Raw genomic sequence first — 142,703 nt, forward strand, 5'->3', positions numbered from 1 at the left:
CGCCCAGCTGATTTTTTGTGTTTTTAGTAGAGATGGGGTTTCACTATGTTGACCAGGATGGTCTCGATCTCTTGACCTCGTGATCCACCCGCCTCGGCCTCCCAAAGTGCTGGGATTACAGGCTTGAGCCACCGCGCCCGGCCAATTTCTTCTTCTTATTATTATTATTTTTATTTTTTTGACATGGAATTTCCCTCTTGTTGCCCAGGCTGGAGTGCAATGGCATGACCTCAGCTCACTGCAACCTCCACCTCCTGGATTCAAGTGATTCTCCTGCCTCAGCCTTCCAAGTAGCTGGGATTACAGGCACCCAGGCACCCATCACAATGCTTGGCTAATTTTTTTATTTTTATTTTTTTATTTTTTTGAGACGGAGTTTCGCTCTTGTTACCCAGGCTGGAGTGCAATGGCGCGATCTCGGCTCACCGCAACCTCCACCTCCTGGGTTCAGGCAATTCTCCTGCCTCAGCCTCCTGAGTAGCTGGGATTACAGGCACGTGCCACCATGCCCAGCTAATTTTTTGTATTTTTAGTAGAGACGGGGTTTCACCATGTTGACCAGGATGGTCTCGATCTCTCGACCTCGTGATCTACCCGCCTCGGCCTCCCAAAGTGCTGGGATTACAAGCTTGAGCCACCGCGCTTGGCGCTTGGCTAATTTTTGTATTTTTTTTTTTAGTAGAGACAGGGTTTCACCCTGTTGCCTAGGCTGGTCTCGAACTTCTGACCTTAGGTGATCCGCCTGCCTCAGCCTTTCAAAGAGCTAGGATTACAGGCGTGAGCCACTGTGCCTGGCCAGGTATGCCTTTTTACAGTGGGCACGTATCCATTAGAAGTCATACTAGAGTATGAATATTGGCTTTATTCAAAATCGATAAAATATCCAAATGCCCAACAATAAAATGAATATATAAATGAAGGAGCCAGGCACACTGTCTCATGCCTGTAATCCCAGCACTTTGGGAGGCCAAGGCTGGCAGATCACCTGAGGTCAGAAGTTCAAGACCAGACTGACCGACGTGGAGAAACCCTCTCTACTGCAAATACAAAATTAGCTGGGCATGGTGGCGCATGCCTGTAATCCCAGCTACTTGGGAGGCTGAGGCAGAATTGCTTGAACCCGAGAGACAGAGGTTGTGGTGGGCTGAGATCTCGCCATTGCACTCCAGCCTGGATAACAAAAGCAAAACTCCATCTCAAATAAAATAAAATAAAATAATTAAGGAATATTCACATAATGTAACATTATAATATATAACAACGAGAAACAAATACAAATCCACTCATCAACGTTGATGAATCTCATACTATTGAGCAAAAGAAGCTAGACCCTAAAAAATATGTTGTATAACGTACAGACATTAAGTTCAAAAGCAGGTGAAACTAATCCATAGTGTTAAATGTCAGCATGCTTATCTTTGGGGAGAGATGGGAAGAGGCATGAGGGAAACTCCCAGGTACAGGTAAAGCTCTGTCCTTTCTCTGGGTGCTACTTACATGTATGTGTTGAGCTGATGAAAAGTCATTAAGCTGTACCTGTGATTCATGCACTTTTCTTTGTGTATCTCAGCCTGAACTAAAAAGTTTAAGAAAAACAAATACTTTCTGTTTGTTTGAGACCGAGTCTCACTCTGTCCCCAGGCTGGAGTGCAGTGGTGCAGTCTTGGCTTACTGTAACCTCTGCCTCCCGGGTTCATGCAGTTCTCTTGCCTCAGCTACCCGAATAGCTGGGATTACAGGCACCCGCCACCACACCTGGCTAATTTTTGTATTTTTAGTAGAGATGAGATTTCACCATGTTGCCAGGCTGGTCACAAACTCCTGACCTCAAGTGATCTGCTTGCCTTGTCCTCCCAAAGTGCTGGGATTATAGGCTGGAGCCACCACGCCCAGCCAAAAACAAATACTTTTTTTAAAAAGAAAGTTTAAAACAACAACAAAAACAAAACAAAACAAACAAACAGGTATAAACCTGAAAAACCTCCCAATTAACAAAGCTGGAAAAATTTAAGCAACAAAATAATGTAGTATTGGAATGTAGCCAATATAAGATAAACATCCATGAATCCATACTGATATAAATATATTATTGAGTAGACAGCTAACTGAGGGAGAAGAGGCAAATTTCCCTTGGGGAAGATAATTTATGTGCATACTCCCCACTGCAGGAGGTAGAGCTTAAATGCCTCCCCTTCCCACCTTGAGTGTGGGTTGCGTTTATTGACTTGGTTACAAAGTAGAGTGGAAGAGTAGAAGTAATTGCACAGTGGAGAAAACTGGCAAGCACTACCTCAGAGAGGTAATTGAGGTTAACATGATCGGTGACATCATTTTGACAGCATGTACCCTTGATTCTATGTGATGAGAATAGCCGGTCACCTGTGGTCTTCCTTCTAAACACCCAAAACCCCAATCTAACCATGAGAAAAACAATGGGCAAACCCAAATGGAGGCACATTTCACCAAATATCTGAGGAGTAACTCTTCAAAACTGTCAAGGTCGGCCGGGCGCGGTGGCTCAAGCCTGTAATCCCAGCACTTTGGGAGGCCGAGGCGGGTGGATCACGAGGTCGAGAGATCGAGACCATCCTGGTCAACATGGTGAAACCCCGTCTCTACCAAAAATACAAAAAAATTAGCTGGGCATGGTGGCGCCTGCCTGTAATCCCAGCTACTCAGGAGGCTGAGGCAGGAGAATTGCCTGAACCCAGGAGACGGAGGTTGCGGTGAGCCGAGATCGCGCCATTGCACTCCAGCCTGGGTAACAAGAGCGAAACTCCGTCTCAAAAAAAGAAAAAAAAAAAAACAACAACTGTCAAGGTCATCAAAAACAAGGAGAATCTGAGAAACTGTCACAGCCAAAAACAGCCTAAGAAGATATCATGAATAAATGTAATGTGGTGTCCTGGACAGGATCCTGGAACAAAACCCAAAACCAAAAGGACATTGAAAGAAAACTGGTAAATCTGAAGAAAATGTGTAGTTTAGTTAGTAACAATGCACCAGTCAAACTGGTTTCTTAGGTGTGATTAATAATGTGCCATAGTAAAATAATTTGAGATGTTCACAATCGGAGAAACCAGGTGAGGGGACAGGAACTCTAGGCGTCATCTTTGCAACTTTTCTGCACAATTAAAACTATTCTAAAATAGAAAGCGTTTCTTTTTCTTTTTTTCTTTTTGTTTTTTTTTTTTTTTTTTGAGACGGATTTTCGCTCTTGTTACCCAGGCTGGAGTGCAATGGCGCGATCTCGGCTCACCGCAACCTCCGCCTCCTGGGTTCAGGCAATTCTCCTGCCTCAGCCTCCTGAGTAGCTGGGATTACAGGCACACGCCACCATGCCCAGCTGATTTTTTGTATTTTTAGTAGAGACGGGGTTTCACCATGTCGACCAGGATGGTCTCGAACTCTCGACCTCGTGATCCACCCGCCTCGGCCTCCCAAAGTGCTGGGATTATAGGCTTGAGCCACTGCGCCCGGCAAGCGTTTCTTTTTAAACGGGGATCCTCAACAGCGCCTCTCTCACGGGGTGGTTGTGAGAAATCAATGAGATAGCACAGGTCAGGTGCCAGGCTCAACGCTTAGACATAAATGTCAGATGTGGTTATTGCAATCTTATGTAAAATTGAGGGACAAAAGTTCTGACACTTCGATGTTTTAATCACAATAAGCAAAAGACAGAGGCACGTAGGTCCCACCGCGTCGCGTCCACCGTGCGAACATCTAGAGGTTCCAGGCAGAGCACGTCCGGCTAGGGGCGGGGCGCGGAGGGGACGTCGGCGTGGGGCGGGGCCAGCAGCAGTTCCCACGCCGGCGCTGCAGGCGCGGCGGGCCACCGCCCCCGGAAGTAGTGGGTACTGGGACGCCGTGGGGCGGAAGCTGTGTATGGCGGGAGGCTGTGGCGCTGCCCGGGCGGGGACGCTGTTGCTGTTGCTAGACGACGCGAACTAGCTCTCGTCACTTCCTCAGCCCGCCGTCTGCCCACTCCCCAAGCCGGAACCCCGGGGCCCGGAGCCAGGGTAGGCACAGAGTTGTCCTCCGACGTCCAGGGCAGCTGCCAGCCCGGCGGCGGGAGTCAGGGCCACGCCACCTGCAGGGAAGAACCCGAGCCGAAGCGGGAAGATGGCTGCAGACAAGCCTGCAGGTAGGGCGCCAGCACCCCGAACGACTAGACGGCGGAACCTGCGGGGCCGGGCAGACCCTGCTCTGAGAGGCGGCGGGGCCCCGGGTGGGGACTCCAGGGCGACTTGAATTTGGGCGTGGATTTCTTTACCCCATCCTCTATCTTGGCTGTCGCTAACGTGAGTCTTTGGGCCCCGGGTTCAATAGTTGTTTTACTCAAGTGCAGCATGAAGTCGCTACTGGCCGCCTTTGCCGTGCTCTCCAGAATAACTCTGGCCCAAAAAGCTTAAATGTATTTTGCCGCTTCGCAGACTTTTCGACTTCTTCGTGGGAAAAAACAGACAAGAGAAAGTCACGCTGGAGCACACATCTGCCTATAATATCGCGTGGCTCACTCTGGGATTAACCTGGGCTGTTTTGGCCACATGTGGCTTCCTCTGGTCATTGACTCCTGTGGAATTAACTTTGTAAAGACCATTCTTTTTTTTTAAATAGAGATGGGTGGGGGTCTCACTATGTTGCCCAGGCTGATCTCGAACTTCTGGGCTCAAGCAATCCTACTGCCTCTGCCTCCCAAAGTAAATCACTTACTTAAATAGGCATAAAATCCCATTGCCTCTCTACAGTCCATGCTCCTAATATTTTGTGTTTGGTACCTAATTCCTCTAGTTCCTTGAAATTACTTAATCTCGATGGTTTTCTTATGGATTATTGCTCCCATTCCTAGAATCTTCTCCATTAAGGAATATAAGGTTATTTCCTGACCATGTCCAGAATGTTCCCTGCAAGAAATTAATATTCTTTGTGGCATACATGTTTTATTGGAAAGAACTTAAGTGACAGGATTTAAAAGCGATGGAACTTAGAATTTTTACAGTGAATTTAAAGAAAAAAATCTCTGTGTGCTGTGGATTTTAGTAGGTTCTGATCACAATACTGACAAAGGAACTTCACTGGAAATTAAACCAATTGTATTTTAGGTACAGAGGAGTAAAAATCATTAGAGGATCTCTTCAGTAATCTTCTAAGAAGAAAAACAACGGAGGAAAGGCCTAGAGAGGGTATAAGGAATATGCTGTGAAATTTTAGAGGTTGGTCAGGGAAGGCCTCTGGTGAGATGATATTTGAGTAGAGATTTGAAAGAAGTGAGGGAATGAGCCGTAAGAAGTGGGGAAAGGTGGATGGGGGAGAGACTGTTAGGAAAAAGGCATGGCCTGTTCAAGGCTGGACAAAGGGGCCAACATCTTCCTCCTTATTTTAGAATACCGCCTGTGTTTCCCACATTTACCATTCTTACTTGCTCAAACCATTGCGCTTGCCCGAAATCACCTTTTTAGAAATAAAGCCCATCCAGTTTTCACATCCTCAGTCATAAAGCCTTCTACTTGTTCATTTATTCATTCACGAAGATTGAGTGTTGAATAATGGATATGACACACTCCCTGCCTTTGAAGATCTGCTGCTCAGTCCATTGGAGGAGACAGACATATCCTAGTTGTACTCCTGTTTGGTAAGATCTGTGTAATGTGTGTAGTTGAAGAATAAGGTCCACAGTAATGAGGGGACTGTTGTTTTCATTGGTTTAAGTTTATAGGCCATGTTGAGGGAAACTTCCTGCTTAGATATAAGGTTAAATTTATATAAAGTAGATGAATATTTAGTGTGGCTCCCTTGAATCTCTGCTCATCTTCATCTCAACTGCTGTGTTTCTGGCCTTTATCTTTTAATATGATCTATGTCACATTAAGTAGTCTTCTCACTGGTGTTTGTCTCTAGTCTCTTCCTATCCCATCCATTTTCCTCACTGCAGCCCCCCCCTTTTATCCCTTAAGGCATTCATTGAATCATGTTATTCCCCTTCCTATAAACTTTCTAAGACTGTACGTGCTTTGGGCATTAAGTCGTCATGCTTTTTATTTAATTTTTATTAGTTTTTCTTTCTCTTTTTAAGTCCTCACTCTTTAATGAGGTTTGTGGGCATCTTCAAAATCTATTTCCAGCTGGTTTTTCTGCATCAACCCACCCAGCTCTTTATATCAGAAATTACTGTTGCAAAGCATTGTATTTTTTGAGCTTCTGGGCTGTAATGCCCTTTGTCTTCTCCATCTGGTGAACACTTTACTCATTCAAAGTCTATCTTACATGCCGCTTTCTCTCTGAGCTCATGAGGTCAGGATCTTTGTCACAGATGGTCTTTTGTGTGTGTGTTTCATCATTAGGTAAGAAAAAAGGGTCATGAAAGGACTTAAGGTGAGTGACCTGATCACATTGACTGTTGTAAATGGTGGATTCAACTGAAGCAAGACAGGAAGCCCAGAAACCACCTAAGACAAGTTCATGTTGTGATATTAATTTATTTAGTAAATATTCACCAATGGCCTGTTTTGCCAGGTACTACTCTAGGGACTGGGCAGGAAGAAAACAAAGTCTCAGTTCTCCTGGAGCTTATGTAGTATGAAGGACAGATGAGCATGTGAACAAAGTGAAAAAAGATGATTGCAAGTTGTGATAAATACTCTGAAGAAGACCAGGTGTGGTGGCTCGCACCTGTAATCCCAGCACTTTGGGAGGCTGAGACAGGCAGATTATCTGAGGTCAGGAGTTCAAAACCAGCCTGGCCAACATGGTGAAACCCCATCTCTACTAAAAATACAAAAATACCTGGGCATGCTGGCATTCACCTGTTATCCCAGCTACTCGGGAGGCTGAGGCAGGAGAATTGCTTGAACCCGGGAGGTGGAGGTTGCAGTGAGCCAAGATTGCACCACTGCACTCCAGGCTGGGTGACAGAGTGAGACTCTGTCTCAGAAAAAAAAAAACAACCAACTCTGAAGAAAAATAGTAAGAGAGGCAGTTGCTCATGCCTGTAATCCTAGCACTTTGGGAGACTGAAGTGAGAGGATTGCCTGAGGCCAGCAGTTTGAGACAAGCCTGGGCAGCATAGTGAAATCCTGACTCTAAAAAATCGAAAGCCAAACATGTTGTGTGCCTATATCTCAGTTCCTAGGGAGGCTGAGGTGGGAGGATTGCTTGTACCTAGGACTTCAAGGCTGCAGTGAGCTATGATCACATCACTGCCTGGGCAACAGAATGAGACCCTCTCTCAAAAAAATAAAATAAAAGTCAGTAAGAGACCCAGGCACGGTGGCTTACACCTGTAATCCCAGCACTTTGGGAGGCCAAGGCAGGCGGATCACCTGAGGTCAGGAGTTTGAAACCAGCCTGGCCAACATGGTGAAACACCATCTCTACTAGAAATACAAAAATTAGCTGGGCGTGGTAGTGGGCACCTGTAATCCCAGCTACTTGGAGGCTGACACAGGAGAATCGCTTGAACGCTCGAAGGGGAGGTTGCAGTGAGCTGAGATCATGCCATTGCACTCCAGCCTGGGCAACAAGAGCAAAACTCCATCTCAAAAAAAATAAAAAATAATAACAAATAAAAAATTAGTGAGAGAGTAGAGGATGACTGAAAGCAAAGGCCCTATTTTTTTACAGACAGATTGGTTAGAGAAAGGCTTTCTTAGAGTTGACATTTAAACAGAGACCCTAAGGATAAAGAGCCAGCTGTGTTGGGGAAGAATGATCCAGGTAAGAGGAGCAACAACTATGCAGAACCCTCGCTTGGAAAATGTTTAAAGAACATCAAGCAGACCCCTTGAATACAAGCTCCCAGGACAAAGACTTTTGTCTTATGTTAGTCGTGTTCTAGCTCTAGTGTCAAGAACAGTATCTGACAAATAAGAGACGCTCAACATGTAATTTAAGGCTGGATGCAGGAGCTCACACCTGTGGGAAGCTGAGATGGGAAAATCGCTTGAGGCCAGGAGTTCAAGACCAGCCTAGGCAACATAGCCAGACTCATCTCCATTAAAAACTAAAAATAGCCAGCCATGGTGGTATGACCCTGAAGTCATACCTACCCCATAGTGTGAGGTGGGAGGATGGTTTGAGCCCAGATTTCCAGGTTGCAGTGAGCTATAATTGTCACCGTACTCTAGCCTGGGTGACAGTGAGACCCTATCTCAAACAGAAAACAAAACAGAAAAGCCAGTACACATAATTTATAACATAATGAGCAAACGTATCGTGGCAAGAGATGAAATCACAGTTGTGTCAGGAGCTAGTGTATGTTAGGTGTTAACAGACCATGGAGGGAGTTTGAATTCATTTTAACTAATGGGAAGCCAGTGGGAGTTTTCAACAAGGGCATGATGGTGTGATCTGATTTATAGTTAACTGAGCCAGGTGAGGAATGATAAAGAATCAACAGTATGGGGTTTGAAATCAGATAGTCTAGATTTATCCTATTTGTACTACTTGGTATTTGTGTGACACTTGGCAAATTTCAAGAAGCCTTTTTTTTTTTTTAAGCTTCATCTTTCCTGTGTGTAGAATGAGAATGATGAAAGTATCTACCTCACAGATACAGTAACAGGTTAAATGATATAATCTCAGGCCCTACTTTTTTTTGTTCTTTAGTTTGTTTATTTGTTTTAAGACAGAGTCTCCCTCTGTCACCCATGTTGGAGTGCAGTGGTGCCATCATAGTTCACTGCAGCCTTGAACTCCTGGGCTCAAGTGATCCTCTTGCCTTAGCCTCTAGAGTAGTTAGGACTACAGGCATGTACCACCATACCCAGATAATTTTTAAATTTTTTGTAGACATGGGGTGTTGCTGTTTTGCCTAGGCTGGTCTTGAACTCCTGGCCTCAAGCGATCCTCCCATCAGGTTCTGGTGTTTTCTAAATGCTGACTAAGATTACTTTAGGGTAGTGGTAGGATGGAGAGGAGAGACAAATGGGAGAAATGTTTAAAGACTGACATTGGCAGGTTTTGGTGACTGGTAGAGAGCCGTGCTCCTTGAAAAAGGGTATTAGTTGAGCCTCAGTTTCCACATTCATAAAAATGGGGATCCTAATAGCTTTCTATTATATTTGCTTCACAGGGTTTTTAGCTTGTAAAGATCAACCGAGGTAAGTTGTATGTAAAAGCTCACATTCTCTGGGAAGCAGAACTCAGTTAAGGTGCTGCTTTTTTATTTGAAAGATACAAACCCCGGGGTAGTGAAAGTGAGGGAGAGAAGGAGGTCAAGCAAAGCAAAGAAAGACACAATACGTTATCCCTGGCTACTGCTTCACTTTGAGCTGTGAAGAGACATAGCAGGTCACTTGCATGTGAGAGTTTTCTGGAGGGATTTTGAGGAGAAACTTCAGAGAGAAAGGAGGGATGATTTATCTGTCTAGCTTCCTGCCACTTTTGGTTGGCAGTTGGTGAGGACTCACCCCATTGGAGAACTAATTTACCGGTGCTGCTGGGTTAGATGTTTTCCCAGTGATGGATCACCCAGCTGATACCACACCCTGAATTGTATTTCAACCAAATCCTACAGGGAGGAGTGTCTTAGGATATGGGTAGGTACACCAACCAAAAACAAAGAGGCAGTGGAAGGTTCACAAGGTTTGTGTCTCTATAGTATAGAAAAGTCATGTGAAACCAGTGTCATTCTTGACTAAGGAAATGAATAGACAGTGTTTTAGAATTTGTGTGTGTGTGTACTTTTTAGGGTTATTTGAAAGGAGAAAGTAGCTGAAGTTAGGACACAAAATCCGAAATTTGAAATTATCTGAGAATTTGCACTAGGAAGATGGTGATAGCAGTAGTCTCAATAAGAAAAGATTGATAACATTATGAAGAAGGGAAAAACAGAACCAGATGAGTAATAAGAAATCAAGACAAGAATACTTAATGAAATTGGCTGGGTGTGGTGGCTCACCCTATAATCCCAGAACTTTGGGTGGCCGAGGTGGGTAGATCACCTGAGGTCAGGAGTTCAAGACCAACCTGGCCAACATGGCAAAACCCTTTCTCTACAAAAATATAAAAAATTAGCCTGGTGTGGTGGTGTGTGCCTGTAGTCCCAGCTACTCAGGAGGCTGAGGCAAGAGAATTGTGTGAACCTGGGAGGTGGAGTTTGCAGTGAGCCAAGATCGCACCACTGCACTCCAGCCTGTGCAATAGAGGGAGAGACTCTATCTCAAAAAAAAAGAGAAATTCTAAGCCAGGATGACCAGAAAAACTGTAGAAAGAGTGAACAAATGAGACTATTTTCAGTCAAAACTTTTAATTTAGCCTGCAATGGTGGCTCACACCTGTAATCCTAGCACTTTGGGAGGCCAAGCGAGGTGGGTGGGTCACCTGAGGTCAGGAGTTCGAGACCAGCCTGGCAAACATAGTGAAACATCATCTGTACTAAAAATAAAAATAAGCTGGACATGGTGACACCCCTGTAGTCCCAGCTACTCTGGAAGCTGAGGCAGGAGAATCACTTTAATTCAGAAGGTGGAGGTTGCAGTGAGCCGAGATGGTGCCACTGCACTCCAGCCTGGGCAACAGAGCAAGACTCCTCAAAAAAAAATAAAAAATAAAAAAGTCCATAAAACAAAATGTATAGGTTTTCTATCATACCTACCTACCTAGTCTCTCTTTCCGCATAACTAGTACCAAGGCTGCCATTCTTTCTATTCCTACACAAGCTCACATTGACTTAAAATACACATTTTAAGTCATCTATATATAATATATAAAGATGAGTAAGTATACTACAGCAACACTCTCCTGTCATTTGCTTTCTTTAAGGTCAGGTAAGGAATCTGTGCATTATTTGGTGTTTTTTCAACTTTTTATTATCAGTGATTTCAGAACACCTAAAAAATTAAAAAAATAAAATGAGTATATATCTACCCTTTGGTTCAGCAACTGTTACATTTTACTCTATTTGCTTCCTCTGTCTCTAGCTATGACTTTTTCTTTTCTTTTCTTTTCTTTTTAGCTCTACTCTCACTCTGTTGCCCAGACTAGAGCGCAGTGGCGTGATCTCAGCTCACTGCAATGTCCACCTCCCAAGTTCAAGCAATTTCCTGCCTCAGCCTCCCAGGTAGCTGGGATTACAGGCACACGCTACCATGCCCAGCTAATTTTTGTATTTTTGGTAGACACATGATTTCACTATGTTGGTGAGGCTGGTTTCAAACTCCTGAACTCAAGTGGTCTACCCTCCTTGGCCTCCCAAAGTGCTGACATGAGCCACCACACCCGGCTCTAGCTTTGACTCTTAATGTCAAAGCATTTCAAAATAGGTTATAGACATCATAGCAATTCATCTCTGAATATTTCAACGTGTATTTCTTAAAAATAGAGGCATTCACCTACATAACCACCAATACCATTGCCATACTTTAGACAATTAATGTTTCACTATATTAAAAATTTCCCACCGGCCAGGCACCATGCCTCACACCTGTAATCCTAGCACTTTGGGAGGCTGAGGCAGGAGGGTTACTTGAGCTCAGGAGTTACAGACCAGCGTAGGCAACATGGTGAAACCCTGTCTCTACCAAAAATACAAAAATTAGTGGTGGTACATGCCTGTAGTCCCACCTGCTGGGGAGGCTGAGGTGGGAGGATCACTTGAGCACTTGAGCCTGGAAGGCAAAGGTTGCAGTGAGCCGACATTATACCACTGCACTCCAGACTGGGTGACGGGGTGAGAACCTGTCTCAAAAAAAAAAAAAAGCCAATTTCCCCCCAGACATGGTAGTTCATACCTATAAATCCTAGCACTTTGGGAGGCCGAGGTGGATGGATTGCTTGAACCTAGGAGTTCAAGACCAGCCTGGGCACCTGGTGAAACACTGACTCTACAAAAAATACAAAAAGTTAGCTGGATGTGGTGACATGTGCCTGTAGTCCTAGCTATGGCTATGTTTTTAAAATTTATTTGTAGGCATGGGGTTCCAATATATTGCCCAGGCTGGTCTCAAACTCTTGGGCTGAAGGAATCCTCCCACCTTGGTCTCCCAGAGTACTGGGATTACAGGTGTAAGCCACTGTGCCCAGCTTTATCTCTTGTATTTTCTTAAACTGGAACTTATTTCTACAGGCTTGATTATGTTTAGGTTCAGCATATTTTTGAGATACGTTGTAGGTGATGGTATGAACTTTATTTTCTGCATAAAGTACATAATGTCTGGTTATCCAGCATTAGTGATGCTGAATTTGATCAATTTGAGATGGTGACAGGAATGTCTTTTTCCATTTGCAGTTAGAGGTAATTAATGGAGTAACTGGCATTTTGTAAATATCCACTGTTGTTGATTCTTTCCTTAATCAGTTGTATTGCTGAAGGTTACAAAATAATTTTTACCTAGTTCTATTAGTTCTATTATAGTTTCTTTTTTTTTTTTTTTTTTTTTTTTTTTTGAGACGGAGTTTCGCTCTTGTTACCCAGGCTGGAGTGCAATGGTGCGATCTCGGCTCACCGCAACCTCTGCCTCCTGGGCTCAGGCAATTCCCCTGCCTCAGCCTCCTAAGTAGCTGGGATTACAGGCACGCGCCACCACGCCCAGCTAGTTTTTTGTATTTTTTTTCTTTTTTTTTTTTTTTTGAGACAGAGTTTCGCTCTTGTTACCCAGGCTGGAGTGCAATGGCGCGATCTCGGCTCACCGCAACCTCCGCCTCCTGGGTTCAGGCAATTCTCCTGCCTCAGCCTCCTGAGTAGCTGGGATTACAGGCACGCGCCACCATGCTCAGCTAATTTTTTGCACCGTTAGTAGAGACGGGGTTTCACCATGTTGACCAGGATGGTCTCGATCTCTTGACCTCGTGATCCACCTGCCTCGGCCTCCCAAAGTGCTGGGATTACAGGCTTGAGCCACCGCGCCCGGCCGAGTTTTTTGTATTTTTAGTAGAGACGGGGTTTCACCATGTTGACCAGGATGGTCTCGATCTCTCGACCTTGTGATCCACCCACCTCAGCCTCCCAAAGTGCTGGGATTACAGGCTTGAGCCACCGTGCCCGGCTCTATTATAGTTTCTACATTTGCTAGTGAATATTATTCTCTGAAGAATAGCTCTCCTGGGCTGGGTATAGTGGCTCATGCCTGTAATCCCAGCACTTTGGGAGTCCGAGGTGGGCAGACTGCTTGAGTCCAGGAGTTCAAGAGCAACCTGGGCAACATGAGGAGAGCCCGTCTCTACAAAAAGATTGAAAAAACTTAGTCAGTGTGCTGCTGTGTGCCTGTAGTCCCAGCTACTTGGGAGGCTTAGATAGGAAGGTCACTGGAGCCTAGGAAGTCAAGGCAGTGAGCCATGATCAGACCACTGCACTCTAGCCTGGGCTACAAAGCAAGACCCTATCTCAACAACGAAAAAAAATAGCTTTCCTATATTGACTATTATTCTTCCCAGAAAGACATGTTAAATGCTAAAAGCCTAATTCATTCTTTTCAATTATCAGTTTTCAGAACAAGGAGTTAAGGTGGTAGTGACCTATGTTTGATATTTAAAGTGTTTTGTTTTATTTTTAATTTAATTAATTTTTTTGAGGCAGGGTCACATTCTGTTGCCCAGGCTGGAGTGTAGTGGTGTGATCTTGGCTCCCTGCAGCCTTGACCTCCCAGGCTCAAGTGATCCTCCCACCCCAACCTCCCAAGGAGCTGGGACTACAAGTGCACACCACCACACCTGGCCAGTTTTTCTGTTTTTTGTAGAGACGTGGTTTTGCCATGTTTCCCAGGCTGGTCTCAAACTCCTGGACTCAAGCTAACCTCCTGCCTCAACCTCCCAGAGTGCTGGGATTACAGGTTGAGTCACTGTGCCCAGCTTCTTGAGTGTTTTTAATGTTAGAATTTAGAGTAATATATTGGTCTTTTTCTTTCTTTCTTTCTTTTTTTTTTTTTTTAAGATGGGGTTTCACCATGTTGGTCAGGCTTGTCTTGAACTCCTGACCTCAGGTGATCTGCCCACCTCAACCTCCCAAAGTACTGGGATTACAGGCGTGAGCCACCATGCTCAGCTGATGAGATTTACTCTAGTTTTAAAATATTAATAATTTATTAAAGTTACAAATTCAAAAAGCCTAGATTTTACTTAAACTTTTACAGTGAATTTAGACAACTTATTCTACTTGGAGGTCTAATTTTAAAGGCCTGTGATAAATGTTTAAACTTATTTCGGCCAGGCGCGGTGGCTCAAGCCTGTAATCCCAGCACTTTGGGAGGCCGAGGTGGGTGGATCACGAGGTCGAGAGATCGAGACCATCCTGTTCAACATGGTGAAACCCCGTCTCTACTAAAAGTGCAAAAAATTAGCTGGGCATGGTGGCACGTGCCTATAATCCCAGCTACTCAGGAGGCTGAGGCAGGAGAATTGCCTGAGCCCAGGAGGTGGAGGTTGCGGTGAGCCGAGATCGTGCCATTGCACTCCAACCTGGGTAACAAGGGCGAAACTCCATCTCAAAAAAAAAAAACAAAAAAAAAAAAACTCATTTCGAAGTTCACCTTCAGTGTAACACCTTCAAACATAAAATGTTAACTACTTAAAAAATTTCATCAAGACTGTGCTTTCAGGGATCATTTCTTTTTGCAATAGTACGATCTTGGCTTACTGCAACCTCCACCTCCCAGATTCAAGCGATTCTCCTGCCTCAGCCTCCCAAGTAGCTGGGATTACAAGCATGCACCACCGCGCCTTGCCTAATTTTTGTATTTTTAATAGAGATGGGATTTCACCATGCTGGCCAGGCTGGTCTGGAACTCCTGACCTCAGGTGATCCGCATACCTTGGCCTCCCAAAGTGTTGGGATTACAGGCTGAGCCACCACACTGGCCATGCTGATATTGTTGATTTGAATTTCTGTTCCTTTATTTCTACACCACTGGGCAGGATGCTCAATTCTGTAGCATTGCTTGTTGTGAATGGCTTATTCTTTGGACTGCAAAGTGTGTGCTTTCCCGTTTCTCCAACTCCTCTTGTCCAGCGTAAAGTGGAGGGAATGTGGTTTAGTGAATAAACCATTTGGGGTTTTGCTAAGTCAAGTATACTTGTTCAGATGATAGAAACCATATGTGAGGTATGATAACCTAACTTTATGGTGACTTTCGTAAGCCTAAGTTGTTTTTCTTCGAAATGGCATCCTTCTTAAGCTTTAGAACTTTCCTTCACGAGGGCATCATTGGTGTTTTGTGACTGTGATCTTTGATTTCCTTAGGTCTTTTAACATCTCTTTTTTCTTTGGAAAAGTGTTCTTTTCTTGAACATCAGTGGAGCTGTATTTTGATGAATGTAGCTTGTAGTCTCCTCCAATCAGATTTGAATGATTAACATTCTGTATTGGAATATCTGTGTGCTTTCAGTTAACCGATGGTTTTCAGTTTTGAAAACGTGATACGTTTCTTTTCTGTTTAGTTCAAACCTAAAGGCAATTGTTTAATTAGAAATGAAGTCTACTGGTGTAAAGACTTTCAAGGTTTATGGGTCAAAGAGCTCTGTATGCACAGAAGGTCAGCCATGTTCATTAGGCCAGAGTAGAAGGAAAGTCAAGCTTATGGGTGAACGGTCGCATACTCTTTCAATTGGCAATGGAGACTACTTTTGGACAAATAAAGAAATGCTGTGGAATTATGTGCAGAGTCTGTCTGGTAAGAAGTCAGTAGCTATAAATAATAAATGTTTTTAAAACATTTAAAAAACTGATTACATGTAAAAAAAAAAACTGATTACAAAAACAAATACCCATTTCTGGCAGAAAACTTGAGAAGTATACAAATATATGACAGGGAAAATAAAAATAATCCTGTTGAAGTGTGTGTGTGTGTGTGTGTGTGTGTGTGTGTGTGTGTATTTATTATTATTATTATTATTATTTTTTAATGGGATCTCAGCTGGGTGTGCTGGCTCACACCAGTTAATCCCAGCACTTTGGGTGGCTGAGGTGGGCAGATCACTTGAGATCAGGAGTTCAAAATCAGCCTGGACAACATGGTGAAACCCTGCCTCTACTAAAAATATAAAAATTAGCCAGGTGTGATGGTGGATGCCTGTAATCACAGCTACTCAGGAGGCTGAGACAGGAGAATCACTTGAATCTGCAAGGTGGAGATTGCGGTGAGCCAGGATCGTGCCTCTGCACTCCAGCCTGGACGACAGAGTAAGACTCTGTCTCAAAAAAAAAAAAAAGAAAGAAAGAAATGAGGGGGCCAGGCGCAGTGGCTCAAGCCTGTAATCCCAGCACTTTGGGAGGCCGAGGCAGGTGGATCACAAGGTCAAGAGATCGAGACCATCCTGGTCAACATGGTGAAACCCCGTCTCTACTAAAAATACAAAAAATTAGCTGGGCATGGTGGTGCGTGCCTGTAATCCCAGCTACTCAGGAGGCTGAGGCAGGAGAATTGCCTGAACCCAGGAGGCGGAGGTTGCGGTGAGCCGAGATCGCGCCATTGCACTCCAGCCTGGGTAACAAGAGCGAAACTCCGTCTCAAAAAAAAAAAAAAGAAAGAAAAGAAAGAAATGGAATCTCACTGATTGCTCAGGCCGGTAGTCATATACTGGACTCAAGCAATCCTCTCTCCCAAGCCTCTTGAGTACTGAAGTGTGTATTTTTTTTTTTAATAGACAATTTTTGGCCCGGTGCGGTGGCTCATGCCTGTAATACCAGCACTTTGGGAGGCTGAGGCAGGTGGATCACGAGATCAAGAGATCAAGACCATCCTGGCCAACACGGTGAAACCCCATCTCTACTAAAAATACAAAAATTAGCTGAGTGTGGTGGCACGCACCTGTGGTCCCAGCTACTTGGGAGGCTGAGGCAGGAGAATCGTTTGAACCCAGGAGGCGGAGGTAGCAGTGAGCCGAGATTGTGCCACAGCACTCTAGCCTGGCAACAGAGCAAGACTCTGTCTCAAAAAATAAATAGATAGATAGATAATAAATACATACATAAAAACAGGTAATTTTTATCCTGAACTTAAAGAACGTAGGTAAAATAATGGTTTGTTAACATGTGAAAGGTTATTGAGCTCAGCTCTCTGAAACATATGTAGAAATGGGAATTTCAGAGGCTCCTGTCAGCCTTAGAGTCCAGCTTACTTACTTATTTACTTATTTATTTAGAGATGGGGTCTCACTGTCACCCAAGCTGGAGTCTAGTGGCACAATCTCAGTTCACTGCAACCTCCACCTCAGCCTCCCTAGTAGCTGGCATGTGCCACCACACCCAGCTAATTTTTGTATTTTTGGTAGAGGGTTTTGCCATGTTGCCCTGAGCTCGAGATCCACTCACCTCAGCTTCCCGAAGTGCTTGGATTATAGACTTGAGCCACTGTGTCCAGCCCAGCTTATGTATTTATATAAGATATATATATATATTAAAATAGGCTTCTCTACTTTTCTGGAAAATTTTAGGAGACTTGCTTTTTTTTTTTTTTTTTTTGAGGTGGAGTCTCACTCTGTTGCCCAGACTGGAGTGCAGTGGCGTGATCTCGGCTCACTGCAGCCTCTACCTCCCAGGTTCCAGTGATTCTCCTGCCTCTGCCTCCCAAGCAGCTGAGATTATAGGCATGCGCCACCACATCTGGCTAATTTTTGTGTTTTTAGTAGAGACAAGGTTTTTAGTAGAGACCATGTTGGTCAGGCTGGTCTCAAACTCCTGACCTCAGGTGATCCACCCACCTCAGCCTCCCAAAGTGCTGGAATTATAGGTGTGAGCTACCATGCCCGGCCTGAGACTGGGGGTTGATGATAGCAGTGGCCACAAGAACTGCTCTGCTTTTAGTGGAGAATAGAAGCTTAAAATTTTTAGCACTTGGGTGAGTTGTTGGGTTTTGCCCTCTGCCCTATATTTCTAAGGTACTGTCACAGTTGGGCCCAAAAGTCCCATTAAAGAATGTCATCTAATCTAGGGCATATTTTACTTTTTTCTTTTATTCATATTTATTATTATTATATTATTTTTGAGACAGGGTTTCACTCTGTCACCCAGGCTGGAGTGCAGTGGCATAGCCATGGCTTACTGCAGCCTCAGCCTTCCAGGCTTCAGGATTATCCCACCTCAGCCCCTCAAGTAGCTGGTAGTACAGGCACATGCCACTATGCCTGGCTAATTAAAGAAAAAAAATTTTTTTTTAATAGAGACAGGGTCTCGTTTGGTTGCCCAGGCTAGTCTCGAACTCCTGGGCTCAAGCAATCTTCCTGGTTTGGCCTGCCAAAGTGCTGGGATTACAAGTGTGAGCCATTGTGCCCAGCCCAGGGGCGTATTTTAGAAGAAGCTTTAGAAATAACTTGATGGCAAACCAAGAATTTTTGGCATTTAGTTAAAATCTATTATGCTTCTTTCTAAGAGAAAACACATTTTTTTTAAATGTTAGGTTTTCTAAAATCTTTAATAAAGGAAACATGAAAGGTATTTATAGTCTGTTAAAGTTTTATGGTGACGATATGTGGACTGAGGATTCTGTTTCAATCTAAATTTATAACTTGCTTTCTGAGGTCCTAAAGTTCCTGTGTCCCATTTTTATATGTTTAAAAATAATTGGTCCTTATTGTTTCTCTGCACCTGACAGTTTTGCAAAACACATGTATTGGGTAAACAGTATGGTCTTGCAGTGAAACTCATTGTTACTGGCTTTCCAAAGAAAAAGCTGTTTAACATTGTCGTTTAAAACTTTATTCACTTAACTCTTAGTTTTTCCTCCTCCCTGTTGTATGCTAAAGTGGAAATAAAATACTAATTTGACCTTCTAACTTTAATTATCAGAAGTAACACTTTTAATAAGCCCAAATACTGGAATGCCTTTTTTATTGGGCAGATAAGTTCTTAGATCTTAGATGAGTTGGTTTACGTACAAGTTAACAGTATTACATTATTATAAGTGGTGACTCTCAAAAGGGTGTTCAGTCTTCTAGGGGTTTTGTAGTGATCTAAAAGAGCTGTTTTATAGTCAAGTCACATGAAATCTAATTTTACTGTTAATTTTTATGTTTAAAGTACCGACATAAATATATTTTTAAAACTAAACTACAGGAATTTTTAGTTGTTCTGGCAAAAGGAGATGGGGGAAGGGAGCTATGTTTATTTAGCATCACCAATTAAAGACAGGCCAAAGAAAGACTGGACTGAAGATGTGACTGCTTCTAAGACTTGTGCTCTTTTAATTATGCCATATTACCTTCTTGGAAAAGGGAAGTTGGGAATCTTCACTGACTGCTGACATGTGTGTGCCAGGCTAGGACTTCCCAAAGTTAGTTCTGTTGACAACTGGTTATTTTATTTTTAGTTTATTAAGATGGGGTCTTACTCTGCTGCCCAGGCTGGAGTGCTGTGGCATGATCTCAGCTCACTATACCCTCCAGCTCCTGGGTTCAAGCAATCCTCCCACCTTTGCCTCCGGAGTAGCTGGGACTATTGATGAATTCTCACACAATGAACACTCCTATGGATCAATACCAGCACCCTAGAAACCCCTCTTGTGTGTCTTGCAGTTACTAGCCTACTGAAGGTAACTACTCATCTGACTTCTAAAACCTTTTATTAGTTTTGGACAGACATTTAAAAATAAAACTTTTTGGGCCGGGCCCGGTGGCTCAAGCCTGTAATCCCAGCACTTTGGGAGGCCGAGGCGGGTGGATCACAAGGTCAAGAGTTCGAGACCATCCTGGTCAACATGGTGAAACCCCATCTCTACTAAAAATACAAAAAATTAGCTGGGCATGGTGGCGCATGCCTGTAATCCCAACTACTCAGGAGGCTGAGGCAGGAGAATTGCCTGAACCCAGGAGGCGGAGGTTGCGGTGAGCCGAGATCGCGCCATTGCACTCCAGCCTGGGTAACAAGAGCGAAACTCCGTCTCAAAAAAAAAAAAAAAGAAAAAAAAACTTTTTAAAAAACTAATCTCTGCTCATTATAAAAATGTAAATGATTAAGAGGAATATAAAGGAAAGTAAAATCTTTCTCTCCTCCATCCTACTCCCCAGAGGTAACCAACCAGTAATAGTTTGATGTGTATCGTTGTACACTTTATTCTGTACATATTCAGAGATACATATTTTTGTATATGTTTTTACAAAACATGGGATTCAGTTGTGTAAAGCAGTTTGCAATCTGTTTCTTTTATTTAACAACACATTGTAGATATTTTTCCATGTCAAATTATGTAGACTTAGTAACTGTTAATGTGCCATTGTATCCCTATACCATGATTTAATTATCAAATCTCTTAAAGAATATTTATTTCTAGACATTTGGTATGATTTTAATTTATAATTATTTAATAAATAATGAGGTTGGATTTCATTCCATGTTATTAAACCATTCGTATTTACTCTTCTTTCAAAAAGTTTCTGGTGTTTGAGGAACTTTGAAGAACTGTGGCAGGGTTCTTAAGGATAAGGGAGCTCGTTTATCTAGGCAACTCTTGGAAGCCATTATGGAGGGAGTCACACTTCCCCAGTATCCTGGTAGGGGGCTTGTGATGGATGATGTGTGACAGTGGAGGCTATTATGAAAGATGCAACTCTAGGGCACCATACTGGGGGAGCATTCTGCCAGCTCTGCCCCCACTTGAGTCCATGTTGGCAGATTTGTAGGAGAGGGAAGAATGGAAAGGAGACAGTAAGCAAAACAACCCTATGACTGGTGTAATTCTTAACAACTTTCTGGAAAGTTGGTTGAAGGAACTCTTGAGGGGTAAACTTGGGGGCAGGGTGGTCTACTATTTCTCGTGTGGGGATTTGTCTTCCATTGATACCTTAATTGGATATGAGTGCTGTTTTAGGAACGTAACAGTTTTTTGTTTTGGTTTGGTTTTTTGAGATGAAGTCTTGCTCTGTCACACAGGCTAGAGTGCAGTGGCGTAATCTTGGCTCACTGCAACCTCTGAGTCGCAGGTTCAAGCAGTTCTCCTGCTCCAGCCTCCCGAGTAGCTGGGATGCACTACAGGCATGCAGTGCCATACCCGGCTAATTTTTGCATTTTTAGTAGAGACTGGGTTTTACCATGTTGTCCAGGGTGATCTTGAGCTCCTGACCTCAGGTGATCTGCCCGCCTCGGCCTCCCAAAGTGCCGGGATTATAGATGTGAGCCACTGCACCCGGCCTCAGTTTCTTTATAGAAGCTCGTTTGGAGTTACTGAATCTGAGTTGGAAGGGATTCTAAAAAGTATCTAATACAGACTCTCATTTAGGAAATAGGGAAGCTGAAATTTGACCCAGTTCCACTTCTGTAGCATCCATTTAATTTCAGAAGTGACATTAAAGTTTTAGTCTTTTTTTTTTTTTTTTTTTGATACGGAGTTTCGCTCTTGTTACCCAGGCTGGAGTGCAATGGCGCGATCTCGGCTCACCGCAACCTCCGCCTCCTGGGTTCAAGCAATTCTCCTGCCTCAGCCTCCTGACTAGCTGGGATTACAGGCAAGCGCCACCATGCCCAGCTACTTTTTTGTGTTTTTAGTAGAGATGGGGTTTCACCATGTTAACCAGGATGGTCTCGATCTCTCGACCTTGTGATCCACCCGCCTCGGCCTCCCAAAGTGCTGGGATTACAGGCTTGAGCCACTGCTCCCGGCCCTAAGTTTTAGTCTTATTATTTCAATTCTAAAAATCGTCTCTATGACACTGTGTAACCTGCCTCCCGTCTGTGCTGAAAGTGATAGAATCTGCATGATCATACTACATATTAGGGGTTTACTCTGCCAGGTATGTGCCGGTTACTTCACATATATTCTTAGTAAAGTTTTACAATAATTTAAAAAAGGATTTTCTTTTCTTTTATTTCTTTTTTTTTTTTTTTAGACAGAGTCTCACTCTGTTGCCCAGGCTAGGGTGCACTGGTGCAATCTCAGCTCACTGCAGCCTCCACCTCCTGAGTTCAAGCAGTTCTGCCTCAGCCTCGCAAGTACCTGAGATTATGGGCACATGCATGATGCCTGGCTATTTTTTTGTATTTTCAGTAGAGATGGGGTTTCAACATGTTGGTCAGGCTGGTCTCAAACTCCCGACCTCAGGTGATCTGCCCACCTCAGCCTTCCAAAGTGCTGGGATGAGCCACCGCACCTGGCCTTGAAAAAGGGTTTTCATATCCGCATTTTGCAGATAGGTTCAAGCTTTGGAGGCCTTTGAGTTTTAGTCTGCAGCAACAATTCTATATGAAAAAAAATTCCTATATAAATAAGAAGTCCAAATATTGTGAGACTTTGAAATTCTTTAAAGTCATATACAGTGACATTGCTGTCACCTACCTATTTTTGCGGCCCTCGATATCACATTTACACAATGGTCACATTTCTTTTTAATGGTATTTCCATTAATGGTGCATGGAGCTTTTGCTAATGAGTAGAACCAAGAAACAGAATATTCTTTGGGAAATATTAAAATATAAAAGGCACCTTTTAAAAACAAATGACAAATCTTAGCAGAAAGGAAAACTTAACATTAAAAATGACTAGGCTGAGCGCAGTGGCTCACACCTGGAATCCCGGTGCTTTGGGAGGCTAAGGCCTGCAGGTCACCTGAGGTCAGGAGTTTAAGACCAGCCTGGCCAATGTGGCAAAACCCCATCTCTACTAAAAATAAAAAAAATTAGCCAGGTGTGATGGTGGGCACCTGTAGTCCCAGCTACTCAGGAGAGACTGAAGTGGGAGAATCGCTTGAACCCAGGAGGCGGAGGTTGCAGTGAGCTGAGATCATGCCACTGTAGTCCAGCCTGAGTGACAGAGCAAGACTCCGTCTAAAAAAAAAAATAAATAAAATAATAAATAAATTAAAATGACTAATATTTACATTACCTATATAGTATTCTTGCCGGAAATGTTAAATTGCATGTAATATTGAGGAAATAACCAGAAAAATTCAGAATGTAGTACATTCTAATTCTATTTAATTAATTCTAATTGACTTGGACTCTTAAAAAAAAAAAAAAACAATGGCCTAATGGTATGGTGTAGCCCTGTGTGCCCCACCAAATCTCGTGTTGAATTGTAATCCCCAATGTTGGGGGAGGGACCTGGTGTGAGGTGACTGGATCATGGGGGTGGTTTCCTCTTGATGTACTAGTTATAGTGAGTGAATTCTCCCTATATCTGGTTGTTTAAAAGTGGTGGGCAGATCACCTGAGGTCAGGAGTTTGAGACCAGCCTGACCAACATGGAGAAACCCCATCTCTACTAAAAATACTAAAAATTAGCCAGGCATGCTGGCACACGCCTGTAATCCCAGCTACTCAGGAGGCTGAGGCAGGAGAATCTCTTGAACTTGAGAGACGGAGGTTGCAGTGAGCCGAGATCATGTCGTTGCACTCCAACCTGGGCAACAAGAGTGAAACTCCACCTCAAAAAAAAAAAAAAAAAAAAAAGTGTGTAGCACTTCCCACTTTGCTGTCTCTTCTGCTGACCATGTGAAGATGTGGTCATCTTGCTTCACATCTTGCTTCCCTTTTGCCTTCCAGCATGATTGTAAGTTTCCTGAGATGTCCCCATCTGTGCTTTCTTTACAGCCTGCGGAACCATGAGCCAATTAAACCTCTTTTCTTTATAAATTATCCAGTCTCTGGTAGTTTTTTTTTTTTTTTGAAACAGAGTCTCATGGAGTGAAGTGACATGATCTCAGCTCACTGCAACCTCTGCCTCCCAGATTCAAGTCATTCTCGTGCCTCAGCTTTCTAAGTAGCTGGGATTACAGGCATAAGCCACCATGCCCGGCCAATGATGACTTGAGAGAACTATAAAAAGTATTAAAGTGTTTGTCAGAGTACTGAACACACTTTTGTTCTGAGTAGTTTTAGGTTTGGTTCAGCTGAGATTTTTATCTTTAAAGGAATTCTATTTCCAAACTAAAACAAAAAGCAAAAAAATCTAATATTTAAAATAGTAAATTATAGAGGTAGGAGGTAGTTTTCCCAGCTAAACAGATTATTAATCTTTACTGAGAATTTGTATGGACACTTAGCATATTAAAGAAACTTTTTTTTTTTTTTTTTGAGACAGAGTTTCGCTCTTGTTACCCAGGCTGGAGTGCAATGGCGTGATCTCGGCTCACCGCAACCTCCGCCTCCTGGGTTCAGGCAATTCTCCTGCCTCAGCCTCCTGGATAGCTGGGATTACAGGCACGCGCCACCACGCCCAGCTAATTTTTTGTATTTTTAGTAGAGATGGGGTTTCACCATGTTGACCAGGATGGTCTCGATCTCTTGACCTAGTGATCCACCCGCCTTGGCCTCCCAAAGTGCTGGGATTACAGGCTTGAGCCACCACGCCCGGCCTAAAGAAACTTTTTAAATGGGTTAATCTTTTGGATTTCTGAGCTTCTGAAAATATTCCTTGCCTGGAAATTAGCTGTAAGTCCTTATCAATGTAGTTTTCTAATTGTTGAGTGTTAATACTTTCCAACTAAATTATAAATCCCTTAAAGGCATTGTAGGTGTGTTTATAATCTCGTGTCTCCAGTACCTGGCATAGTTGCTTGAATATGTGGGACTGTATATTGCTGGGTGGCAGATGTAATGTTTTTTAAGGAGTACAATATTCTCAGTTTGAATGTCCTCATCAACAGAGCTTATGGTCTTAAGTGAGCAGGTTTTCATTGTGTTTCAACTTGGCCGAAGGAAACATTTCAACTTTTCAGAGGAGTGGCTTCTTACTAGCTTATAAAGTTAGTTAGTCATTGTTGAGAAAGTCCTAACTTTGGCAACTTTATTAGGAAGAACACAAGATGAAAGCTAGGGACAAATTTACTATACAGTAGTCCCTGCCTTTTCCTCAAGAGATACATTCCAGGACCTCCAGTGGATACTCGAAACCACAGATTGTACTGAACCTATATACTGCTTTTTTTTATACAGACATAACTATGATAAAGTTTATTAGTGAGGCACAGTAAGAGATTAACAACAACAGTAATAAAATAACAGTTATCTGAATGTGGTTTCTCTTTCTCAGAATATCTTACTGTATCCTACTCACCTTTCTTCTATGACCTATTGATCTGATAACCAAGATGGCTACTATGTGTCCAAGGGACAGGTATCTTATACAACATAGAATGCTGGACAAAGGAATGATTGACTTCCTGGATGGGACAGAGTGGGACAGTGCGGGATGGCAAAGAGATTTCATCATGTTACTCAGAACATTGCAGTTTAAAACTTAGCTGCTTATTTCTGGAATTTTCCATTTGATATTTTCATACCATACTTGACCTTGGGTAACTGAAACTGAAGAAAGTGAAACTGGATAAATCCAGCAGGGACCACTGTACAACTTTAATTTCTAAAGAACTGTAAAACTTGTATGTTTGCAGATCAAGGAGCAGAGAAACATGAAGGCACAGGTCAGTCCTCTGGGATCACTGATCAAGAGAAGGAGTTATCCACCAGTGCTTTCCAAGCTTTCACAGTAAGAAATGGCTTCTCTTAATCTGTTCAAGTTGTAGGATTCTGTCAAGTATGAATGTTTTCTTAGCGAATTTTTTAATTTACAATTTTTATTCTGTAATAATTTGAGAGTTAATTTAGTGATAAGTATGTTCAATTTTAAAAATAAATGTTTTAGAGTTTAAATATGGTGAAAGGAATGGGATTAATTGGAGCCATTCCCAAGTTTTTGTAAACATGTTTTAACTCATACATTGTTGTTTTTAAGTCATTTACATTTAGATTTGTAAGTATGTGGGTCAGTCTTTTCATTTTACTATGCTGTTCTGTTCTTTATTTCTGAAATGTCAGATTCAAAAATTCTGTTTCTTGAAGGTACTTTAAAATAGAATCTAAAACTTTATTAGCAGAATTTTAACTTTTCTGTTATTAAACGATATGAAAGCAAACTATATTTGGTTATCAGGTTATATGCATGTTAGCAAAAGAACTTGACACTGGGTATTCCAAATATATTTACTAGAAAATAAAATTTGGAGTGATTATATTACCTTTCTTGACTAGCCTCAGCCGTTAATACCCTGCTAGCACTATATGTATATACCAATATATTTATTGTATCAATATATGTGTCTTATATGTGTCAATGTCAGAGTTGTGAATCTTAGGAAGTAAATATCCACAATTTCTTAACTGACATGAATATTGCTTTATCTAGTGACTGATTAGTATAAGTAGGGAAACTGTGTCTTTCTTTTTAAGAACTTTTAAGATAAAGATGAATGAAATATATTTGGAACGATGTACTATTCTTAAAGCTGGTATGTAATTTTGTGTGTGTGTGTTTTTTTTTTTTTTAGTCTGGAAATTATGATGCCTGTCTACAACACCTTGCCTGTCTACAAGATATAAACAAAGATGATTATAAAATAATTTTGAATACAGCAGTAGCTGAGTTTTTTAAAAGTAACCAAACAACAACAGATAATTTGAGACAAACACTTAACCAGCTGAAGAATCAGGTGATACACAAATGAATTTAACTATAAAAAATATTGTTCTGTTTTTTAATTTGTGAAATACAAATAGTTAAGGAAAATAAATGTATTTTGTCTGATATTTCTTGTCTGAAACATTTGCTAGTATTAATTTTATTTCTGTAAAATTATTATTCCAGGAGATTAAAAGTATGTTGTATGATTTTTTTTTTAAATTGGGGTTTTAATTAACTTGAACAGAATAGACTAATACACCAAATTCAAATGAGTGTTGAAGTTTTGAGAAAGAAAGAACTATGTGAAGAAGCTTAGCTGTGGAGATATATCTTGTTCATAATTATAAAAATATGATTACTAATGTCAAGTTGTTTCAGCATTTGGATCAGGAGATGATTAATTAAGTAGAAGATATTCTGCTTTATATCTGGTTTGAGGCTTGAATTGGGCATTGCTCTGGTTTTAACAGCAGTGTTTCTTGAATCATGGGGCTGGACCTTTGGTGTTCAAGAGGGCTGATAATATTGATGGTGCTGGTAGGATCAGCTGCCATACATTGTGTTCACTGTGTGACAGGACTCTGCCAAGAACCTTGTATGCAACTTCTTATTTGTTCTTCTCAGTAGTCCTATGAAATAGCTGTATAATTTTTCTCATATTAAAAATGGGAAAGCCAAAGCATAGATAACTGTGTAAATTGTCCAAAGACACAAAGCTTTTGAGTAGTAAAAGCTGCATGACCTCAGTTGTGTTTAACTCTAGAGCCTGTATTTTAGTTACTGTTTCACACTGTTAGGGAGTCATGAGACCTTTTGAAGACCCTTTCCTGTAATCATGAGTACCATGATACTGTATAATATCCCTCTAAAGTGTGACACAGGTAGAAATAAGTGGTCCCTTCAGGCACTCTATAATCCTTTATAGGCATAAAGGAATTTTTAAACCCCATTAAAATTCAAAAAGAATAATAGCTAAGATTTATTGAACATTTATTGAATACATACTTGGTGCCAAATTCTGGATAAGGTGCATTTTATGCCTTATCTCATATAAACCTCACACTCAACTCTCGAGGCAGTAGGTGCTTATTATCTCCGTTTTAAAACCAGGATTTAGGAAGTATAATAATTTAAATTTATACAACTAGGAAGGGAAGAAAATATTTAAACCAGGCTTTCTGACTCTTGAGCCTGTTCTCCTACCTGTCTCAATCTTCATAAATTTATATGTCATCATGTTTCATTACTCCGGTATTATTAATGATGACTTTATCTGGAGATCCTGAATCAGAGGAAAGATAATGTTTGCTGGTAATCTAGTATGTGTACCGTGGAACCCCACAGTTTCTACCAGGACAAATTTATTTGGTCTTTGAGAACAAGTTCAGCCATTAAACTTTTTTTGAATAAGCAATTTCTGCAAACTTCCAGTTTGGCCAAAAAAACTTTTTGAAGTTCTTTCACTAGCTTTTATTGTTTATAAGGGTTATTCAGGGCCTTCCAACTCTTGAGTTTCCTAGAAGTGTTTGTACTTGTGGTTACTGGCTTCTTTAAATCATACTTCTGTTCACAGTCATATGTTTTGGGCACAGTGACATACCTTTTCAACCTATTCCATTTTAATTAATAAATGACTAATCTCATTAAATGAAAAGTTGTTTTTCTGGCTGGAACAATTGCTAGACTATTTCGGTGAGTCCTAGAATATCAGGCTAATTTATTCATGTGATAATTATTCAACCATTGCTAAATCCAAAACTCCATAGTTTATCTAAAAGCTTTTCTGACTAAACTCTTCTTAGCTCATTCTCTCCCCATTACATAACTACAGAAAGAGTTACCTTTGGAAATTAAGTTTTCACTGTTTGAAGATACTGTTTTTAATCACTTTAAGATAGTGACTTCATGAGTGTAGATTATAAAAAGCTCCCAGACTCATTGAGATGCACTTGTTGGTCAGCTAGGACCACTTGCTAACATTTGAACTATGTCAAGCTTAACCACGTGGGTGGTTGAAGTCTGTTGAAGTCCAGTTACAAAATTTACAAATCATTATGTGTTGTGAACCTTCAGATTCCTTGCCATTAGTCAAACCAAGGCTGTTCAATCCATGTACCATATATGAGAGTTCCACTTCCTAATCTAAGGAAGTTTTGGTCTTATAATTAATTATTTAAACATTGCACAATAATTTATTTTAATCTTCATAATGACAAAGATTAGTTTTAATACAGGTAGACGTCCAGTTCCATGTGTTATATGGAATTGTGCAATGGTTGTAAAGCTTGATTAAAATTTAAAAGCCTGTTGCTGCAGCTTACAAGAAGCAGGTATACAGTTTTAAAATGCAAAGGGTCATGCTTTTTTTTTTTTTTTTAACTTTTGGTGTCAGTTACAGATATTAGCCTTTAGTGAAGCCCATAAAAGCCTTTTCTAACCATTATGTGTGCCATAATGCATTTTTGTTGTCGAGTACTTTTAAAAAATCTATTCTTTTTTATGGTAACAAAACCTGAAAATACACTTTCTAGCCCTATGGCCTTGGACAAGATAATTAAGTTTTCTGTGCTGGTTTCCTTATTTATGAAGTGGAAATGAAATTATCTATGTCCTCGGCCAGGTGCAGTGGCTCATGCCTGTAATCCAAGCACTTTGGGAGGCCAAGGTAGGCAGATCAGCTGAGGTCAGGAGTTTGAGACCAGCCTGGCTAACATGGTGAAAACCTGTCTCTACTAAAAATACAAAATTAGCCAGGTGTGGTGGTGTATGCCTGTAGTGCTAGCTACTCAGGAGACTGAGGCAGGAGAATCACTTGAACCCTGGAGGTGAAGGTTGCACTCAGCCAAGATCGCGCCACTACACTCCAGCCTGGGTGACTCCGTCTCAAAAAAAAAGTCGTAACCTTGAGGTATGGTGAGGATTAACCTGTAAATGGTTTAGCATAGCAAGCCTGGCACATGGTAAATAGTTAACTATTTTTTTGTTGTTTTGTTTTGTTTTGTTTGATACAGAGTCTCGCTGTGTTGCCCAGGCTGGAGTGCAGTGGTGTGATCTTGGCTCACTGCAGCCTCTGCCTTTTGGATTCAAGCAGTTCTCCTGCCTCACCTCCCAAGTAGCTGGGACTACAGGCATGTGCCACCACGCCCAGCTAATTTTTGTGTGTGTATGTGTGTGTATTTTTAGTAGAGACAGGGTTTCACCATGTTGGCTAAGCTGGTCTTGAACTCCTGACCTCATGTGATCCGCCCTCCTTGGCCTCCCTAAGTGCTGGGATTACAGGCATGAGCCACCACGCCTGGCTAGCTATTATTAATGTTTAAATTTTACCTTAGTTTTTACGAAATGAAACCAAACTATGAATACTGCGTAACATTTTTATGGGAAAGGTCATTTTGAGTTTGTTGCACGCCTAGTGTAGCCTCTTGTAGGTCATGAGACTAGGAAGTGGGAATCCTACTCAGAAGCCATGTCGCCAATTAAAACAGGGAAGATAGCTTCACAGTGACAAGGAAGATAATTGTCTAGCCTTGTACTGGGTACTTAATAAAGTCTCATCAAAACATTTTACTTAAAATTTTATTATGTTTGGCACAGACAAATGAAAATAATTTTTAGTATGTGAGAGCAATTAAAATCTAAAGGTACTGTTGAAAGTATGGGAAAATTCAGAAAAAGAATGTTAGCCTGTGTTCCTTTTTATTCATATGAATTCTTTCACTTTTGTCCTTTCTTTAATGTTGTTAAAACATAATCTCTGTTGATTGCTTTATAGGTCCACTCAGCTGTTGAAGAAATGGATGGATTAGATGATGTTGAAAATAGCATGTTGTACTATAATCAAGCAGTCATTCTTTATCATCTGCGACAGTATACAGAAGCCATATCAGTTGGTGAAAAACTTTATCAGTTCATAGAGCCTTTTGGTATGTTATCTGTCAAGTCAAAAATTTCCCTGTCTACCCCATACTTGCAAAGTTGTCTGGTACTTTTACCTAGATAACCTAAATCTGAGAAGTCCACATCAGTATTCAAAGAAAAAAAGAAAAGCCGTATCAGCTTTTCTTAATGGTTAAAAAAGTTAAAAATGTAATCCAGGTTTTGTTTTGAGTGTCCCTTCCTTCCTAAATTTTGAAGATAACTATTTAAAATGCTGTTGGGAAAGTGTTGAAAACACTTAGTGATTTTTGTGAGGTTTTGCTGTTTAAACACTATGTTAGTGTACCTGATCATTTCTTTCTTTAGTACGTTAAGGAAGTAGCATTTTGGAATGTTAGGGGACAGTGAAGTATTCACTTTTGCCTGTTGCCTAACTGAAATTTTTGATGCTGATTATGGAGTAGGAAGTATAGAACTGTGTTAGCTTTTTTGCTGTCTTGATTAACTTACTAACTACAAGTAGGAGTAGTAAGAAAAGTAAGGGCAAGCCGGGCGCGGTGGCTCAAGCCTGTAATCCCAGCACTTTGGGAGGCCGAGGCGGGTGGATCACGAGGTCGAGAGATCGAGACCATCCTGGTCAACATGGTGAAACCCCGTCTCTACTAAAAATACAAAAAATTAGCTGGGCATGGTGGCACGTGCCTGTAATCCCAGGTACTCAGGAGGCTGAGGCAGGAGAATTGCCTGAACCCAGGAGGCGGAGGTTGCGGTGAGCCGAGATCGCGCCATTCCACTCCAGCCTGGGTAACAAGAGCGAAACTCCGTCTCAAAAAAAAAAAAAGAAAAGAGAAGAAAAGTAAGGGCAAAGGAGAAAGCTGGACCCAAGAAATGGTTGTTGGAGAGGGCTCTTCGTTTCCAACCCACAAGCAGTCATATTCCATTTGTGAGTTACATTTTTGTCTTTTTTTCATGATTACTTTCTTTTAAATTCAAAACACAAATGAGAATTCCTAATTTATCAGGAACACCTAATTGCTGATGTGGTTACCACAGGACAAGTGGTGGGGTGTGATAGTGCTCTGTGGTGCTTTGGGAAGAGGTAGAGTGTCCCGTTTTGCTGACAGCTGGTTGAACAGCTGATTACTGTGGCTCCAAAGAGCCATTTTGAATTGCTTCTCTTCTTTCCCTGAATCCTGAGAGCTTGGTAGCTGGACAGACTGGGTAGAAGAGACACCAGTGGTAAGGGTTTATGTAATTAGTGATCAAGTCCTTCTGTATAGCTAGAAATCAGAATTGCACTTTTAGGAATATACCTGTTTTTCTTTTTTTTTCTTTTTGAGACGGAGTTTCGCTCTCGTTACCCAGGCTGGAGTGCAATGGCGCAATCTCGGCTCACCGCAACCTCTGCCTCCTAGGTTCAGGCAATTCTCCTGCCTCAGCCTCCTGCGTAGCTGGGATCCCAGGCACGCGCCACCATGCCCAGCTAATTTTTTGTATTTTTAGTAGAGACGGGGTTTCACCATGTTGGCCAGGATGGTCTCGATCTTTTGACCTTGTGATCCACCCTCCTCGGCCTCCCAAAGTGCTGGGATTACAGGCTTGAGCCACCGCGCCCGGCCACCTGTTTTTCTATAAAGCTTCTGTTATTGATGCTTCTTAGAATGTCCGGAATTCATGAAATCCTGTTAATCTGCACTGTTGCAGAACAGAATATATTAATAGTAATCAACTAGTCAGTATTCACATCCATTTTTCTTTGAAAATATTATGGCTTTTTTTTTTTTTAACTTTTACTGCTTGGTTTTTTTTAAAGACTATTTTTTAGAGAAGGTTTAGGTTTATAGCAAAACCAAGAGGAAAGTACAGAGATTTCGCATGTGTCCTCTGCTCCAACCCATCCATAGCCTCCCTCATTACCATTATCCCAACAGTGTGGTGCGTTTGTTGTAATTGATAAACCTACATTGACACATCATAATCATGCAAAGTTCATAGTTTATGTTAGAGTTCACTCTTGGTGTTGTATTTTCTATGTATTTGGAAAAATATATCCATCATAGTATCATATAGAGTAATTTTTATTTCCCTAAGAATTCTGTGTTGTGCCTATTCATTCCCTTTCTACCTATAACCACTGGTCTCTTTACTGCCTCTATAGTTTTGCCTTTTCTACAGTGTCAAACTTGGAATCATAACTACTCAGCTTCTTTTTTTTTTTTTTGGAGGGGGATGGGGTCTCGTTCTGTTGCCCAGGCTGGAGTGCAGTGTTGTGATCTCCACTTACTGCACCCTCCGCCTCCTGGGCTCAGGTGATGCTCCCAACCCAGCTTCCTGAGTAGCTGGGGCCACAGTCCTGCATCATTATACCCAGGTAATTTTTGTAATTTTTCTAGAGACTGGGTTTCACCGTGTTGCCTAGGCTGGTCTTGAACTCCTGGGCTCAAGCAATCTACCTCTCAAAGTGTCAGGATTAGAAGTTGAACTGCCATGCCTGGCCAGTTCTCAGATTCTTCATACAACATATATTAATTGAGCACATGGGCCAATACTGTGGGCCAGACACTGTTCTGAGGTCTGCAGATAACGTAACGAATGAAATATGGAAACTCTACCCTCATTAAGCTTCTATTCTAATGGGAGAGAAAGCAACATAATAAAAAAAAAACAGCTATCCCTTGGTATTCAAGGAGGTTTGGTTTTAGGACACCCCTCCTCAGATACCAAAATCTTCTGATACTTAAATCCCTTATATAAAATGGTGTCGTATTTACATATAGTCTGTGCACATCCTCCTGTACATTTTAAATAATCTCTAGATTACTTATACCTAATAACACTGTAAGGAATGAAAATATTTTTGTACTGTATTGTTTAGGGAACAGTGATGAGGAAAATGTCTGTACATGTTCAGTGCAGATGCAACAACTCTTTTTTTTCTTTTTTTTTTTGTGATGGAGTTTTGCTCTTGTTACCCAGGCTGGAGTACAATGGCGCAATCTTGGCTCACCGCAACCTCCGCCTCCTGGGTTCAGGCAATTCTCCTGCCTCAGCCTCCTGAGTAGCTGGGATTGCAGGCACGCACCACCATGCCCAGCTAATTTTTTGTATTTTTAGTAGAGACGGGGTTTCACCATGTTGACCAGGATGGTCTCGATCTCTCTTGACCTTGTGATCCACCCGCCTCGGCCTTCCAAAGTGCTGGGATTACAGGCTTGAGCCACCGTGCCCAGCCTTTTTTTTCTTTTAATATTTTTAATCCGAGGTTGGTAGAATCTATGGGTGTAGAACCCACAGATACAGGGGGCTGGCTGTATATTGAATGCTCTGAAGTAAAGCTAAAATTGAGTGAGAGTATGGAGGTTGACTGTGGGGATGTTTTAAATAAGGTACTTTAGCAAGGCCTGGGATGAGACCTGAATAAAGGGACGCTTCCTTCTTTCTTTCTTTTTTTTTTTTTTTTTTTTTTTTTTTTGGAGACAGAGTCTTACTCTGTCGCCCAGGCTGGAATGTGCAGTTGTGTGATCTTGGCTCACTGCAACCTTGCAACCTCCGCCTCCTGGGTTTAAGCAGTTCTCCTGCCTCAGCCTCCTAAGTAGCTGGGACTACAGGCACATGTTGCCACACCTGGCTACTTTTTTGTATTTTAGTAGGGACATGGTTTCACCATGTTGCCAAGGCTGGTCTCAAACTCCTGAGCTCAGACAATCTGCTGGCCTCAGCCTCCCAAAATGCTAGGATTATAGGCATGAGCCTTGCTACTCTTTAGAGGGAAAGCATTCTCACCAGAGGCAGTGGGATATGGAGAAGACTTGAGGTGAGAGGCATTGTTTGGTGAGAGCAATAGCAGCAAGGTCATTCTATCATTTTCCTCCTCAAGTAGGAAATAAAGTTAGAAATAGCCACAGGCCGAACAGGTAAAGCCTAGAGCAGGGCTTACTGTCTTGGGTGCAGTGAGAAGCCCTTAGAAATATGTGACCTTTGCATACCAGCCATGTAAATTTCAGATTTTGAATGAATTCCACTCTTGAAAGGCTTTTGAAATTTTCCGTTCCAGACCTTATTTTTCCTTTTATCTTCTTTTTTGAAAGAAAAGATAGTTTTATGTCACACCATGTTAACTTCGCTCCCTTCATTGGGTTCTTCTTCTTTTGAAGGTCTTTTCTCTTGGCAGTCTCAATTTTCTGATTTACTCCAGTCCGTATCTTGCTTCTTTTGCTTCTGTAATCAGATTTTTTTTCCCATCTCTGTGACCCAGAAAAGAAATCTATTTCATAGAGTCATAGACTTTTTTAGTTAGAAGGAACCTCACAAGATCCCCTGATGTACCCCTCTGCCTTCAGGCAGGTAAAATATTCTCTTCATTTTACAGGTCAGCCAGCTGAGGTCTGAAAAGTTAAATGATGTACAGAGACCACACGTATCTAGTTAGTGGCTGAATAGGTGAATTGAGTATCCCTTATCCAAAATGCTTGGGACCAGAAGTGTTTCAGATTTGGGATTTTTTTTTTAAACATTGGAATATTTGCATTACACTTACTGGTTCAGCATTCCTAACCTGAGGTCCAAAATGCTACCATGAGCATTTTATTTGACCATCATTGGCGTTCAAAACGTTTTGGATTTTGAGGCTGAACACAGTGGTTCACACCTGTAGTCCCAGCACTTTGTGAGGCCACGGTGGCGGATCACTTGAGCTGAGGAGCTTGAGACTGGCCTTGGCAATATAGTGAAACCTCGTCTCCATGAAAAAATTAGCCGGGCATGGTGGTATATGTTTGTGGTCCCAGCTACTTGGGAGGCTGAGGTGAAAGAATCTCTTGAGCCTGGTAGGCAGCAGTTGCAGTAAGCCAAGATTGTAACACTGTACTCCAGCCTGCGTGACAGAGAGAGACTCCATCTCAAAAACAAAACAAAAACAGTTTTGGATTTTGGAGGATTACAAATTTCGGATTTCAAAATTTCAGGTTAGGAATGTTCAACCTCTACTGGAATTCTGGTTTCTTTTCACCTAAAGTAACATTCTTCATTATATATGCTAGAGTTTAGTAGATATTTTCTCAAGAAAGATGTAATCACTGGAATTTCTGAAATGAGACGCCTTGTAAGTGCCCAATAAAATGACATTGTTAGCATTGCAAGTTGCTTCCATTTATGGCTCTAGGTGATAAGCATTCATTGGACTAAAGACTTAGGCTTTGCTATTTAAAGCTTTGTATCGTTTTTGCAGGGTAGTCTGAGATGTGTGCTTTACTTTAGATTGTGACTATTATTTTCCTGTGTTTTTTTCTCCCAGAAGAAAAATTTGCCCAAGCAGTGTGTTTTTTGCTTGTAGACCTATATATATTAACCTACCAGGCTGAGAAAGCTTTGCATCTTCTTGCTGTTCTAGAAAAAATGATTTCACAGGGTAACAATAACAAAAATGGAAAGAATGAGGTGAGTATTTAAAGTTGATCAGAATAAAATCTAAAATATGATTCTGCTTGTTAGTTTACTGGATTAAAAAGAAAATTAAAATATGATTAATATTTGTGGTTATGAACTATTTAACAGTTTTAAGATACAATTTTCATATCATAACCTTTACCATTTTAAAGTGTAGAGTTTAATGGTTTTTAATGTACTCACATTTGTACAACCATCACCACTATCTAGTTTTGGAATATTTGTATCACCCCAAAAAGAAACCCTGTACAATTTGCAGTTACTCCCCATTTCCCCCTTTCCTCATCCCCAAGCAGCCATTAATCTATTTACTGCCTCTGGATTTACCTTCTAGACATTACATATAAATGGAATCGTAATATGCAGCCATTTGTAACTGGATTTTTAAACTTAGTATAATGCTTTCAAGCTTCATCCATGTAGCATATACTTATTTTTTTCATATACTTCATGCCTTTTGTGGCTGAATATGAATATGCCACATTTAAAAAATTCTTTATCAGTTGGTGGACATTTGGGTTCTTTTCTGTTTTTGGTTATTATATATAGTGCTATGAACATTCATGTATAAATTTTTGTGTTATATGTTTTCAGTTATCTTGGATATAATATTTAGGAGTAGAATCACTGGGTTATATGGTATCTTAACTCTATATTTAACCCTATACAAGACTGTTTTACAAAGTGACTGCACTATTTTAGATTCCCTCCAGCAACTTGTGAGGTTATAATTTCTCCACATTGTTACCAGCACTTGTTATTGTCTTAAAAAAAAAAAAAACTTAGCAATCTTAGTAGGTGTGAAGTGGTATCTTGTTACAGTTTTGATTTGCGTTTTCCTAATGACTAAGGATGTACATTGAGTATCTTTTCATATATGAGATATTATTTTTATAGAATTTAAAGATTGGAATTAAGACAATAGAGTCAATAATCTGGATAAACACTGTAGCTTTCATTAGGGAAAATTTCATCATTAAAGTTCTTCAAAAAATACATATGTGACTGGGCGTGATAGTTCATGCCTGTAATCCCAGCACTTTGAGAGGCCAAGGTGGGCAGATCACCTAAGGTCAGGAGTTTGAGACCAACCTGGCCAACATGGTGAAGCCCTGTCTCTACTAAAAATACAAAAGTTAGCTGGGCATTGTGGTGCACACCTGTAATTCCATCTACTCTGGAGGCTAAGACATGAGAATTGCTTGAACCTGGGAGGCAGAGTTTGCAGTGAGCCAAAGTTACGCCACTGCACTCCAGCCTGGGAGACAGAGCAAGACTCCAACTCAAAACAACAACAACAACAAAACAAGAGCATAGATTTGTAATGTTTAAGCTTCACCATGTTCTAGTGAGAGACTTGGTGCCCAGTATGAGTACATCCTGGGTCTCATGTTTTTTCTATTGCTTGTGCTTCTGATTATCAAGAGATGACCCTTCTTTCTTCCTTTTTCTGCCCCTTTGTTTTCAAAGGAATGTTTGCAGGAAACATTGTCAATGTCTTTTTACCAGTGTACATTCTTGACGTTTAAAAAGAAAATAAATATCTGGCATTACTTTTTTCAATTTAAGAATGTGTTCATAAGGGATTTCAGTTGAATAACCTTAGCATTTTACCAAAACATTGTGCAGTAAAATATTTATATTTGCTGGGTGCAGTGGCTCACACCTGTTAATTCCAGCACTTTGGAAGGCTGAGGCGGGAGGATCACCTGAGGTTGGGAGTTCAAGATCAGCCTAACCAACATGGAGAAACCCCCGTCTCTATTAAAAATACAAAATTTTGCTGGGTGCGGTGACTCAAGCCTGTAATCCCAGCACTTTGGGAGGCCGAGGCGGGTGGATCACGAGTTCAAGAGATCGAGACCATCCTGGTCAACATGGTGAAACCCTGTCTCTACTAAAAATACAAAAAATTGGCTGGGCATGGTGGTGCGTGCCTGTAATCCCAGCTACTCAGGAGGCTGAGGCAGGAGAATTGCCTGAACCCAGTTTGCGGTGAGCCGAGATCGCACCATTGCACTCCAGCCTGGGTAACAGGGCGAAACTCCGTCTCAAAAAAAAAAAAAAACAAACAAAATTAGACGGGCATGGTGGTACATGCCTGTAATCCCAGCTACTTGGGAAGCTGAGGCAGGAGAATCGCCTGAACCCAGGAGGCAGAGGTTGCGGTGAGCCAAGATCGTGCCACTGCACTCCAGCCTGGGTCCAGCCTGGGCAACAACAGGAAAACTCCGTCTCAAAAAAAAAAAAAAAAAAAGGGATTATATTCAGTACTTTAGTATTTGATTAAATATTATCTAGTTTAGCAGATGCTTATGTACTCTGCCAGCTTATAAGGTACTCTGCTAGATACTAAGGTGACAAAAACAAAAACATTGCAGTCCTCGCTTTCAAGGATCTGAGATTTAGGAAGAGATAAATTGGGCAACATCTGTTCATGGACAGGGAGGAAAGAGGTGAAAGAAGTTAGGGGATGTTTCAGAGTAATTTAGACGTTTGATTTGGGCCTCAGAAAATGGTTAACAATTTGACAAGTCAGAGAAGGAAGGGTGGGTGGAGCAGGATAAGCAGCCTGGCAGAGAATATCACAAAAGGTATGAGTTTGTGGTGTGCTGGAAACCTTTCTGGTAATGAAACAGACAGTACCAGAGAAATGCAGTGGAGAGCAGTGGGAGATGAGGTTGGCAATGTGAGTATGAGTGATAGCTTGAAGAACTTTGAATACTAGAAAGTTCAGATTGTATGTGATTGGCAGTGTTCATAACAGAGAAAGTTTTAAGAAGTGGGTGATAGATTCTGTTCTGGGTTTTAGAAAGATAATCAGAGTTTTTCTTTTTCTTTTTCTTTTTTTTTTTGAGATGGAGTTTCGCTTTTGTTACCCAGGCTGGAGTGCAATGGCGCGATGTCGGCTCACCGCAACCTCCGCCTCCTGGGTTCAGGCAATTCTCCTGCCTCAGCCTCCTGAGTAGCTGGGATTACAGGCACGCGCCACCATGCCCAGCCAATTTTTTGTATTTTTAGTAGAGACCACCTTGTTGACCAGGATGGTCTCGATCTCTTGACCTCGTGATCCACCCGCCTCGGCCGCCCAAAGTGCTGGGATTACAGGCTTGAACCACCACGCCTGGCCTAATCAGAGTTTTTCTTAAGTAATATTCATGCTTTTTAAAACAAGCCCAGGCTAGGCACAGTGGCTCATGGCTGTAATCCTGGCACTTTGAGGGGCCAAGGCAGGAGGATCAGTTGAGCCCAGGAATTTGAGGTGAGCCTGGGCAACATAGGGAGACCCCTGTCTCTATGAAAAATTAAAATTAGTAAATAAAACCAGCTCATCATTATGTTCAACTGTGAGCCTCTCACGAGTAGAGTTTTCTGTCACCCACTTTAGACTACTGAACCTCAGTCTCTGGGAGTGGGACCTAGGATTCCACCATTTTTAAAGACAGGTTCTTGCTCTGCCACCTCAGGCTGGAGTACAGTTAGCACAATCACGGCTCACTGTAGCCTTCATCTCCTGGGCACAGGCAATCTTCCCACCTCAACCCCCTGAGTAGCTGGGACTACCGGTACATGCCACCACGCCCAGCTAATTTTTGTATTTTTTGTAGAGATGGGATTTCAACATGTTACCCAGGCTGTTCTCGAACTCCTGGGCTCAAGTGATCCACCCACCTCAGCCTCCCAAAGTGCTGGGATTACAGGCGTGAACCACCATGCCCCACAAATTCTACATTTTGAAAATGCTCTCTAGGTAATTTGTTTTATTATTATTATTATTATTATTATTATTTTATCTTTTTTCTTTTTTAAAGACGGGGTTTCACCATATTGATCAGGCTGGTCTTGACCTCAGGTGATCCACCCGCCTCAGCCTCCCAAAGTGCTAGGATTACAGGCGTGAGCCACCGCGCCCAGCAAAAAATGCTCTCTAGGTAATTTAGATTACCTTACTTGGAAATCACTGATTTAAACTATGGTCAAAATGTTTAATTTTGGTAAACTTTGTCTTACCACCCTACAGACTGGTAATAACACCAACAAAGATGGATCTAATCATAAAGCTGAAAGCGGAGCCCTAATAGAAGCTGCAAAATCAAAGATACATCAGGTACTGTAAATTTTAAAGGAGAATAATACATCACATATATTTAATTGTAGTTATATAAATGAAGCAATGAAATCATTGGAGGCGGTAAATAAGGCACATATATTTGTTTGACTTTGACGTATTGTAGTTTAGAAGCACGTTTATGCTAAAAATATTTTGCTTAAAATGATAATATATTTAAATTGCTCTATACATTTTGAGAGAAATGGCCTGTGAATATACTGCATGATAAAATCAACTTGTGGAATTTTAAAAGTCATTGTTAGCCATGTGCAGATGATGATTGATAGGATTTTTCCCTGGAACTTGAGTAGTTGAGTTTTGTTTTGTTTTGTTTTGAGATGGAGTCTCACTCTGTCACCCAAGCTGGAGTGCAGTGGCACAGTCTTAGCTCACTGCAACCTCTGCCTCTCAGGTTCAAACAATTCTCCTGCCTCAGCCTCCCAAATAGCTGGGATTACAGGCGCATATCACCACACCCAGCTAGTTTTTTGTGTTTTTAGTAGAGACAGGGTTTCACCATGTTGGCCAAACTCCTGACCTCAGGTGATCCATCTGCTTCGGCCTCCCAAAGTACTGGGATTAGAGGCGTGAGCCATTGCACCCAGCTAAGTTTTTATTCTACCATGATTTTAGTATTTTGAAATATATTCAAAGAGTACAGTGAAAATAGCATTTTTTAAAATTCTAAACTTGATTTGGCAAGTAATTAGTATAACCATGTTGTAAATAGATTGGGTTTAATTTTCTTAACTAGAAAGTAAAACTTTATATAAATCCACCATAGTTCTAACATACTAACATTTTCTCTTTGACAGTATAAAGTACGAGCTTATATCCAAATGAAGTCTCTGAAAGCATGTAAAAGGGAAATCAAGTCAGTCATGAATACCGCTGGAAATGTAAGTTTCTTCTGGACTTTTGTTTTTCACTTGTGTCTTTCCTATTTAGACTATGGGTATTTGTTGGTTTTAAATAATTTACCTTAGTCTATTATATATATTGCCAGATATGAACCTTGCTGTTTTAAAGTTGGGGAGTAGTAGTAATGCTGTGTCTATAGTTTAATTAATTTATTTTTTTTGCTTAAAATTACAACAGGCACTTTTCTGTTTTATGTAACCTTCAAAACCACCATTTTAAATAACTGCCTAGTGTTCTGTGACTGGTTTTTCACAATTCACTTAAATGTTTTGCTAACGTTAGACATTTAGGTTATTTTAGAATTTTTTAGTATTATACTCAAAACATTTATGGCTGGGTGCAGTGGCTCATGCCTGTAATCCCAGCACTTTGGGAGGCCAAGGTGTGTGGATCACCTGAGGTCAGGAGTTCAAGACCAGCCTGACCAACATGATAAGACCCTATCTCTACTAAAAATACAAAAATTAGCCAGGTATGGTGGTGCGTGCCTGTAGTCTCAGCCACTGGGGAGCCTGAGGTGGGAGGATCACTTGGGCCCAGGAACCGGAGGTTGCAGTTAGCCGAGATCTTGCCATTGTACATCGTTAGTAAATGTATTATTATATTTAATAATAATAGTAAAAACATACTGTTATATCTTCAATAAATAAATAGACTGTTACATCTTTAATAAATTTATTATTATTATTAAAGATGTAACAGTCAAACTGTAGCCAAAACCTGCCCCTTCCAAATGACTTTTGGCTTGATAGTACCTTCAGTTTAACTAGTACTAAAGTATTTGAGATAGAATTACTCCTTCCTTCCACACCCTCCACCCTAATCTTTCATTGATAATTTTTAAGATAGTGTAGGGAAGAAACAGAATTGTGAATAATCTTGATGCTTCTAGGAAAACTATAAATTTAGAAGTATAGTCATGAGAAAATATGGTTAGAAATCTCAGGCACAATCCAGATTAGTCACTGAGTTACTATGCTGTGATTTTTGAGAACAATTATGGCCTAATTAGCCAGCCAGCCATTATCAAACCTTTTTAAAAAAAAAAAAAAAGGGCCGGGCGCGGTGGCTCAAGCCTGTAATCCCAGCACTTTGGGAGGCCGAGGCGGGTGGATCACAAGGTCAAGAGATCGAGACCATCTTGGTCAACATGGTGAAACCCCGTCTCTACTAAAAATACAAAAAAAATAGCTGGGCATGGTGGTGCGTGCCTGTAATCCCAGCTACTCAGGAGGCTGAGGCAGGAGAATTGCCTGAACCCAGGAGGCGGAGGTTGCGGTGAGCCGAGATCGCGCCATTGCACTCCAGCCTGGGTAACAAGAGCGAAACTCCGTCTCAAAAAAAAAAAAAAAAAAAAAGATAAAAGACGTAATTCCTGCCTTAATAGAGACCAGGGTCATAGAAGAAAGACAAATGGAAATTATTATAATTCAGCATATAATGGTCATTTTAAATCAGTGAAAACTTCAGGAGGAATAGCCACCACTAAGAATAAGCTCTGAGGTGGCACATACCTGTAATCCCAGCACTTTGGGAGACTGAGGTGGACAAATCACAAGGTCAGGAGTTTGAGACCAGCCTGGCCAATATGGTCAAACCCCATCTCTACTAAAAATACAAAAAATTACCTGGACGTAGTGGCAAGTGCCTGTAGTCCCAGCTACTCAGGAAGCTGAGGCAGAAGAATTGCTTGAACCCGGGAGGCAGAAGTTGCAGAGCCAGTATCGCACCATTGCACTCCAGCCTGGGCGACAGAGCGAGACTCCATCTCAAAAAAGAAAACACTGAAAGACCTTGTTTCCTTAATGACCAGAACTCTGGGATGGGCAAGAAGCAGAGCAAAGGATAAACTAGGATTAAGAAAGAAAGCCTGTTGCTAAATTAAGTGAATAAATAGGTCAGGCATGATGGCTTATGCCTGTAATACCAGCACTTTGAAAGGCTGAGGCAGGGGGATCACCTGAGGTCAGGAGTTCAAGACCAGCCTGGCCAACATGGGGAAGCCCTGTCTCTACAAAAATTAGCCAGGTGTGATGATACGTGCCTGTAATCCCAGCTACTCAGGAAGCTGAGGCAGGAGAATTGTTTGAACCCAGGAGTCAGAGGTTACAGTAAGCCGAGATCACGCCGCTGCACTCCAGCCTGGGCAACAGAACAAGACTCCGTCTCAAATAAATTAATAAAGATTCAAGATGTCCTCCTGAATGGATGTTTAGTCTACAGAGCTCTGCATGCTTTCATACTCTAAATAGGTGCTACTATTTAGAGTATCCTCCACCATGAGGATTCTTAGGATGAGTGAAAGGTAATCTACCAATCAAAATGTGATTTTTGGAACAGCAAGATTAGTGCTCACAAATAAGGCATTCTGTCGAAAAATTCTTTGATTTATAGAATGACATTTTGTTTTTTTTTTAATTTGGAAAAGTATTTGACTATTTATATCTGTAGGTTCTAATGAAAGGTGCATTTGTATCCTAACAAGAAAGATCTCCAGTCTCTCTAATAACTATGAAAATGAAGGACACAGTGTGCTGTCAAATTGATTTTCAGTTAGTAGTGTAGTGGATGAACACAATCAGTTATAATCTACAGACTCTATTTTATTTATTTATTTGTTTTTTGAGAAGTGGTATTGCTCTGTCGCCCAGGCTGGAATGCAGTGGCATGATCTTGGCTCACTGCAACCTCCGCCTCCCGGATTCAAGGGATTCTCCTGCCTCAGGCTCCCAGGTAGCTGGGATTACAGACGTGCGTCACCACACCCAGCTAATTTTTGTATTTTAGTAGAGACGGACTTTCACCATGATGGCCAGGCTGGTACAGACTATATTCTTATACTTATACCTATATTAATTTTTTCAGGTAAACCCTTAGCAATTCTTTTTATAAAGTACTCTCTGACAGGTTTCAATCTTTTACATTGAATGAGAGCAATGAAAAATCTAGAGACTATATAGTTTTTTGTGACTGTGACTTAATTCGTTTATGGTTTTGAACACGTCAGTACAACAGTATAATTAAGATCCTACATTAAGCATCTGAAAACAATTGTAAGTAATGTTTATATTTTCTCTACAGTCTGCACCCTCTCTCTTTCTTAAAAGCAATTTTGAGTACTTAAGAGGTAATTATCGAAAAGCGGTGAAGCTATTGAACAGTTCAAACATTGCTGAGCATCCAGGATTCATGAAAACAGGTAAAAGAAAATTGTGAAATTTTAACTTTTTTATCTTCCTCTTCTAACCCTTCTTACTTGTCCACCTCCCAACACCCAGTCTTTCAAGTGATTTATGCTAATTTTTCTTTTTCTTTTTTTTTTTTTTTGGCTGTATATGCTCTGATTCTTTTTTTGGGCGGGGACGGAGTATCACACTGTTTCCCAGGCTAGAGTGCAGTGGCACAATCTTGGCTCACTGCAGCATCTGCCTCCTGAGTTCAGGTGATTCTTCTGGCTCAGCCTCCTGAGTAGTGGGATTACAGGCATGCAGCACCACACCCAACTAATTTTGTATTTGTAGTAGAGATGGGGTTTCTCCATGTTGATCAGGCTGAGGCTGATCTTGACCTCCTTACCTCAGGTAATCTGCCCGCCTTGGCCTCCAGAAGTGCTGAGATTACAGGTGTGAGCCACCGCACCCAGCCATATGCTAATTTTTCAATGAAAATGTTTTAATATTTCTGCTGCAAAAAAATTCCAGTAATTCTTGTCTCTACTTTAGAAGAAACCTCATTACTTCTTGCTTTTACTTTGCTTTCTTTACTTTTTTTTAGATACTTTTCCAGGTTGGATCACTTTTTTCTTTTCCTTTCCTTTCTCTTTCTCTTCTTTTTCTTTTTCTTTTTGAAACAGGATCTTGCTTTGTCACCCAGGCTGGATACAGTGCTACAATCACAGCTCACTATAACCTCGACCTCCTGGGCTCAAGCGATTCTCTCGCCTCAGCTTCCCAGGTCACTGGGACAATAAGAATGCACCACCATGCCTGGCTTAGTTATTGTAAAAACAAGGTTTCACTATGTTTCCGGGCTGGTCTCAAACTTTTGGGCTCAAGTGATCTGGTGACCTCTGTCTCCCAAAGTGATGGGATTACAGGTGTGCCACTGTGCCTGACCCCAGATGACTTTTCTTTAACCCGACTTGCTCTTTTTTTTTTTTTTTTTTTTTTTTGAGACAGAGTCTTGCTCTGTTGCCCAAGGTGGAGCTAGTGGCATGATCCTGGCTTACTACAATCTGCACCTCCTGGGTCCAAGTGATTCTCCACCGCAGCCTCCTAAGTAGCTGGGACTACAGGCACGTACCACCACACTCAGCTAATTTTTCTAATTTTTGGTACAGTCTGGGTTTCATCATGTTGGCCAGGCCAGTCTCAAACTCCTCACCTCAAGTCATCTGCCCACCTCAGTGTCTTAAAGTGCTGGGATTACAGGCGTGAGCTACTGCAGCTGGCTCTTTCATTTGTTTTATAAGGACCTTGGACTTTTGCTTTGAGATCTTTTAAGTAAATATATAATGTTCTTACTTTTTTCTGCCGTAAAGGCAGTTAATAATACGATTTTTTTCAGTACCTTGCCCAATTCATATGACTTCTTTAGATCATTAACTATATCAAAAATCTTTCTATAAAGCTAGAAAGATAAGTGTTATTACATATTCTTGCCTCTATTTAGAAAGTCTTACAAATCCCTTGATATTAATGGTAACATGAAAGTAAAAATTGTGAATGTCATTTAGGTTTATATCATTACTATTTTATGGAGCAGAAGAAGGAAAATTATTTATTCAAGAAATGAGGATAAACTATTGAAAATGTGTGCTTTGCCTCAAGTTTAAAATGTAAACTATATGGTTTTTTATTTGTTTTGTCTTATTTTGTTTTGTTTTGGATTCTATTTAGATAAACACATGAGTATACATGCAAACACACTCAGACCTTCCCCCGTTTACCCTTTCAGTTCACTGGAGTGATGGAGGATGGAGAAGGGCACTTTGTTCCTTATGATTCTCTTGAGGGTGTTCTTTCTTTTCTGAATACCCATTTCTAATTCTGCTCAATTTTAGTTTGTTGTTTTCATTGTCGTAATTTCTCCTCAGCAGCCCACTAACATGCAACATGAAATGATCCCTGAAACTGAGAAGATAATACACTTTGAGAAAACTTTGCTTAGGATTTTCTTGATGTAGATGTCATTGTCAATCTTTAAAATGGAGGCAGGAGCTGGAAGTGGTGGCTCATGCCTGTAATCCTAATGCTTTGGTAGGCCAAGGCAGGAGGACCAGAAGTTCGAAGTTACAGTGAGCCATGATCATGTCACTGCACTCCAGCCTGGGCAACAGAACAAGGCCTTGTCTCTAAAAATTAATAAATTAATAAATAAAGATGGCCAGGTGTGGTGGCTCACACCTATAATCTCAGCACATTGGGAGACCAAGGCCAATGAATCACTTGAGGTCAGGAGTTCAAGACCAGCCTGGCCAATATGGAGAAATCCCGTCTCTACACGATGTACAAAAATTAACCAGGTGCAATAGTGTGTGCCTGTAATCCCAGCTACTTAGTATCCCATAATGCTGGGATTACAGGTATGAGCCCCCAAACTCAGCCTAGTTTTTGTCTTTTAAATATTGTAATTTCTTCATTTAAAATTATGTCAGAAGATTACCTTTAGTTTTTAGTGTTAAGCAATAAATTATTAATGATTATTAATTTTATCATTTTAGTCAGGCATTTTATACCATTAAGGGCAAAGATTGTTTTGGAATGTTTGGTTAGCCATTTAGAAAAAGAATACTAAAGCTTAGATTACTTTCATTACACCAGAATAAAATCCAGAGAGATTAAGGATTAAAATGTAAAATTAAATAAAAGTAAGACAAAACTTGGAAGAATATTTTAATTTTGTGATGGGGAAGGCTTGAGCAAACGTTTTCCAAAATCTAAGTACCATAGAGTTTAGAAAACATTGCTAAATTTGACCACATTAAAATGTATCATTAAAAATGTAAACACATATACATATACTGAAACAAGTCACAAAACAGATGACAAACAGAGGTGGGCAGGAATATTTGAAAAAGATGTAACAGAAGGTTTCTTTAACATATAAACCAACTAGTAATCAACAGGAAAAACATCCATAACCAAATAAAGGAATAGATTGGCCAGGAACGGTGCTCACTCTTGTAATCTCAGCACTTTGGGAAGTCAAGGCAGGAGGATCACTTGATTCCAAAAGCTTGAGACCAGCTTGGGCAACATAATGAGACCCTGTCTCTACAAAAAATAAAAAAAATTGGCCGGTGCAGTGCCTCACGCCTGTAATCCGAGCACTTTGGGAGGCCAAGGTGGGCGGATCACAAGGTCAGAAGTTTGAGACCAGCCTGACCAACATAGTAAAACCCCGTCTCTACTAAAAATACAAAAATTAGCCAGGCATGGTGGTGGGCACTTATAATCCCAGCTACTCAGGAGGCTGAGGCAGGCGAATCACTTGAACCCAGGAGGCTGAGGTTGCAGTGAGCCGAGATCATAACACTGCACTCCAGCCTGGGTGACAGAGCAAGACTCCATCTCATTAATTAATTAATGAAGCTGGGCATGGTGGCCCGCGCCTGTAGTCCCAGATACTCAGGAGGCCGAGGCATGAGGATTGCTTGAGCTCAGAAGGTTGAGGCTGCAGTAAGCCCTAATTATGCCACTGTACTCTAGCCTGGGCAACAGAATGAGACCCTGTCTCAGAGGAAGGAAAAAAAAAATTAAGGGTAAAAGACAAGAAGAGGCAACATACAGGCTAAAAAATACAAATTCCCAAACATGAGAAAATGCTTAGCCACTGTGGTATTTAAAGAAGTGTGAATTAAAATTGGTAGAGACTTATGGTTTAACAAACATAAGGAGGATTTTATATACTCTGTTCTTTTCTTTCTTTTTCTTTTGAGACGGAGTCTCACTCTGTCATCCAGCCTGGAGTGCAACGTCAGGATCTCGGCTCACTGCAGCCTCCAGCCCTCAGGTTCAAGTAATTCTCCTGCCTCAGCCTCCCAAGTAACTGGGATTATCAGCGCCCTCCACCACACCTGGCTAATTTTTGTGTTTTTAGTGGAGGTAGGGTTTTGCCATGTTGGCCGAGCTGGTCTCAAACTCTTAACCTCAAGTGATTCACCCGCCTCAGCCTCCCAAAGTGCTGGGATTACAGGCATGAGCCACAGTGCCCGGCCTCACTCTGTTCTTTTCTACATATTCTTGCATTCATTTAATATACTTTGGCAGTTTCCGTATATACTCACTTCCTTGTTTCTGATTTCTACGTAATATTTCATTGGTGGATACAATGCATAAACATTACATTACTGAGAAATATTTTTTGTTTTTTGCATTTTTGTATCATTTATCTACAGTTATTAAAAATTAGCTGGGCATGGTGGCTCATGCCTGTAATCCCAGAACTTTGGGAAGCGAAGGCAGAAGGATTGCTTGAGCCCAGGAGTTCAAGACCAGGCTAGGAAATATAGTGAGACCCTGTCTATTTAAAAAATTATTTTTAAAAAGGAAAAAATATAGAACAAAATTAGACTAACAAAATAGGATTGGTTTTTAAAAATAATTTTTTTTTTTTTTTTTTTGAGATGGAGTTTCGCTCTTGTTACCCAGGCTGGAGTGCAATGGCGCGATCTCGGCTCACCGCAACCTCCACCTCCTGGGTTCAGGCAATTCTCCTGCCTCAGCCTCCTGAGTAGCTGGGATTACAGGCACGCGCCACCATGCCCAGCTAACTTTTTGTATTTTTAGTAGAGGCGGGGTTTCACCTTGTTGACCAGGATGGTCTCGATCTCTTGACCTTGTGATCCACCCGCCTCGGCCTCCCAAAGTGCTGGGATTACAGGCTTGAGCCACCGCGCCCGGCTGCTTTTAAAAATAATTTTTATCACCTTTAATAAAAGAGATTTTAAAAGGAGTTTTTAAATTTTTCAGATGTTTCCTAAATTTCAAATGCCTTGTCAACTGTTCTTTAGGTAGTAAGTGGAATGGTAACAGAGTGAACCCAGCAAAGATAAGCCCAATTCTTGTCTGAGGAACATCAACATTGAAATTTTTCCGTGGACACATTTTTTTTGTGTTTTTCTCAGGTGAATGCTTGAGGTGCATGTTCTGGAATAACCTTGGTTGCATCCATTTTGCCATGAGCAAGCACAATTTGGGATTATTCTACTTTAAAAAGGCTCTGCAGGAGAATGACAATGTCTGTGCACAGCTGAGTGCAGGTAGCACTGATCCAGGTAAGCCCAGTACTGGGGGGCAGTTTGTATTTATTACTTCAGAAAAGCATAATTTAAAAAGGATGAATGTGGTTGAAGTACCCACCCTGTAGACTTACGAACAGTTAACTCTGATCTTACATAACAAGCTTGGCTCTGGAGATTTTTAGTAGATGTTGCTACTTTGAATAGCAATTACAAGGTGTTAAAAGTAATTCTGAATTATCCAGAAATTTAAGTTGCATTCCATTTTACATGGATTTGAAAATGAGTGATTCCCTATGGTTAATATTATATACCAGAATGTCTGATTAGTCACAACATGACTGTGCCAAACTAGGTTTATTATAGATTTTTTTTTTTGGAGACAGAGTCTAGCTCTGTCACCCAGGCTGGAGTGCAGTGGTGCAGTTTCAGCTCATTTTAACTTCTGTCTTCTGGGCTCAAGTGACCCTCCCACCTCAGCCTCCTGAGTAGCTGGGACTATAGACACGTGCCACTGCACCTGGCTAATTTTTGTGTTTTTTTGGTAAAGACAGGGTTTTGCATGTTGCCCAGGCTCGTCTGGAACTCCTGGGCTCAAGCGATCCTCCTACCTCAGCCTTCCAAAGTGCTGGAATTACAGGTGTGAGCCACTGTGCCCAGCTTATTATAGATTCTTTGCAGAGTTTTGCATGTGATACTGTTGGTTAGCATCTGACAGTCTTTAAGCAAATTCTTTTTTTTTTTTTTTTTTTTAAGATGGCGTTTCACCATGTTGGTCACGCTGGTCTTGAACTCCTGACCTCAGGTGATCCATCTGCCTTGGCCTCCAAGGTGCTTGGATTACAGGTGTGAGCCACCACGCCTTGCCTCTTTAAGCAAATTCTTAACGTTTATCCTTAATATTTATTATCATGTGGATCCTTGATCCAAAATGCCTGAAATCAAGCAATTATTTAGCTTTTAAAAATAATAACCTATTTGATGACAAATGTATTCTAAATCAAAGTAGACTGTAACACTGAATAAATAGGTGATAACACATGATAATAAAATGGTTAACCAAGATGAAGAAAAAAAAATTTTTCTTTTTTTTTTTTTTGAGATGAAGTCTCACTGTGTTGCCCAAGCTGGAGTACAGTGGCACGATCTTGGCTCACTATAGCCTCTACCTCCTGGGTTCAAGTGATTCTTCTGCCTCAGCCTCCTGAGTAGCTGGGGCTACAGGCATGTGCCACCATGCCCACTTAATTTTTGTATTTTCAGTAGAGATTCGGTTTCACTATGTTGGCCAGGCTGGTCTTGAACTACTGACCTTGTGATCTGCCTACCTCAGCCTCCCAAAGTGCTGGGATTGCAGGCATGAGCCACCATGCCCAGCCGAAAATTTTAAAAAGTGGAAACTTCTTAACAGACTCTAAATATGTTGGCTGGGCGAGATGGCTCATGCCTGTAATCCCAACATTTAGGGGAAGCCACAGTGGATCACTTGAGTCCAGGAGTTCAACACTAGCCTGAGCAACATAGAAAGACCCCATTGCTACAAAAATAAAAGTAAAAATTAAACAAAAAAAGAGAATAAAGTAAAAATGTAGAAAAGCAGTATAAGATTCAAAGGAGTGAGAGTGGGTCCTATCTCTTATCTTTGCCTTCCTGGAGCATTGTTGCCTGAGTAGCTGGTAAATGAGAAGAGACATCTCTGGCTCTGCCAGCATAGATAACTGAGATGACTCTGGAAAATATTTGGGGGGTTGAGGATGGAAACCACCATTGGTAAAAGCTATTATCAGATCAGGATTATTGGTGTTCAAACATGGTAGTGTCTAAGTACTTAATGGAATAAATGTTTTCAAGGTAACTGTTACCTTTAAATCTAATGATTTATTCTTATCTAATTTTTATCACTAGGCAAAAAATTTTCAGGAAGACCCATGTGTACGTTACTAACCAATAAGAGATATGAGCTGCTGTATAACTGTGGAATTCAGCTTCTTCACATTGGAAGGCCTCTTGCTGCCTTCGAATGCCTGATTGAAGCTGTTCAGGTTTATCATGCAAATCCTCGCCTCTGGCTACGGCTGGCTGAATGCTGCATTGCTGCCAATAAGGGGGTGAGTGCTGCTTGGTATCTTTTTGAACCCTATCTTACCTCCACTTACTACATGGAATGTGAAAAAAAAAAAGGAAACTTGGAAACATACATAAGACATCATTCTCTTTTATTTATTTCTTTGTATTTTATTTATTTTTTTTGAGACGGAGTTTCTCTCTTGCTGTCCAGGCTGGAGTGCAATGGCGTGATCTTGGCTCATTGGAACCTCCGCCTCCCAGGTTCAAGCGATTCGCCTGCCTCAACCTCCCAAATAGCTGGGACTACAGGCACGTGCCACCATGCCTGGCTAATTTTGTATTTTTAGTAAAGACAGGGTTTCACATGTTCCCCAGGCTGGTTTTAAACTCAGGTGATCCACCTATCTTGGCCTCCCAAGGTAGGTGGGAGGTAGGTGGCCTCCCACTTACCAGACTCTCAAAGTGCTGGGATTACAGGTGTGAGCCACAGCACCTGGCCATCATCATTCTCTTTTTAACTGTCATTGAATGTATAGATCGTCTTCTTTAACCACTGGGGAAAAATGTGGTTTCAAAAAGTCATTTGTTGGCTGGGCACGATGACTCACACCTGTAATCCAAGTACTTTCGGGGGCCAAGGTGAGTGGATCACTTGAGCTCAGGAGTTCAAGACCAATCTAGGCAACATAGTGAGACTGAGACTTCCATCTCTACAAAAAATTATCTCGATGTGGCGGCGAGTGCCTGTAGTCCCAGCTAATCAAGAGGCTGAGATGGGAATATTGTTTGAGCCCCAGGAGGTGGAGGTTGAAACGAGATCAGATAGAGCCACTGCACTCCACCCTGGGCAACAGAGTGAGACCCTGTGTCAAAAAAATAAAAATGAAAATGTAAAAAGTCATTTATTAACATTCTCCTTCTTGGTAAGTATGGCAACATTAAAGAGTTGAAGCCAGTCAGAAAGTCGTGTCTGTTGGAACAGTGGTCTGCTAGCTGCTGCAGGGGTCAGGAGCCATGCCATCTGCTGGTGTAAGAACAGTGTTGTGTAGCCTGCTGTTAGAGAAGTTCTGATAACACAATGTGGAAAGAACTGCACTAAACTGGGTTTCCTTCAATGCCTGAGGGTTTTACTTTGGTTTCAGTAAATGATGCAGAGTTTATGGATTACCAGGCTATTTCAGATACATGATTGCACGTGGTAGCTATGAAAATAGGCCAGTTTACATTGATGTCCCTGCTTAGATTATCTCCAAATGGCAGTTGGTGGAAACCTTTTGAATTTCAGTTTGGGAAGGATCCTTAGGAGATAGGGGAAAGATGAGTTGTATGAGAATTACCAGATACTTGTATCTTCCATTTGTTACCCACCCCCGGCTCTTGCTGTGCTTTTTGGACATGTATAAACATTGGGAAGGTATGGTATCTGGAGGCTTTACCTTGCATGACTGCCATAGGTGATACAAATGTTGAGGCTTTCCTCCTGCTGAACAGCAGTTTCAGAGAAGTACAAGAGCTAAAGAGATGTTTGCTAGTTTTCATACATAGTACTTCGGTAGTTTATGATTTGAGTATACCATTAGAGGAAAAGATGAATGATGTCTTTGAAAGACTTTATTTAATTATACTTGGCTTTTTAAAAGACAACTTTCTTATTGGTTAATTATTAACTGATAAACAGTTCTAGGCAGAATTTATACTTCTTAAAGATGCAAGAAGCAATTAGAAATTGCTTATTCTCGGCCGGGCACGGTGGCTCAAGCCTGTAATCCCAGCACTTTGGGAGGCCGAGGCGGGTGGATCACGAGGTCAAGAGATCGAGACCATCCTGGTCAACATGGTGAAACCCCGTCTCTACTAAACATGCAAAAAATTAGCTGGGCATGGTGGCGCGTGCCTGTAATCCCAGCTACTCAGGAGGCTGAGGCAGGAGAATTGCCTGAACCCAGGAGGCGGAGGTTGCGGTGAGCCGAGATCGCGCCATTGCACTCCAGCCTGGGTAACAAGAGCGAAACTCCGTCTCAAAAAAAAAAAAAAAAAAGAAATTGCTTATTCTCTTTCATCTGTTTATAAATTTAAGTGTTGGGGGCCTTTCTTTAGTATTTACTTGAAACCAGCAAGTTACTTTTTTCTGGGACTAGGGAAAGATTGTAAAGTTTAACATTTTCTTTTTTTTTTTTTTTTTTGAGACGGAGTTTCGCTCTTGTTACCCAGGCTGGAGTGCAATGGCGCAGTCTCGGCTCACCGCAACCTCCGCCTCCTGGGTTCAGGCAATTCTCCTGCCTCAGCCTCCTGAGTAGCTGGGATTACAGGCATGCGCCACCAGGCCCAGCTAATTTTTTTTTGTATTTTTAGTAGAGACGGGGTTTCACCATGTTGACCAGGATGGTCTCGATCTCTTGACCTCGTGATCCACCCGCCTCGGCCTCCCAAAGTGCTGGGATTACAGGTTTGAGCCACCACGCCCGGCATAAGTTTAACATTTTCTTTTTAAATTAACTGATTTTGGAAATAGTACTTTTAGGGCCCCCCTAGAGGAAAAGGAGGGGGAGGGGAGATTAAGTATTTTCCATATTAATATGCTGCCAGTCCTGTTTCTTTTTTCTAGAAAAGTTCTGAATTTATAATTTTTTTAAAATGGTAAAGATGACTTTTGGTTGCCATAACTTCATGAACACACACAATTTGTACTACAGGTAGAAAACTTGCCACCAATAATATCTTCGTGCTTTTCCTCCTCCTGAAAAAAACTTTGGGGTAACCTAAAAAAACAATAAAAACAAGCCCAAAACACTAATAAAATCAGAGGACAAATCCCAATAGGAGTAACTGTAAACTCCAAATAAAATTTCATAAAATTTGTTTTATTTAGTCAGGAAAGGAGGTATGCTGAAAAAAGCAGTTTGTAACTTCAGAAATAAATTTATTTTGGATTAAAAAAATTGTTTACTTGTTTATGTTAAGGAGGTCATTTTGTCCTGTATATCTGGTACATGTTATTTCAGACTTGGCAGAGGCAAGGCTTATATTTACCTGGGCAGTGTATAATATATGGGAAAAGATTTGCTAAACAAAAATAGTCCCAATATTTTAATTATGATGATCCTTTTACCTTAAAACTGATCTTGATCTGGCACACCTTCTGGCTATTAGGGATTGAAGGTATGGATTATTATTGTAAGTTTTTAGTCCCATTCCATCACGGGCCAGTTTGTTTTCATCTGTTCCATCTTCAGATCTAGCCATTTGGATCATTTTTTATGGCCTTAGCAATAGGAGAAGACATTATGGATGATTCACTATAAAATTGTCACCACAACTAGGAAAAGAAGTCAGAACAGAAGTCCTCCCAAGAATGGTTTAGAATGTCCACTTTTTCATTAATATTGCATGGCCTTCTCTAGACACAATTAGTTTTGATCAGAGCGGTTTTATTTTTGTATTATTGTATGTTTAGCACTGTGTAGTATATTCTTTATTAAAAGTCATATATGGGCCGGGCGCGGTGGCTCAAGCCTGTAATCCCAGCACTTTGGGAGGCCGAGGCGGGTGGATCACGAGGTCAAGAGATCGAGACCATCCCAGTCAACATAGTGAAACCCCGTCTCTACTAAAAATACAAAAAGTTAGCTGGGCATGGTGGTGCGTGCCTGTAATCCCAGCTACTCAGGAGGCTGAGGCAGGAGACTTGCCTGAACCCAGGAGGCGGAGGTTGCGGTGAGCCAAGATCGCGCCATTGCACTCCAGCCTGGGTAACAAGAGCGAAACTCCGTCTCAAAAAAAAAAAAAAAAGTCATATATGGAAGTGCAACTATAATATAAGTTATGTTCGGGAGCAGTAAGTAACAGTAAAGAAACATTTATGTTTAGAGAAAAGACTTTTTGCAGGGCAGAGATTAGTTTTGCAAATTCATATTGATTAACTCCAGATTGTTCCAGTATGTGAGAAATTGAATGTCATTGTAAGATAGCTAGTTGGGATTCCACCTGCAAGTAAATTAGAGACGTGTTTTATTTTATTTTTGAGACAGAGTCTCATTCTGTCATTTAGGCTGGAGTGCAGTGGCGTGATCATGGCTCACTGCAGCCTCGACCTCCGTGGTGTCAATCTTTCCACCTCAGCTTCCCTAGTAGCTGGGACTATAGGCATGCACGACCACACTTGGCTAATTTTCATATTTCTTTGTACAGATGGAGTTTCAAGCAATCATCCGCCTCGGTCTCCCAAAGTGCTGGGATTATAGATTCAAGCCACCATGGCCAGCTTAGTTTTTTGTTGTTGTTGTTTTGAGACGGAGTTTCGCTCTTGTTACCCAGGCTGGAAATGGCACGATCTCGGCTCACCGCAACTTCCGCCTCCTGGGTTCAGGCAATTCTCCTGCCTCAGCCTCCTGAGCAGCTGGGATTACAGGCACGTGCCACCATGCCCAGCTAATTTTTTTGTATTTTTAGTAGAGATGGGGTTTCACCATGTTGACCAGGATTTTTTTTTTTCTTTTTTTAAATAAAAAAACATTTTTCCTGGCCGGGCGTGGTAGCTCACATCTGTAATCTCAGCACTTTGGGAGGCTGAGGCAGGTGGATCACTTGAGGTCAGAAGTTTGAGACCAACCTGGCCAAAATGGTGAAATCCTGTCTCTTCTAAAAATACAAAAATTAGCCAGGTATAGTGACAGGTGCCTGTAATCCTAGCTACTCAGGAGACTGAGACAAGAGAGTCGCTTGAACCCAGGAGGTAGGGGTTGCAGTGAGCGAACACTGCACCACTGCACTCCAGCCTGGGCAACAGAGACTTGGCAAAACTCTGTCTCTAAAAAAAGGTAATATAAAAATTAGCTAGTCGTGGTGGCATGCACCTGTACCAGTAGTCTCAGCTACATGGGAGGCTGAAGTGGGAGGATACTTGAGCCCAGGAAGCAGAGGTTGCAGTGAGCTGAGATCATGCCACTGTACTCCAGCCTGAGTGACAGAGCCAGACCTTGTCTTTAAAAAAAAGAAAGGGCAAGGCCGGGCGCGGTGGCTCAAGCCTGTAATTCCAGCACTTTGGGAGGCCGAGGCGGGTGGATCACGAGGTCAAGAGATCGAGACCATCCTGGTCAACTTGGTGAAACCCTGTCTCTACCAAAAATACAAAAAATTAGCTGGGCATGGTGGCGTGTGCCTGTAATCCCAGCTATTCAGGAGGCTGAGGCAGGAGAATTGCCTGAATCCAGGAGGTGGAGGTTGCGGTGAGCCGAGATCGTGCCATTGCACCCCAGCCTGGGTAACAAGAGCGAAACTCCGTCTCAGAAAAGAAAAAAAAAAAAAAAAAAGAAAGGGCAGCCGGGTGTGGTGGCTCATGCCTGTAATCCCAGCACCTTGGGAGGCTAAGGCAGGCAGATCAAGAGGTCAGGAGTTTGAGACCATCCTGGCTAACACGATGAAACCGACTCTACTAAAAATCCAAAACATTAGCTGGGCATAGGGGCACACACCTGTAGTCTCAGCTACTCGGAAGGCTGAGGCAGGAGTATCACTTGAACCCAGGAGGCAGAGGTTGCAGTGAGCTGAGATCGTGCCACTGCACTCCAGCCTGGGCAACAGAGCGAGATACCATCTCAAAAATTAAAAAAAAATTTTTTTAGACAAGGGCAAAAGAAAAACGTAGATACAGGGTCTCACTGTGTTGCCCAGGCTGGTCTCGAACTCCTGGTTTCAAGCGATCCTCCTGCCTCAGTTTCCCAAAGGGCTGGGATTACAGGCATGAGAGCCACTGCGCCCAGCCAAATTAGAGGCTTAGAATGAAGGGGGATGATAAATGAAATTATCACTGTGAGCTCTGTAGTGAGATAATATATCTTAATCAGGTATCTTAACGTACTATGTTGTGTAATTGCTTTTATTATTTTCACTTTAATGTTTATTCATTTGGTTTGGGGAACTTAATCTAGAAGGCGAGAATTGTGTTCATGTAACTTTTTGCTTTGTACAGCTTAAGTGTATATGTTGTTGACAACTTAATTAATACTTTGAGTAAAGAAGGAAATTATCTGTGTTTTAGGAAGTGGAGCTTCTTCCCGGCTTTTTTTTTTTTTTTTTTTTTTTTTTCGTTTTTGGAGCTCTGTGTGCCTTTATTAGCAGAGCCACTACTTGAGGGAGATGAAGCAGGACGAGTGGGTGGCCCCAGTGCGCGACCGGCCGTGCTTCACGGCCTTGTAGGTGATGGAGAACTTGCCCAGGTAGTGGCCAATCATCTCCGGCTTGATCTCCACGTGGCTGAAGGTCTTGCCGTTGTAGACGCCCACCGTACTGCCCACCATCTTGGACAGGATGATCACGTCCTTCCTGCGCGGGACCACTTCCGCCTTCGACACTTCCGGCTCCTCTATGGGCGGTGCCGCCTTCGTGGCATTGCGCAGGCGCTTCAGCAACAAGTGCTGCTTCCGCCTCAGGCACGGGTTCAGCCGCTGCTGCTGGCGCGCCCTGTACAGCTGCGTTAGCAGCTCGTAGGCATGTCCAGCAGCTGGCGCACGTTCACGCCGTGGTAGGTGAACTTGCAGAAGGTCCGCTTTTTGTGCTTTACCTCTGCCGTTCTTGCCGGATCCTCAGAAAAGACTACTCTGTTTTGTTTTGTTTCGTTTTGTTTTTCGAGAAAGAGTCTTGCTCTGTCACCCAGGCTGGAGTGCAGTGATGCGATCTCGGTTCATTGCAACCTCTATCTCCCGGGTTCAAGTGATTTTCCTGCCTCAGCCTAACAAGTAGCTGGGATTACAGGCATGAGCCACTGCGCCTGGCTACTTTTTGTTTACATGAGATTGGAGAAAATTCTAAGAGTTAAATCCAATTAAATTATGACCTGATAATTTATTTAAAATAATTTAGAAAATGCTGTATCTCCACTACCATGCCACATATTACAGGTACTTTAACACCAGAGTAAGGAAAAAAAGAGAGCCCGATATACAGTGTAAAAGAAAAGGGAGTCCAGGCTCAGTGGCTCACACCTGTAATCCCAGCACTTTGTGAAGCCGAGGCAGGTAGATCACAAGGTCAGGGGTTTAAGACTAGTCTGACCAACATAGTGAAACCCTGTCTCTACTAAAAATACAAAAATTAAAAATCAATAAAAATTTCATTAAAAGGACAAAAGGAAAAGGTAGATGCAGGGTCTCGCTTTGTTGCCCAGGCTTGTCTCAAACTCCTAGTTTCAAGCGATCCTCCTGCCTCATTTTCACAAAGGGCTGGGATTACAGGCATGAGCTACTGCGCCCAGCCAAATTAGAGACTCAGAATGAAGGGGGACGATAAATGAAATTATCACTGTGAGCTCTATAGTGAGATAATAATCTTAATCAGATATCGTCAACTACTGTGTTGTGTAACTGCTTTTATTATTTTCACTTTATTTTTTGGGGGGGACAGAGTCTCTCTGTCACCAGGCTGGAGTGCAGTAGCACCATCTCTGCCTCCCCGGTTCAGGTGATTCTCCTGCCTCAGCCTCCTGAGTAGCTAGGACTACAGGCGCACACCACCACGCCCAGCTAATTTTTTGTATTTTTAGTAGATAAGGGATTTCACCATGTTGGCCAAGATGGTCTTGATCTCTTGACCTCGTGACCTGCCCGCGCCAGCCTCCCAAAGTGTTGGGATTACAGGCATGAGCCACGGCACCAGGCCATTAGTTTCACTTTAATGTTTATTCATTTGGTTTGGGCATTTTAATTTCCTGGAAAGCAAGAATTGTGTTCATGTAAACTTTTACCATGTACAACTTACTAAAGTTTATATGTTGTTGACAATTTAGTTAATACTTTGAGTAAAAAAGGAAATTATCTGTGTTTTAGGAAGTGGAGCTTCTTCCCGGCTTTTTTTTTTTTTTTTCCTTTTTGGAGCTCTGTGTACCTTTATTAGCAGAGCCACTACTTGAGTGAGATGAAGCGGGAAGAGTGGGTAGCCCCAGTGCCCAGCCGGCGGTGCTTCACGGGCTCGCAGGTGATGGAGAACTTGCCCAGGTAGTGGCCAATCATCTCCGGCTTGATCTCCACGTGGCTGAAGGTCTTGCAGTTGTAGACGCCCACCATACTGTCCACCATCTTGGACAGGATGATCACATCCTTCCTGCGCGGGACCACTTCCGCCTTCGACACTTCCGGCTCTATGGGCGGTGCCGCCTTCGTGGCATTGCGCAGGCGCTTCAGCAACAAGTGCTGCTTCCGCCTCAGGCCCGGGTTCTGCCGCTGGCGCGCCCAGTACAGCTGCATCAGCAGCTCGTAGGCATGTCCAGCAGCTGGCGCACGTTCACGCCGTGGTAGGTGAACTTGCAGAAGGTCCGCTTTTTGTGCTTTACCTCTGCCGTTCTTGCCGGATCCTCAGAAAAGACTACTCTTGTTTTGTTTTGTTTTGTTTTGTTTTGTTTTGCTTTGCTTTGTTTGAGACAGAGTCTTGCTCTGTCACCCAGGCTGGAGCGCAGTAGTGCGATCTCTATTCACCACACCCTCCGCCTTCCGAGTTCAAGTGATTCTTCTGTCTCAGCCTCCTGAGTAGCTGGGATTACAGGTGCATGCCATCACCCCCGACTAAGTTTTGTATTTTTAGTAGAGACAGGGTTTCACCATGTTGGTCAGATTAGTCTTGAACCGCTGACCTCGTGATCCGCCTGCCTCGGCATCACAAAGTGCTGCAATTAAGGGTGTGAGCCACCACGCCTGGCCGTCCTTTTCTTTTACACTGTGTTTTGGGCTCTCTTCTTTTCCTTACTCTGGTGTCAAAGTACCTGTAATATGTAGCATGGTAATGTGGGTATAGAATAATCTAAATTATTCTAAATAAATTATTGGGTCATAAATGAATTGGATTTTGCTCTTAGAATTTTCTCCAATCCGATGTAAACAAAATGTAGTGGCCGGACACAGTGGCTCACGCCTGTAATCCCAGCACTTTGGAGGCCAAGATGGGTGGATCACGAGGTCAGGAGATCGAGACCATCCTAGCTAACACGGTGAAACCCCGTCTCTACTAAAAATATAAAAATTAGCCGATGTGGTGGCGTGCACCTGTAATTTCATTACTCCGGAGGCTGGGGCAGGAAAATCGCTTGAACCTGGGAGGCAGAGGTTGCAGCAAGCCAAGATCGCACCACTGCTTTCCAGCCTGGGCGACAGAGTTGAGACTCTGCCTAAAAAAAAAAAAAAAAGTAGCACATATTCCAGATTTTCAGCCTTATGTACTTTTTCCACTAATACCAAAGAGGTTTCCATTGTCAACAAAAAAATCCTCACTGATTTTAAGAACTTTCTTAAATTTAGGGTAATTGTGAGAGGTATTTCCTTATTTTTTATACCATTATCTTAAAATTCTCTTTAAGTTTATTGGAAATTATTTGTATTTTGTAGACTTCTGAACAAGAAACTAAAGGCCTTCCCAGCAAAAAAGGAATTGTACAGTCTATTGTTGGTCAAGGTTATCATCGTAAAATAGTTTTGGCATCACAGTCTATACAGAATACTGTTTATAAGTAAGTATTTTGCAAAGAAAAAGTATACATATTTAAAACTGGTTTACACGATATTACTTATATATTAAAGTATGCTTAGGATTTATCATTGCTTAGGAGGAACCACTTTCTAACTAGGTTTTATTGCTGTTTCAACAAACAGACCCTCACGTATATATAGGTCCATAGTGAATGTTATCTAACGTGATTTTGGTTTATTACATCCATGGGTGCTGCAATTATTGATGGCCTAGGAAACCCTAGTCTATTCAGTGCCATTATTAAGAATATCCAGAAGAGGGCATCTTGGTATCTCCTTTTTATGTAGTTTTGGTTATCATTTGTACTTTTCATTTAGGTATTTTTTTTATAGTCTCTAGGACTGAAAATACGTGAAAGTGAATTCTTAGTATTAGGAGAAAACAAGTGTGTTAAAACATAAAGCAACCAAAGCAGTATAGAAGCTGTCACAGGTACAATCATCATTTGATAATTTGAAATTGCCATTATTTGTAAAGTGTCAGACTTTGCAAAGAATTAGCGGCCCTAATTTGTTTTTGTCAAAGGAGAAAATCTCTACCATTTAAAAATTATTCCAAAATTTAAAAAACATCTGATACACAATATGGTCTTAATTTAGATCAACTATAATGCAGGAATATTTTTTAAAGGCTATTATAATAAAGCATTTCAAAATTTTAAAGCAATTTCAACATTGTTACTACTTTTCAAAAGTTTATTTTTCCCTAATATAGATTCTGTTTGAGTATATCAGACCAACAGAAAGTTGTATAAAATGTCATTGAAATTATCAGATCAAAGGTAGAGTTGCTGTTTAAGTGTATAGAGGCATTTTTGAAAGCAAGTATCAACCAAAGTAAGCCTCAAACGTGAAAATCTGTTTTCTTCCCTCCAATCCCATTCTTAATAAACCTGTCATGGCCCTCATTACAGTTGCCTTTGTCTGCAGTTTCTCTAGTATGTTAACATTAACATTGTAGATAGACATCAAATTGTCTCTCCTCGGTCTCATTCATAGAGACACAGTATACATAATTTGTATACTTGCAACCCATACTGTTTATAGCCTATACTCAGGATTTAGGTTCTTTAGTGTTCTTTTATAATGGATTATATTAAAATTTCTACCTATCAAAAGGCAAAACTTTCTTTTACAATCTGTTGGTTTTATTCCTTATAATAAAAAGTCTTCTTTTAAAATTTTTTATCCACTTAGCTAATTTGGTTTTGTTCTTTTAAGTGATGGGCAGTCTTCGGCCATTCCTGTAGCCAGTATGGAGTTTGCAGCCATATGTCTCAGAAATGCCTTGTTGCTGCTACCTGAGGAACAGCAAGATCCAAAGCAGGAAAATGGGTCTAAAAATAGTAATCAATTAGGTGGGAACACAGAGAGCAGCGAAAGCAGTGAAACTTGCAGGTATTCTAATCCTTGTGATCACCCTTGGCAAAATCCTTTCAGGACTTCTTTAGTAAGCCCTTTTGTTTTTTAAAGTAAATTCCTAAAATCTTCAGACTAAATTTCTGAAATTCTCTGTTTTGTATAACAGGAAGGAAAAGTATTTATATTCCTAGTCTTTCTGGAAGAGAGAAATAAGGTGAAGGCTAAGCTAGGAGAGATCCTTGAAAAAAAAAAAAAAAGTAGAAAGTAGCAGCTTTGGTGCGGTGGTTCACTCCTGTAATCCCAACACTTTGGGAGGCTGAGGTAGGCGGATCCCTTGAGGTCATGAGTTTGAGACCAGCCTGGCCAACATGGTGAAATCCTGTCTCTAGTAAAAATACAAAAAATTAGCTGGGTGTGGTGGTGGGCACCTGTAATCCCAGCTATTCTATAGACTGAGGCAAGAGAATCCCTTGAACACAGGAGGTTGCAGTGAACCAAGATTGTGCCACTGCACCCCAGCCTTGGCAACAGAGTGAGACTTTGTCTAAAAAAAAAAAAAGAGGCCGGGCGCGGTGGCTCAAGCCTGTAATCCCAGCACTTTGGGAGGCCGAGGCGGGTGGATCACGAGGTCAAGAGATCGAGACCATCCTGGTCAACATGGTGAAACCCCGTCTCTACTAAAAATACAAAAAAATTAGCTGGGCATGGTGGCACGTGCCTGTAGTCCCAGCTACTAGGGAGGCTGAGGCAGGAGAATTGCCTGAACCCAGGAGGCAGAGGTTGCGGTGAGCCGAGATCGCGCCATTGCACTCCAGCCTGGGTAACCAGAGCGAAACTCCGTCTCAAAAAAAAAAAAAAAAAGAAAGAAAGAAAGAAAGTAGCAGCTTTTCATTGACAGGAGGGATGTTTGTAAGAAGTCCTGTTATCGGCCAGGCACGGTGGCTTACGCCTGTAATCAGCACTTTGGGAGGCCGAGGCAGGTGGATCACCTGAGGTCAGGAGTTCAAGACCAGCCAGGCCAACATGGCAAAACCCCATCTTTAAAAACAAAAACAAAACAACAACAACAACAAAAAGTCCTGTTGTGCCGGGCGCGGTGGCTCAAGCCTGTAATCCCAGCACTTTGGGAGGCCGAGGCGGGTGGATCACGACGTCAAGAGATTGAGACCATCCTGGTCAACATGGTGAAACCCCGTCTCTACTAAAAATACAAAACATTAGCTGGGCATGGTGGCACATGCCTGTAATCTCGGCTACTCAGGAGGCTGAGGCAGGAGAATTGCCTGAACCCAGGAGGCGGAGGTTGCGGTGAGCCAAGATCGCGCCATTGCACTCCAGCCTGGGTAACAAGAGTGAAACTCCGTCTCAAAAAAAAAGTCCTGTTGTCAGACAGCTAAAAAAAAAAAAAATTGGCCAGGCACAGTGGCTCACGCCTGTAATCTCAGAACTTTGGAAGGCCGAGGCAGGCAGATCACCTGACGTCAGGAGTTTGAGACCATCCTACCAACATGGAATAACCTCATCTCTACTAAAATTATAAAATTAGCCTGGTGTGGTGGCACATGTCTGTAATCCCAGCTACTCAGGAGGCTGAGGCAGGAGAATCACTTGAACCGGGGAGGTGGAGTTTGCAGTGAGTTTAGGTAGTGCCATTGCATTTCAGCCTGGACAACAAGAGCGAAACTCTGTCTCAAAAAATAATAAAAAACTTTGGCCAGGTGAGGTGGTGGGATCACTTGACGTCAGGAGTTTAAGACCAGCTTGGCCAACCTGGTGAAACCCCATCTCTATTAAAAATACAAAAATTAGCCAGGCATGGTGGTGGGCACCTATAATCCCAGCTACTGGAAAGGCTGAGGCAAGTGAATCCCTTGAACCCGGGAGGTGGCGGTTGCAGTGAGCCAAGATCATTCCAGTGCACTACAAAATGAGATTACTTCTTAAAAGAAAACAAAAAAATTATTTAAGTAAGTGCTTAACTTCTAAAGCTTCTCATTTGTTATTATCCTCTGCCTATCACCTTAATATGCTATAATCACCAACCTTCAGAATATTTTTGTATAGTTCTAGTTTTTTAGTATAAATTCAAAATTGTGGAAATCTAGGCAGGGAGCTGGAAGCCAAGAGCTCAAGTCTAGCCTGGGCAGCATAGCAAGACCCCATCTCCTCAAAAAATTAAAAGTAAACAAAAATTATGTGACTCTTTAGAAATTGGGAGAACTTATCTAGTAAGGATAAAACAAATACCATTATGTATAGGAAATTCTGCTTTTTTCTTTTTTTGTTTGTTTGTTGAGACAGTCTTCCTCTGTCACCAACGCTGGAGTGCAATGGCACAATCTCAGCTCACTGCCACCTCCGCCTCCCGGGCTCAAGCTGTTCTTCTGCCTCAACCTCCTAAGTACCTGGGATTACTGGCGAAGCACCACTACACCCAGCTAATTTTTGTCTTTTTAGTAGAGACAGGGATTTGCCATGTTGTTGAGGCTGGTCTTGAACTCCTGGCCTTAAGTGATCTGCCCACCTCCACCTCCCAAAATGCTAAGATTGCAGGCATGAGCCACCATGCCCAGCTGGAAATTCTGCTTTTTTATGACATTTTTAAACTCATTTCTCCCATCCCAGTGTTTTCTCTTGATTGTAGTAATAATACATATTTACTATAGAAAATTTAGGCCAGGCATCTTGGCTCACACCTGTAATCCCAGCATTAAGGGAGACCAAGGCTGAAGGATTGCTTGAGGCCAGAGTTCAAAGCCAGCTTATGCAATGTAATGAGACCCCATCTCTACAAGAAATAAAAAAATTAGCTGCGTATGGCACTCAGCACCTTTAGTCCCAGCTACTTGGGAAGCTGATGTGGGAGGATTGCTTGAGCCCAGGAGTTTGAAGCTGCAGTGAGCTATGATCATGCCACACTGCACTCCAACCTGAGCAACAGAATCTCAAAAACCCACTCTCAAAAAAAGGCAGGGATGAGGGGTTGGGGGAATTAGAAGAATGAGAAATGTGTGAAGATTTTGAGTGATTTCCTTCATAGTAAAGATAACTTTTTTTTTTGAGATGAAGTTTCATTCTTGTCGCCCCCAGCTTAGAGTACAATGGTACGATCTTGGCTGACTGCAGCCTCCACCTCCCAGGTTGTAAGCAGTTCTCCTGCCTGAGCCTCCCAGGTAGCTAAGATTACAGGCACCTGCTACTAGGCCTAGCTAATTTTGGGGGTTGTTTTGTTTTGTTTTCGAGATGGAATCTTACTCTGTCGCCCAGGCTGGAGTACAGTGGCATGATCTCGACTCACTGCAACCTCCACTTGCGGGATTGAAACAATTCTTCTGCCTCTGCCTCCCAAGTAGCTGGGACTACAGGCATGCCCCACCATATCTGGCCAATTTTTTGTGTTTTTAGAAATGGGGTTTCACCATGTTAGCCAGGATGGCCTAGATCTCCTGACCTCAGGCGATCCAGCTGCCTCAGCCTCTCAAAGTGGTAGAATTACAGGCATGAAGCACCACACCCAGCCAGTTAGAGATTTTTTAAAGCAGTATTGTGTGCTGGGGAAAGAAACTAATATATAGTATAGCTTTAACATGTTAGTGTTACCAAATTACTAAGCATTTTTATCGTTTAACTCTTTTTTTTTTTTTTTTTTGAGGTGGAGTTTCATTCTTGTTGCCCAGGTTGGAGTCCAGTGGCACGATCTCGGCTTACCGCAACCTCCACTTCCTGTCTTGGCCTCCCGAGTAGCTGGCATTACAGGCATGCGCCACCACACCCAGCTAATTTTGTATTTTTCATCAAGACGGGGTTTCTACATGTTGGGTCAGGCTGGTCTGGAACTGCTGACCTCTGGTGATCCGCCCGCCTCAGCCTCCAAAAGTGCTGGGATTACAGGCTTGAGCCACTGCACCTGGCCCTGTTTAATTTTTACACTTTTATTGTAAAAAGTTACATGGGAGTAAGGACAGGGAAACAAAATTTTATATTCAATTATTTACTTGTGGCTTTTTGTAATTAAGACTCTTACCTCTATTTTAGCAGTAAAAGCCATGATGGAGATAAATTCATTCCAGCTCCACCTTCTTCTCCATTGAGAAAACAGGAATTAGAAAATTTAAAGTGAGTATCTAAACAAAATTAGCATTGCATCTATTGAACAGATTCTTTTTTATCTTGTTTATACTGTTAATATGATGAATTACACTGGCCAAATTTTAAACCAATCTTTCAATCTTGTGATAAGCCCCACTTGGTCAGAATGTATTTTCTTTTGTATAAATTTTTAGACTTGATTTGTCAATATTTTCTTGGGAATAAGTGCTTCTATATTCGTGAGGAAAATTGGTCCATACTTTTCTTTCCTTGAAATGATTTTGTCAGATTTGGTTTCAGGAATATGCTGACCATATAAATGAATTGAGAAGTGTTACTTCCTCTGTTTTCTGCAAGCATCTGTGTAAGATAGGTATTACTCGTGGACGCAAAGCGGAACAACAGGCACTGGAGCCTCCTGGAGGGTGGAGGGTGGAAGGAAGGAGAGGGTCAGAAAAATACCTATTGCATACTAAGCTTAGTACCTGGGTGACGAAATAATCTGTACAACAAACCTCCATGACACAAGTTTACCATATAACAAACCTGCACATGTACCCCTGAACCTAATAAAAGGACAGGTATTACTTCTTCCATAAGTATTTGATAGAATTCACCAATCAAACTATCTAGCCTAGGGTTTTCTTTGCAGAAAAGTTTTAGATAATGAATTCAACTTGTTCAACAGAACACTTTTCAGATCTTGTATTTCATCTTCTGTCAGGTTGGGTAAGTTTTATTTTTCAAGGAATTTTTATTTTTATATGTTGTCAAGTCTATTAACATAACATTGTTCATAATTTTTTTTACCTTTTTAATGTCTGTGGAATCTACAGTTATACCTCTGTTTTCTTTTCTTTTCTTTTCTTTTCTTTTCTGAGATGGAGTTTTGCTCTGTTTGCCCAGGCCGGAGTGCAATGGCAAGATCTCAGCTCACTGCAACCTCTGCCTCCCAAGTTAAAGCAATTCTGCCTCAGCCTCCTGGGTAGCTGGGAGGCTGACGTGGGAGGATCACTTTAAGCCCTGGAGGGTGTGGCTGCAGTGAGCCGTGATTATGCCACCAAGCTCCAGTATGGATGACAGATCAAGGCTCTCTCTCTAAAAATAAACAATAATATAGAGACTTAATCTACCCTTTACCCGGTTTCCCCATAGATAACATCTTATAGAACTTTAATACAGGGCCAGGCGCGGTGGCTCACGCCTGTAATCCCAGCACTTGGGAGGCCCACGCCTGTAATCCCAGCACTTGGGAGGCCGAGGCAGGTGGGTCATGAGGTCAGGAGATAGAGACCATCCTGGTCAACAAGGTGAAACCCCGTCGCTACTAAAAATACAAAAAAATAACTGGGCATGGTGGCGTGTGCCTGTAATCCCAGCTACACAGGAGGCTGAGGCAGGAGAATTGCCTGAACCCAGGAGGCGGAGGTTGCGGTGAGCCGAGATCGTGCCATTGCACTCCAGCCTGGGTAACGAGTGAAACTGTCTCAAAAAAAAGAACTTTAATACAATATCACGGTCAAGATACTGACATTGATACAGTCAAAATACAGAACTTTTTTTGTTGTTTGTTTTACAATATCTTCATTACATTCAATTTCTTAAAATTTTGAAAAAATTTTTTATAGAGGCTGGGTCTTGCTGTGTTGCCCATGCTGGTCTCAAACTCCTGGCCTCAATCAATCCTGTCACCTTGGCCTCCCAAAGCACTGGAATTATAGGTGTGAACCACTGTGGCCAACCCAGAACATTGCCATTACTACAAAAGATCCCTCATATTGCCCTCTTATAGCCATACCCACTTCCACTTATTTAACCCTTGGTTACTACTAATCTGTTCTCCATTTCTATAATTTTGTCTTTCAAAAATGTTATATAAATGGAATCATATAGTATGTAACCTTTTGGGATTGACTTTTTATTCAGTATAATTCTTGGAAAATTCATTTAAGTTTGCTGAGTAAATCAATAGTTGTTCCTTTTAATTGGTATTATTCCATGGTGTCAATGTACCTCAGTTTAAGCATTCACCTATTGTAAGACATCTAGCTTGATTTCAGTTTTATTTACAAATAAAGCTGCTAGAAATAGTGACAGGTATTTATGTGCACATAAATCTTTGTCTCTCAGGGATGAATGTCCAGCAGTGCTGAATAGCAGGGGAGTTACATGTGTTACATGTTTAATACTTTAAGAAACTACCAAATGCTTTTTAACAGTGACTATACCATTTTACATTTCCACCAGCAATGTATGAGTGATCCAGTTTCTTTTTTTTTTTTTTTTTTTTTGGGACGGAGTTTTGCTCTTGTTACCCAGGCTGGAGTGCAATGGCACGATCTCGGCTCACCGCAACCTCCACCTCCTGGGTTCAAGCAATTCTCCTGCCTCAGCCTCCTGAGTAGCTGGGATTACATGCATGTGCCACCATGCCCAGCTAATTTTTTGTATTTTTAGTAAAGACGGGGTTTCACCATGTTGACCAGGATGGTCTCGATCTCTCGACCTCGTGATCCACCCGCCTCGGCCTCCCAAAGTGCTGGGATTACAGGCTTGAGCCACCGCACCCGGCTTGATCCAGTTTCTTTACATCCTCACCAATATTTGGTATTTTCTTTTTTAAAAATATTTATTTTTTCATCACATACTTGTTTTGATATGTGTGTGTTGTAGGTACTTTTTTTTTTTTCTTTTGAGATAGAGTCTCGCTCTGTTGCCAGGCTGGAGTGCAAGTGGTGTGATCTTGGCTCACTGCAACCTCTGCTTCTGGCGATTCTCCTGGCTCAGCCTCCTGAGTAGCTGGGATTACAGGTGCATGCCACCAGGCCGTGCAAATTTTTTTTTTTTTTTTTTTTTTTTGAGACGGAGTTTCGCTCTTGTTACCCAGACTGGAGTGCAATGGCATGATCTCGGCTCACCGCAACCGCCGCCTCCTGGGTTCAGGCAATTCTCCTGCCTCAGCCTCTTGAGTAGCTGGGATTACAGGCATGCGCCACCATGCCCAGCTAATTTTTTTGTATTTTTAGTAGAGGCGGGGTTTCACCATGTTGACCAGGATGGTCTTGATCTCTTGACCTTGTGATCCACCCACCTTGGCCTCCCAAAGTGCTGGGATTACAGGCTTGAGCCACCGCGCCCGGCTGCCCTGCAAATTTTTGTATTTTTAGTAGAAACGGGGTTTTACCATGTTGGTCAAGCTAGTCTCGAACTTCTAACCTCATGATCCACCCACCTCTGCCTCCCAAAGTGCTGGGATTACAGGCATGAACCACGGCACCTGGCCTGAATTTTGTACCTTTCATGGTACAACTGTTTGCTTTCCGTATGTCATTGTAGGAGGTGTTCTTCAGAGAAAATAATATCACATTTTTTTGTGAAAGGGTGCATAAGGCTTCCATAGGGAATTCCATCATCATAAAGTGAGGCAAAGATGGATTCTCTAGTATATCTATATTTTTTTCTTATAGAGCAGCTGGGAGAGAGAAAGGAAAGAGTACAAGCTGGAAGGAGCTTTAGGGTGGATTTATAAACAGGACTGCTATGCCAGATAGTAGCAATGGTAATGTGGAGACAAATGGTGAAGGGAGGAGTTGTAAAAGAATTGTGTCTTAATTTTCAAAACCATAAAGCTCACAGTGCAGGTGGGTATGTTAAAGGGCAAATCTGTGATCAGGAGCCAGCTGTGTTCAATGTAAGGAGCCTGAGCACTATGTTTTAAGATTGTGGAATTCTTTTTTTTTTTTTTTTTTTTTTTTTTGAGACGGAGTTTCGCTCTTGTTACCCAGGCTGGAGTGCAATGGCACGATCTCGGCTCACCGCAACCTCTGCCTCCTGGGTTCAGGCAATTCTCCTGCCTCAGCCTCCTGAGTAGCTGAGATTACAGGCATGCACCACCATACCCAGCTAATTTTTTTGTATTTTAAGTAGAGACGAGGTTTCACGGTGTTGACCAGGATGGTCTCGATCTCCTGACCTCGTGATCCACCCGCCTCAGCCTCCCAAAGTGCTGGGATTACAGGCTTCAGCCACTGCGCCCGGCTTAGATTGTGGAATTCTTATAGATTTCATCTATTTCTGACCTGATCTTTTTCAGGTTATTGAAAATCTGACTACTGTATAGTTTAGCTTTTATGGACTATTAAACTTGACCCTTGGGGCTCAATAATACCCAAGATACCAATGCAAAGCCCCGTTTTCTGTTTCCAGCATAACTAATATGCAATAAATTATCATGATTTTTCTAATGGCCATTTTTTATGATATGGGTTCACAGCCCCTTAAGAATTTTCTTTTTTTTCCCTTCCTACATAAATTAAGGTAAGTCTAAAAAATTTTCATTCTAACCAAGTTACCACATATGTTTTTAGAAGCCAGATAATAATTGAAGAAGTTGTGAGATTCTATATTAAATCAACATAGTTTTCAGAAAAATATTCTCACAAGTAAAATAAAAACGTGGCCCCAAATTAAGAAAATGTCTCAGAAATCAACTAACCAGTTTAACTGTCAGGTTTAGATGATCTTAGAGATACAATATAATGGATCAAGAAAGTTATATAATCATCCTTTGGTATCCTTGAGGGATTGGTTTCAGGACCCCCAACAGATACCAAAATCATCAGATGCTCAAGTCTGTTATGTAAAATGTTGTAGTATTTCCAGATAACCTGTTCATATCCTCTCATACTTTTTTTGGTGGGGGGAGGGATGGGCTAAAGTGCAGGGGCTCAGTCTCAGCTCACTGCAACCTCCACCTCCTGAGCTCAAGTGATTCTCTTGCCTCAGCCTTCCGAGTAGCTGGGACTACAGTGCCACCCCATACCTGGCTAATTTTTATATTTTTTAGTAGAGATGGGGTTTCACCATCTTGGCCAGGCTGGACTTGAACTCCTGACCTTGTAATCCACACACGTCGGCCTCCCAAAGTGCTGGGATTACAGATGTGAGCCACCATACCTGAACTCATAAACTTTATTTTTATTTGATTTATTCGTTTTTTGGGATGAAGTTTTGCTCTTGTTGCCCAGGCTGGAGTGCAATGGCGTGATCTTGGCTCACTGCAACTTCTCCCTCAGCAATTCTCCTGCTTCAGGCTCCCAAGTAACTGGGATTTCAGGCATGCACCACCATACCCAGCTAATTTTTGTATTAATAGAGACAGGGTTTCGCCATGTTGGCCAGGCTGGTATTGAACTCATGGCCTCAAGTGATCTGCCTATCTTGGCCTCCCAAAGTGCTGAGATTACAGGCGTGAGCCACCGCGCTCAGCCTTCTCCTTCTCTCATAAACTTTAAATCATCTTTAAAGTTCTTATACTACCTAGTGCCCTATATATGCCAGATAAATAGCTGTCATACTGTATTAGTTTTTAGCTTTTTAAAAAATTGTTGTGTGATTTTTTTATTATTAATTTTTTTTTTTTTTTGAGACGGAGTTTCGCTGTTGTTACCCAGGCTGGAGTGCAATGGCACGATCTCGGCTCACCGCAACCTCCGCCTCCTGGGTTCAGGCAATTCTCCTGCCTCAGCCTCCTGAGTAGCTGGGACTACAGGCGTGCACCACCATGCCCGGCTAATTTTTGTGTTTTTAGTAGAGACGGGGTTTCACCTTGCTGACCAAGATGGTCTCAATCTCTTGACCTCGTGATCCACCCGCCTTGGCCTCCCAAAGTGCTGGGATTATAGGCGTGAGCCACCACGCCCGGTCTGATTTTTTTATTATTTTTATATTTTATATATATATATTTTTTTCCCCAGAAAAGGATATTTTTTATTCAAGTAACTGCAACTAGGAAACCAGAGGGGGAGCCCCAGGCTGGAACAAATCATGGCTACCCCTCCCTGACAGAACAGGGGGAGGAGGTGGCCCCTATACCCTTTAGGGTCGATTTGAGCCCCCTTGCTCACTCTGCTGCAGCATCCAAGGGGCAGGGCCCCACCTTCCCTGGGACTGGGGTAGTCGGTCACCCAGCCTGCCATGCCCCAGCCCCTCTTCCCCATGAAGAGTATCTTGGGATAGGGTATCATGGGCAGAACAGGAGGCAATGAGGATGAACATTTGTCGCTGATAGCAGCAGCAATGATGGATGTCAAAGAATGGAACATTGAACAAAAAAACAACACAACTGTCCAGAGGTAGTTTGTGAACAGAGGAAAAATGGAACCAGAACTTTGAGGGGCAGGGAGGAGCAGGAGGGTTGGGAGTGGGCAGGGTGAGCTCCTTGTTATTGGTGCCCCTTCTGAGGAGGGGGAAATGGCCGAGTGGCAGAAGCAAAGTAGGGTGGGGGGAACAGCTCCAGCCCATCTCAGGTGGTAGCCACAGGGCACATGGGCCTCATCTGGACAATAAGTGACTGCATCTCCATCACCATAATATATATTCAGATCCCAGGCAGAGTGCCAGGGGGCTGGGACCACAGTGAAAAGGGTGTAGGAGACTCATTCCCCTCCTGCCTTCTGTAGCCAAAGGGGGCTGTTCAACCTAGTGGAGGGACTAGGGAAGGTGGGGAAGGATGAAAGGTGTGAGCCCTATGTGGTGACAAAGACAGTTTGGGGGAATTTTGGGGGCCAGCTCCCCCTCCATTGGCCACACCTGCTGCTGCCAGGGCAGTGGAGTAGGGCATGCCAGGATGAGATGGGGTTTGGGCCCCTTTTAAGGCCAGGGGAACCCTCCCAGGCCCCACTATGGGAAGCCAGAGGGAACAGTAGAGGAGCAGAGAGGGCGCCCCCAATCCAAAAGCCCAGAGAGCAATGTCCCCATCACCAAGGGAGTGGGGACACAGCAGGTGCAGGGTGCAGCTAAGTGGGATTTTAGCCTTGTCCAGGAGGGCATGTGTGTATGCATGGGTTGGCGGGGGAGCTGGGAACTGAGGCCAGGGGAAAACTGCTCCCCACTCAGCCCGTGGGGGCACTGCATTGGCCGGTGTGCCGTGTAGTGTGGTGGTGAGGGCGCAGGTGGAAGATGGGGGTGGCAGCCGGAGGCGGTGGTGTTGGTGGGCCTGGGGAAGGGGTAGGGGCAGTGGGAGTGGAGCAAAGCTGTCCAGTCCAGAAGGAAGCTGCTCCTCCAGTGAGGAGCAGGCGGCATGTATGGTCACTGCTCTTTCTCTGAGGACTCCTGCGAGATGTCCTCCTCTTCCTCCTCCAGTTTTTTGGGTCTGCCCCTTGGTTTCCTTCCTGGAGTTGTGGTGGTTTTCCGGGTCTTGGCAGCACCCTTGTGTTTGCTTCCCTTTGGTCTTAGGTGTTGGCACTTCGCTGGGCTCCTTCTGACTCCCTACTAGCGCTGTCCCGGGACTCACCGGAGGCTGCTTGCATGGCCTGCCCTGGCCCCGTTTCCCAGTGCCATCCTTTTCCTGCTTGGAGGCCAAGGGCTGGCTGGACTTCGAGCTCGATTCGCTCATCTTCCCTTCTCTAAGGAGCAGATGGAAGAGTGATGGCTGGGATGGCCTTCTTGGAGCCGTGCCAGCGCCAGAAATAGCCCCAACTGGGAGTCCCAATTAGAGGACAGAATATTTTCTATTTATAGTTGGTTGAATCTACAGATTTGGAACCTCTAGATTCCAAGCACCAACTGTATATATAATGACACTTTTAGAATTTTGCATCAGTTTCTGAAGCACTCAATGCTGTATGAAATCGTAAGTTTTATTCAATTATAGAAATACACACTCACACTGATATTCTGTGCCCTGGAATAAAATAAATGCTATAAGGCCGGGCGCAGTGGCTCAAGCCTGTAATCCCAGCACTTTGGGAGGCTGAGGCGGGTGGATCACGAGGTCAAGAGATCAAGACCATCCTGGTCAACATGGTGAAACCCCGTCTCTACTAAAAATACAAAAAATTAGCTGGGCATGGTGGCGTGTGCCTGTAATCCCAGCTACTCAGGAGGCTGAGGCAGGAGAATTGCCTGAACCCAGGAGGCGGAGGTTGCGGTGAGCCAAGATCGCGCCATTGCGCTCCAGCCTGGGTAACAAGAGCGAAACTCCGCCTCAAAAAATAAATAAATAAATAAATAAATAAATGCTATGACTTTGACATTTTAAGGTGATTCAGTTCCTAGATATTTACCAACGTGAAACAAACTTGTCCACAAAAGAATTTTATAGCAGCTTTACTCCTGGTAGACAAAGCCTAGACATAGCCCAGGTACTCATCAGTAACAGAATGGATAACTAAGTTGTATTACACTTGTATTTTGGAATACTACTCAGCTATAGGGAAGAACCAGTGAGGTCGGGCACAGTGGCTCATGCCTGTAATCCCAACACAGTGGGAGGCCCAGGCAGGCAGATTGCTTGAGTCCAGGAGTTTGAAACAAGCATGGGCAACATGGTGAAGCCCCATCTGTATAAAAAATTGGCCAGGCATAGTGGTGCACTCCTATAGTTGCAGCTGCTCAGGAGGTTGAGGTGGGAGGATCACCTGAGCCCTTAGGTTTGAGGCTGCAGTGAGCTGAGGTTGCACCGATGCACTCCAACCTGGGTGACAAAATGAGACCTTTCAAAAAAACCAAAACCAAGCCAGACGCAGTGGCTCATGCCTGTAATCCTAGCACTTTGGGAGGCCGAGGTGGTTGGATCACAAGGTCAGGAGTTTGAGATCAGTCTGGCCAACATGACGATACCCTATCTCTCCTAAAAATACAAAAATTAGCTGGGCATGGTTGCAGACACCTGTAATCCCAGCTACTCGGGAGACCTTGGCAGGAGAATCACTTGGACCCAGAGGCGGAGGTTGTAGTGAGCCAAGATTGTGCCATTGCTCTCCAGCCTGGGCGACAAGAGCAAAACTCTTATCTCAAAAAAAAAAAAAAGAAAGAAAAGAGAAACCAAAACCAATGCACAAGTTAACATGGATGAATCTCAAAATATTTTTGTTTCTTCTTTTTTTTTTTTTTTTTTTTTTTGAGACGGAGTTTCACTCTTGTTACCCAGGCTGGAGTGCAGTGGCGCGATCTCGGCTCACCGCAACCTCCGCCTCCTGGGCTCAGGCAATTCTCCTGCCTCAGCCTCCTAAGTAGCTGGGATTACAGGCACGCGCCACCACGCCCAGCTAGTTTTTTGTATTTTTAGTAGAGACGGGGTTTCACTATGTTGACCAGGATGGTCTCGATCTCTCGACCTCGTGATCCACCCGCCTCGGCCTCCCAAAGTGCTGGGATTACAGGCTTGAGCCACCGTGCCCGGCCTGTTTCTTCTTTTACTTCACATAAGGTATGTACTGTGTTGATTCCATTTATACCATTTATATGACAAACAAAACTTTTTTTTTTTTTTTTTTTTTTTTTTTGAGACGGAGTTTCACTCTTGTTACCCAGGCTGGAGTGCAATGGCACGATGGCACGATCTCGGCTCACCGCAACCTCTGCCTCCTGGGTTCAGGCAATTCTCCTGTCTCAGCCTCCTGAGTAGCTGGGATTACAGGCACGCACCACCATGCCCAGCTAATTTTTTGTATTTTTAGTAGAGACGGGGTTTCACCTTGCTGACCAGGATGGTCTCGATCTCTTGACCTTGTGATCCACCCGCCTCGGCCTCCCAAAGTGCAAACAAAACTTTCTTAATAGACTAGTTGATGCTGCTAGAAATCAGAACAGTGGTTGGGGGAAAGAAATGTAAACATATCAATTTAAGCAGCAGACCCCAACCTTTTTGGCACCAGGGACCAGGATCATGGTATACAGTTTTTCCACAGACAGGGTTGTGGGGAAGGTGGTTTCAGGATAATTCAAGCACATTACATTTATGGTGCACTTTGTTTCTAATATTATTACATTGTAATATATAATGAAATAATTATACAACTCACCATAATGTAGAATCAGTGGGAGTCCTGAGCTTGTTTTCCTACAACTAGATGGTCCCATCTGGGGGTGATGGGAGACAGTGACAGATCATCAGCCATTAGATTCTCATATGGAGCGTGCAGCCGAAATCCCTTGCATGCACAGTTCACGATAAGATTTGTACTCCTATGAGAATCTAATGCCGCTGCTGATCTGACAGGAGGAGGAGCTCAGGCAGTGATGCAAGCCATAGGAGCAGCTGTAAATGTAGATGAAGCAGGCCGGTCATAGTGGCTCATGCCTGTAATCCCAGCACTTTGGGAGGCCAAGGAGGTCAGGAGTTCAAGACCAGCCTGGCCATCATAGTGAAACCCTGTCTTTACTAAAAGTACAAACATTAACTGGGTGTGGTGGTACACACCTGTAATCCCAGCTACTCAGGAGGCTGAGGCACAAAAATTGCTTGAACCCAGCAGGTGGAGGTTGCCGTGAGCCAAGATTGTGCTACGGCACTGCAGCCTGGGCGACAGAGCGAGATTCCCTCCAAATAAAAAAAATATAGATAGATAGATAGATAGATAGATAGAGCGAGATTATCTCCAAATAAAAAAAAAAAATAGATAGATAGATGGATGAATGGATGGAGCTTTGCTCACTTGCCTGCCACTCCCCTTCTGCTGTATCTAATGTATCTAATGGTATTGGGAGTTGGGGACCTCTGATTTAAAGTATATAGCTTGATATATATGTCCATATGAATGGTGCATTGTAAGGTGTATAAACTATAACCTCAATTTTAAAATTTAAGGTAAGGTATTAACATTTTGGAATTTACCCTGTTCCTACGATAAAATTTTAAAAATTAGCAGGGCATGGTGCCACACATATGTAGTGCCAGCTACTCCCATGGCTGAGATAGGAGGATCACTGGACTTAAGAGGTCAAAGCTACATGCACTGAGCCATGATTGTGCCACAGCACTCCAGCCTGGGTGACAGAGTGAGACCTTGCCTCAAAAATAAATAAAAATTGAAATTTTGTGAAATTAACAAAAGTTTTAATATATTATTTTGGGAAATGTAATTTAACCTCCAGTAATTGATAAATGGAGGCTTTTCCTTACATATCATTTATAAGGCAGCATGACATGGAAAACTTGGTGGGTTTTTTTTTTTTTTTTTTTTCCAGACAGTTTTGTTCTGTCGCCCAGGCTTGAGCGGAGTGGCACAATCTCTGCTCACTGCAGCCTCTGCCTCCTGGGTTCAAGTGCTTCTCCTGCCTCAGCTTCCAAAGTAGCTGGGATTACAAGTGCCTGCCACCACACCCAGCAGCTAATTTTTATATTTTTAGTAGTGATGGGGTTTCACCATGTTGTCCAGGCTAGTCTCAAACCCCTGACCTCAAGTGATCTGCCTGCCTCAGCCTCCCAAAGTGTTGGGATTACAGGCATGAACCACCATGCCGGCCAAATTTGGTTTCTTAACCAAGAAAGAAGAAAATGCTTTTCTACTTGTATTTAATATGTTTTCCTTAGACTCTTAAGACTGCAGTATCAACCACATATGACCACTAAGCACTTGAATTGTGTCCAGTGTGAATTCAGGTACACTATTCAAGTGTAAGATACACACCAGGTTTCAAAAAGTACTATGAAAAAAATGTAAACTATGCTATTAATTTTTATATCAATTATATATTGAAATGATATTTTAAACATAGTAAGTTAAATATATTAAAAATAGGCTGGGCACAGTGGCTCACACGTGTAATCACAGCACTTTGGGAGGCTGAGGGCCAAAGTGGGCGGATCACGAAGTCAAGAGATAGAGACCATCCTGGCCACCATGGTAAAACCCCATCTCTACTAAAAATACAGAAAAAATTAGCTGGGTGTGGTGGCAGACACCTGTGGTCTCAGCTACTCAGGAGGCTGAGACAGGAGAATTTTCTGAACCTGGAAGGCGACGGTTGCAGTGAGCCAAGATCACACAACTGCACTCCAACCTGATGACAGAGCAAGACTCCATATATAAGTAAGTAAGTAAGGCTGGGTGAGGTAGGTCACACCTATAATCCCAGCATTTTGGGAGGCCAAGGCAGATGGATCACCTGAGGTCAGAAGTTTGAGACCAGCTGGGCCAACATGGTAAAACCCTGTCTCTACTAAAACTACAAAAAAAATTAGGTGATGTAGTGTTGCATGCCTGTAATCCCAGCTATTATAAGGCTGAGGCAGGAGAATCACTTGAACCCAGGAGGTAGAGGTTGCAGTGAGACCAGATCGCGCCATAACACTGAAGCCTGGGCAACAAGAATGAAATGCCCACTGAAAATGTAGATAGATAGATGATAGATAGTAGACAGATAGATAGGTAGGTAGATAGAGAATTTTACATGTTTCTTTTAATGTTAAGTTTTAAACGTGTCTTAGAAAAATCAAAATTATGGCCGGGTGCGGTGGCTCAAGCCTGTAATCCCAGCACTTTGGGAGGCCAAGGCGGGTGGATCACGAGGTCAAGAGATCAAGACCATCCTGGTCAACATGGTGAAACCCTTTCTCTACTAAAAATACAAAAAATTAGCTGGGCATGGTGGTGTGTGCCTGTAATCCCAGCTACTCAGGAGGCTGAGGCAGGAGAATTGCCTGAACCCAGGAGGCGGAGGTTGTGGTAAGCCAAGATCGTGCCATTGTACTCCAGCCTGGGTAACAAGAGTGAAACTCCGTCTCAAAAAAAAAAAAAAAAAGAAAAAGAAAAATTACATTTATGACTTCAATTGTATTTCCTTTTTTTGTTTTTTTAAAAGAACTACACCACACACTTACACTACACCACAAACTTCTGGCCTCAAGCAGTTCTCTCACGTCAGCCTCCTGCATAACTAAGATTACACACATGTGCCACCATTCCCAGCTAAACATTTTTATTTTTTGTAGAGGCAGGATCTCACTGTGTTTCCCAGGCTAGTCTTGCACTCCTGGGCTGAAGCAAAACTCCTGGGCTCAAGCAGTCTTCCCACCTTGGCTTCCCAAAGCGTTAGAATGGCAGTTGTGAGCCACTGCACTTGGCTATGCCTCTAATTATATTTCTGTAGAACAGTGCTGCTCTAAGGTTTTAAGACAAGTGTGTTTGAATGTTTGTATGTTATAACATGATTTTTACACACATAAATGTTGTTACTGTCAGTTTTCTTGTACCACAAATTTTAACGGAATTATCTCTTTAGAAAAAAAATTTTTTTTTTTTTTCGTTAAAACACCTAATACCCAAAGGAATCTTAGAACTTAATTTCTTGGGCAGGATTGACATTTTGGCTGTACGCTTTGATTTAGATGTGAATGTTAGCTGCATATGTTTGGGAGATAATAGATTTTTTAAATAACAATGGTTGCTTATAATAGAATAATATATTTTTCTTCTGAGATTTTTTTGTTATTTATTTATTTAGAGATGGAGTCTCACTCTGTCACCCAGGCTGGAATGCAGTAGCACAGTCTTGGTTCACTGCAATCTCTGCCTTCTGGGTTCAAGTAACTCTCCTGCCTCAGCCTCCCAAATATCTGAGATTACCACCACACCCGGCTAATTTTTGTATTTTTTGTGGAGATGGAGTTTCACCATTTTGGCCAGACTGGTCTTGTGCACCTGACCTCAAGTGATCCGCCCGCCTTGGCCTCCCGAAGTGCTGGGATTACAGGAGTGAGCTTACCGTGCCCTGCCTGTTTTTTTTTGTTTGTTTGTTTTTGTTTTTTAAAAAAAGCCTTTATTGACTGTCTACTGTCAGCATTTTTTTTTTTTTAATAGCTTTATTGGCTGGACACGTGCCTATAATCCCAGCACTTTGGGAGGCCAAGGCAGGTGGATCACCTGAGGTCAAGAGTTTGAGACCAGCCTGACCAACATAGAGAAACCCTAAAAATACAAAATTAGCTGGACGTGGTGGCACGTACACATAATCCCAGCTACTCAGGAGGCTGAACCAGGAGAATTGCTTGAACCCGGGAGGCAGAGGTTGCGGTGAACCAGGATCACGCCATTGCACTCCAGCGGGAGAGACAAGAGCGAAATTCTGACTCAAAAAAAAAACTTTATTGAGGCTGGGTGCACTGGCTCACCCCTGTAGTTCTAGCAGTTTGGGATGCCAAGGCAGTGGATAACTTGAGCTCAGGAATTTGAGACCAGCCTGGGCAGCATGCTAAAACCTCATCTCTATAAGAAACACACAAAAAAACTAGCCTGATGTGGTGGTGCACACCAGTAGCCTCAGATACTTGGGTGGCTGAGGCAGGACAATCACTTGAGCCCTGGAGGTTAAGGCTGCAGTGAGCTGAGATCACACCACTGCACTCCAGTCTAGGTGACAAAGTGAGACCCTGTCTCTAAAATAAAGGAAAAATAGCTTTATTGTGGCCATGGGCAGTGACTAACTGCTGTAATCACAGCACTTTGGAAGGTGAAGGCAGGTGGATCACTTGAGATCAGGAGTTTGAAACCAGCCTCTGGCCAACGTGGTAAAACCCTATCTATTAAAAATACAAAAGTTGGCCAGCACTGAGCATGGTGGCTCATGCCTATAATCCCAGCACTTTGGGAGGCCCCTGCAGGTGGATCACCTGAGGTCAGGAGTTCGACACCAGCCTGGCCAACATGGGGAAACTCCGTCTCTACTAAAAATACAAAAATTAACTGGGTGTGGTGGTGGCTGCCTGTAATCCCAACTACTTGGGAGGCTGAGCAGGAGAATCGCTTGAACCCAGGATGCAGAGGTTGCAGGGAGCTAAGATTGCACCATTGCACTCCAGCCTAGGGGACAAGAATCAAACTTATCTCAAAAAAACAAAAAATTTGTCGGGTGTGGTGGTACACACCTGTAGTCGTAGCTACTCAGAAGACTGAGGCAGGAGAATTGCTTCAACCTGGGAGGCAGAGGTTGCAGTGGGCCAAGAATGCACTACTGCGCTCCAGCCTGGGCAACGAAGTAAGACTATCTCAAAAAAAGAAAAGAAAAGAAAAAAGAAAGCTTTATTGAAACATAATTCAATTCACATAGCATACAGTTAATCCATTAGAAGTATATAATCTGTGGCTTTTAGTATTTTCATAGATATATGCAACCATCAGCAATCAATTTTAGAACTTTTGGGGGGGGGTACAGAGTCTCTCTATGTTGCCAGGCTGGAGTGTAGTGGCACCATCTCAGCTCCCCGCAACCTCCGCCTCCCAGGTTCAAGCGATTGTCCTGCCTCAGCCTCCCGAGAAGCTAGGACTGCAGGCATCTGCCCACACACCCCGCTAATTTTTATATTTTTGGTTGAGATGGGGTTTCACCATGTTGGCCAGGTTGGTCTCAGTCTCTTGACCTTTTGATCCACCTGCTTCAGCCTCCCAAAGTGCTGGGATTTCAGGCGTGAGCCACCGTGCCCAGCCCTAGAACATTTTTATTTACCCCAAAAAGAAACCCTGTACACTTAGCTATCCCCACCCCCTTCCCCATTCTATTCCTCATCCCAAGTAATCTGCCTTCTGTCTTTACAGATTTCCCTGTTTGGGATTTTTATATAAATGGAACGATATATATGTGGGCTTTTGTAAGTGCCTTTTTTCACTTCATATGTCTTCAGGGTTCATCCAAGTTGTAGCATGTATCAGTACTTTATTCCTTTTTATTTATCTAGACATTTTATTTACCCATTCATCAATTGATGAAACATGTGGATTATTTGTCTCTTTGCTGTTGTGAATAATGCTGCTGTAAACATTCATCTACAAGTTTTTGTGTGAACATTTGTTTTTATTTCTCTTTGGTTTACCTGGGTGTGGAATTGCCTGGTCACATGATAGCTCTGTTTAATTGTTTGAGGAATTGCCAGACTGTTTTCTAAACTGGCTGCACCAGTCTGTAATCCCACCAGCAGCATAAAGGATTCCAGTTTCTTCACATTGTCACTAAAACTTATTGTACCACATCTTTTTATACATTGTAATGAGTATCAAATGGTATCTCATTGGGGCTTTGATATGCATTTCACTGAAGACCATTGATGTTCAGCATCTTTTTCTGTGCTTATTATTCAGTCTGTATGTTTTCTTTGGAAAGATATTTATTCATATCCTTTGCCCATTTTTTAATTGGGTTATTTGTCTTTATTATTGAGTTATAAGAGTTCTTTTTTTTTTTTTTTTTTTTTTTTGAGACGGAGTTTCGCTCTTGTTGCCCAGGCTGGAGTGCGATGGCGCGATCTCGTCTCACCGCAACCTCCGCCTCCTGGGTTCAGGCAATTCTCCTGCCTCAGCCTCCTGAGTAGCTGGGATTACAGGCACACGCCACCATGCCCAGCTAATTTTTTTTTTTTTGTATTTTTAGTAGAGACGGGGTTTCACCATGTTGACCAGGATGGTCTCAATCTCTTGACCTCGTGATCCACCTGCCTTGGCCTCCCAAAGTGCTGGGATTACAGGCTTGAGCCACCGCGCCCGGCAAGAGTTCTTTATATATGTGCTAGATATAAATAACATGTCAGATATCACTTGTAGTTATTTTCTCTGATTTTCAAGATTGTCTTTTCACTTTTTTGAAGGTGTCCTTTGAAGTATAAACAGTTTTCATTTTGATGAAGTTCAGTTCTTATTTTTGTTGTTGTTGCTTGTGCCTTTCATGCCATATCTTTGTTTTGTTTTGTTTGAGATGGAGTTTCCCTCTTGTTGCCCAGGCTGGAGTGCAGTGGCACATTCTTGGCTCACCGCAACCTCTGCCTCCTGGATTCAAGCAATTCTTCTGCCTCAGCCTCCTGAGTAGTTGGGATTACAAATGTGCACCATCAGGCCCGGCTAATTTTGTATTTTTAGTAGAAACAGGGTTTCTCCATGTTGGCCAGGCTGGGATTACAGGTGTGAGCCACCTCACTTGGCCTTTCATGCCATATCTAAAACTTCTTTACTAAATCCAAGATCATGAGGATTTACCATGTATTCTCCTAAGAATTTAAATTTTAACACTTACATTTAGGTCTTTGATCATTTTGAGTTAATTTTTATAGATGAGGAGAGATAAGACTAATTTCATTTTTTTGGCATACTGGGATCTTATTAATAGTAGAGGAATATGAGTGATTGCTACACCAAAATTTTACATATCACCACTAAAGAACTTGCTCCTGTAACCAGATACCTATTTCCCCAACACCTATGGAAATATTTAAAAAAAAAAAAAAAAAAAAGAAATAGCTGGATGTGGTGGCTCATGCCTATAATCCCAGCACTTTGGGAGGCTGAAGTGGGAGGATCCCTTGAGTCCAGGAGTTCAAGAGCAACCTGGCCAACATAGTGAGACCTTGTCTCTACAAAAACTAAATAAAATTTATGCCTGTAGTCCTAGCTACTTAGGAGACTGAAGTGGGAGGATTGCTTGAGCCAGGAAGGTAGAGGCTGCAGTGAGGTGAGATCACACCAGCCTGGACAACAGAGCAAGACACTGTCTCAAAAAAGTAAAAGGCTGGGCACGGTGGCTCATACCTGTAATCCCAGCACTGTGGGAGCCCGAGGCTCAGACAGTAGAATTGCTTGAACCTGGGAGGCAGATGTTGCAGTGAGCTGAAATTGTGCCACTGCGCTCCAGCCTGATCAACAGAGTGAGACTCTGTCTCAAAAACAAACAAACAAAAAAAGAGTAAAGAAGTGATTCCATAGATTGTTGCATAGTGCCTTAGTAATTATCATGGGTATGAACTGAATCTTACATGTTGCATATTGTAGAACATCTTTATTACTCATTCTGAGATTGTGATATTAGCTGAACTTAATGGAGGCTGTTCAAGAGACTGGAAAAGAGTCTTAACAGAACTGAAAAGGGTAGGAAATGATGTTAGGGCCAATATGGGAAATGTCTATACAGGAAATTAAAGCATACAAAATTTAAATGAAAAAAAAACTTTTTTCTTTCTTTCTTTTTTTTTTTTTTGAGACAGTCTTGCTCTGTCGCCCAGGCTGGAGTGCAGTGGCTCAGTCTTGGCTCACTGCAGCCTGTACCTCCCAAGTTCAAGCAGTCCTCCCACCTCAGCCTCCAAGGTAGCTGGGACTACAGGTTTGTGCCACCATGCTCCACTAATTTTTGAATTTTTTCTTGGCCGGGTGAGGTGTCTCATGCCTGTAATCCCAGTACTGTGGTAGGCCAAGGCAAGTGGATCACAAAGTCAGAAGATTGAGACCATCCTGGTTAAGACAGCGAAACCCGGCCGGGCGCGGTGGCTCAAGCCTGTAATCCCAGCACTTTGGGAGGCCGAGGTGGGTGGATCACGAGGTCAAGAGATCGAGACCATCCTGGTCAACATGGTGAAACCCCATCTCTACTAAAAATACAAAAAATTAGCTGGGCGTGGTGGCGCATGCCTGTAATCCCAGCTACTCAGGAGGCTGAGGCACGAGAATTACCTGAACCCAGGAAGTGGAGGTTGCAGTGAGCCAAGATTGCGCCATTGCACTCCAGCCTGGGTAACGAGAGCAAAACTCCGTCTCAAAAAAAAAAAAAAAAGAAAAAAAAAAAGTGAAACCCCACCTCTACTAAAAATACAAAAAATTAGCTGGCTGTGGTGGCATGCACCTGTAGTCCCAGCTACTCAGGAGGCTGAGACAGGGCAATTGGTTGAACCCAGGAGTTGGGGATTGGTTGCAGTGAGCCGAGCTTGTGCCACTATACTCCAGCCTGGGCAACAGAGCGAGACTCTGTCTCAAAAAAAAAAAAAAAAAAAATTGTTTTTTATAGAGACAGAGTCTCACTATATTGCCCAAGCTGGTCTCAAAACTGCTGGGCTCAAGCAGTTCTCCCACATGAGCCTCCTAAAGTGCTGAGATTATAAGCATGAGCTACTGCACCTGGTCTGAAAATGAAATTTTAATTTAATTGGTCATTTCTAAAATGGGAGGCCAGAAACGGGATAAAAGGAAATGCTTAGAGCAAATTTAATTAAGCCCGGTTAAGTTATTCCACAAGTGTAAATTATAAAGCTTAATTAGTTCTTTCAGACTCTAATGTGACACTCAGTGAATTATTTCTCATTCAGTTAAAAGGGACCTTCTATGGTCCAGTGTTTATAAAAGAAGATGAATCAGACAAATGGTTGACAACATAAATATTATAGATAGTTTTAGTGTACTTAAAGAATCATATTTCTTCTGTTGTTAGCCCAGTGGTGACATTGTAGCCCATAAGACATCCCTAAAACAGGATTACGGCTAATAACCTTTTGAATCTTATATTGCTTTTGCTAGAGATCCAACCCCCATTCGGTCTTATGGCTGAATGTGGTCCTCCTGAACTTGTTAATCTAACGAACTCTACCATAGAAGGAGCCTGCCTGTGTAACATTCCCTTTACACTATCAGCAATTTGTGTCCCCCTTGGCATGATTCACACCTGCCTCCAAGAATCTCATTTAGATGAACTGGTGATCAGAGTGACCACAAACGAGGGTTAAAATAATTATTTGGTGGTCTGCCACTCTGTGGAAACCCCACAGGGCCACTGATGTGGATAAATCATTTAACCCCTGTGGGCCTTCTCTTCCTTTTCTGTCAAATAAAGCAATTGGATTAGGTGATCTTAAAGTTCTGTCCATGTGTAAAATGCTAAGTCTCTGTGACTTTATTTTTTATTTGCTGCCCAGGATAAGACTGGGCTCTTTGGGATGCTAGATTTGCTAAATATAAAACTTTTTTTAGCTTTTTTTGTGTCAGACTTCTGTTTGTGTTGGATTTGGACTATTTTAATAAGATTGTTTTTGCGACCGGGAACGGTGGCTCCTGCCTATAATCCCAGCACTTTTGGAGGCCAAGGCAGGTAGATCATGAGTCCAGACTGACCAACATGGTGAAACCCCATCTCTGCTAAAAATGCAAAAACTAGCTGGATGTGGTTGTGCACTCTTGTAATCCCAGCTACTCAGGAGGCTGAGGCAGAATTCATTTGAACCTGGGAGGCGGAGGTTGCGGTGAGCTGAGATCGTGCCACTGCACTCCAGCCTGGGTGACAGAGCAAGACTCTGTCTCAAAAAAAAGATTGTTTTTGCACAGAACTATTATTAGACAGGAAAATGTTTACAGAAGGCAAAGTTAAAAACTAATTGAACATCTAAACTTCTGTTAAGAGTTGAAAATTGCCCAGTGCAGTGGCTCATGCCTGTAATCCCAGCACTTTGGGAGGCTGAGGTGGGTGGATCACAGGTCAGGAATTCAAGACCATCCTGGCCAACATGGTGAAATCATGTTTCCTTTTTATTTTTTTATTTTTATTTTTTATTTATGTATTTATTTTTGAGACGGAGTTTCACTCTTGTTACCCAGGCTGGAGTGCAATGGCACGATCTCAGCTCACCGCAACCTCCGCCTCCTGGGTTTAGGCAATTCTCCTGCCTCAGCCTCCTGAGTAGCTGGGATTACAGGCACACACCACCATGCCCAGCTAACTTTTTGTATTTTTAGTAGAGATGGGGTTTTACCATGTTGACCAGGATGGTCTCGATCTCTTGACCTCGTGATCCACCCGCCTCGGCCTCCCAAAGTGCTGGGATTACAGGCTTGAGCCACCGCGCCTGGCCATGAAATCGTGTTTCTACTTAAAAATATAAAAAGTAGCTGGGCATGGTGGCTCGTGCCTGTAATCCCAGCTACTTGGGAAGCTGAGGCAGGAGAACTGCTTGAACTGGAACTTGAGAGGTGGAGGTTGCAGTGAGCCAAGATTGTGCCACTGCATTCCAGCCTGGGCTAGAGAGCAAGACTCTGTCTCAAAAAAAAAAAGTTGAAAGTTGACGAGTTTAACATTTTTTGGATTATTCTAGACAAATTGGCATGAATATTTTTTCTTTAGAAATTTTATTTATTTATTTATTTATTTATTTATTTATTTTGAGACAGAGTCTTGCTCTGTTGTCCAGGCTGGAGTGCAACGGCGCAATCTCTGCTTACTGCAACCTCTGCCTCCTGGGTTCAAGTGATTCTCCTGCCTTGGCCTCCTGAGTAGCTGGGTCTACAGGCATGCGCCACCATGCCTGGCTAATTTTTGTATTTTTAGTAGAGATAAGGTTTCGCCATGTTGGCCAGGCTGGTCTTGAACTCCTGACTTCAGGTGATTTGCCCCCCTTTGCCTCCCACAGTGCTGGGATTACAGGCATGAGCCACCGCACCCAGCTCTTTTGAAATTTTAAATTCTCGGCTACTCTGGGCATACTGCCTGTGGGGTAGCCCTGCTCTGCAAGGACTGGTACAATAAAATATATAGATATTTAGATACATACTTTCCTATATTCATTTGTTGGAATAAATTACATTATTGGCCAGGCACCGTGGCTCACCACTGGAATCCCAGCACTTTGGCAGTCCGAGGCAGGAGGATCACCTGAGGTTAGGGTTTTGAGACCAGCCTGGCCAACATGGTGAAACCCCATCTCTACTAAAAATACAAAATTAGGTGGGTATGGTAGCTCATGCCTGTAGTCCCAGCTACTCGGGAGGCTGAGGCAGGAGAATCACTTGCACCTGGGAAGCAGAGGTTGCAGTGAGCAGAGATTGCACTATTGCACTCCAGCATGGGTGACGAGCAAAACTCTGTATCAAAAAAGAGAGAGAAATTACATTATTGGATTTTTTTAAGCCAGTTTTTCAAATAATGTTTGCTGTGAGGCTGCTTTGTAAATTTATTTGCCTTTGAAAAATGGTAACTGACTGGATTTACCCTTATTTTAGCCTCTTTTAATAAGGGTTAAACTATTTCAGATATTTGGTTTAGATTTCTTGAACTCACAGGATATGTGGCTTGACAAATTTTAATGCCCAGTCTTACATAGCTTGTTGTAACTTGGTGCTTTAAGAAAATGTTTACCCCATTCTTTTCCTTTCCTTTCCTTTTTTCTTTCTTCCTTTTTTATCTTCTTTTCCAAGGGTTGGCATTCTGGGGACCTAGAGCTAGCTCCTCCAGCATATGAAGGGGAGAGTGGGGTTTTGTCAGATCCTCCACAGGAGGGAAAAGCTAGTGTCTCTTCCCTTGAGGTATAGTTCTTCCAGTCTGATGAACTGTCAGATCCACTGAGTGACTGGTAAAGCAGATTGGACAGTGACTCAAGGAAGTGGGGGTGGGGACAATATTTTAAGTAGTAACTATCAAAAGTAAAGTGAGTCTCTGGGGGCTCAGTAGATAGAGCCATGTGTGCTTCTAGCGTTAGCAGTCTGCAGGAATTATGCAGAGTGCGGTGTTGTTTTCTAAGAGGAAAAAGAGGATGAATGTGAGAGTGATGAGAGGTGAGTTGGGATGGATTATAAGGCACCAAGAGAAGGGAGCATAAATGTTGGTTTGAGTTCTGGGCAATGAAATTTGCTTAATCCTGATGGCTGTTAATCAGAATGTCAGCCCTAAAGTTTTATTTTCACCGTTGACTACTTTTAATTGAATGATTATTTCTTATGGGGTCTTTTACCCTCTTGTGATTTAGAAGTTGAAGAAAGCAGATTTTTATATTGTATGTAATTACAGTTTGGGCTTCCTGGGAAACAGAATCCTGCTTCAAATCTTACATGACTGATTTCTGGACCCAAAGTGGGCTTGACAGTGGGCTGGAGCAGTAATAGCCCACCTACTGTCTGGAGAGGCCAGGGCAGGCATTTCCCAGCAAGCCTGCCTGAAGTGGGGCTTGTCTAGACTCTGGGACCTAGATCATGCAGGAAAAGTCCTCTGTTTGGGAAGCCGGAAAAGAGTCGGCTTCATCAGCAAAATGACCTACCAACAGGAAAGGTGGGGGTCTGGATAAGCAGATTTAAAATGTTGAAAACTGTATTTCTTTAACAAATACCTTATAAGCACCTACTGCATATGTGAGATATTGCTCTAGTCTGTGTAGGAAACCACAGATGTGTGCTTCTGCTTTTAAGGAGCTTATGCTTTACACTGACCTTTGGCAGAGGCACATATGAAAATGGATATTAAATTTTGTGACTGTCATTCACATAGGCCCTGAGCTAATGGTAATGATCTTGAGTCTCTGGAGACTGGACTTTTTTTTTTTGTTTTTGTTTTTGTTTTTGTTTTTTTGAGACGGAGTTTTGCTCTTGTTACCCAGGCTGGGGTGCAATGGCGTGATCTCGGCTCACCGCAACCTCCGCCTCCTGGGTTCAGGCAATTCTCCTGCCTCAGCCTCCTGAGTAGCTGGGATTACAGGCACGCACCACCATGCCTAGCTAATTTTTTTTTGTATTTTTAGTAGAGACGGGGTTTCACCATGTTGACCAGGTTGGTCTTGATCTCTCGACCTCATGATCCACCCGCCTCGGCCTCCCAAAGTGCTGGGATTACAGGCTTGAGCCACCGCGCCTGGCTGGACTTTTTTTTTTTTTTTTCTTCTTTAAAGATGGGGTTTCACCATATTGGTCAGGCTGGTCTCGAACTCCTGACCTCAGGTGATCCACCCACCTCAGCCTCCCAAAGTGCTGGAATTACAGTCGTGAGCCACTGCGTCCACCTGAGACTGGACTTTTAATAGTCTCTTTTTGTTGTTGTTGTTCATAAGCAGTACATACCTGATATGTCATAGTTAGTATACTTCTTTTTTTTTTTTTTTTTTTTTTTTTTTTTTTTTTGAGACGGAGTTTCGCTCTTGTTACCCAGGCTGGAGTGCAATGGCACGATCTCGGCTCACCGCAACCTCCGCCTCCTGGGTTCAAGCAATTCTCCTGCCTCAGCCTCCTGAGTAGCTGGGATTACAGGCACGTGCCACCATGCCCAGCTAATGTTTTGTATTTTTAGTAGAGACGGGGTTTCACCATGTTGACCAGGATGGTCTCGATCTCTCGACCTCGTGATCCACCCGCCTCGGCCTCCCAAAGTGCTGGGATTACAGGCTTGAGCCACCGCGCCCGGCCAGTATACTTCTTGATTGAATAAACAAATGAATGTCATTGCTGTTTTAAAATTAAAAGTACAAGTAAGTCAAAAGGAGAAATTACTTAATTTCTGAATATACTTAATGAGTCACCAGTCTTGCCACACAGACCTAACTACTGACATGCTTCTGCAGATAGGAGATAACTAACCTTCTGCCTCTGGTCCCTGAGTCTTCCTTCTTGGGGAGGGTTCCTTGCAGGGATTGTGGCCATGGGACAACCTTGCTGGTAAAGCCAGCTGTTGTTGAGATATTGATGGTAGGCTTGCCAGGAAAATTCCTTTGGAAGTGGCACTACTTGCTTGCTCTCAAATTACTATCTTCTGTAACAAGGGCCAGTTGTAAAATTATATACTCAAAGTACAAACTTGTGTTTGGATTAAACTTTTTCTACCTGTTTAAAAAGACAAGTTAAGCCGGGCGTGGTGGCTCAAGCCTGTAATCCCAGCACTTTGGGAGGCCGAGGCGGGTGGATCACGAGGTCGAGAGTTCGAGACCATCCTGGTCGACATGGTGAAACCCCGTCTCTACTAAAAATACAAAAAATCAGCTGGGCATGGTGGCGTGTGCCTGTAATCCCAGCTCCTCAGGAGGCTGAGGCAGGAGAATTGCCTGAAGCCAGGAGGCGGAGGTTGCGGTGAGCCGAGATCGCGCCATTGCACTCCAGCCTGGGTAACAAGAGCGAAACTCCGTCTCAAAAAAAAAAAAAAAAAAAAAAAAAAAAAAAAAGACAAGTTAAAATACCTATGTTGTGTATGCCTAAGACTTGGAAAAATTACAGTGTACAAGAATCTTTTCTGTTGTGTTTTTTCTAAGCGATCTTGTGAGTTAATAAGCAATGTGATTAGATGGGAAGAACAGCAGATTGGGGGTCTTCAGTGTCAAATGTTAATGCTAACTAATCACACGCTAAGCTAAAGACTATGTTTAACTACTTTGGATCTCACTTTCTACATCAAGCGAACAAGGAACTACAGTAGAGAGTCTTTCAGCCCTCCCATGGTAGTAGAAGGCATAAACCTCAATTTTCCTATGCTTCTCCAGGACCAATCTACTTTTCTGTGTTAAGAGTTGAGGGGCTACCTTTCCTTCAGCAGATAGTTTTCTAAGATTCTAGGAACCACAAGTGAACAAGTGAAGAGGAACCAGAATATTTTTTAATTTTCCCAGCTGTACTTTTTATAGGAAGAGCCATTTCTAGTCAGAGGATTTCAGAACATTACAACTCTGTGGTGATAAACTGGTTACATTTTTCCTTAGACTAAAATTACAACCTGAATATACTTAACGATACATATGTGTATTGTAATTTGTAAACATAACTCAAAACCCTATATCTGAGTCAGGTCATTTGTGGTTAGCCATTCAGACGTCATTTCTGTTTGACAAGGGTTTAAGATTGCTTTGTGGCACAGTTAACATTCAAGTGATCTATTAGTGTTAAGTCTTTAACTAAATTTGTTTTAAATGAGCTGTCTGTTAAGTAGAAAACCAAATACTATAGACACTTAGATTTCCAATCCAACTTAGCAAAATCAGTATAACTTAAATGTTGTCTTCACATGTTTGTTTAATCTGTTTTTCTTTCCTTCGGTATTCATTTAGAATAATAGTAACTGTGTGAATGAAATTTTTTAGTTTCTCTTGATACTGTTGTTTAGCAAGAAGTATAAACTTAATCGGTTGAGAAAAGAACATTTAGAGTAAATGAATGCTTTAATATGTTCATTGTTTCTTAGAAAATCACAAATGTCTGTAGAAAGAATAAGATCTCATTCTGTAGCTTTATTCCTAGGTTATTAAAAGCAAAGTTCTATGGAAGTAAGTTCTCGTAAGGCTATATATTACATATGTATATACAGGCTATATATTGTAATCCATTTGGTCTTTTCTTTTTTTTAATTATTTTTATTTTTGTTTGTTTGTTTTGTTTTGGAGACTTAGTCTCGCATTGTCACCTAGGCTGGAGTATAGTGGCGTGATCTCGGCTCACTGTAACCTCCGCTTCCCAGTTTCAAGCGATTCTCCTGCCTCAGCTTCCCGAGTAGCTGGGATTACAGTTGCCTGCCACCATGCCCGGCTAATTTTTTGTATTTTTGGTAAAGACGGGGTTTTACTATGTTGGCCAGGCTGGTCTCGAATGCCTGACCTCAGGTGATCCACCCACCATGCCTCCCAAAGTGCTGCGATTACAGGCATGAGCCACCGCACCCAGCCCAGTTGGTTATTTTGTTGGGGACATGGGTCAGTTGGATGAATGCTAAAGATGTAAATAGCCAAACCATGATTTGTAATTATTTTTTACATCAATCTACTTCTTACCATTAGTGCTGTGGCTTTCCTCTTTGCTGGTGTCCAGATTGTCACAGCTAAAGGGCATTTTTTCCTGTTTAGTAGATACAACCATTGTTGATTTTTTTTCCCCCCCACTGTGGTATTTCAGGAGATTGTTGTTTTTTAAAATGAGGTTTTCAGCTTCTTCCCTTTTGTATTCTAGGTGCTCCATACTTGCTTGCAGTGCCTACGTGGCTCTGGCTTTGGGTGATAACCTAATGGCTTTGAATCATGCAGATAAACTACTTCAGCAGCCCAAGCTGTCAGGATCTCTTAAGTAAGTGTGACTTGCCCTGTGTGTCCCTGGTTTGTTTTGAGGTTTCCCATTGGATCACGGTTTATATTGCTGCTTTTTACTCCTCCAGTGGATTATATATTTGTAAGGAAAGCAACTGTTTAAAAGAACTGTTTTTAACCCATGTCTCAGCAGTGAAAATGTTTTCACTCATTGCACCTCAAAGACTACCAGAAGTGGCATTTGCTGTACCGAGTGTCAGGAGACAAAAACTTTGGACACTAGTGTCCACTGCTAGGCCTGACTGCAGCACTTTACTTCCCAAAATAAGTCAAGTCCTCAGGGAGAAGACCTACAAAAAAAGGAATTTCGTCAATATGATAAATCTACTTTGAGGAATGCAATTTAAATAGGCAAGTAAGGCTGGGCGCAGTAGCTCATGCCTGTAATCCCAACACTTTGAGAGGCTGAGACAGGAGGATCACTTGAGCCAGGAGTTTGAGGCTGCAGTGAACCCTGATCACACCAGTGCACTCCAGCCTGGGTGACAGAGCATGACCCCAGTTCTAAAAATGATATTAACAAATAAATAAGTCAGGCGTGGTGGCTCACGCCTGTAATCCCAGCACTTTGGAGGCTGAGGCAATTGGATCAGGAGGTCAGGCATTCGAGATCAGCCTAGCCAACATAATGAAACCCCATCTCTACTAAAAATACAAAAATTAGCTGGGCATAGTGACACACACCTGTAGTCCTAGCTACTTGGGAGGCTGAGGCAGGGGAAAGAACCCAGGAGGCGGAGGTTGCAGTGAGCTAAGGTTGCACCACTGCACTCTAGGCTGAGTGACACAGCAAGACTCTGTCTCAGAAAAATCAGGGTGGCTCACACCTATAATCCCAGCACTTTGGAGGCTGAGGCAGGTGGATCACCTAACAGGAGTTTGAGACCAGCCTGGCCAACATAGTGAAACCCTGTCTCTACTAAAAATACAAAAAAAAAGTTAGCTGAGGCTGGGCGCGGTGGCTCAAGCCTGTAATCCCAGCACTTTGGGAGGCCGAGGCGGGTGGATCACGAGGTCGAGAGTTCAAGACCATCCTGGTCGACATGGTGAAACCCCGTCTCTACTAAAAATACAAAAAATCAGCTGGGCATGGTGGCGTGTGCCTGTAATCCCAGCTACTCAGGAGGCTGAGGCAGGAGAATTGCCTGAACCCAGGAGGCGGAGGTTGCGGTGAGCCGAGATCGCGCCATTGCACTCCAGCCTGGGTAACAAGAGCGAAACTCCATCTCAAAAAAAAAAAAAAAAAAAAAAAAAAAGTTAGCTGAGTGTGGTAGCAGGTGCCGGTGCCTCTCCCTGCTACTAGGGAGGCTGAGGCAGGAGAATTGCTTGAACCCAGGAGGCAAAGGTTGCAGTGAGCCAAGATTGTGCCATTGCACTCCAGCCTGGGCAGCAAGCGAAACTCCATCTCAAATAAATAAATAAATAACAATTTAAATTTAAAAATAAATAAAATACAGCTTGAATTTTTGTATGATACTGATCCTGGAGATTTTATCAAAAGCCATGAGTATTCTGCATAACATCAGAATAGTTCTTTCATTCATTGTATAGGTATATACTTATAAATGCCAAAATATAACTACTTACTCTTTTGCTTTTTAGTAATCTTCAAACACACCTAGTGTTTTGTTTTGTTTTTTAAAGTAATTAAGCCTGGGCAAGGTGTATCACACCTGTAATCCCAGCATTGTGGGGAGACCTACGCAGGCAGATCATTTGAGGTCAGGAGTTGGCGACCAGCTTTCCCAACATGGTGAAACCCTGTCTCTACTGAAATACAAAAATTAGCCAGGCATGGGGGCACACACCTATAATCCCAGCTACGTGGGAGGCCGAGGCACAAGAATTGCTTCAGCCTGGGAGGCAGAGGCTATAGTGAGTCAAGATTATACTGCACTCCAGACTAGGTGACAGAGTGAGACTCCATTTCAAAAAAAAAGTAATAAATAATTCAACTACATATGAGACTTTGTCATAATTCAAATATAAAGGAGCTCCTGCTTTTCTGTAAGAAAATCTTACCCAGTATTCATGCTGGGGGATGGTGAAGACCCTTAGTGTCAGTTCAAGGCATTTGGGTTGCCTCTAAGTATCTTCCATCCTTAACATTGCCCAACTCAGAATACCAAAGTTGGGAATTGCAGCTGCCGGTGGTGTTCAGATTGTGGTGTATACAGCCATTATGAGAACACTGGACTTTGTGTGCACGTGTGTGTGTGTGTGTGTGTGTGTGTGTGAGAGAGAGAGAGAGAGAGAGAGAGAGAAAGAGAGAGAGACTGACTCTCACTCTGTCACCCACAATTGAGTACAGTGGCACAATCTCGACTCACTGCAACCTCCACTATCTGGGTTCAAGTGATTCTCCTGCCTTAGCCTCCCAAGTAGCTGGGATTACAGGTGCCCACCACCACACCCGCCTAATTTTTTTTCTTTTTTTGAGATGGAGTTTCACTCTGTCACCCAGGCTGGAGTGCAGTGGTGCAATCTCGACTCACTGCAACCACTGCCTCCCTGGTTCAAGCAGTTCTCCTGCCTCAGCCTCCTGCATAGCTAGGATTACAGGCACACGACACTACACCTTGCTAAATTTTGTATTTTTAGTAGAAATGGGGTTTTGCCATGTTGGCCAGACTGGTCTCAAACTCCTGACCTCCAGTGGTCCACCTACCTACCTTGGCCTCCAAAAGTGCTGGAATTACAGGTATGAACCACTGCACATGGCCTAATTGTTAGTATTTTTAGTAGAGATGGTTTCACCATGTTGGCCAGGCTGGTCTTGAACTCCTGACCTCAAGCAATCTGGCGACCCTGGCCTCTCAAAGTGCTGGGATTACAGGTGTAAGCCACTGTACCCAGCCTTTTCTTTTGTTTCAATTAAAAATGAAACACAGCCAGGCCTGGTGGCTCATGCCTGTAACCCCAGCACTTTGGGAGGCTAAGGAGGGTCAATCACTTGAGTCCAGGAATTCGAGACCAGCCTGGGCAGCGTGGCAAAATCCCATCTCTACTAAAATTACAAAAATTTACCGGGTGTGGTGGTACACACCTGTTGTAGTCCCAGCTACTAGGGAGACTGAGGCCAGAGGACTCCTTGAGCCAGGGATGTGGAGGTTGCAGTGAGCCATGATCATGCTACTCCAGCCTCCAGCCTGAGAAACAGAGCAAGACTCTGTCTCAAAAACAAATAAAATAAAATAATAGAAACACAACTTTTAGCTCCTTTTTTAGTCCTTTAGTTGACATTGTGATTATTATTCTCAAATATAAGATTCTTCACTTGACATTTGTTTGAGGGTTTTTAGTCTCCTTTGTTAACTTCTCTCTGAAAGTCAGACAACAGAATTCCTTGGTTATATGACTTCTTAGCTAATTTCTAGCTGTGTCTGGAAAATTCTTTTATTTATTTATTTTTTCTTTTTCCAAGTTAGCTAAGGAAATTTTTTTTTAGAATTTTTTTTTTTTTTTTTTTTTTTTTTTTTGAGACGGAGTTTCGCTCTTGTTACCCAGGCTGGAGTGCAATGGCACGATCTCGGCTCACCGCAACCTCCGCCTCCTGGGTTCAAGCAATTCTCCTGCCTCAGCCTCCTGAGTAGCTGGGATTACAGGCACGTGCCACCATGCCCAGCTAATTTTTTGTATCTTTTTTTTTTTTTTTTTTTGAGACGGAGTTTCGCCCTTGTTACCCAGGCTGGAGTGCAATGGCGCGATCTCGGCTCACCGCAACCTCCGCCTCCTGGGCTCAGGCAATTCTCCTGCCTCAGCCTCCTGAGTAGCTGGGATTACAGGCACGTGCCACCATGCCCAGCTAATTTTTTGCACTTTTAGTAGAGACGGGGTTTCACCATGTTGACCAGGATGGTCTCGATCTCTCGACCTCGTGATCCACCTGCCTCGGCCTCCCAAAGTGCTGGGATTACAGGCTTGAGCCACCGCGCCCGGCGCATTTTTTGTATCTTTAGTAGAGACGGGGTTTCACCATGTTGACCAGGATGGTCTCGATCTCTTGACCTCGTGATCCACCTGCCTCAGCCTCCCAAAGTGCTGGGATTACAGGCTTGAGCCACCACGCCCGGCTTTTTTTTTTTTTTTTAAGACGGGGTTTCACCATGTTGCTCAGGCTGGTCTGGAACTCCTGACCTCAGGTGATCGCCCGCCGTGGCCTCCAACGTGCTTGGATTACAGGCGTGAGCTACCACGCCCGGCCTAGATTTTCTTAACCATTCTATCCTAAGCATTGATTTCTTTTTTTTTTTGAGACGGAGTTTCGCTCTTGTTACCCAGGCTGGAGTGCAATGGCGCGATCTCGGCTCACCACAACCTCCGCCTCCTGGGTTCAGGCAATTCTCCTGCCTCAGCCTCCTGAGTAGCTGGGACTACAGGCATGCGCCACCATGCCCAGCTAATATTTTGTATTTTCAGTAGAGACGGGGTTTCACCAGGATGGTCTCGATCTCTTGACCTTGTGATCCACCCGCCTCGGCCTCCCAAAGTGCTGGGATTACAGGCTTGAGCCACCATGCCCGGCTGATTTCTTAATTAATAACAAGACTACCTGAATGGCGGAGCCTTGGGAGGGATACAACCAAAACTTTAAAAGAAAAACAAAATGACTACCTGTCTGTCTTCCCATTGAGGGTCAGTGGGTCTTTTCTTGGCTACCCTTAAATACTACAGCAATTTTTGCTCCATTGCTTTTTGCTTTCCATATACCTACGCAAGGATTTCTGAGCTTTGTGTCTCTGTGGAGATATTTCATTTGGTTAAAAAAAAGTTTTTTTTTCCACATCAGACAGGTAATATGCCAACATCATACCAGGTTTTGAGGGAGGCACATCTCTCACGTGAGTGTAAAAACTCAGTCATTGCCAGGCCTGGTGGCTCACGCCTGTAATCCCAACACTTTGGGAGGCCAAGGTGGGCAGATCACTTGAGGTCTGGAGTTGGAGAGCAACCTGGCCAACATGGTGAAACCCTGTCTCTACTAAAAATACAAAAAAATCAGCCAGGCACTGGGCGCAGTGGCTCACACCTATAATCCCAGCACTTTGGAAGGCCGAGGCAGGTGGATCATGAGGTCAAGAGATTGAGACCATCCTGGTCAACAAGGTGAAACCACACCTCTGCTAAAAATACAAAAATTAGCTGGGCATGGTGGCACGTGCCTGTAGTCCTAGCTACTCAGGAGGCTGAGGTAGGATAATTGCTTGAACCCAGGAGGCGGAGGTTGCGGTGAGCCGAGATCATGCCATTGCACTTCAGCCTGGGTAATAAGAACGAAACTCCATCTCAAAAAAAAAAAAAAAATTAGCCAGGCATGGTGGCAGGTACCTGTAATACTAGCTACCCAGGAGGCTGAGACAGGAGAATCTCTTGAACCCAGGCAGTGGAGGTTGCAGTGAGCTGAGATCGAGCCATTGCACTCCAGCCTGGACAGCAAGAGCAAGACTCCATCTTAAAAAAAACAAAAAACAAAAAACCCAGTCATCAACTTATGAATTACAGAAGGATCCAAAAAAACAAAAAAAATCTTTTATTAGATTCACAGAAAACAAATTAAGTAGTGCTTTAAATTTGTACATGAGTGTTTTTGTTTTGTAATCACTGTTGACTTGTGGATACTGCATTAATGTATTTTTTTTTTTTTTTCAGACGGAGTTTCGCTCTTGTTACCCAGGCTGGAGTGCAAAAATATTTTATCCCACCAGGCAACATAGAGAAATCTTCTCTCTACTAAAAAATTTTTTTAAAAAAATTAGGCCGGGTGTTGTGGCTCATGCCTATAATCCCAGCACTTTGGGAGGCCGAGGCAGGTGGGTCACCTGAAGTCAGGAGTTTAAGACCAGCCTGACTATCATGGCGAAACCCTGTCTCTACTCAAAATATAAAAATTAGCTGGGCATGATGGCACACACCTGTAATCCCAGCTACTCGGGAGGCTGAGGCAGGAGAATCTCTTGAACCCGGGAGGCAGAGGTTGCAGTAAGCCGAGATCTCACTACTGTACTCCAGCCTGGGCAACAGAGTGAGACTCCATCTCATTCATAGATAGATAGATAAAATTTTAAAAATTAACCAGGCGTAGTGTTGTGCACCTGTAGTCCCAGCTATTTGGGAGGCTGAGGCAGGAGGATCGCTTCAACCCAGTAGGTTAGAGGCTGCTCTCAGCCATTATTGCACCACTGCACGCCAGCCTAGGTGACAGAGTGAGACCCTGTCTCAGAAAAACAAATAAAGACAGTACAGAAAATATTTGAAGTTACTGGCTGTTTATTTATTGAAAAACAAATCTTGGCTGGGCATGGTGGCTCACACCTGTAATCCCAGCACTTTGGGAAGTGGAGGTGGGTGGATCACCTGAAGTCGGGAGTTCCAGACCAGCCTGACCAACGTGGCGAAACCCGTCTCTACTAAAGATACAAAATTAGCTAGACACGGTGGTGGGTGCCTATAATCCCAGCTACTCAAAAGGCTGAGGCAGGAGAATTGCTTGAACCCAGGGAGGCGGAGGTTGCAGTGAGCCAAGATCACGCCACTGCACTACAGCCTGGACAACAAGAATGAAACACCATCTCAAAAAAAAAAAGAGAGAAAGAGATTTTTAATAGGGATGAAGTATGTCTGAGACTATTTTAATTTTGAAAAAATCAATCAGGTGATCATAAGGAAAATAGCTTGAAGTAAGAGACTAGAAGAAGCAGTTTTGTAAACCAGGAGGATGTGCGTCTGACCTGGCATTGGTGGGCATAAAATAGATTGTATGAAAAGCAAGAGACCTTTCAGATTGAATCTGATTGGCACTCTGGTGCTTTTAGACTCTTCCAGCAGCAAGAGACTGGAGGAATCTGATCTCATGCTATACACGTGGGCATCTATTCTTGGATCTCTCTCAATAGAACAGCATAAATTTGCCAATTGTGAACTATTTTCTGAATTGATACGTATACTTTGTTTTACCTAGCTAATAGGAAAATTGTTATAGTATTATTTATTCATTTTTTTTTTAGAGATAGAGTCTCATTCCATCATCCAGGCTGGAGTGCAGTGGCACAATGATAGCTTACTGCAGCCTTGAACTCCTGAGCTCAAGCAGTCCTCAAACTTCTGCCTCCCAAAGTGCTGGGATTACACACAAGAGCAGTCGCATGATTATGGCTCACTGCAGTCTCTATCTCCCAGGCTTAAGTGATCCTCCTACCCAGCTAATTTTTGTATTTTTTTCATAGACACAGGGTTTTGCTATGTTGTCCAAGCTGGTCTCAAACTCCTGGGCTCAAGCAGTCCACCTACCTAGGCCTCCCGAAGTGTTGGGATTACAGGCATGAGCCACTGCACCCAGCCAATTGACCCATTTTACCTAAATAAATTTAGATTTCAATTTAAGGACATAAAATATGAGACATATATCCAATGTTTTATAACATAATATACCCAGCATTATTTTACATTGGGTATTTTTGTTATGTTACACTTTTCAGTTTGGAATCTGTTTTCTCATTTTAGGTTTTTGGGCCATTTATATGCCGCAGAAGCCCTCATCTCTCTCGACAGAATATCTGATGCCATTACTCACTTGAATCCGGAGAATGTCACTGATGTCTCCTTAGGGATCTCTTCAAATGAGCAGGACCAAGGTTAATGAGGACACCTTTGATCAGAACTGATCGCTGTTTCCACTTCCTTCCTGTCCTAATTCAGGATGTGTGAAAACTTAAGGGCATGGTGGTAAAGAGAAGAAAGTTTTTGTTGGGCTTTCCACATTTTTGTCTGTACTTACTTTGTAGCAGTTTTTTGCTAAGTAGACTTGAGAGTTAGTGATCACATGGTCTAAATTCTCACTTTTGAAAGTCTGGTACTGTTAGAATGGTTAATTTTCATTCTGATACTATTTTTTCTTTTCCTTTGGAGTGATTCTGCAATCCATAGGGGAATAAAAATGTTGCATTCAAGAGTCAGTTTTAGGCCTGGCACGGTGGCTCACGCCTATAATCCCAGCACTTTGGGAGGCTAAGGCAAGAGGAGCACCTGAGCCCAGGAGTTCAAAACCAGCCTGGGCAACCTGGTGAGACCTTGTCTCTATTTTAAAAACAGGAAAGAAAGAAAAGTTTGTTTTAAATCATTGCTAAATTCTTAAATAATTAAAGCTATGTGATATTTACTTTACTCAAGGTTAGCGCTTAGGTTTGAGGTGGTGGTGGGTGGTAGCATTTTGACATCTTTTAATGGAATCTCCACTACATGAAAAGTAAATAAATTGCTTCATATGAGATGTCCATATCATAAAAAAAAGTTTAGAAAATATGCCCTCCGCAGTGCACAGTGGCTCACGCCTGTAATCCCAACACTTTGGGAGGCTGAGGTGGGCTGATCACCAGAGGTCAGGAACTCGAGACCAGCCTAACCAACATGGTGAAACCCTGTCTGTTCTAAAAATACAAAATTAGCCGGGCATGGTGTTACCTGCTTGTAATCCCAGCTACTTGGGAGGCTGAGGCAGGAAAATTACTTGAACTTCAGAGGCGAAGGTTGCAGTGAGTTGCACCATTGCAGTCCACCCTGGGCAACAAGAGCAAAACTCCATCTCAAAAAAAAAAAGAAAGAAAGTATACTCTCTACCTTCTGAGCCTGAGGGAAAAAAAATATATATATATGCTCTGTTGTTCTGCCCCTCAGATTTATTTTCATGTTTTCGTAGGATCAGACAAAGGTGAAAATGAAGCAATGGAATCCTGTAAGTAAGAAGTTTTGTGTTAACAAGTAGCCTGCCTTACATCCCAAAAATTTAGACTGAATCTTCTGTGTTCATTTTTCTGCCTTACTGCTGTACTGAGTGGCTCCTGAAGACAATAGATTGGGTTGCTCCCTTGCCGTGGCATGGCCTCTTCACCAGTGTCTACACTATTTTTCCCCAGCTGGGAAGCGGGCCCCTCAGTGCTACCCCAGTTCCGTCAACTCTGCCAGGACTGTGATGCTGTTCAACCTTGGCAGCGCTTACTGCCTCAGGAGCGAATATGACAAAGCCCGAAAGTGTCTCCACCAGGTGAGTCCAGAGAGTGGGAGGAACTAAACCTTCTAAAGCAGCCAACACAACTTTGAGGTTTATGTTTTTTTGTTATTTTGTTTGAGGCATCTGGTCAGTTTGTTAAACATTGGAATATTACTTTCCAGATTTAAAAATATTCTTGCAAGGTAAACAACTAATCAGCATTGTAAATGAACCTAGACACTTAATGGAGAGTTTTCTTGATGATTTTACTTTAAAAAAAAAAAAAAAAAATGTTTTTGCCAGGCACAGTGGCTCATGCCTGTAATCCCAGCACTTTGGGAGGCCAGGGCGGGTGGATCACGAGGTTGGGAATTTGAGACCAGCCTGGCCAATATGGTGAAACCCCCTCTCTAGTAAAAATACAAAAATGTGGATAGCAAGTTAGCAGTTAAAAAAAAAAAAAAAATTAGCTGGGCCTGTTGGCAGGCACCTGTAATCCCAGCTACTCAGGAGGCTGCTGCAGAAGAATTGCTTGAACCCAGGAGGCAGAGGTTGTAGTGAGCCGAGATTGTGCCACTGTACTTCAGCATGGGCGACAGTATCAGACTCCGTCTCAAAAAAAAAAAATTTTTTAATTTCAAATCAGCAGAATAAAAAGCAACTTAGGGCCAGGCACGGTGGCCCACACCTTGATTAAAGCACCCTGGGAGGCTAAGACAGGCAGATCACTTGAGTCCAGGAGTTTCAGACCAACCTGGGCAACATAATGAGACCCTGTCTCTACTAAAAATACCAAAAATTAGCCAGGTATGGTGGCGCATTCTTGTAGTCCCAGGTACTCAGGAGACTGAGGTGGGAGGATCACCTGAGCCTGGGAGAATGAGGCTACAGTGAGCTGAGATCCTGCCACTGCACACCAGCCTGGGCAACCAGAGTGAGACCGTGTCTCAAAAAAAAAAAAAAAAGTAAATTGACAATTTTAGTGATTAAAATTCCAAAAGATGGAAAACTGTCTAAAAGATCATTTATATAAATAATGGTACATCTGTACAGTTGAAGACAATGCAGCTTTAAACTCTAGGTACTAAAATGGAAAGAGTCCAAGACATACTAAATGAAAAGTGAAAACAGCACGGTATGAAACAGTTTCTATATAATCTTGTATACACGCATAAAAGATCTCTGAAAGGACACACCAAGAAACTTATATCATTAGTTGTAAAGGTGGCAGGATGAATACTACATGGCTGAAGCATAGAATGAGAGACTTTTCACTGTATACTCTTATGCTTTTTAATTTTGAATTGTGTAAATCTGTTTTCAAAAAGTTAATTATTGGCCGGGTGCGGTGGCTCATGCCTGTAATCCTAGCACTTTGGGAGGCCGAGGTGGGTGGATCACCTGAGGTCAGGAGTTCAAGACCAGCCTGGACATCATGGTGAAACCCCATCTTAAAAAAATAAATAAGTAGCAGGGCGCGGTGGCTTAAGCCTGTAATCCCAGCATTTTGGGAGGCCGAGGCGGGTGGATCACGAAGTCAAGAGATCGAGACCATCCTGGTCAACATGGTGAAACCCCATCTCTACTAAAAATAGAAAACATTAGCTGGGCATGGTGGTGCGTGCCTGTAATCCCAGCTACTCAGGAGGTTGAGGCAGGAGAATTGCCTGAACCCAGGAGGCAGAGGTTGTGGTGAGCCGAGATCGTGCCATTGCACTCCAGCCTGGGTAACAAGAGTGAAACTCTGTCTCAATAAATAAATAAATAAATAAATAAAAGTTAATTATTAAGTCCACCTTTCAGAAAGCTAGTACTAGAGAAACTCCATACACACTAAAGAAAGCTGCTGGCAATATGTAACTAAAATAAACTTCTGAATTCCGCCACTGAAATGGTGCCTCATGAAGCTTCCAGGAAGAGTTTCATTGGATATCTTTAGTAGGTCACCTGCCAATCCCCTGGACCAGTGATGGGCATGGAGCCATACCTATAGTAGGGGACTGGGTACTACCATTGGCAGCCCCAGAGGAATCTCACAAAATTGGAAAGAATTCCTCAAAAGGACATTCATTCAGCAAATATCTGTTCAGCACTTACTTCTGAGCTAAGCCATGGGAATAAGACTGTAAATAAACAGACATGATACAGCTTTGCCCCTGTAGACCTTTGCAGTTAGGAGAGAGCTTCCTAAAAAGGGAATTGCATGGTCAGAGGACTAACATAGAAAGTTTGTATCAAATGGTACATTCTCCAGCAGCATGAGAGGGTCCACATCCCCACATGCTTGCCACAGCAACAAAGTTGAAATTAAACCTCTTCTCAGGAGATAGGGTGGCTTTCATAAAAAGACTATGTGACTTTCACGTAAGTTCCTGCTTATGCAAGCAACCTTGTTGTGCCTAGAAGTTGTGATGCTTTACCACGTGGAAAATAACACAAATTCTATTTAGTCAACTTAGTGGCATCTGGTCGGCATTTCTGATCCCAAATCAGAAAAGTGACAGACTGTCCAAGGGTAACAGTGTTTGATATTATGGTGTATGAGTTAAACTGGTAAGAGTTAAAATGTTTCACTCTTTTCAGTAGCAAGGCTAGGGTGTTGAACAGCCCCTCTCAAAGTGCCCCCAGACCCCAGTCAGTACAGCAAAACAGGGCTTTTGATCCAAGTTACAGTGTGTACAGTCCAGCTCAGGTTCTCGGACAGCAGGTGGCCATGGCTGCTGCCACGCTGGGAGAGACAGATGGGGTCAGGCCTGGTTCGGGGTCTGAAGGGGGTTTTGTTTTGGTCCCTTGGTTTTTAGGTTAATCCAGTGGCTGGACCTTTGTTAATTGGGAGGCCCACCCTGCCTGGGAGGGAAGAACAATGATGTGAAGAGTTGGAAAGGGCTCCGAGTAGATGTTTCCGAGGTTGCCTGCCCACCACTAACCATTCTGAACAGCCAGTAAGCAAAACGCCATTAAATCTCATGCAGATGTTGCCTTGAATTCTTACATTTTAGAGAAAGCTTCAGACTGTGGTCAATGCAAAGAACGGTAAATAAAATGTGTTACTAGCCACTTGGATAGAAAATAGAGATTTTAATATCCACAAAATGGTGTAAAGACGAGCTTGCCTATATAGCTTTCCTAGAAATTTTAGAACTAGAAGTATAAAATCTCATTTTCTGAAAAGAGTTATTATTCCTCAGTGGTATGGCGAGAGAAATAAAAGCCTCCTCGCCTCATTCATGAGGAACTTCTTCGAAGTACATGCTCTGGGCAAGACTCACTAGTCTGGGATTTCTCCTAATGCTGCCAGAAACCAACCTAATGCACATTTCTGGTCCTCCCCAACATCTCCCACATTTAAGCTTCTACCTTCAGTACCATTTCTCCCCATGTTCTGCCTATGCAGTATCTACCTCACAAGGACTGAAACAGGCCTCCCTTACCCCAAAGCTCTATTTGAAAGAAACTTCTTTCTTTCTCTCCATATTCACAGCACATTCACTGGCCTTTATCCCTGGCATTTAGGTAACTTTGTTTGGATTATTGTTAGTTATTTGCATGCTTGTTTATTATCAGGGGAAGTTCCTGTCTTATCTCCATACCCACCTCTGGCCAATAAGCATTGGTAGAAGTCCATTATCTGATTAGATTAGGGGAAGAGGCAGAGCAGTCTGGAAGCAATGAGCAACTAAAACTAGATGGGGAAATACAAGTTGATAATTAAAGTGAGGAAGATTTTGGCTGTAGCCCAAAGAGGCCCAGACTGAGAAAATAAACCTGTAATTTCAGCACTTTTGTCCAAAGCAGTCCAGGCTTCCTTTACTCAGGACTGAGAGAAACTGCTGGCTCCTACTCAGATCTAGGGGCAGCATGTTGCCTAAACTAGCAAATTATTTTATTGGACTAAATTGTACCGTTTCAGTCCTTAAGAATGGGGACATCAAACATGCTACGTGGTACATTTTTTCTGTATTACTATTTAAGTTTGAATTATTATTCCTGATACTTAGAACTTACAGCTTACTGAGATGTTACTTAGGAAAACAAATGGGCATGCAGATTTTGAGTAAATGTAACTATATGTGTCTGTTGTGAAGAGCCACCAGCAGACCTGGACGGTTAACTAGAGTATAATATCGGGGTGTCCAGTCACCCATCTCAAAATTCAGAGTACTACATGTCTAGCTTAATTGGTAGGTCTGAAGACAAAGGGAGCTGAGGCTTATCACAGCAGAACAACAGGTAGTCCCTAGGAAGTCATGTGGGAATGGGCTTGAATAAGTTTGTTGCCTTGTTGTTGGTTGGCAGGTGTACTTGGAGTGTATCTCTTAAGCTGTTTGTTTTTCATGGGTGTCTTTCTGTTTTGAGCAAAGGCGGCTTCAATGATCCATCCTAAAGAGGTGCCCCCTGAGGCCATCTTGCTGGCAGTCTACCTTGAACTTCAGAATGGTGAGTAATTCTCTCTGGTTAGGACTGTATCCCTTCTAAGAGCCAAGATTTTTCTGTTGGGAGACAGGATCTCACTGTGTTGCCCAGGCTGGAGGGCAGTGGCACAGTTAGAGCCCACTGCAGCTTCCAAACTCCTGGGTTCAAGCAGTCTTCCCACCTCAGCCTCCAAAGTAGTTAGGACTACAGGTACATGCCACTGAGCCCAACTAATTCCTTAAATTTTTTGTAGAGATGGGGTCTCACTTTGTTGCCCTGGCTGTTCCCAAACTCATGGGCTCATGCAGTCCTCCCATCTTAGCCTCCCTAGTAGCTAGGATTGCAGGTATAAGCTATCATTCCCAGCCAATCTTAAGGTTTTTAATGTCTGTTTTTTCTCTTCAGAGTCAAAACTTTGCCTTCCTTGAAGATATGACCCATCAAATTTTTTTGAGATGGAGTCTCACTCTGTCACCCATGCTAGAGTGCAGTGGCACAGTCTCAGCTCACTGCAACCTCCACCTCCCAGATTCAAGGTTCAAGAGAGTCTCCTGTCTCAGCCTCTTGAGTAGCTGGGATTACAAGCACCTGCCACCATGCCTGGTTAATTTTTCTATTTTTAGACAGGTTTCACCATGTTGGCCAGGCCGGTCTTGAACTCCTTACCTCAGGTGATCTGCCATGGCCTCTCAAAGTGCTGGGATTAAGGCTTGAGCCAGCGTGGCTGACCCATCAAATTCTTCTACATATAAATATAGTTAGGAACTGGGCGCAGTGGTACATGCCTATAATCCCAGCACTTTGGGAGGCTGAGGTGGACTGGTCGCCATAGTCCAGGAGTTCAAGACCAGCCTGGGCAACATGACAAAACCCTGTCTACAAAAAATACAAAAATTAGGCTGGCTTCAGTGGCTCCCGCTTGTAATCCAAGCAGTTTGGGAGGCCGAGGTGGGCAGATCATGAGGTCAAGGGTTAGAGACCAGCCTGGCCAATACAGTAAAACCATCTCTACTGAAAATACAAAAATTAGCTGGGCATGGTGGTGGGTGCCTATAATCCCAGCTATTCAGGAGGCTAAGGCAGGAGAATTGCTTGAACCCAGGAGGTGGAGGTTGCAGTGAGCTGAGATGGCGCCACTGCACTCCAGCCTGGGCGACAGAGCTAGACTCCATCTCAAAAAAAAAAAAAATAGCTGGGTGTGGTGGTGTGCACCTGTAGTTCCAGCTACCTGGAAGGCTGAAATGGGAGGAACACTTGATTCCTGGAGGTCAAGGCTGCAATGAGCTGAGATCATGCTAGAATGAGACCTTGTCTAAAAAACTAATAATAGGCCACCGCGGTGGCTCACACCTGTAATCTCAGCACTTTGGGAGGCTGAGGCAGGCAGATCACCTGAGGTCGAGAGTTTGAGACCAACCTGACCAACATGGAGAAACCCCATCTCTACTAAAAGTACAAAATTAGCCAGGCATGGTGGTGCATGCCTGTACTCCCAGCTACTTGGGAGGCCAAGGCAGGAGAATCGCTTGAACCTAGGAGGCGGAGGTTGTGGTGAGCAGTGATCATGCCATTGCTCTCCAGCCTGGACAAGAAGAGCAAAACTCCACCTCTAAAAAATAAAAATAAAAAATATATATACAATAATAAATCTTTCTATCGTTAGGAATTTTTTGGTATCCTACAATTACTCCTTACGGGTTAAGCTTATTTTATCTGAGAAAGTATAGAATTTTAACTTCTGACACTTAATTATAATTAATCCCTATTAACTGTTCTCCTAGGCAGCTAAACGACTAATTGAGAACCTGAGTTAGAATGCAGTTGCTTCGAGTTGTATACTGTAGTATTTTGAACAGACATTAACAAGTTTTACAGTAAGCCAATTCTTGCTGAGAATTACTTATTCAAACATAAATTCAGGTCATGCCTTTAGGGCATATACAGTCTCTAAGATGTATCTCACTAGAAGAAAGGCTGTTGGCCCTAAATAGCATGAAGTAGAAAAAAGATATGATTGAGAGAGATTAGAAGGGACAGAAATGCTGACAGTTCTAAGTCACAGCCATGGAGTCCTAGCTACTCTGGTGGCTGAGGCAAGAGGATTGCTTAAGGCCAAGAGTCCAAGGCAGTAGTGTACAGTAATTGCTCCTGTGAACAGCACTCCAGCTGGAATAACATAGTGAGACCCTGTCTCTTTAAAAAAAAATTTTAAAGGCTGGTCACAGTGGCTTATGCCTGTAATCCCAGCTACTCTTTAGAGGCTGGGGCAGAAGAATCACTTGAACCTGGGAGGTGGAGGTTGCAGTGAGCCATGATCACCCCACTGCACTCCAGCATGGGCAACAGAACAAGACTGTCTCAAAACAAACACACACAAAAAAGTAGTGTTCTAAGGCATACCTCCTTCTTGACCTTGGGAACTCTTACAAGCCTCCCCTTTTTTTAGTAGCTGAAGAAGGGGTTTTAAGTGCCTGGCACCCAGCCAGCCTTAGCCTCCTAAAGATGTGATTAGGGTTAGTGCATTGCCCTAGATTGTTTCATTGGTTTTTGTTTGTTTTGAGACAGGGTCTCACTTTGCCAGGTTAGAGTGTAGTGGTATGATCTCGGTTCACTGTAGCCTTGGCCTCCCAGGTTCAAGCATTCCTCCTGCCTCAGCTCCACAAGGCGGGCAGGGTAGGGGTGGGCGGTGGGTGGTGTGGGGTTAGCTATGTTACCCAAGCAGCTAGCCTCAAAATCCTGAGCTCGGGTGATCTGCCCCACTCGGCTTCCCAAAGTGCTACAGGCGTAAGCCATTACTCCCAGCTGATTGTTTCTTTTATACAGCTCACCTATTACAAGTTCTCTAACTGGCCTGTACCTTCCCAGAATCACTGGGAAGCTTTTAAAAATTCCGTTGCCCAGGCCTACATCACTTAAATACCTACATCACTTAAATCGGAATTTCTGAGGATGAGATGGAGGCTTTATGGGATTCCAGTGTACAGCCAAGGCTGCAGATGACAGCTCTTCTAGATCATCTTTTACCTCCCTAGCAGGATTCTCATGGCTTGCTTTGTGTGTGGTAGTATTGCGTTGTGTGCTCTGTTTTTTAACGGGAAGTGTTTTTATAGGTAATACTCAGCTGGCCTTACAGATCATCAAAAGGAATCAGCTGCTCCCTGCAGTGAAAACACACTCTGAAGTGAGAAAGAAGCCAGTGTTTCAGCCTGTCCACCCAATCCAGCCCATCCAAATGCCGGCTTTCACCACTGTGCAGAGAAAGTGATACTTTGCTTTTGGAAAACTGTTACCTGAGACCCAGGGGAGTATTTACTGGCCATTTTAGTTGTATCACAGCAGAATGAATAAAAGATGGTGAAGGCTGTTAATTTTGAGACGATTCTACCCCTGACTTTTTTACTTAAAATTAAGGATTTACTAATTCATCATCAGCCGTTTCTCTTTAATTTCAGCCAGACTGTTAACCTTGAGCCATTATGTAATATATGCCACAGGCAATTAAAACATGATTTTATCAGAAGGCTTTACAGTCTTTTCTTGGAACTATTAGAGTATTTTAGCATCTGAGGTTTTGTGTTAATGTTTAAAATTGACAAAGAAGAACATCAGCAATAGATCAACAGCCAATCCAGAAGCTGACCTGAGGGTGAAGGGGAGGGAGAGCAAGTTGATGTGTTTGGCATCTGCCACCACGCCCAGCTAATTTTCGTATTTTTAGTAGAGATGAGGTTTCACCATGTTGGTCAGGCCAGGCTGGTCTCAAACTCTTGACCTCATGATTCACCTGCCTCAGCCTCCCAAAGTGCTGGGATTACAGATGTGAGCCACCACACCTCACCAACATTTTTAAAAGCCAGACATGGTGGCCCATGCCAGTAGTCCTAGCTATTCCAGAGGCTGAGGTGGGAGGATTGCTTGAGGCTAGGAATTCAAGGCTGCAGTGAGCTATGATGGCACCACTGCACTCCAGTCTGAATGACGGAGTGAAACCCTATCTCAAACAAAAGACAATGCAGATTTGCTCTAGTAAATTGGGTGTCCCCCTAGTTAAGATGGTGTTTGGTAGATTCATGGAAGCTTGCCATTTAGGAGTATTCCTTAACGTCATACTCTTCACTTCCCTAGTTTGGAGGCACACTGGCTGAATCTACATGTTACCTCAGTTTCAGAAGTAGAGAGGCAAGAGGTAAGTGTGTAGATAAGCATGAATTTATCTGAAACTTTAGCTGAATTACTCCTTTTCTTTTTTAGGTATTTTTATTTTTTTATAGAAACAGGGTTTCGCTCTTGTTGCCCAGGCTGGATTGCAATGGCACAATCTCGGCTCACCGCAACCTCTACCTCCCAGGTTCAAGCAGTTCTCCTGCCTCAGCCTCCTGAGTAGCTGGGATTACAGGCATACACCACCATGCCCAGCTAATTTTGTATTTTTAGTAGAGACAGGGTTTCTTCATGTAGGTCAGACTAGTCTGGAACTCCCAACTTCAGGTAATCCACCCACCTCAGCCTCCCAGAGTGCTGGGATTACAGCGGTGAGCAACCGTCTCTGGTCTACCTGAATTATTCTATTGCTGACAAGAAACAGAACTCAGGTGTGATATATATTGGAACTGAGTATTTGTGATTTAGATAGGTGTTGCCAACAGACTCAAAAGAGAAAATCTCCTCTTCTTAAACATGGTTGTATGTACGTAGGGGCTCCCTCGATTGATTGCCACATTGCAGTTGTTTTATACACAGAGTAGATCTTTCCAGGTGGACATAGAAAGCAGACGTAGCCTCACTTCTTTCGGCCTCTTAAAGCCCCTTCTAGATGAAAGTAGGACCCTTAATCTGCACTGCTTTGGTTTTAAGTCTGCAGTCTCTGCTTTCCCATATTCCAGACCGACAACAGTACTGTGAGACCCACTCAAATGCGCAGAATTGCTTAGTCTGGGCATTTTCTGAAGAATGAGTCCACAGACGTCATAAACTTCCAGGAACTTACATTATCTTGGTAGTATGAAGTAGGAAAAGGCCAATAACTATTTCAAAAACAAACACATCTGCCACGTGGTGGCTCACACCTGTAATCCCTGCACTTTGGGAGGCTGAGGCAGGAGGATTGCCTGAGCTCAAGAGTCCGAGATCACCGGGCGCGGTGGCTCACGCCTGTAATCCTAGCACTTTGGGAGGCTGAGGCGGGTGGATCATGAGGTCAAGAGATCGAGACCGGCCGGGCTCGGTGGCTCAAGCCTGTAATCCCAGCACTTTGGGAGGCCGAGGCGGGTGGATCACGAGGTCAAGAGATCGAGACCATCCTGGTCAACATGGTGAAACCCTGTCTCTACTAAAAATACAAAAAAATCAGCTGGGCATGGTGGCACGTGCCTGTAATCCCAGCTACTCAAGAGGCTGAGGCAGGAGAATTGCCTTAACCCAGGAGGCGGAGGTTGTGGTGAGCTGAGATCGCGCCATTGCACTCCAGCCTGGGTAACAAGAGCGAAACTCCGTCTCAAAAAAAAAAAAAAAAAAAAAAAAGAGATCAAGACCATCCTGGTCAACATGGTGAAACCCCGTCTACTAAAAAAATACAAAAAATTAAGCCAGGCGCGGTGGCTCAAGCCTGTAATCCCAGCACTTTGGGAGGCTGAGGCGGGTGGATCACGAGGTCGAGAGATCGAGACCATCCTGGTCAACATGGTGAAACCCTGTCTCTACTAAAAATACCAAAAATTAGCTGGGCATGGTGGCACGTGCCTGTAATCCCAGCTACTCAGGAGGCTGAGGAAGGAGAATTGCTTGAACCCAGGAGGCGGAGGTTGCGGTGAGCTGAGATCGCGCCATTGCACTCCAGCCTGGGTAACGAGCGAAACTCCGCCCCAAAAAAAAAAAAAAAATACAAAAAATTAGCTGGGCATGGTGGCGCGTGCCTGTAATCTCAGGAGGCTGAGGCAGGAGAATTGCCTGAACCCAGGAGGTGGAGGTTGCGGTGAGCCGAGATCGCGCCATTGCACTCCAGCCTGGGTAACGAGAGTGAAACTCCGTCTCAAGAAAAAAGAGTACGAGACCAGCACAAGATACAGGTTATAAAGACCTTGCTGATAAAACAGATTGCAGTAAGGAAACCGGCTAAGACCCACCAAAACCAAGATGGCAATGAGAGTAGCCTCTGGTCGTCCTCACTGCTACACTCCCACCAGCGCCATGACAGTTTATAAATGCCATGGCAGCATGGGGAGGTTGCCCTATTGGTCTAAAAAGAGGGAGCATGAATAATACACCCTTTGTTTTAGCACATCATCAAGAAATAACCATAAAAATGGGCAACCAGCAGTCGTTGGGCCGCTCTGCCTATGTAGTGGCCATTCTTTATTCCTTTTTTTTTTTTTGAGACAGAGTCCTGCACTGTTGCCCAGGCTGTAGTGCAGTAGTGTGATCTCGGCTCACTGCAGTCTCTGCCTCCTTGGGTTCAAGCAATTCGCCTGCCTCAGCATCCCTAGTAGCTGCTACTACAGGAGTGCGCCACTACTCCCAGCTGAATTTTTTGTGTGTTTTTAGTAGAGATGGGGGTTTCACCATATTGGCCAGGATGGTCTCAATCTCTTGACCTCGTGATCTGCTTGCTTCGGGCTCCCAATTCCTTTACTTTCTTAATAAACTTATTTTCACTTTGAGGACTTGCGCTGAATTCTTTCTGAATTCCCTTGGAGTCTAGATCAGGACCTCTTTCCAGTAACAACCCTATCTATACAAATGGCTTTTGGCTGGGTGTGGTTTTTTTAAACCTGTAATCTCAGCACTTTGGGAGGCTGAGGTGGGTGGATTGCTTGAGGTCAGGAGTTCAAGACTAGCCTGGCCAACATGGCCAAACCCTTCTCTACTAATATATAAAAATTAACTGGGTGTGGTGGCGGGTGCCTATAATCCCAGCTACTCGGGAGGCTGAGGCAGGAGAATTGTTTGAACCTGGGAGGTAGAGGTTCCAGTGAGCCAGGATTGTGCCACTATACTCAGCCTGGGCAACAAGGCAAGACTGTCTCAAAAATAAAAAAGACTTTAAATGTCACTTTTTAAAGTTTTTCCCAGCTGTTACCAGTTTCTTTCCCCTTTGTATCTTCCCTGGTACATACAGTTTCTTCTGTGGTTTATGGTTTTCTGGAATTTAACAGGCGTGAACACTATTGGCATCAGCCTCAAAAGATGGTAACTTATTTGCTGGGGTTTGTGTTCTTTGGTTTTGTTTTCTTGAGAGGGAGGCTCGCTCTATCGCCCAGGCTGGAGTGCAATGGTGCCATCTTGGCTCACTGCAACCTCTGCCTCCCGGATTCAAGCGATCCGCCTTCCTCAGCCTCCTGAGTAGCTGAGATTACAGGTGCCCACTATGACACCTGGCTAATGTTTGTATTTTTAGTAGAGACGGAGTTTCACCATGTTGACCAGGCTGGTCTTGAGCTCCTGACCTCGTGATCTACCCTCCTCAGCCTCCCGAAGTGCTGGGATTACAGGCGTGAGCCACCGAGCCGGCTGGTTTTGCTTTTTGAGATATGGTCTTGCTTTGTCACCCAGGCAGATGGTACAGTGGCTCCATCAAGGCTCAGTGCAGCCTGGACCTCTGGGGCTCAAGTGATCCTCCCACCTCAGCCTCCCAAGTAGCTGAGACTACAGGCAGGAGCCACCATGCTCAGTTAAGGTTTGTATTTTTTTTTTTTTTTTTTTTTTTTTTGAGACAGAGTTTCGCTCTTGTTACCCAGGCTGGAGTGCAATGGCGCGATCTCGGCTCACCGCAACCTCCGCCTCCTGGGTTCAGGCAATTCTCCTGCCTCAACCTCCTGAGTAGCTGGGATTACAGGCACGTGCCACCATACCCAGCTGATTTTTTGTATTTTTAGTAGAGACGGGGTTTCACTATGTTGACCGGGATGGTCTCGATCTCTTGACCTCGTGATCCACCCGCCTCGGCCTCCCAAAGTGCTAGGGATTACAGGCTTGAGCCACCACGCCCGGCCCCAAGGTTTGTATTTTTTGTAGAAGTGAGTTTTCATTATGTTGCCCAGGCTGGTCTCAAATTCCTGAGCTGAAGACATCCACCTGCTTCAGCCTCCCAAAGTGCTGGGATCACAGGTGTGAGCCATTGTGCTTGGTCTTTGCTGGGGTTCTGAATTCTCAGAGCCATTAGCTCTATGCAAGCTCTACCACTCGTTCAGCTGCATCATCTACAATAGGGGACAAAATCTACCTCATTAATTTCTTCACGGACCCAGCAAGTGTCTCCAAAACTGCATGGCAGAACCCTCAGAACAGCTGGAGTAGTCGTCCCTTGTGCCCTCTGGCCCTTACCCCATAATTTGGCCCCCTACAGAGCTCTGTTGAAGCCATGCCCTTGACTGGAACACAGGCCGGCAACCTTGCATGGCCTTAGCCAATGCGCTGCCATCTGCCTGCATGTGGCTACCATACACCCTCCGCCACCTTTCCTATCAGAGTGCCACCTCTCGTAGTCCCTTTACTGATTAGTCTTCTGAGAGCCCTGCCCTTTCCCAATCTAAGTGACTGAGCAAATGACTTCATCTCTTTTGAGATTTTTTGAACAGTTAGTAAAATGCTTTCTCCAGGGCCTGGTGTTAGGGTTAAAATGAGATGAGGAATGCGAAGTGTGCCTGGTGAACACGTAATACAGGGGAGTTCACTTACCCTTCTTGTTACCGCAAGGGCCTGCTCAGCCTGGTCTCCCTCTGTACTTCCTTCATCTCTGAGTCTCTCATTCCTTCCTATTCTTGGAAACCACCTGGAGAAAAGCGACTGATGACGTCATGGACCCGCTAGCCAGACTGTTTGGCTTCAAATCTTGGTTCTCTCACTAAAACAAATTTGATATGAAACAAGTTACTTTACTTCTTTGTGCCTGAGTTTCTTCATCTCTAAAGTAGGGGTGCTAATTCATAGGACTAGAATGATGTTTTACTTACGGTATGTGTATCGTACTATTGCTGAAGGTGCCTTAAACTCCAGATGTTTGAAAGGGAGCACTGTAATTTTCACTGTATCATGTAAAAGTGATATCAAAGAAAAGACTTCCCTGAACCACTGACATTATATAACAGAGGTACTGGGGCTGGACAGTGGGGAATGGAGGGGGACTCGAGGTAAATTATCACTGCCTTCACTTCTGTTTTTTGAAACGGGGTCTCACTGTGTTGCCTAGGCTGGCCTCAAACTCCTGGGCTCCAGCAAACCTCCCACCTCAGTCTCCCTAGTAGCTGGGACTACAAGTGCAAGCCACTGCCCCAGCCCTCCTTCACTATTGATAGGCCTGGTGTCTGGTTAGTCATAGTCGCTCAACACATAGCGGCATCCTGTGTTCTCATCCTATTCTTTCCTCGCCCAGGATCTCATCTTGGGGTGACAAGAGGTCCCAGGTCTCCTTGCCTCAGATTCCTTCTCCCACTCTTTCTTCCTCACTACAACCTGTAACTTCCCACAGCACAGCTTTGGTGAAGGTCTCTTTCTGCCCTTCCCACTTAGCCTTTTTTTTTTTTTTTAAATCTTTTAAGTAGAGACAAGGTTTCACCAAGTTCCCCAGGCTGGTCTGAAACTCCTGGCCTCAAGTATTCCTCCCACCTTGGCCTCCCAAAGTACAGGAATTACAGGCATGAGGCACCATACCCAGTTTAGCTACTATTAATCCCTTCCTTATGCCCTGTTTGTTCCACCATCTGGATTCTCTGCCATCCCCTTAAAGGGGTCCCCATTTTCTTTTTCTTTTCTTTTTTTTTTTTTCTGAAACAGGATTTCCTCCATTTTGGTCAGGCTGGTCTCAAACTCCTAACCTCATGTGATCCGCCCACCTTGGCCTCCCAGAGTGCTGGGATTACAGCATGAGCCTCCGCGCCTGCCCATTTTCTACCCTCAGACCTTTGCTTCAGTCTCCTCTGCTGCCTACAATTTTCTACAGTCCAGTTTTAATGTGTCAACATCCTGGCCATCCCACACTGCCTCTCCATAGCCCTCCTCCAAGGGTTTCCTCTTACGCCCCCACTCTTCATTTCACACATGCTTACTGAGGGCATGCTCTGGTCCCAGGAGCGTTTTTGTTTGAGCCCCATAGTAACTAGGCAAATCTGCAAGCACATAGCTTTCATGACATGTTCTTGCCGACCGTTTTCTTGCCTTTCCTGGACTGTAAGTACCTTTGAAGACAGGCCGTGCATTATACAGTGTGTGGATTGTTCTAGGTGGACAATAAAGTCTGCTGAACAGAACTTTTGGTGATGTGTCCTTTCTAGGCCTGGCAGCGACACCCAGGGCCTACTTCTTTCAAGGTGGGGAAGGCCTATTATAACCTCAAGGTTCACAGGGCCTCAGCATCCTTGACCTCTGAGCCTTTATGGAGTCAGAGTTAAACAGTAGCCCGGGACGGGTGGGTTAGTTACTGGTCAAAGTCAATCCTCCAAGTCAACTTGGCCCGGCCTAAAGTAACCAAAACCCATGCAGAAAGCCTGCAATTTAAAAATTGATCTTCCTTTCATCCTGGGAAGGACTGGGCAGAAATGCAGGCTCCGGGGTGGGAGTGGGGCTGCCACGGGAGGAGGCAGCGAAGTTCATTAGCCCCCTCATTTGGGGCAATAGGAATCCGTGTGGTGACAAACAATTGGCCTGGAGGATTTAGGGGGATTTGGCCAAGTGTCCCTGTGGGCCCCCAGCCTCCTCCTAATCCCGTCCACATTTCAGACTACTTAGGATCGCATTAAATGTCAAAGCCAGCGTTTAGGGAAATATCTACATTTCGTATGCATCGCTCGGGTGAAAAGAAAAGCTGAAACGAACCTCGAAGCATTTGGCGCGAGAGGCGCTCTGTGTGGTCCCGAGTGTGAATGGGGAGAGGGGGGCGGCGCCCTGGCGGCCTCCCCGCCCAGGAATGCGGGCCTTTCACATGCAGAAAATGCTAAAGCTTTGTTCCCGCCTCGGCCTCCCCGAGGCGCAGAGGCGCCCGGCCGGATTGTCCCCGCCGCATTTGCATGTGAGCGGTCCCGGGGGCCGCAGTCCCCCCCCCACCCGCGGCCCTCCCCCACCCCAGCGCGCCGGCCGCGGACTTCTGTCCTCGGGCTGAGGCCGCCCGCAAACGTCCTGTGCTGTCATTTATTTCATCCCGTCTAAAGCCACAAATAGCTACTTTGAATGGACGGCCTTTCCCCTGAGGCGCTGGGCAGGTGAACATTTTTTACTCCACACTTAAGAGTTGTGGTATCCGGAACCACCTCGGTTCCAGCGAGGAAGGGCACGGCGTTGGCCGAGCCATGCCCCGCTCCGGCGTCACACTGATGACCTGCGGCGAGTGCCCTGTGTTTGGCGTGACACTAGGGGCCCCAAACTACCCACTACGTGGTTCGTCTTCGGTGGCATCCGAGCGACCGCAGGTGGCGGGGCCGAAGAGGGAAGGGTAATTCACGCACATTTTACGGGAGGAGACACAACCCGGAGAGTTGACGGGCCACCGGGATCCCGCTCTCAGCACCGGCGTCGGGAGCGCAGATGCGCGGACTGACGGAGCGACCGGCGCGGCGGCGCGGGACCCACTTAGTCGCGGGCGCCGCGCGGGGCTCGGGACGCAGAGCGCCACCTACCGGCGGCACGGTCGGCGCCGCGAGCCCCCGAAGGGCGGGGGACGCTGTCAGGCCCGGGGCCCTCCAGCTGAGCCTCAGCTGGGGCCCACATCCGGGGCCCGGAGCGCGGCGGAAACGCCCAAGCCCGGCCGCCAGGTACCCGCACGTCTCCACCTGCCACCGCGGCGCCTGCTTCCTTAACTCCATTTCATGTGACTTATTTCCTAATGTATTTTGTTTTATTTCTTTTACTTTTTATTTATTTCTTTTGTTTTATTTCATTTATTTCACTTCAATATATTATTTGGTTTATGGTTTTACTTTATTAATTTTACTTCATTAATTATATTTTCCCATTTTATTTGTTAATTTTAGTGTCTCAGTATTTAATTATTTGTTTCCCTACTTAATTTGTGGGTGAAGGGAAAGGGGCCGATACCTTTTTTTCCCTTATTTTTTGTTGTTGTTTTTTGAGACGGAGTCTCGCTCTGTCGCCCAGGTTGGAGTGCAGTGGCTTGATCTGAGCTCACTGTAACCCCCACCTCCTGGGTTCAAGCGATTCTCCTACCTCAGCCCCCTGAGTAGCTGGGATTACAGGCGCATGCTCTAACACCCACCTGATTTTGGTATTTTTAGTAGAGACGGGGTTTCACCCTGTTGGCTAGGCTGGTCTCGAACTCCTGACCTCAGGTGATCTGCCCGCCTAGTACTCCCAAAGCGCTGGGATTACAAGCGTGAGCCACCGTGCCCTGCCGGCCTCAATCAGATTTTTAAACCCCATCCAGGTGCTTGCTCTAGGCAAGATACCTTGCCCAGTGTATAGGGCAGACGTCAAGAGGACATGACCACATAGTCCTAGGCTCAAGAGCCCCAAGCCAAACTGAGGGCAACGACAAAGACCCAATAATTCAAACCAGGCTCCATGGAGGAGGCGTCATTTCAGATGGGCAGATACAAAGGGATAGGAGGCTGCTTCAGGTGCCTGGACAATAGGGGCCGTGTTCCAGATCAATACAAGGAAGGAAGGGTTCCGTCACACTGCGGAAATCTCTTGTGCTGGAGCCGGCTGTCTGCCAGGTAAGTCTCAGTTCTCATCCCCCAGTGGTTCTGTCGTTTCTATGGGAGGGCCTTCACGGTTGTGACATCCCGCCCCCATACCACGTACAGAATGGTGTGTGTCATGTATTGTTTTGGGGATAGGAAAAGATTATTCTCTATTTATTTACTATCAGTTCTCTAGAAAGCACAATGAATTACATTTCTGAATATTCACCTTACTTTCCTCCAACCTTTAATTTTGAAAAATATTTTGTAGAAAAGGTGGATAGCCTTGCGCGGTGGCTCACACCGGTAATCTCAGCACTTTGGGAGGCTGAGGTGGGCAGATCACCTCAGGTCAGAGTCTCACTCTGTTGACCAGGCTGGAGTGCAATGACGCGATCTAGGCTCACTGTAACCTCCACCTCCCAGGTTCAAACAATTCTCCTGCGTAACTGGGATTACAGGTGTGCCTCCTGAGTAACTGGGATTACAGGTGTGCCCTACCACGCCCAGCTAATTTTTGTCTTTTTAGTAGAGGCAGGTTTCACCATGTTGGCTAGGCTGGTCTCCAACTCCTGAACTCAGGTGATCACCCCCCTCAGCCTCCCAAAGTAAGTGCTGGGATTACAGGTGTGAGCCACTGTACCAGGCATTTATTTATATATATATTTTTGAGATGGAGTTTCACTCTTGATGCCCAGGCTGGAGTGCAGTGGCGCGATCTCAGCTCACTGCAACCTCTGCCTTCCAGGTTCAAGTGATTCTCCTGCTTTAGCCTCACAAGTAGCTGGAACTACAGGTGTGCATCACCACACCCAGCTAATTTTTGTTATTTTTAGTAGAAACGGGCTTTCGCCATGTTGTCCAGGGTGGTCTCAAACTCCCCAGTTCAGGCAATCTGCCTGCCTCAGCCTCCCAAAGTGCTAGGATTACAGGTGTGAGCCAATGTGCCCAGCCAATTTCCTTATTTATAAAACAGGATGATAATGATACAGACCTCACAGCGGGTTAATGAAGCTTAAATGAGACTGTATTTGCATAGCTCAAGAAACAGACCCTAGTACCCAGTATTACACTAGATCAGTGAAAGTTAAATACATTAAGTAAATGCAGAAGCTACCATCAATGCCATGTAGAGATCCTATATCCAGACCTCTTTTTCAGACTTGCAAAGGAAGCAGGATCGGTTCACAGAAAAGTCTTGGGTATTGGGATTAGACACTCCTAACCCCAGCTCTATTGCTCCCTGGCTGTGTGAGCATCTGTAGGCTTCTTGGCCTCTGACCCTCAGCCTCCACACCTGTAAAATGAGAGTAATGCTGACTTTGCAGGGCAGTGGTAAGGAAAATAGTTTCCTTAGTTAAGGCTACACAGTAAACAGCCTCTGCTGTTGTCAAAGTGGTTTCTGAGGTTTCACATTTTTTGCCTGTGAAAATCCAGTCCACCAGGGATGGCAGCTGCCACAGGTGTAAGGAATGGGTAAGAGGGGACCTTCCCTGGCCTATCTTCCCTGGATCCGCTGAAGTTTCCAGGCCTTCTTTCTCAGAATGGGGAAAAAAAATAGGCTTTTTCTTCCTTCTGACATTTCATAAGAAATGTGAAAAACCTTAAAAATCTCAAAAGTGGTTTCATGGATTAAAAACCTAAAGTCAGCTGGGCACCGTGGCTCACGCCTGTAATCCCAGCACTTTGTGAGGCCGAGGCGGGTGGATGACGAGGTCAAGGGATTGAGACCATCCTGGTCAACATGGTGAAACCCCGTCTATACTGAAAATACAGAAAATTAGCTGGGCATGGTGGCGCACGACTGTAGTCCCAGGTACTAGGGAGGCTGAGGCAGGAGAATTGCTTGGGCCTAGGAGGCGGAGGTTGCGGTGAGCCGAGATTGCGCCATTGCACTCCAGCCTGGGTAACGAGCAAAACTCCATCTCAAAAAAAAAAAAAAAACCTAAAGTCATATGCAGCTCCTCATTTGGTCTGTCAGCCCCTCACAGGCCCCAGAAGTGGGGCAGCTGTTGTGGAGTCCAGTATTGCTATGACAATTGTCCTTTCAACTTAGAGTGTGATCGATGCTCTATAGAACCCTGAGTATGGGTTTTCTTATCTATCTATCTACCTATCTATCTATCATCTATCATTTTTTACTACAATCCAGGCTACACTAATCATGAAAATAGAGAGCAGGATTCTTGAAGGAAATGACAAGCTGTGGTTCCACCTTCACCGATTGACGCAGTAAAATTCATCGAATAGGCAGGCACGGTGGCTCACACCTGTCATCCTAGCACTTTGGGAGGCTAAGGTGGGCGGATCATAAGGTCAGGAGTTTGAGACCAGCCTGGCCAATATGGTGAAACCCTATCTATACTAAAAGTACAAAATTAGCCGAGTATGGTGGCACACACCTGTAGTCCTAGCTACTCAGAGGCTGAGGCAGGAGAATCGCTTGAACCCAGGAAGCAGAGGTTGCACTGAGCTGAGATCTTACCACTGCACTCCAGCCTGGGCAACAGAGTGAAACTGTATCTCAAAAAAAAAAAATTATAAAACAAAAGGATTCAAGGCTGGGCGTGGTGGCACACACCTATAATCCCAGCACTTTGGGAGGCCAAGGCAAGTGGATCACTTGAGGTCAGGAGTTTGAGACCAACCTAGCCAACATGGTGAAACCTCGTCTCTACTAAAAATACAAAAATTAGCTGGGCATGGTGGCGGGCGCCTGTAATCACAGCTACTCGGGAGGCTGAGGCAGGAGAATCACTTGAACCCAGGAGAGGGAGGTTGCAGTGAGCTGATGCCATTGCACTCCAGTCTGGGTGACAAAAGCAAAACTCCATCTCAAAAAAAAAAAAAAGATTCAACAGAAACAGATAAACATGGTGATATTGAGGCCAAACTTCAAGAGAAAAGGCCTAGACTTCTTTTCTTTTGGAAATTTTAACCAGGTTTTTAATAGCTGAATTTTTTTTTCTGTGTTTGGTTTTGAATGAGAGTGAAGTTCTAAAAGGATCAGGAAAAAATGGAAGAAAATGGAGCTAATGGGGGGCCTGGGGCACAGTGAAGCGCTCTGGGATCCACTGAGTCAAAGGTACAAGAATCAAATTGGAGTGAGGAGCTCACACCAGAGAAAGCTTAAATGAAATTTTAAAAAAAGAAAGTTTAAGTGGTGAGTTTCCTTTCTTAGGCCAATTAAGTTTTCCTTTGCTGGGAAGGAAAAGGAGCTTTTAAATTTTTTATCTAAAATAGAGGTGAGTTTCAGGTGCCATACGGCTGCATTTTTCAGCCCTCAGAATCCCTTCTGCTTGAAAAAGACCGTAATTAGGTCTAGTGGCCCCAACTCGACCTGCATAGTCAGTGTTCCTTTTTTTAGAGAGTGATCCTGCTGAATTAAAATTCAATTAATCCAACTTTAAGGGCAAGAAAAACTATTTGTGAAAAATCATTAAACAGCACATAAAACCCTTTGAGGAAGAGTGACTACTAGGAGAAGCACAGCCTGGCTTTTGTTAACGTACTTTGGGCCCAATGAGTTAACTTTTTTAAGGAATTTTAACAAGATAGTGGTCAAAGTGGAATTTGTTCGTGTAGTTTATTTAAGGTTTTACAAGGCCCTGCAAAGAGTCCCTCCCCTAAGTCTGGAAGAGAAGAGAGTTTGGTAACAACGTGGTGAGAGGTAAAATCTTAGGGGGGGCATTTTTAGACCTGGGAGGAAACAAAATTACTGGCCTAGCTGCTTCAAAAATGTCATGGTCCTGGCTGGGTGAGGTGGCTCACACCTGTCATCCCACCACTTTGGGAGACTGAGGCAGGTGGATCACCTGAGGTCAGGAGTTCAAGACCAGCCTGGCCAACATGGTGAAAACCCATCTCTACTAAAAATACAAAATTATCTGGGTGTGGTCCCACGCACCTGTAATCCCAGCTACTCAGGAGGCTGAGGCAGGAGAATCACTTAGAATCCAGGAGGTGGAGCTTGCAGTGAACTGAGATCGCACCATTGCACTCCAGCCTGGGAGACAGAGTAAGGCTCCATCTTAAAAATAAAATAGCTGGGCGCGGGGGCTCAAGCCTGTAATCACAGCACTTTGGGAGGCCAAGGCGGGTGGATCACGAGATCAAGAGTTCGAGACCATCCTGGTCAACATGGTGAAACCCCGTCTCTACTAAAAATACAAAAATTAGCTGGGCATGGTGGCGCGTGCCTGTAATCCCAGCTACTCAGGAGGCTGAGGCAGGAGAAGCGCCAGAACCCAGGAGGCGGAGGTTGCGGTGAGCCGAGATCGCGCCATTGCACTCCAGCCTGGGTAACAATAGCGAAACTCCGTCTCAAAAAAAAAAAAAAAAAGAAAAGAAAAAAAAGAAGGTAGAGGGAAATAAACAATGTGTGACTTTTTTTTTTCCCTGAGATGGATTCCCACTCTCTTGCCAGGCTGGAGTGCAGTGGTACTATCTCAGCTCACTGCAACCTCTGCCTTCTGGGTTCAAGCAATTCTCCTGCCTCAGACTGTGACCAGCCTGGCCAACATAGTAAAACCCCATATCTACTGAAAGTACAAATTAGCCGGGCATGGTGATGGGCACCTATAATCCCAGCTACTGAGGAGGCTGAGGCCGGAGAATTGCTTAAACTTGGCAGGCGGAGGTAGCAGTGAGCTGAGATCGTGCCACTGCACTCCAGCCTGGCCAACAGAGCAAGACTCCGTCTCAAAATAATTTTAAAAAGAAGAATTAAGAATCACCCCAAAGAGGCTTTAACCAAACTAAGAAGACCTAAGGCACTTGCTTGCAGTAATTGAAAATTGACAGTCATCCATGTATCCAGCAGCTAGCATTCAACAAAGAGTTTTTGAAAACCCCTAGTACCCAGGGCAGAGTTTGTGACTTAGCTCCTGCCTCTAAGGAACTGGCAGGTTTTTTTGTTTGTTTTTGTTTTTGTTTTTGTTTTTTTTTTGAGACGGAGTTTCGCTCTTGTTACCCAGGCTGGAGTGCAATGGCACGATCTCGGCTCACCGCAGCCTCTGCCTCCTGGGTTCAGGCAATTCTCCTGCCTCAGCCTCCTGAGTAGCTGGGATTACAGGCACGCACCACCATGCCCAGCTAATTTTTTGTATTTTTAGTAGAGACGGGGTTTCACCATGTTGACCAGGATGGTCTCGATCTCTTGACCTTGTGATCCACCCGCCTCAGCCTCCCAAAGTGCTGGGATTACAGGCTTGAGCCACCGCGCCCGGCCTTAAACTGGCGGGTTTTTATTGTTTTTGTTTTTGAGATGGAGTCTTGTTCTGTTGCCCAGGCTGGAGTACAGTGGCACGATCTTGGCTCGCTACAACCTCTGCCTCCCAGGTTCAAGCGATTCTCCTGTCTTAGCCTCCTGAGCAGCTGGGACTACAGGCATGCACCACCATGCCCAGCTAATTTTTGTACTTTCAGTAGAGGTGGGGTTTCACCATATTGGCCAGGTTTGTCTCAAATTCCTGACCTCGTGATCCACCCACCTCAGCCTCCCAAAGTGTTGGGATTACAGGCGTGAGCCACCACACCCCACCGGAACTGGCAGTTGTATGCAAGAGACCAACGTGCACAAAATTATTGCAGCATCCACAAGAACTGTAATGGCAGCATGAATGTGGGAGTGTGCATCTCAGTCTGGGGAGGAAACCTGCCAGAAACAACTTACCTCCCAGAAACAACTTACCTCCCAGAAGATGTGACACTGAACGTAGTTTTCGAAGGCTGAGTAGGAGTCAGAGAAGGGAGCTGTGAGCCACAGTAGAGGAGATGGTCTGCAAAGCACAGAGGTAAGACACAGGATGCAACAACCAAGCAGCATTTCTGCAAGGGCACATGAAGCAAAGTGGGTACTGAAAAGCATCAGGCAGGAGGTGGGACAGGTGAGTCATGGCCGAAAGGCTTAAGGAGGCTAGAGCTTCTTAGCTAGGATTTGAAGGAGACTGCCAAGGATTCGTAAAAACCATGTATAGACAAACAGAGGGGCTGAGCACAGAGGTCAGGAATGAGCAAATCCCAAGGCTGAAGGGATGGTAAACACTCTGGAGCCTGGGAGTCTGCACTAGGTGGAGTTGTGCAAGGTGTTTGCTCCTCACCTGAGCCTGCAGGATTTCACGGAGGCCTCAGCCTATAGTCCCATGGTCAGGGGCAACCCAGAAAACAGAAATTACACTTTTTTTTTTTTAGACAGAGTCCTGCTCTGTTACCCAGGCTGGAGTGCAATAGCGTGATCTCGGCTTACTGCAACCTCCACCTCCCCTCCTGGGTTCAAGCAATTCTCCTGCCTCAGCCTCCCAAGTAGCTGGGATTACAGGTGTATGCCACCACACCTAGCTAACTTTTGTATTTTTTTAGTAGAGACAGGATTTCGCCATGTTGGTCAGGTTGGTCTCGAACCCTTACCTCAGGTGATCTGCCTGCTTCGGCCCCTAAAATGCTGGGATTACAGGCGTGAGCCACTGCACCCAGCCTGACTTTACATATTTATAACAGAGAAATTTAGTGGGGAGATTTTGTTGGGTGGGCGATGGAATCAAGAGGCTAGCTAGAGCGGGAAGCTGCTGCCACTCCTGGGCTGGAGGGTCAAGGGAGGAAGTAATGTCACCAGAATCCAGGGGCTGAGGTCAACTGCTGGAACCTGAAGCCACAACAGATCTGGAACAGATCCGGAACTGGAGCCATGGAAGAGATGCAGCCAGTGCTGAAGACCGGAGTTGCTACCAAGGCAGAAGGAGGAGAGAATACCCTGGCTTTTCTCTTCTCACCCTCTAGTCAACTGCCAGCCTCCTATTGGCTAAACCCAGCCAAAGCCAACTGACATAGGAACTGAGGGAGTGTAACTGAGGCTCAGGCCCACTGGGATCCAGGATAGAGCAGGGGAAGGGCTGGAATGGATCTGAGGGCGCCCAGGCCCAGAAGCAGTCCAGATGGGAGCTATTTTCAGTCCAAGACATAAATTGGGCAGTCTCTTCTTTCCATGTGTCCACACTGACCCATTCAATTCCCCAGTGTTCTTCAGCTTGTGAAATGGTACCACCACATATCCAGGTGCTCAGGTAAAAGCTCTGGAGTCAGGCCAGGTGCGGTGGCTCACGCCTGTCATCCCAGCACTTTGGGAGGCCAAGGCAGGCAGATCACAAGGTCAGGAGATCAAGACCATCCTGGCCAATGTGGTGAAACCCTGTCTTTACTAAAATACAAAATAATTAGCCAGGTGTGGTGGTACATGCCTGTAGTCCCAGCTACTCAGGAGGCTGAGGCAGGAGAATTGTTTGAACGTGGGGGACGGAGTTTGCAGTGAGCCAAGATACTGCCATTGCATTCCAGCTTGGGCAACAGAGTGAGCCTCTGTCTCAAAAAAAGAAAACAAAACTCTGGAGTCAACCCCACTCACAGCTTTTCTTTCTTTTTTTTTTTTTTTCTCCTGGGACAGAATCTCACTCTGTCACCCAGGCTGGAGTGCAGTGGCATGATCTTGGCTCACTGCAACCTCTGCCTCCTGGGTTTAAGTAATTCTCCTGCCTCAGCTTCCTGAGTAGCTGGAACTACAGTCATGTGCCACGACGCCCAGTTAATTTTTGTATTTTTTTTTTTTTTTTTTTTGAGACGGAGTTTCGCTCTTGTTACCCAGGCTGGAGTGCAATGGTGCGATCTCGGCTCACCGCAACCTCCGCCTCCTGAGTTCAGGCAATTCTCCTGCCTCAGCCTCCTGAGTAGCTGGGATTACAGGCACGTACCACCATGCCCAGCTGACTTTTTTTGTATTTTTAGTAGAGACGGGGTTTCACCATGTTGACCAGGATGGTCTCGATCTCTTGACCTTGTGATCCACCCACCTCGGCCTCCCAAAGTGCTGGGATTACAGGCTTGAGCCACCACACCCGGCAATTTTTGTATTTTTAGTAGAGACAGGGTTTTACCATATTGGCCAGGCTGGTCTTGAACTCCTGACCTTGTGATCTGCCTGCCTCGGCCTCCCAAAGTGCTGAGATTATAGGCGTGAGCCACCGTGTCCAGCCCCACTCCCACTTTTTTTGACTTCTGTCTTTCATCCTACCCATAAGCAAATCCTAACGGCTCTGTTTTAAAAACATCATGTATTTCATTAATTTGAAGAGGTACACTTTTTAGTTGGCATTTCTGAGGTTGGGATGATTTTTCAGAGGATTACACTAGTGGGGTTTTTCTTTGCGTGGTGATAATGATGGTATGTGCTTCAATGATTGATTGCTGCTAAACAAACCATTTGAGAACTGATCTGCGTAAAACAACCACCATTTTACCTTGCTCACAGGTTTTGTGGGTCTGGAATTCAGAGAAGGCACAGCAAGAAATATTTGTCTCAGCTTCACAATGCCTGGAATCTTAGCTGATGGCTGGGATGACTGTAAGGGCTGGAGGCTAGAGTCACCTGGAGAGGACTACTCACAGGTCTGTCTCCTTGGTTGGGATGACACGAATAGCTGGGGCTCACTGGCTGGCTGTCTACCTGCCTATCTATCCATTGTTCTGTATTCTCAGAACTTCTCCATGGGGACTGTCCACATGGCCTCTGTATTACGGCAGCTCATGGTTCTGAGGGCCAGTGTCCCAGTTCTTCTGATTCAACTGCTATCATAAAGTGCCATAGACTAGGTAGCCTGTAAACAACAGAAATTTACTTCTCACTGTTCTGAAGGCTAGGAAATCGAAGATATGGTACCTGTAGATTTGGTTTCTCGTAAGGGCCTTTCTTCATAGAAGGCATCTTCTCATTGTAACCTCACATGGCAGAAGGGGTGATGGGTCTCCCTCGGGTCTCTTTTATAAAGACACTAATCCCATCATGAGGGCTCCACTGTCACCTCCCAAAGGCCCCACCACCTAACACCAACACCTTGGAGGTTAGGATTTCAACATATGAATTCTGTGGAGACACACAAACATTCAGACCACAGCGCCCAGTGAGCAAGACCAAAGTTTGCTTCGGAGGTCACATCGCATCGCTTCCACTGTACTCTGCTGCTTGAAGCAGTCATAAGCCCACACAAATTTTAGGGGAAGGCACACAGACCCCTGACCTCTCCATAAGAGGAGTGTCAAAGAATTTGGGGCTATGTTTTAAAACTGCCACAGCGTATTTTAAAATTAGTGGGGTCTTAGAGTCCACAAAATATGGTGTCTTGAATTTGAGCACCCCTCACAACCTCTACTGTTAACACCCTGGTCCGAGCTATCATCGCCTCCATCTGCCTCAGTGATTCCACTCCAAGCCTCCTAGCCACCCTCACCATCTATTCTCTACACAGTAGCCAGAGTGATCCTTTTAAAACATAAATCATGGGCCGGGCACGGTGGCTCACGCCTGTAATCCCAGCACTTTGGGTGGGCGGATCACCCGAGGTCAGGGGTTTGAGACCAGCCTGACCTACATGGAGAAACCACAGCTCTACTAAAAATAGGAAAAAATTGCCGGGCATGGTGGCACATGCCTATAATCCCAGCTACTCAGGAGGCTGAGGCAAGAGAATTGCTTGAACCTGGGAGGTAGAGGTTTTGGTGAGCCAAGATCGTGCCATTGCACTCCAGCTTAGGCAACAAGAGCGAAACTCCATCTCAAAGAAAACATATAAATCATGGCTGGGCATGGTAGCTCATGCCTGTAATCCTAGCACTTTGGGAAGCCAAGGCGGGAGGATCACGAGGTCAGGAGTGGGAGACCAACCTGGCAAATATGGTGAAACCCTATCTCTACCAAAAATATAAAAATTAGCTGGGTGTGGTGGCACATGCCGGTAGTCCCAGTTACTCAGGAGGCTGAGGCAGGAGAATGGCTTAAACCCTGGAGGCAGAGGTTACAGTGAGCCAAGATCACACCATTGCATTCCAGCCTGGGTGACAAAGTGAGACTCTATCTTAAAAAAAAAAAAGAAAATCCAAAGTTCTAACTTGAACTTACAAGGCCCTATATAACTTAATTTTTTTATTTGTATTTATTTTTTATTTGTATTATTATTATTATTATTATTATTATTTTTGAGACAGTGTCTTGCTCTGTCACCCAGGCTGAAGTGCAGTGTCATGATCTCGGCTTGCTATAGCCTCTGCCTCCAGGGTTCAAGTGATTCTCCTGCCTCCGCCTCCTGACTAGCTGGGATTATAGGCATGTGCCACCATACCTGGCTAATTTTTGTATTTTTAGTAGAGATGGGTTTTCATCATATTGGTCAGGCTGCTCTCGAACTCCTGACCTTGTGATCCACCTGCCTTGGCCTCCGAAAGTGCTGGCATAACAGGTGTGAGCCACTGTGCCCGACAAACCCCTGACTTTACATCTCACCTTACTTCCTGCCAGTTTGCCCCCCTGTTCATCCCATTCTTTCACTAGCAACATTGCTGTTTCTCAAAGGAATCTATCATATTCCCACCTCAGGGTGTTTTAATATGTGGTTCCCTCTTTCTGTTACTCTTCTCCCCTAGATATCTACATAGTTATCCTTCACTTCATTCTGGTCTCTACTCAGATGTCATCTCTTCAGACAGGCCTTCCTTAAGCTCTCCATCCAAAAACAGCACACTCAGCTGTATCGCTCTGTCCCCACACCCAGCATGGCTTTGCTGTGCTTTGCTTTACAGCATTGATCACAAAAGGCTAATCTGCTCCACATTCATGCACGTGTGCATTGCCTGTCTCCACCTTTAAGGGAGGGACTGTTTTGCTCACTGCTCCTTTTCCAAAGCCTGATATATGGTAGGTGCTCAATAAATACTCATTGGATTAATTCACTAATTGCATTTCTTCACTGTGTAACCTTGGGCAAATCACTGCTCAAGCGATGACCCAAGCAGGTTGGTGGCTGCTGTTCCTGGAGGGTCTCACTCACATGATCGTGAGCTGGTCAGCTGTCTGTGGGGAGATGGAGGTAACTGGGCCACATGTCTTTCATCCTCCAGCACGGTAGCCCAGGTGATCACACAGGCTGAAGAGCAGTAAGAAGGAAACTCCACATTCTCTTCTGCCTGTGTCCTGTTTGCTATTGTTCCCTTGGCCAAAGCAAGTCATGTGGCCCTTCCCAGAGTCAGGGTGAGAGGGCACTGTCAAAGGCAAGCATACAGGGAGGCGTAGACAAATAGGGGGCCACTATTACAACAGTCTACCCCAACAGCTAATTTCAGAAGAGTACTAGCTTTAGAGCCACAAAGGTGGGAGGTGGCAAGGAAGAAAAACAATTTCTGACCCAGCGTTCCTGGAAAAAGCAGTGGACTTTGAGTCAGCTTTTTAAGGATAGGTGAATTTGGATGGATGGGGATGGAAGGTAAGGGCATTTCAGATGGCATGCAATCAAAGTGTTTAGAGGAAAGAGCAGCAGTAGTAAATTTTTTTTTTTTTCTTGAGTCAGAGTCTCTCACTGTTGTCCAGGCTGGAGTGCAATGGCATGACTTCAGCTCACTGCAACCTCTGCCTCCCAGATTCAAGCATTTCTCCTGCCTCAGCCTCCAGAGTAGCTGGGATTACAGGCAACCGGTCCGACACCCAGCTAATTTTTTGTATTATTAGAAGAGACGGGGTTTCACTATGTTTGTCGGGCTGATCTCAAATGCCTGACTTCATGATCCATCCACCTCAAGTCTCCCAAAGTGCTGAAATTAGAGGAGTGAGCCACCGAGGCTGGCTTGCATCATTAGTGATAATAATAATAATACCGGGGCCGGGCATGGTGGCTCACATCTGTAATCCCAGCACTTTGGGAGGCTGAGGTGGGTGGATCATGAGGTCAAGAGATCGAGACCAGCCGGGCGCGGTGGCTCGAGCCTGTAATCCCAGCACTTTGGGAGGCTGAGGCGGGTGGATCACGAGGTCAAAAGATCGAGACCATCCTGGTCAACATGGTGAAACCCCGTCTCTACTAAAAATACAAAAAAATTAGCTGGGCATGGTGGTGCGTGCCTGTAATCCCAGCTACTCAGGAGGCTGAGGCAGGAGAATTGCCTGAACCCAGGAGGCGGAGGTTGCGGTGAGCCGAGATCGCGCCATTGCACTCCAGCCTGGGTAACAAGAGCGAAGCTCCATCTCAAAAAAAAAAAAAAAAAAGAGATCGAGACCATCCTGGTCAACATGGTGAAACCCCGTCTCTACTAAAAATACAAAAAATTAGCTGGGCATGATGGCGCGTGCCTGTAATCCCAGCTACTCAGGAGGCTGAGGCAGGAGAATTTCCTGAACCCAGGAGGCGGAGGTTGCGGTGAGCTGAGATCGCGCCATTGCACTCCAGCCTGGGTAACAAGAGCGAAACTCCGTCTCAAAAAATAATAATAGGCCGGGCGCGGTGGCTCAAGCCTGTAATCCCAGCACTTTGGGAGGCCGAGGCGGGTGGATCACAAGGTCGAGAGATCGAGACCAACCTGGTCAACATGGTGAAACCCCGTCTCTACTAAAAATACAAAAAATTAGCTGGGCATGGTGGTGCGTGCCTGTAATCCCAGCTACTCAGGAGGCTGAGGCAGAAGAATTGCCTGAACCCAGGAGGCAGAGGTTGCAGTGAGCCGAGATCGCGCCATTGCACTCCAGCCTGGGTAACAAGAGCGAAACTCCGTCTCAAAAAAAATAAATAAATAATAATAATAACAATAATAATAATACCACTTCTGAGCTTATTTATTGTTACTATTATTTATTTTATTATTATTTTTTTTTTTTGAGACAGGGTATCCCTTTGTCTCCTAGGCTGGAGTGCAATGGCGTGATCTCGGGTCACTGCAACTTCTACCTCCCTGGTGGAAGCAATTCTCCTGCCTCAACCTGGAGTAGCTGAGATTACAGGTGCCCACCACCCTGCCTGGCATATATATACATATATATATATATATATATATATATATATATATATATATATATATTTATTTTAGACTGAGTTTCACTCTTGTTGCCCAGGCTGGAGTGCAATGGCGTGATATCTTGGCTCACTGCAACCTCCACCTCCCAGGTTCAAGTGATTCTCCTGCCTCAACCTCCTAAGTAGCTGGGTTTACAGGCATGCACCACTGTGCCTGGCTAATTATGTATTTTTAGTAAAGATGGGGGTTTCTCCATGTAGGTCAGGCTGGTCTCCAACTCCCAACCTTAAGTGATTCACCCTCCTAGGCTTCCCAAAGAGCTGGGATTACAGGTGTGAGTCACTGCACCTGGCCTAATTTGTATTTTTAGTAGAGATAGCGTTTCACCGTGTTGGCCAGACTGGTCTCAAACTCCTGACCTCAGGTGATCTGCCTGCCTTGGCCTCCCAAAATGCTGGGATTACAGGCAGGAGCCACCATGCCTTGCCTTTATTTATTTGTTTGTTTATTTATTTATTTATTTTTGAGACGGAGTTTCGCTCTTGTTACCCAGGCTGGAGTGCAATGGCGTGATCTCGGCTCACCGCAACCTCCGCCTCCTGGGTTCAGGCAATTCTCCTGCCTCAGCCTCCTGAGTAGCTGGGATTACAGGCACGCACCACCATGCCCAGCTAATTTTTTGTATTTTTAGTAGAGACGGGGTTTCACCATGTTGACCAGGTTGGTCTCGATCTCTTGACCTCGTGATCCACCCGCCTCAGCCTCCCAAAGTGCTGGGATTACAGGCTTGAGCCACCGTGCCCGGCTCTGTTTATTTATTTTTTGAGACAGAGCTTCATTCTTGTAACCCAGGCTGGAGTGCAATGGTGTGATCTCAGCTAACCGAAACCTCCGCCTCCTGGGTTCAAGTGATTCTCCTGCCTCAGCCTCCCAAGTAGCTGGGATTACAGGTGTAAGCCACCACGCCCAGCAAATTTTGCATTTTTAGTAGAGATGGGTTTCTTGATGTTGGTCAGGCTGTGAGCCGAGGTCACACCATTGCACGCCAGCCTGGGTGACAGAGCTAGACTCTGTCTCAAAAAAAAAAAAAAGGGTCGGGCATGGTGGCTCATGCCTGTAATCCCAGCACTTTGGGAGGCCGAAGTGGGTGGATCACTTGAGGCCAGGAGTTTGAGACCAGCTTGGCCAACATGATGAAACCCTATTTCTAAAAAAAAAATAAGCTAGGAGAAGTCAAAGGCACCTGTGGTCCCAGCCACCCAAGAGGCTAAGGGGTGAGGACTGCTTGAGCCCAGGATGTCGATGCTGCAGTGAGCCATGATCATGCTGGTGTTGTGGCACATGCCTGTAGTCCCACTTTGGAGGCTGAGGGAGGAGAATCGCTTCAGCACAGGAGCTGGAGGTTGCAATGAGCCAAGATTGTGCCATTGCACTTCTGCCAAGAGCAAAACTCCATCTCAAAAAAAATTATTTTGTGACAGGGTCTCATTTTTCATCTAGGTTGGAGTGCTGTGGCTCAATCACGACTCATTGCAGGCTCAATTTCTCAAGCTCAAGTGATCCTGCCACCTCCAGCCTCCTAAGTAGCTGGGGCTACAGGTGCTCACCACCACACCCATCTACTTTTTTTCTTTTTTTGTAGAGATAGGATCTCACCACATTGTCCAGACTGGTCTTGAAATCCTCCCGCCTTGGCCTCCCAAAGTGCTGAGATTACAAGCGTGAGCCACTTTGCCCAGCCTAGCTCCTACTTATACATGCAAACATGCAGTATTTGGTTTTCTGTTCATGCATACGTCCACTTAGGATAATGGCCTCCAGCTGCATCCATGTAGCTTAAAGCGTATGATTTCATTCATTTTTATCACTGTGTAGTATTCCATGGTGTATATGTGCCAGAGTTTCTTTATTCAGTCCAACATTGATGGGCATCTGGGTTGATTCTAAGTGCTGCGATGAACATACACATGCATGTGTGTTCATGGTAGAACAATGTATTTACTTTGGGTATATACCTAGTACTGGGATGGCTGCTTGAATGGCAGTTCCGTTTTAAGTTCTTTGAGAAATCACACTGCTTTCCATAGTGGCTGAACTAATTTACATTCCCACCAGCACCGTATAAGCGTTCGTTCCCTTTTCTCTACAACCTCATCAACACCTGGGTTTTTGTCTGAGACAGAGCCTTGCTCTCTTGCCCAGGCTGGAGCGCAGTGGCACGATCGAGGCTCACTGCAGCATCGACAACCTGGGCTCAAGCAGTCCTCTCCCCTTAGCCTCTCGGGTGGCTGGGACCACAGGTGCATTTGACTTCTCCTAGCTAATTTTTTTTTTTTTTTTTTTTTAAGATGAAGTCTTACTCTGTAGCCCAGGCTGGAGTTCAGTGGCATGATCTCAGCTCACTGCAACGTCAGCCTCCCAGGTTCAAGCAGTTCTCCTACCTCAGTCTCCTGAGTACCTGGGACTACAGGCATGTGCCACCACACCTGTCTAATTTTTGTATTTTTAGTAGAGACGGAGTTACCATGCTGGCCAGGCTGGTCTCAAACTTCTGATCTCAAGTAATCCAAATGCCTCCCCCTCCCAAAGTGCTGGGATTACAGGTGTGAGCCACAATGTCTGGTCTCTAATTTTTGTACTTTTAGTAGATACGGGATTTCACCATGTTTCCCAGGCTGGTCTTGAAATCCTGGCCTTAAGCAATCTATTTGCCTCAGCCTCCCAAAATTCTGGGATTACTGGTGTGAGCCACTGCACCAGCACATCTGGGTTTATTTTGTTTGTTTGTTTGTTTTTGAGGTGGAGTTTTGCTCTTATTGTCCAAGCTGGAGTGCAGTGGCGTGATTTCAGCTCACTGCAACCTCCATTTCCTGAGTTCAAGTGATTCACCTGCCTCAGCCTCCCAAGTAGCTGGGATTACAGGCTTCCACGACCACACTTGGCTAATTTTTTTGTACTTTTACTAGAAACAGGGTTTCACCATGTTGTCCAGGCTGGTCTCGAACTCCTGACCTGAGGTGATCTGCCCACCTTGGCCTCCCAAAGTGGTGGGATTACAGGTGTGAGTCACTGTGCCCAGCCTATTTTTTACTTTTAAATAGTAGCTATTTTGTTGGGCGTAGATGTTATCACACTGTGGTTTTGATTTACATTTCTCTAATGACTAGTGATGTTGAACATTTTTCAATGCTTGTTTGCCATATGTATGTCTTCTTTTGAGAAGTGTCTGTTCATGTTGTTTGCCCTTTTTTTTTTTTTTTTTTGAGGCGGAGTTTCACTCTTGTTACCCAGGCTGGAGTGCAATGGCGCGATCTCGGCTCACCGCAACCTCCGCCTTCTGGGTTCAAGCAATTCTCCTGCCTCAGCCTCCCGAGTAGCTGGGACTACAGGCGTGCGCCACCATGCCCAGCTGATTTTTGTATTTTTTTTTAGTAGAGACGGGGTTTCACCTTGTTGACCAGGATGGTCTTGATCTCTTGAACTCGTGATCCACCCGCCTTGGCCTCCCAAAGTGCTGGGATTATAGGTGTGAGCCACTGCGCCCAGTCTGATTGCCCATTTTTTAATGGGGTTGTTTGTTTTTTGCTTGTTGATTTGTTTACGTTCCTTATAGGTTCTGGATATTAGATCTTTGTCAGATGCATAGTTGGCAAATATTTTCTTCCATTCTGTAGATTATCTGTTTACTGTGTGATCGTTTCTTTTGTATGTGTAAGCTCTTTGGTTTAATTAGGTTCCACTTGTCAACTTTTGTTTTTGTTGCAATTGCTTTTGGAGTCTTTGTCATGAAATCTTTGCCAAGGTCTGTGTCCAGAATGGTATTTCCTAGATTTTCGTCTAGGGTGTGTATAGTTTTGGGTTTTACATTTATGTCTTTAATCCATCTTGAGTTGAGAAGAAAGGGGTCCATTTTCGCTCTTATGCATAAGGCTAGCCAGTTATCCCAGCACTATTTATTGAATGGGAAGTCCTTTCCTATTGCTCGTTATTGTCAACTTTGCTGAAGATCGGATAGTTGTAGATGCGTAGCTTTATATCTAGATTTTCTATCGTGTTCCATTGGTCTATGTCTGTTTTTGTGCCGGTACCACACGGTTTTGCTTACTGTAGTCTTCTAGTACTGTTTGAAGCTGGGTAATATAATGCCAATGTTTTTTTGTTTTGTTTTGTTTTGTTTTGTTTATTTTTTGGGGGAGACAAAGTCTCACTCTGTTGCCCAGAGTGAAGTGCAGTGGTGCAACCTCAGCTCATTGTAACCTCTGCTACCCGGGTTCAAGCAATTCTCCTGCCTCAGCTTCCAAAGTAGCTGGGACTACAGGTGCATTCTACCACACCCGACTCACTTTTTATTTTTAGTACACAAGGTATTTCACCATATTGGCCAGGCTGGTCTCTATCTCCTGATCTAATGATCTGCCTGCCTTGGACTCCCAAAGTGCTGGGATTACAGGTGTCAGCCACCATGCCTGGTCTGGCTTTGCTTTAAAAGCACTCTCGTTTAATTTTTATAATCACCCAGAGTACGAGGTTCCATTTGTAGCTCTATATTTTTTTTCCTTTTTTTTTTTTTTTGAGATGAAGTCTTGCTCTGTTGTCCACTTTGGAGTGCAGTCGTGCAATTTTGGCTCACTGCAACCTCTGCCTCCTACATTCAAGTGATTCTCCTGCCTCAGCCTCCCAAGTAGCTGGAATTACAGATGTGCACCACCATACCTAGCTAGTTTTTGTATTTTTATTTTTTAATTTATTTTTATTTATTTCTTTTTTTAAAATTATTGCATTTTAGGTTTGGGGGTACATGTGAAGATCATGCAAGATTGTTGGCCGGGCGCGGTGGCTCAAGCCTGTAATCCTAGCACTTTGGGAGGCCGAGGCGGGTGGATCATGAGGTCAAGAGATCGAGACCATCCTGGTCAACAAGGTGAAACCCCGTCTCTACTAAAAATACAAAAAATTAGCTGGGCATGGTGGTGAGTGCCTGTAATCCCAGTTACTTGGGAGGCTGAGGCAGGAGAATTGCCTGAACCCAGGAGGCGGAGGCTGCGGTGAGCCGAGATCACGCCATTGCACTCCAGCCTGGGTAACGAGCGAAACTCTGTCTCAAAAAAAAAAAAAAAAGATTGTTGCATAGGTATACACATGGCAGTGTGATTTGCTGCCTTCCTCCCCCTCACCTATATCTGGCATTTCTCCCCATGCTATCTCTCCCCACCTCCCCACCCCTCCTAATTTTTGTATTTTTAGTAGAGATGGGGTTTCATCGTGTTAGCCAAGCTCTTATCAAACTCCTGATCTTCCTGTCTCAGCCTCCCAAAGTGCTGGATTACAGGTGTGAGCCACTGCTCCTGGCTGCAATCTTGAGCAAGAAGAATAAACATGGAAGTATCACACTACCTGGTTTCAAAATATACTGCAAAGCGATAGCAATTAAAACAGCATGGTACTGGCATAAAAGCAGATATATAGACCAATTGAACACAATACAAAGCCAAGATACAAATCCATGCATTTATGCTCAAGTAATCTTCAACAAAGGTGCCAACATCACACAATGGGGAAAGGACAGTCTCTTCAATAAATTGTGTTGGGAAAAGTGAATGTTTAGAGGCAGAAGAATGAGATTGGAGCTTTACAGCACACACAAAAATCAACTCAAGGCCAGGCACAGTGGCTCACATTTGTAATCCCAGAACTTTGGGAGGCCAAAGTGGGCGGATCACAAGGTCAGGAGTTCAAGACCAGCCTGTTCAATATGGTGAAACCATGTTTCTACTAAAAAATACAAAAATTAAGCCAGGCGCAGTGCCTCATGCCTATAATCCCAGCACTTTGGGAGGCCAAGGTGGGCAGATCACCTGAGGTCAGGAGTTCAAGACCAGCCTCACCAACATGAAGAAACCCCATCTTTCATAAAAATACAAAATTAGCCGGGCACAGCAGCACATGCCTGTAATCCCAGCTACTCAGGAGGCTGGGGCAGGAGAATCAGTTGAATCTGGAAGGCGGAGGTTGTGGTGAGTCGAGATGGCGCCATTGCACACTAGCATGGTCAACAAGAGTGGAACTCCAACTCAAAAAAAAAAAAAAAAATTAGCCAGGCATGGTAGCACATGCCTGTAGTCCCAGCTACTCGGGAGGCTGAGGCAGGAGAACCACTTCGACCCATGAATATGATCCCAAAACGACAGACATCAAAAGCAAAAACAGGCAAATGAAATTGCATCAAGTTAAAAAGCTTCTGCGTAGCAAAGGAAACCAACAACAGAGTTGAAGAGAAGCTATAGAATGGGAGAAAATATTTACAAACCATACATCTGATAAGAGTTAATATCTTGGCCGGGCGCGGTGGCTCACGCCTGTAATCCCAGCACTTTGGGAGGCCGAGGCGGGTGGATCACGAGGTCGAGAGATCGAGACCATCCTGGTCAACACGGTGAAACCCCGTCTCTACTAAAAATACAAAAAACTAGCTGGGCGTGGTGGCGCGTGCCTGTAATCCCAGCTACTTAAGAGGCTGAGGCAGGAGAATTGCCTGAGCCCAGGAGGCGGAGGTTGCGGCGAGCCGAGATCGCTCCATTGCACTCCAGCCTGGGTAACAAGAGCGAAACTCCGTCTCAAAAAAAAAAAAAAAAAAAAAAAAAAGTTAATATCTTAGATATATTTAAAAACTCAAGTAGTTCAACAGCAAGAAAACAAATAACCCAATCAAAAAATGAGCAAAGGGGCCAGGTGCAGTGGTTCATGCCTGTAATCTCTGAACTTTGGGAGGCTGAAGTGGGTGGATCACCTGAGCTCTCCTTTTTTTTTGAGACAGGGTCTTGCTTTGTCACACAGCTCGAAGTGCAGTGGTGCGAACCCTGCTCACTGCAGCCTCAACCTCCCAGGCTCCATCAATCCTTCTGCCTCAGCCTCCCAAGTAGTTGGGACTACAGGTGCGTGCCACCACACTGGCTAATTTTTGTATTTTTTTGTAGAAACAGGATTTCACCATGTTGCCAAGACTGGTCTTAAATTCGCAGGCTGAAGCAATCTGCCCACCTCATCTTCCCAAAGTGCTAGGATTACAGGCATGAGCCACTGTGACCAGTTGATGTGGTAATTATCTTACAACATATAGATATATCAAAAAATAAAACGTGTTGTTAGCCAGGCGTGGTGGCATACACCTGTAGTCCCAGCTACGCCCGGGAGGTAGAGGCTGCAGTGAGCTATCATTGTGTCACTGTACTCCAGCTTGGGCAACAGAGGGAGACCCTATCTTTTTTTTTGAGACTGAGTCTTGCTGTGTCACCCAGGCTGGAGTATAGTGACACGATCTTAGCTCACCACAGCCTCTGCCTTCCTCCCCAAGCAATTCTCCTGTCTCAGCCTCCCGAGTAGCTGGGACTACAAGAATGCAGCATCACACCCAGCTAATTGCTGTATTTTTAGTAGAAATAGGGTTTCACCACATTGGCCAGGCTGGTCTTGAACTCCTAACCTCAGGTGATCTGCCCACCTTAGCCTCCCAAAATGCTGGGATTACAGGCACAAACCACCGCCGCGCTCAGCCTGGGAGACCCTATCTCTAAGAAGAAAAATAAAACTGTCTGTATTCACAACATGACTTTCTTTTGGTAGGGCCCAGGGGATGAGGGTGGAGGGGACTGGCGAATGGAGTCTCGCTCTGCCACCCAGGCTGGAGTCCAGTGGCTTGATCTCAGCTCACTGCAACCTCTGCCTCCCAGGTTCAAGCGATTCTCCTGCCTTGCCACCAGAGTAGCTGGGACTATAGGCATGTATCATGATGCCTGGCTAATTTTTTGTTTGTTTGTTTGTTTGAGACAGAGTCTTGCTCTGCTGCTCAGGCTGGAGAGCAGTGGTGCCATCTCAGCTCACTGCAACCTCCACTTCCCAGGTTCAAGCAATTCCCTGCCTCAGCCTCCCGAGTAGCTGGGATTATAGTTGCCCACCACCACACCCAGCTAATTTTTGCAATTTTAGTAGAGATGGGGTTTTGCCATCTTGGCCAGGCTGGTCTTGAACTGGCTGGGATTACAGGTGCCTGCTACTGTGCCCGCCTAACTTTTGTTTTTTTGTTTTTTTGTTTTTTTGTTTTTTTTTTCTGAGACAGAGTTTCGCTCTTGTTACCCAGGCTGGAGTGCAATGGCGCAATCTCGGCTCACCGCAACCTCCGCCTCCTGGGTTCAGGCAATTCTCCTGCCTCAGCCTCCTGAGTAGCTGGGATTACAGGCACGCGCCACCATGCCCAGCTAACTTTTTGTATTTTTAGTAGAGACGGGGTTTCACCATGTTGACCAGGATGGTCTCTATTTCTTGACCTCGTGATCCACCCACCTCAGCCTCCCAAAGTGCTGGGATTACAGGCTTGAGCCACCACGCCCGGCCCACTTTTGTATTTTTAGTAGAGACAGGTTTCACCATGTTGTCAGGCTTTGTCTGAAACTCTTGACCTCAGGTGATCTGCCTGCCTCGGCCTCCTAAAATGCTGGGATTACAGGTGTGAGCCACTGTGCCTGGCTGATTATTGTTTTTCCCTTTGAGACAGTATCCTGCTCTGTTGCCCAGGCTGGAGTGCAGTGGCACAATCACAGCTCACTGCAGCCTCAACCTTCCAGGCTCAAGTGATCCTCCTGCCTCAGCCTCCTAAGTAGCTAGTACTATTGGCATGTGCCACCACACCTAGCTTTTATATGTATATATATATATATATATATATATATATTTTTTTTTTTTTTTTTGGTAGGGATAGAGGCTTGCCATGTTGCCCAAGCTAGTCTCAAATTCCTGGCCTCAAGAAATCCTCCTGCCTTGGCCTTCCAAATTGCTGAGATTATAGGCATGAGACAGTGTGCCCTCATATACACCTTATTAATTACACCTCAGTAGAGCTGGAAAAAAAATTAATTTAGCCGGGTGCGGTGGCTCAAGCCTGTAATCCCAGCACTTTGGGAGGCCGAGGCGGGTGAATCACGAGGTCAAGAGATCGAGACCATCCTGGTCAACACGGTGAAACCTCGTCTCTACTAAAAATACAAAAAAGTAGCTGGGCATGGTGGCACATGCCTGTAATCCGAGCTACTCAGGAGGCTGAGGCAGGAGAACTGCCTGAACCCAGGAGGCGGAGGTTGCGGTGAGCCGAGATCATGCCATTGCACTCCAGCCTGGGTAACAAGAGTGAAACTCCATCTCAGAAAAAAAAAAAAAAAATTAATTTAAAAATAAGGCTGGTTGGCCTGGTGCAGTGGCTCACATCTGTAATCCCAGCACTTCGAGAGGCTGAGGCAGGCAGATCACCTGAGGTCAGGAGTTCAAGACCAGTTTGTCCAACAGGGAGAAACCCTATCTCTACTAAAAATACAAAAGTAGCTGAGTATGGTGGCACATGTCTGTAATCCCAGCTACTTGGGAGGCTGAGGCAGGAGAATCTCTTAAACCCAGGATGGGGAGGTCGCGGTGAGCTGAGACTGCACCATTGCACTCCAGTCTGGGCAACAAGAGTCAAAATCTATCTCAAAAAATAAAAATTAGCCGGGCGCGGTGGCTCAAGCCTGTAATCCCAGCACTTTGGGAGGCCGAGGCGGGTGGATCACGAGGTCAAGAGATCGAGACCATCCTGGTCAACATGGTGAAACCCCGTCTCTACTAAAAATACAAAAAATTAGCTGGGCGTGGTGGCGCGTGCCTGTAATCCCAGCTACTCAGGAGGCTGAGGCAGGAGAATTGCCTGAACCCAGGAGGTGGAGGTTGCGGTAAGCCGAGATCGCGCCATTGCACTCCAGCCTGGGTAACAAGAGCCAAACTCCGTCTCAAAAAATAAAAAAAATAAAAATAAATAAAAATTAAAAAAATAAAATAAAGCCGGGCACAGTGGCTCAAGTCTGTAATCCCAGCACTTTGGGAGGCCGAGGCGGGTGGATCACGAGGTCGAGAGATCGAGACCATCCTGGTCAACATGGTGAAACCCCGTCTCTACTAAAAATACAAAAAATTAGCTGGGCATGGTGGCTCGTGCCTGTAATCCCAGCTACTCAGGAGGCTGAGGCAGGAGAATTGCCTGAACCCAGGAGGCGGAGCTTGCAGTGAGCCGAGATCACGCCATTGCACTCCAGCCTGGGTAACGAGCGAAACTCTGTCTCAAAAAAATAAAAATAAAATAAAATAACAAGACTGGGTGCAGTGGCTCATGCCTGTAATCCCAGCACTTTGGGAGGCTGAGGTGGGCAAATCACCAGGTCAGGAGTTTGAGACCAGCCTGGACAATATGGCTAAAAATACAAAAAATTAGCTGGGTGTAGTGGCAGGCGCCTGTAGTCCCAGCTACTCAGGAGGCTGAGGCAGGAGAATCACTTGAATCTGGGAGGTAGAGGTTGCAGTGAGCCGAGATCATGCCACTGCACTCCAGGCTGTGTGACAGAGCAAGACTCTGTCTCAAAAAAAAAAAAAAAAAAAGAGTGATTAGCAGTAACCACACACACACACACAAAAATAGGTTGGGTTTGGTGGCTCATGCCTGAAATCTCAGCACTTTGGGAGGCCAAGGTGAATGAATCACTTGAGGCCAGTAGTTCAAGACCAGCATAGCCAACATGGCAAACCCATCTTTACTAAAAATACAAAAATTACTTGGGCATGGTGGTGCATGCTTCTAATCCTAGCTACTTGGGAGGCTGAGACATAAGAATCTCTTGAGGCTGGGAGGCAGAGGTTGCAGTGAGCTGAGATCATGTCACTGCACTCCAGTCCAGATAACAGAGCAAGACCTTGTTCCAGAAAAAGAAGAAAAAAGTCTCCATGAAGACTTTTGTGTGTGTGTGCAGGCTGGTTTCAAACTCCTGAACACAAGCAATCCTCCTTCCTTTGCCTCCCAAAGTGCTGGGATTACAGATATGAGCCACTGTGCCTGGCCAATGAAGCTGTTTTATGTATGTATGCATGTTTTTGAGACTAAGTTTTGTGTTCTTGTTGCCCAGGCTGTAGTGCAGTGCTGTGATCTTGGCTCACCGCAACCTCTGCCTCCTGCATTCAAGGGATTTTCCTACCTCAGCCTCCAGAGTAGCTGGGACTACTGGGGTGTGCCACCACACCTGGCTAATTTTTCTATTTTTAGTAGAGACGAGGTTTCATCATGTTGGCCAGACTGGTCTCGAACCCCTGACCTTGTGATCCACCTGCCTCGGCCTCCCAAAGTGCAGGGATTACAGGTGTAAGCCACAGGTGCCCTGCTGGTCACAGCTCTTTTTTTTTTTTTTTTTTTTTTTTTGAGACGGAGTTTCGCTCTTGTTACCCAGGCTGGAGTGCAATGGCGCGATCTCGGCTCACCGCAACCTCTACCTCCTGGGTTCAGGCAATTCTCCTGCCTCAACCTCCTGAGTAGCTGGGATTACAGGCACGTGCCACCATGCCCAGCTAACTTTTTTTGTATTTTTAGTAGAGACGGGGTTTCACCATGTTAACCAGGATGGTCTCGATTTCTTGACCTCGTGATCCACCTGCCTCGGCCTCCCAAAGTGCTGGGATTACAGGCTTGAGCCACCGCGCCCGGACGCAGCTCTTTTTTAAAAACAGCTTCGGCCTGGCCTGTAATCCCTGC

The 142,703-nt window shown here is 43.9% G+C and overlaps 1 protein-coding gene and 4 pseudogenes across 4 annotated transcripts; 1 reads left to right on the forward strand and 4 right to left on the reverse strand.

Annotated features, from left to right (window-relative positions):
- The first annotated feature begins 3,849 nt into the window (after positions 1-3,849).
- Positions 3,850-109,185, forward strand: CNOT10 (CCR4-NOT transcription complex subunit 10). Of its 4 annotated transcripts, none has more exons than XM_003930920.2 (19): positions 3,850-4,144; positions 25,249-25,343; positions 26,182-26,343; positions 30,088-30,238; positions 35,485-35,627; positions 39,658-39,744; positions 40,563-40,646; positions 43,750-43,867; positions 48,797-48,946; positions 50,816-51,018; positions 60,346-60,467; positions 61,708-61,884; positions 65,884-65,964; positions 92,136-92,249; positions 99,770-99,900; positions 100,962-100,997; positions 101,179-101,306; positions 105,614-105,689; positions 108,776-109,185. In XM_003930920.2, the coding sequence occupies exons 1-19, from the start codon at positions 4,123-4,125 to the stop codon at positions 108,928-108,930; spliced, it is 2,235 nt and encodes a 744-aa protein (XP_003930969.1). In that variant the 5' UTR covers positions 3,850-4,122; the 3' UTR covers positions 108,931-109,185. The 4 variants fall into 4 exon arrangements, with proteins under 4 accessions (XP_003930969.1, XP_074262027.1, XP_074262029.1 ...); XM_074405928.1 differs by lacking the exon at positions 3,850-4,144 and adding an exon at positions 14,701-15,602; XM_074405926.1 differs by lacking the exons at positions 105,614-105,689; positions 108,776-109,185 and adding an exon at positions 104,054-105,607 and having other exon boundaries at positions 3,866-4,144.
- Positions 56,982-57,866, reverse strand: LOC141585732 (small ribosomal subunit protein uS19 pseudogene; annotated as a pseudogene).
- LOC141585733 (small ribosomal subunit protein uS19 pseudogene) lies at positions 58,662-59,742 on the reverse strand (annotated as a pseudogene).
- On the reverse strand, positions 72,978-73,431 carry LOC104651834 (high mobility group protein HMG-I/HMG-Y-like; annotated as a pseudogene).
- On the reverse strand, positions 97,053-97,149 carry LOC120360890 (small nucleolar RNA U13; annotated as a pseudogene).
- Positions 109,186-142,703: the final 33,518 nt, after the last annotated feature.

This window comes from Saimiri boliviensis, chromosome 9, assembly GCF_048565385.1.
Source record: "Saimiri boliviensis isolate mSaiBol1 chromosome 9, mSaiBol1.pri, whole genome shotgun sequence".
Lineage (NCBI taxonomy): Eukaryota > Metazoa > Chordata > Mammalia > Primates > Cebidae > Saimiri > Saimiri boliviensis.

Excerpts from the sequence above, each read along its gene's own strand:
- CNOT10 (XM_074405928.1), top strand. The coding sequence starts at position 15,401 with ATGAAGTCTACTGGTGTAAAGACTTTCAAGGTTTATGGGTCAAAGAGC. Across the intron at positions 25,344-26,181 it reads GTGCTTTCCAAGCTTTCACA|TCTGGAAATTATGATGCCTG; the intron begins GTAAGAAATGGC and ends TTTTTTTTTTAG. Across the intron at positions 101,307-105,613 it reads CCCGAAAGTGTCTCCACCAG|GCGGCTTCAATGATCCATCC; the intron begins GTGAGTCCAGAG and ends TTTTGAGCAAAG.